At 45.6% G+C, this 118,100-nt stretch overlaps 3 protein-coding genes, 1 long non-coding RNA gene and 1 pseudogene across 9 annotated transcripts; 3 read left to right on the top strand and 2 right to left on the bottom strand.

The window, feature by feature from the left end:
• Nucleotides 1-13,978: 13,978 nt before the first annotated feature.
• Nucleotides 13,979-31,755, top strand: KDELR2 (KDEL endoplasmic reticulum protein retention receptor 2). The gene is made up of 5 exons (XM_036825569.1): nucleotides 13,979-14,199; nucleotides 23,777-23,877; nucleotides 27,067-27,225; nucleotides 28,320-28,572; nucleotides 29,690-31,755. Exons 1-5 carry the CDS (start codon nucleotides 14,109-14,111, stop codon nucleotides 29,722-29,724), a joined length of 639 nt encoding a protein of 212 aa, XP_036681464.1. The 5' UTR covers nucleotides 13,979-14,108; the 3' UTR covers nucleotides 29,725-31,755.
• On the bottom strand, nucleotides 30,989-37,617 carry LOC118881108. Its single transcript, XR_005016434.1, has 2 exons — nucleotides 37,567-37,617; nucleotides 30,989-32,876 (listed from the first exon to the last, which is right to left on the bottom strand). It is a non-coding gene; the product is annotated as an uncharacterized LOC118881108 (long non-coding RNA).
• On the top strand, nucleotides 35,580-35,985 carry LOC118881107 (annotated as a pseudogene).
• Nucleotides 37,618-37,723: 106 nt separating the features above from the next.
• On the top strand, nucleotides 37,724-68,175 carry DAGLB (diacylglycerol lipase beta). 5 transcript variants are annotated; one of them, XM_036826891.1, is made up of 15 exons: nucleotides 37,724-37,913; nucleotides 39,354-39,505; nucleotides 46,802-46,973; nucleotides 47,921-48,179; nucleotides 49,635-49,757; nucleotides 51,124-51,251; nucleotides 52,240-52,366; nucleotides 54,098-54,181; nucleotides 56,028-56,105; nucleotides 58,973-59,053; nucleotides 59,143-59,270; nucleotides 65,279-65,347; nucleotides 65,431-65,503; nucleotides 66,536-66,777; nucleotides 66,877-68,175. In XM_036826891.1, the coding sequence occupies exons 1-15, from the start codon at nucleotides 37,819-37,821 to the stop codon at nucleotides 67,073-67,075; spliced, it is 2,010 nt and encodes a 669-aa protein (XP_036682786.1). In that variant the 5' UTR covers nucleotides 37,724-37,818; the 3' UTR covers nucleotides 67,076-68,175. The 5 variants fall into 5 exon arrangements, with proteins under 5 accessions (XP_036682786.1, XP_036682788.1, XP_036682787.1 ...); XM_036826894.1 differs by having other exon boundaries at nucleotides 37,746-37,913; nucleotides 39,310-39,505; XM_036826893.1 differs by lacking the exon at nucleotides 54,098-54,181 and having other exon boundaries at nucleotides 37,731-37,913.
• A 3,516-nt stretch (nucleotides 68,176-71,691) lies between these two features.
• On the bottom strand, nucleotides 71,692-90,549 carry RAC1 (Rac family small GTPase 1). Of its 2 annotated transcripts, XM_036826897.1 has the most exons (7): nucleotides 90,269-90,549; nucleotides 81,309-81,380; nucleotides 78,721-78,838; nucleotides 74,726-74,782; nucleotides 73,135-73,197; nucleotides 72,230-72,389; nucleotides 71,692-72,036 (listed from the first exon to the last, which is right to left on the bottom strand). In XM_036826897.1, exons 1-7 carry the CDS (start codon nucleotides 90,301-90,303, stop codon nucleotides 71,906-71,908), a joined length of 636 nt encoding a protein of 211 aa, XP_036682792.1. In that variant the 5' UTR covers nucleotides 90,304-90,549; the 3' UTR covers nucleotides 71,692-71,905. The 2 variants fall into 2 exon arrangements, with proteins under 2 accessions (XP_036682792.1, XP_036682793.1); XM_036826898.1 differs by lacking the exon at nucleotides 74,726-74,782 and having other exon boundaries at nucleotides 90,269-90,534.
• Between the last annotated feature and the right edge of the window lie 27,551 nt (nucleotides 90,550-118,100).

The raw sequence follows: 118,100 nt of genomic DNA, 5'->3' as shown, positions 1-118,100 counted from the left end.
GGGAGGGCTGGAGAGCGGATGCCGTGTCTGCGGGGGCCCCGCTGCACCCTCTAGTCAGTGGACCTCCATGTGAGAAGGCACACCTTGGGATGCCTGATCTTCAGGCTTTCGCAAAGGAAGCTAGAAATCCAGATTTCTATTTCAAATGTCCTAATGAAATGTCGGCAACCAATTCAAAACTTTAAGGAAGATGATCAATTATGAGCCAAAGAAAACATTTCTGTGAGCCAGATGGAGCCCAGCTGTGAGTTTGCAGCCCCTGAAATGAAACATTTCTGCCAGTTGACTCATTCAGACTACCCTGGGGTATAGTTGGGTACCCCCTAAAAGGGGACTTGATTCACTTTTAGATGTTAGCAAGGGAGCTGTGTTTGAAGCTAGTTGGCCGTTCTGGTTTCTGGATGGAAAGATGCCGATTACCTTATTTTGAAGATGCTCTTTGTTTTAGGAAATTCACCCAGATGATGGGCCGTTTAGTCACAGGCAGGCAGGACCCACGCAGTGTTCTGCGGGGAAACTGTGACGTCACCAGGAAACCAAGTGCTATGGCATAGACCATTGGCTTAAGGGTCTGTTGGTTGTGCAAATTAGCAAAATCTTTATCTTGATAGTGCCCTAAAAGGGAGGGAAAATATTTTCTCTAGAGAGATGTTAACTGGATTCCTGATGTCCCCAGCACTGAATAAAAGCACTGATGGTGTGTTCTTGGACCATGTGGGATTAGTGGGGGGTTTCCGCAGAAGGAAATGGATGACCCCAAAGTCCAACATCTAGGAACTGGAAGGATTGGAGGTTGAGGAAGAGGAGAGCCCTCGAGGGAGGAGCTGGGAACTCCCCCAGTAGCGGGAGGTAAGCTGGGCCCTGCGGGGAGAGGCCCTGATGTGGGATTACAGCGTCAACCTGGAAGCACTGCCCTCCCCCTCTGAGCTTTAGGCAGACACAACCATCAGGTGACCTTATTTGTGTTGGCAGGACTTGTATGTGTCAGGAGGGAATTGATTCAGAGAACACAAATAGCCTGGGCAGAAGTAGTGGCTCTGAGTGTAAAAGCTGGGCCAAGGTGTCAGTCCGCTACCAGAACAGATTTCCAGCACATGGCCACATCCTTCAGGGATTCCCACAGAAGCTCCTTGAGGAGGGGAACCCCAGGAGAAAGACCAGACTTCCTGCCACTTTGAGCCATTTCATCTGTTTGGCCGTTTCTAAGGGTCTGTTATCAGCCATTGAATCTACTTCATGAGAAAGTTATCCTCAGGTCGTCAGGGTCTTTAAGCAATCATTAATCCTGACTGGTGAAGGCATTTGCAGAAAGTTGTTCTCTTCAAATAATTTCATATTATTCAAAAGTGTATATGTGCATGTGTGTATACATACACACATAGTCCTTCTGAGAAATCATGGACTCAGACACATAATGCGCAGAAATAAATCTCAGATCTAACCTCATACCCATTCAGAGATTTACATTTTCACAACAAACTTACATGCAAAAAGAAACAAGAAGAGAAAAAGGAGTACGATTTCATGTCATTATATTACACAGCAAACTGAAATGTGTACAGAAGGTTTGGATGATGCTTACTTAGAACTGAAACTCTATCTCATAAGCTCAAGAAAAGAGTGAAAAGAAATTACAAATCTCTTAGGTATGACTATGTCATTATGAGCCAACAAGCCATGATTTTTTAACCAAAAAAAAAAAATAGCTCACAAAGCCTAGTCTGTGTGTACCAATAAAGATACACACATACTATACCCAAAATGGAGGGAGAGATAAAAAGAGGACAGCTTTTTCAAAGTATTTGGGTACTTCCAGTGTTTAACTTTCTACTGCTCTGATAAAAGATCGTTTTACGCATTTGTTTCTAAGAATGAATAGTGGTCGTGTGCTCTGAATCTTTTTCACTTACGGAAGAAAAAAAGGAAGTGATGGGACCCCAGTCATTGCTAAAATACACAGGTATATGCTGTATGTAAATATTTACACAATTTGGCAACATCTCACTATACAAATCAATTTGTTTTGCGACGGTTGCCAATAAGTGGTCCCAAATATTGAGTAGTCTGATATTTTTACACTCATCAGTAGGTTGAAGTATTTGAAATACAAAATACTTGCAGTTTTCATAAGTTACATATTAGTTACCCAAAACCATCTAAGAATCTCAAAAATAAATTGGAAGATTTACACCTGTATCAAGAATATAGAGCCATTTCTCATTTGCTCAAGAAATTCATCGCAAAAAAAAAAAAGAAATTCATCGCAAAATCTTGATTAGCCTTTCCTTACACTAAGCACCAAGTGATATTTCTGAAAAATGCTGTGTAAATGGACACTAATAATGCTGGTTCAGGAGATGAATTACTGAGTCGTAAGGGATCGCCGGTATAGGAGACATTTTTTTGTCAGTTTCTTTTCATGCTTCGTGGAAAACTCCATCCTGGGAAACAATCAGGCCCATTGTCCCCTTGCTGTAGAGCTTCTGCCTACTGAAAGGCTGGCAGCTGAGTTCTTGTGTTTCCCTGGGGCTCCCAAAGTTTCCACTCCTGCAGAATTCTTATCTTCACATCCTGAATTGTGATTCTGTCTTGCTTCTTGCGCCTTCTTTTTGGGATCATTTTCATCCTTCCTCAAGTACATTTTTTACTTTAGAATTTTTTTTGTAGTGACGGTCTGTTGGTAGTAAATTCTTTCAGCTTTTGCATCTGAAAATATCTTTGTAACTACCCACGTTCTTGAAAGACAGTTTTAGTGAATATACAGTTCTGGGTTGACAGTTATATTTTCTCATCAATTTGAAGATGTTATTCCACTGGTTTCTGACTTCCATTTTTTATATTGAGAAGTCAGCAGTAAGTCTAATAAGCATTCTGTTGTAAAAGGTAGGTGTATTCATTTACTAGGACTGCTGTAACAAACTACCACAAACTGGGTGCCTTAAAATAACAGAAGTGTACTCTCTCACAGTTTGGAAGACCAGAGGTCCAAACTCACATCAGCAGCATTGACTCCCTTCTAGCCTCTGGTGGTCATTAGGTTACCAGCAATCCTTGGCATTCCCTGGCTTATAGATGCCCCTCTCTATCCTCCACCATCATGTAGTGTTTTCCCTGCCTGTCAGTGTCTTCACATGATAGGGTGTGTGTGTGTGTCTGCATCTCTGTGTTCTCTTATAAGAACACCAGTCATTGGATTAGGACCCACCCTAATCCAATGTGACCTCACCTTAACTAATTACATCTGCAAAGATCTTATTTCCAAATAATGTCACACTCTGTGGTTCCAGGTGGACAAGAATTTGCAGCAGGGGAGGGAGAATTATTTGACCCAGTACAGTAGGTTATGTCTCCACCATGAATGTATCAGATACACAGAAAAACCTCTGTGCTTGATTTCAAAGCTTTCTCATTGCTCTTGACATTCTTCTGTGTCTAGAAAGATATTTCATTCTCTTTTATTTATTTATTTGTTTTTAATTTAAAAATTTTTATACAGTGTTTAAAGTTTACTTTCCATTTACAGTTATTACAAAATATTGGCTATGTTCCCCTTGTTGTTCAATAGATCCCTGAGCCTATCTTACACCCAATAATTTGGACCTCCCACTCCCCTACCTCTATATTGTCCCTCACCTCCTCTCCCCACTGGTAACCACTAGTTTGTTCTCTATATCTGTGAGTCTGCTTCTTTTTTTGTTATATTCACTAGTTTGTTGGGGGTTTTAGATTCCATATATAAGTGATATCATACAGTATTTGTCTTTATCTGTCTGGCTTTTTTTTTTTTTTTGCCATGCCACACAGTTTGTGGGATCTTAGTTCCTCGACCAGGGGTTGAACCTGGACGCTGGCAGTGAAAGTGCTGAGTCCTAACCACTGGGCCACCAGGGAATTCCCTGTCTGACTTATTTCACTTAGCATAATGTCCTCCAAGTCCATCCATGTTGCTGCAAATGGCAAAATTTCATTCTTTTTTATGGCTGAATAGTATTCCATTGTGTATATACGACACATCTTCTTTGTTCATTCATCTGTTGATGGACACAGGTGCTTCCATATCTTGGCAATTGTACATAATGCTTCTGTGAACACTGGGGTGCATGTATCTTTTGGAATTAGTGTTGTTGTTTTTTTTTCTGATATATGCCCAGGAGTGGAATTGCTGGGTCATATGGTAGTTCTATTTTTAGTTTTTTGAGAAACCTCCATACTGTTTTCCACAGTGGCTGAACCAATTTACATACCCACAAACAGTGTTAGAGGGTTCCCATTTCTCCCCTTCCTCTCCAACATTTGTTATTTGTGTTTTGTTTGATGATAGCCATTCTGACATGTGTGAGGTGATATCTAACCGTGGTTTTGATTTGTATTTTCCTGATGATTAACAGTGTTGTACATCTTTTCATGTGACTGTTGGCCATCTGCACTTCCTCTTTGGGAAAATGTCTGTTCAGTTATTCTGCCCATTTTTAAATTGGGTTGCTTGTTTGTTCGTTTGTTTGTTTGTTTTTAAGATTTTTTTGACATGGACCATTTTTAAAGTCTTTATTGAATTTGTTACAGTATTGCTTCTATTTCACGTTTTTTGGGTTTTCTGGCCATGAGACATGTGGGATCTTAGCTCCCCGACCAGGGATCAAACCCACACTCCCTGCATTGGAAGGCAAAGTCTTAACCACTGGACCACCAGGGAAGTTCCTGGTTGCTTGTTTTTTTGATGTTGAGTTGTATGAGCTGTTTATGTATGTTGGATATTAATCCCTTATCAGTCATATCATTTGCAAATATTTTCTCCCATTCAGTAGGTTGTTTTCTTTTTTTTGTCAATGGTTTCCTTTGCTGTGTGAAAGATTTTAAGTTTAATTAGGTCCCACTTGCTTATTTTTTATTTATTTCCTTTACTTTTGGAGATGGATCTGGAAAAATATTGCTGTGATTTATGTCAAAGAATGTTCTGCCTATGTTTTCCTCTAGGAGTTTTATAGTAACCAGTCTTACATTTAGGTCTTTAACACATTTTGAGTTTAGTTTTGTATATGGTGTTAGAGAATGTTCTAATTTAATTCTTTCACATGTAGCTGTCCAGTTTTCCCAGCACTACTTACTGAAGAGACTGTCTTTTCTCCATTGTATATTCTTGCCTCCTTTGTCATAGATTAATTGGCCATAGGTGGTGGGTTTATTTCTGGGCTCTCTATCCTGTTCCGTTGATCTATTTTTCTATTTTTGTGCCACTACCATACTGTTTTGATTACTGTAGCTTTGTAGTATAGTGTGAAGCCAGCACAGCATCACTCTGCTTCATTCTATGGGGTAAGATGAGTCACAGGCCCAGCCCAGACTCTGGGTGGGAGAGACTACACACGCACATGCATACCAGGTGGCGTGGCTCATGGGGTTTACCACACATGGACACCATCCTTGGCAGGCTATTGTGAAGGAAAGAGGTGGAGAGCTTCTTTCTCTACCCCTTCCCCAGATTTTGCTCCTTCAATGCAACCTCAGAGCAAAATGTCTAGAACCCCAGTTACAGACTCCAGTGGTCCAGCTGTCCCAGGCCCTCAACCTAGACCTTCCAACGTGATGACGAGGCTGTTCCAGTACCAGCCAAATCCCACTCACTCTTCACATACAGGGAGTCCCCTCAGGGGCTCACAGGATTTTCTGGAGCTGGGCTTCCATTGCTTCCTCTCCAGACTTCCCAGACAAGTCTATATTTGCTGACACCGCAATTCAGACATTGTTCAAATCCTCCCCCATCTTGCGCCATAATCAGCAAGACTCTGCAACTCCAAATATCCCCTGGGAATTGGGGAATCATTGTGGGGAGGCCCCCCTACTCAATACCACATCTGCTCTGAGCTTCAGCTCTAGAGTTTGGACTTATGGGTGACTTCCCCCCCTTATTTTTACCTTTTTATATTTTCAAATTTCCTATAATGAGCATGGACTCCTTTTTACTACAAAAAGGATATTAAAAAACATTTAAGAAGGGAATTCCCTGGCGGTCCACTGGTTGGGACTGCCAAGGGCATGGGTTTGGTCCCTGGGCAGGGAACTAGGATCCCACAAGCCTTGTGACACGGCCAAAAAAAAACAAAAGAAAAAAAGTTTAAGAAGTACCATGGAAAGATGATGTTCAGAAAGAGTTAATGATGTGGAAGAATGGTTATAATTTTTAATTATTCAAAAACAAGGTGCAATTTTACTATATATACATATATATAGTACATTTTTAAAAATAAATTTATTTATTTTATTTATTTATTTTTGGCTGTGTTGGGTCTTCGTTGCTGCACGCAAGCTTTCTCTAGTTGCGTCAAGCGGCGGCTGCTCTTCATTGTGGTGGGCTTCTCATTGCGCTGGCTTCTCTTGTTGCGGAGCACGGGCTCTAGGCCCGTGGGCTTCAGTAGTTGTGGCTCGCGGGCTCTAGAGCACAGGCTCAGCAGTTGTGGTGCACATGCCCAGTTGCTCCGCGGCATGTGGGATCTTCCCGGACCAGGGCTCAAACCCGTGTCCCCTGCATTGGCAGGCAGATTCTTAACCACTGCGCCACCAGGGAAGCCCCTAGTACATATTTTTTAAATGACAGGACAAAATACACGTTGGCAGGCTACTTACCATGAAGTGAATGAAGCTTAAGCTCCAGGGCCCCTCACTTGCACCGGCTACTTTGAAGGCCCTGGGAAGGGCTCTAATTATGCATTCCCAGGGTCATGTGTTTTTGCAAATTTTGCAAAAGTGAGATACTTGAACCACAATTGGTTAAGACCACTGACTCCACTCTACCCGCCCCCGCACATTCTAAGTGTTCATGGAGAGACCCCAGGCATTTTTGTCGTCTGGCTAAGGGGAAGTTGCATTGGGGACATATTCGGTTTAGGTTTAGTGGGACACATTTAGAGGACCCACAATCCTGTACACATCCAGTTACGTGACTGCTAGCTGTCCCGGTGTCTGAATGGCTTCCAGGAATACCTGTGCCAATTCACCTGGGGCAGGTGTAAGGCCAGAGGTCAGATCATGACACAGACACGTCCCAAAGCACGTGTCAAAGGTTGGGCTCTTTGGAGGCAGATATTGAGATAGAGCCTGTGGTGCTAGAAGTTTACTGGGGATCGAAGCCTGGGAGGGGAAGGAGTGAGAACGTGAACTTCAACACAGGCCTGACACAGCCTCAGCCGACCAGGTGGAAGCTCTGGAACAAGGTCTGTCCACGGGGGTGTCCTCTGTGAGCTGAGGGGCAGGGCCTTTATGCTCAGTGGCTGGGTATGGCTGCCTTGGGAAGGGCATGACCTTGGATGAAGCAGCTCCCAGTGGATGGACAGACTGAAGTTACAGATGCTGTACCCTGACCTCACTCTGCTCGGCTGACCAAGCTCTCCACAGCTACATGGGAAGTTCCTCCTCCAAGGGGATCCTGGTGGTGCATCGTTGGGTCTCATATTCCGTGCTGTTCGTATGCACACATCTCTCTCCCTCTCTCTCATATTTTGGGGGTTCTGATCCTCCAGGATTTCAGTCGGCCTTTCTTCTTGCTTTCCTTAGAAGAGGGAAGTTAGTAGGATGAACCGTAGCCATTGTCACTGTAGGCAGCCTCAAAGCTGCGGGGGATACCCATCCTCTCCCTCCTCCATTCTAGACCCCCCTCACCTTTAGTTACTACCTCTGCTGGCTTTGATGGCTTACCTGGGGGCGTGACCCAGACCTTCATCTCCCAGGGACATGCCCTTCCCAGGCGGGGGTTGCTGTACCCATTCATTTACGGTCATAATTGTGCAAGGGGCTACAGGAGGCTCCGAGTAGATCACCCGAATTTTATGGAGTAGCAGCAGGCCTACCTCCTCTTGGTATTAGGGTCAATTTCCCTGTCAAAGTGGGGGCTCTTCTTGCCAGTTGGTCTCTGCACATAAGAAGCCCAAAGTGCCCAGGCAGCAGCTGTGGCTTACCATCCCATCGGACTCTTTTGTGTCCTTTGGTGGAAGTGTCCCCCTTTGGGGACCAGGACTCTAGCCCTGCAGAGCCCAGAGCTGCGGCAGCAGAAGTGATGGGATATCCCTTCCAAGATCAGGTTATAAAAAGACTGTGGCTTCCGCCTTGAGCATCTTCTCTTGCTTTCTTGCCCACTTGCTCTAAGGGAAGCCAGCTGCCATGGTATAGCTGCAGTAGGGTGAGGCCCACGTGGCAAAGGACAGATGTCTCCTGCCAACAGCCAGAGAGGGCCCAAGGCCTACCAACAACCACATCAGTGAGCCTGAAAGCTGATCGTCCCCAGCCATCCTCCACTCAAGCCTTGAGATGACCACAGCCCTGGTCAATGCCTTGATCGCAGAGCTCCTGAACCAGAGGCCCCCAGCCAAGCTGCAACCAGATTCCTGACCCACGGAAACAGTGAGGTAACGAATGTGCATTGTTTTCAGCTGCTAAGTTTGGGGGTGATGCGTTACCCAGCAACAGATATGATACATGGGACCACCCCTGCTTCCACCCCTTGGTGTCCAGGTCCATGCATTCTTCCTTGTGAGGACACAGTGCCAGGCAGAGGTTTAGGGCACGCACCATCCTGGGGGATGGCACCGCATCTTGCCGAGCACTGCCTTTGAGCTGGCATTTCAGCTGCACCTTCCACAGGCTGTGCCATCACGTCACCCCTAGATGGCAGCTTCTGGGTGGTGTGGCGTGTGATATCACCAGCGGTTCAAGGGGTCATGGGCCCACTTCCTACTTCCTTTGCTGAGGAGTGGATCCTCCGGTGGGTTGTAGTATTACGTGGGATCCCATGCTGGTAGATCAAGCACTCAGTAAGCTCTCAGCATGTGGTGTCAACAAAGCTCTGCCTGCAGGAAAGGCAGGTGTAAGCTGATTGGCATCCTTGTTAGAGACCCATCCCTTTGGCTCCTTGGAGCACCACATTTGTTTTGTTTTTTGTCTTTGGGTTTTTTGTGTGTGTTTTTTTTATTTTTGGCCGTGCCGTGCCACGCAGCTTGTGGGATCTTAGTTTTCCAACCAGGATCTAATCACCTGCTTTCTTGGACCCCCCACCTCCAACTGTCATGGGATGGGTTCTCCAGAAGCAGATGCCACCAAGACGGTTTGGGGTATGAGATGTTTATTAGGAATCTGAACCTGTGGAGGGCAGGAGAGGAAGCAGGATTGGGAAGATGGAGAAGTCAGTGGTTACACAGACCCAGCAAAGTCACGGCCACATGATGGGGAGTTTGAGACTGAGTGTGGTCCACTAGCATGTCCCTCTTCAAAGTGAAATGGCCGGGCCTTGACACCCCATCTCACTCTCCGGCAGCAGGTATGGGCTTGGGTGAGGTGTGACCTTGGATGAGGAGGCTCTCTGTAGCTGCCAGCTGGATCCTGACCACACTTCTGCAGCTGGGGATGCATCTCTGTGTCTAGTGGGGCACAGACAGTGTGTGCAGTATAGAGGGCCAGAAGCTAGTGTGCAAAAAGTTCTTCCAACCAGTAAGAGTGTAAAATGGTAAGTGGACAATTGGGTTCTCAGTGATGCTCCATAAAAATGGAAACTCTCTCCTGTGTCAATAGATTCAATAACCCAGTGTATACAGTTATGGACACATGATTCATTTTTGCGTTCATGGAAATCCAGTGAAACAGAATGATCACAGTTCCTCTGTACCTCTGTGTGAAGCACAAACCCTGGTGGAACTCAAACATCGCGTGGGTCTTTGGATGAAGTTGCATGCCTTACGTATCACTCCAGCATCGGTCTTCTGTGACTGGGTAACAAATTACCCCAAAACTTAGCATCTTAAAACAGCAAATATTCATTTTGGAATGAATATGTGTTTTGCAAGGCCAGAAATTTGGGAGTGGCTTAGCTGGGTGCCTCAGGCTCAGGAAATATCATGAGATTAGGTAAATAAAAATCTAAAAAGTTTACAATTTTCCTGGTTCCAAAAGGGAAAAACACCCTCCCCGCAACACACCTTTTTTTTCAGCATTTCTTTTAGAAAACTTGTCATCTTAACTTCTTTCTCTGTCTCTTTCAGGCACATAAATCTTTTTAAAAGCTAAATAAGCCTCTTGCCAGTTTTGCATCCTAGGATTGTCCTTCTTGGGGGGGTCTTGGAGCTGTCTCTTTGAAATGCAAACACCAAGTCTTCCTGTCTGTGTGGGAGTTTAGCCGCTGTGCCTGGCTCACAGTTATAACTTCTTGCTTGTTGAAAAGATAAGTTTTCTCTTTTCTTTTGGACAAAGACAATTCATATGTATGTAACGAGTTGTGTCTGCCTGGCTATGTATTAATAAAAGGGTAAGGGCTTCCCTGGTGGCGCAGTGGTTGAGAGTCTGCCTGCTGGTGCAGGGAACACGGGTTCGAGCCCTGGTCTGGGAAGATCCCACATGCCGCGGAGCAGCTGGGCCCGTGAGCCACAACTACTGAGCCTGCGCGTCTGGAGCCTGTGCCCCGCAACGGGAGGGGCCGCGATAGTGAAAGGCCCGCGCACCGCGATGAAGAGTGGCCCCCGCTTGCTGCAACTAGAGAAAGCCCTTGCACAGAAACGAAGACCCAACACAGCCATAAATTAATTAATTAATTAAATAAATAAAGTAGCTATTAATTAAAAAAAATGAATGGGAAAATTCCTCTTATTAAAAAAATAAATAAATAAATAAAAGGGTAAGATTTCTTTCTGTCCGAAATCTCTTTAGTGGATCGTCTGTGATGCACATCACAGTTTGGTTTGATCCTTATTCAGTAACAAAACTATTGTATTCTTTGCTATATTTTGAGCAGAGGTTTTACTGGGTTGGCAGGAGATTTTATTTTTAATTACATTTCCCCAATAGTTACACTTAAGACATCAGTCGAGATTGCATTCATCCAAAGGCTTGACTGGGGCTGGGATACTGCTTCCAAGATGGTTCACTCACACGACTGTTGGCAACGGGCCCCAGTTCCTTGCTGGCTGTTTACAAGGAGACTCAGTTTCTTACCATGTGATCCTCTCCGCACGTCTGCTTGCGTGTCCTCCTGGCCTATAGCTGGCTTCTCAGAGTGAGTGATGAGAGAGAAAGGAGGAAGCAAGAAGAACTTTTATGACCTAGTTTCGGAAGTGATATGACATCATCTCTGTCATATTCTATTTGTTAGAAGTGAGTCTCTAAATCCAGCTCACATTCAAGGTTGGGGGAGGGGATTAAGCTTCCCTCTTAAGGGAAGTGTCAATGAATTTGTGTATGAAAACCATGAAATACAACAAGAAGTGCCAACAAACTAGTTAATCAGTGTCATCAATCCAAAAAGTATTATATTAGTCCTTGCACAAGAAAACTAGAAAACGCCCTGAAAACTTGGAACTTTTTTCTTTTTTAATAAATTTGTTTATTTATTTTTGGCTGCGTTGGGTCTTCCTTGCTGCGCGTGGGGTTTCTCTAGTTGTGGCGAGCAGGGGCTACTCTTCGTTGCAGTGCACGGGCTTCTCATTGCAGTGGCTTCTCTTGTTGCGGATCACAGGCTCTTGGCTCGTGGGCTTCAGTAGTTGTGGCTCACGGGCTGTAGAGCTCAGGCTCAGTAGTTGGGGCGCATGAGCTTAGTTGCTCCTGTGCATGTGGGATCTTCCGGGACCAGGGCTCGAACCTGTGTCCCCTGCATTGGCAGGCGGATTCTTAACCACTGCGCCACCGGGGAAGTCCCAAACTTGCAGCTTTTATATGAAATAACTTGATTGAGGTTTTCTGAATGTGACAACTGTCCTAATAATGTCCATGATATTACCAATAACAAGTTGAGAAGATGAAAGAAATGTTTCCAAACTATCAAAAACATTTTTCAATTAACCATGCTGGAGAAAACATAATTTTTCTATTCTCTCTATAGAAAATACTTCAGAATCATGGTTGGGGTGAGACTAGGCAAAATGGATAAAGGTGGTCAAAAGGTCAAATTTCCAGTTATAAAATAAATAAGTCCTGAAGATGTAATGTACAGCATGGTGACTATCGTTTATAATAATAGAGTCTTGTATATTTGAAAGTTGCTGAGAGAGTAGATCTTAAAAGTTCTCATCACAAGAAAAAAAATGTGTAACTATGCATGGTGATGGATGTTAACTAGATTTATTGTGGTGATCGTTTGCAATATATACAAATATTGAATCATTACATCGTACACCTGAAACTAATGTTATATGTCAATTATATCTCAATAAAAAATAGAAAAAAATGGCAATGTTCTGCATTATTAAGGTTGTTAATCCCAACACACAGACATACAAAAAAATCATCGTCCTATGAAGAGGTGGCTGAAGAGTGTTCAATGAAAAAAATGTAGGAAAAATGAGCATTACAGAAGTGCGCCAGTGAAATTAATAAAAGCATGTTTAATTTTCAGGATTTAGTGTTGTTTGTGGTATCTGTTGGTAGGGCAGACTTCATGCATTTTCACAGGGACAGAAGGTCCCATAATCAAGGCATAATGCTCTACCATCATCTTCTTCAAACTCTTAATAATTTTACCTTTGGGTTTATGTTTTGCAAGTGAGGTCCCATGAGACAATGGCGCACGCAACGGAGACTTGGAGTCTTGGCACCTGCTCCTTGCTCCCTCAGGGTGCCTGCTGCCCTGTGCCCTGGGAGCCTGGCCTCCTCCTCTTTCTCCTGCCCAGTGACCGCTGCATCTTCTGCTTACGTGGGGGCCAGGGTGCAGGTGCAATGTGGGTCAGAGTGGGTGGGGTTGAGCTGGTGTGCCCTGCGGCTTCTCTGAGCAGGACATGGTGATGGCTGTCCGACCTTTTAGCGGCCAACCTGGCAGGGGCAAGCCTCGTGCCCACCCGTGATCCAGGTACCTCATGTGTCCTGGCACCGAGGTTGCAATACGCTTGAGTGTTGCCCTCTGCCATGGGTTGAGGTGGTAGAGGATGGTAAGGGGAGGTGCCAGGTTGCACCTCGCTGCCCCAGCAGGCTCAGCTGGAGGGCGAGGGAACCAGCAGCCATCAGGCCCATGCTGGTCCTCCAGCCAAGTCCAGGGCAGACCCTCGCTCACTGGAGCAGTGGCACTGCCCCATCCATTATCCCACGCCCAAAGATGTGCTCCTTTGGCCTGGGGACCCCTTTTTCCTCCTTCCGACCTTCCTGGGTCTGGCCTGTGTTCACCTCTTCTGGCCAACTCCAGGCACCCTCCATGCACAAGCCGTAAAATACAAATTACACTTTCAGCGATTCCGCACCCGCGTTAAATGCTCTGATATTTGCATTCAAAACTGACATGGCTCTATATAAAGACAAACGGTAAAATTCATGATCATAGTTTAACATTTTCTTTTTTCTTTACTTAGAATGACACGAAATAGAGAACAGGAAGCAAGTCGATAGAGACTGCAAAATAAAGGGAAAAGGTTTATATTTTAGAACCTTTAGCAGCAGTTTTTTTCCCCCTGCTTTTGAACAATCAGGGAACCCACGTTTTCATTTTGCGCTGGGCCCCGCAAATTATGCAGCGTATCCTGTTTGTCAGCTTCGTTCCGTTAGTAATTTCTTGTGATTTATTTTCACATCCTACAGAAATGTTCGTTTTCTACCTAATTTTGCACACTCTTTGTCAAAGAGAGTCCCCAGAATGGTAAAATCTTCAGATCCCCGCATAAGCCGCACCCTCCCCGACACCCCAATATCCACCTTATCTTGAGTGATGCAATCACATTAATTTTTTCCCCCCTCATACTTTTTCATACAGTAAGCCTATAGAGCTCTTAAGATCAGTGGGAGGGGAAAAAAAATCCCCCACAAGAGAGTGTCATTTCAGAAATTAAAGGAAATCGCTGGCGCCCGAGGGGAAGCCGGAAACCCGGCAGGGGGAAGTTCGCAAGCAGTCAGGGTCCTGGGGAGAGGACCCCTGGAGCCTGCCCTCCCTCCCGGCCTGCTCCCGGAGCGTCCCCTTTAAGGGGCGGGGCAGGGGCGGGGCCTGGCGGCCGCCCGCTCTCCCAAGCTGCCCCGCGCGCGCGCCGGCAGTTCGGCCACGTCCCTGGCCACGTCGCGCCCGCTCTCGCCATCTTCGCAGCTTCCTGTCTGTGGCCGCCGCCGCCGCCGCCGCTGCCTGAGCCGCGGAGCCTGGGGCCGCCGCGCAGACCGCCGCCGCCATGAACATCTTCCGGCTGACCGGGGACCTGTCCCACTTGGCGGCCATCGTCATCCTGCTGCTGAAGATCTGGAAGACGCGCTCCTGCGCCGGTAAGCGGCGGGCGAGGCCCGGGAGAGGCTCGGGCGTGGGGCCGGGTCTCTGGGAGGACCAGGCGACCTCGGCTGCCCCACGGCCCGCGGGCCTGCGCCGGCCCGACACACCCCCTCGGCCGGCCTGGCGGGCGGCGGGGCCCGGGGGGAGCCTGCGGCCCCTCGGGGGGGAAGCTCAGGCCGGGGCGAGGTGTCGCGGCGCTGGGCCCAGCTCTGCACTTGGTCGGCTCGCGAACTTGAGCCGTCGGGGAGGGGGAGGCGCCAACTGGACAGCGCGGGGCCTTGTTCTGTCTGAAAAGTTTGGATGGGGGGGGGGCGGGGGTCCGGCAGGCGCGGCCTCCGCCCGCGGCTTTAGTGGGCGCTCCTCCGAGCGCCTGTGCTGGGGGTCCCGAGGTGCGGGGAGCCCGCGAATCAATGGGACGCGCGGGAGGAGGATGGGCAGGACGGCGGCGGCTCGGCCTGACGTGGCAGACTACCCAGCCCGGTAGGTGGGGCTGGTGCGGGGAGAGGTCACCCTGCTCCCCACCCTGCCCCTTCGAGGACTGGCCTTTAGGTTAGGGTGTCCGGGCAGGCCTGTCCCTGTTTTGAATGCAAACCCCCTGTCCTGTGGGTTTCACCCCAGCTCTCGGGTCCAGGATCATGCCTCCCACGGGAGGGGGTATGGGGAGGGCTCTAAGCGAATTTCTTGGGGCAGTTAATGCTGCTTTGAGGGACGATCTAGTTTGTCAAACTCCGAGTGCCTCCATCTAATAATGGGTTCTCTTCAACCTGCGGCGCGGCGCCGGGTACCGCCGAGGTCTAGTGTGGTCTCCTGTAATTCCTCACTCCACGTCACCAGTGAGTTGGCGGTTCGCTCCTCGGGAGTACACATTTCATGCTCACACTGCTGGGAGGCAGTGAGACAAATCTTTCCCGGCCAGTAGTTGCGGGGGTTTGCATTTCACTAACCCTAAAAGCTTAAGAATGACGCATTTTAAATGATTTTTTAAAATTACGGCGTCTTCCTTAAACATATTTTTGATGCCATGCCCTCAGTATAATAACGTTTGATGAATTAAAGAGCTTAATTTTTGCAGAGACGGTAAAAGATGGGGTCCCAAAGGACCTGGGTGGCAGAGGTTCCATTTACCTGACTGATTTCTAAATATTTTCACCTGTCAAGGAACACCACATCTTTGGCTGCTGTCTTCAGGCCTCACCTATCTCCCAGGAACATAGCTGAAATCCAGGAAGTAAGCAAAACCAAAAAAGACCTTTGAGCAATCAAAGTGGATGTTGCAAAGTCCATGTACTGAAGCTGGTGTGTTTGGCTTGGAGGTGATCTCTCAATTTATGTATAGTTCTGAGAGGTTCAGTTGTATGATTTCCAATGACAGCAAAGTAATTTCAGCGATTGTGATAGCTGACATTTAAGGGCTTGCTATGTATTAAGTAGTGAGCTAAGTACCTTATATGGCTTATCCCACGTAGTCCTTGAAATAACCTTATGAGGTGAGTGCTGTTGCCCCCATTCCGTGGACCAGGGAACTGAGGCTCAGGGAGGTGAGAAAATTAGTGCCAGGGTTGGAACACAGGTGATCAGTAACTCACAGTTAAGGATTTGAATAAATATCTATTTGGCCTGAATAATTTTGTTTTAAATTATTCAAAATTATTCAGGTGAGTAGTTTAGGTCATTTTCTGTTGCACTCAGGAAATGTTATCTTTTATCCCTGCTTTATCGAGCTGTAATTGACATATAACATTATATTAGTTTTAGGTGTACAACGTAAAAATTTGATATGTGTATTGTGAAATGATTACCACAGTAAGTTTAGTTAACACCCATCACCACACATAGCTACATTTTTTTTTTCTTGAGATGAGAACTTTTAAGATCTACTCTCTTAGCAACTTTCAAACATACGATACAGTGTTGCTAACTACAGTTAACCACTGTATGTTACATCCCCAGGATTTACCTACCTTCACCCATTTTGCCCATCCCCCCACCAGAAAATGTTACTGTTAATCTTTGTTTTTGCTCCAAAATCTTTGTATGCATCTCTTTATCCTTCATGTGTTCCTCAGAATCCCCTCCTCTGTCAAGTCATTAAATGTTGAAGCACGCGATCTCCTAAATGTATATCTAAACTAAGATGTTGGGGAGAAGTTAGTGCAATGCTGAATATAGAATTCTTAAGGGAACCTTGAGTAATAGGAGAAAGTAAGGAGGTTTGCTATTTTGTTTGTTTTTAAATATTCATTTAGAACATTTTTAAATGTTCTCATTTGGGAGATTTAGGAGCATTTAGGAAAATATAAAATACTTCAGCCAAAATAATAAGGTAAATAGGTGAGTTAAGTTTGTGTGCGTTTGCCCAGTATTCCAATAGTTATTAAACTATCCTCTTTATCAGACTTAGGATCATTTTAGTTCTTATATGTGAGATTTCCTGGCCTTGTAAAAATCAAAATCACCAAGATCATTTATTCAGAATTAAATTCTGAATTTGACTAGCTGCCTTGTTTTTCCATCCTAATTTAAAGTTGTTTAGAGACTTTTGAAAGAGTAAGAATTTGATATGAGTTTCTCAACTAAAATACGAGATGTGTACATTCAGGTTGTGTTTCTCACTTTGAAAATACTGGTATTGGGGTTCATTTTAGGATTTTGGCATTTGTTTTGAACACAGCTGCAGCTGGGACTTCCCTGGTGGCGCAGTGGTTAAGAATCCGCCTGCCAATGCAGGGGACACAGGTTCGAGCCCTGGTCTGGGAAGATCCCACATGCTGCAGAGCAACTAAGCCCGTGTGCCGCAACTACTGAGCCTGTGCTCTAGAGCCGGCGTGCCACAACTACTGAGCCCGTGCGCCACAACTACTGAGCCCACGTGCCATAACTACTGAAGCCCGCACACCTAGAGCCTGTGCTCCACAACAAGAGAAGCCACTGCAGTGAGAAGCCTGCACACCGCAACGAAGAGTAGCCCCCACTTGCCGCAACTAGAGAAAGCCCGTGTGCAGCAACGAAGACCCAACACAGCCATAAATAAATAAACAAATAAACAAACAAATAAATAAATAAATAAAAACATAGCTGCAGCTATAGAACCACGGGGCTTTTTCTCCTTAGGGTAAGGATGAGACAGGTGAGTGAGGAAGATTCTGTTTTCTTGAACAAGTGCCTTAAAGGACCTATTTTAAAGTGAGGGCAGGGGAGTTGATCCTGGTTGAGTTTGACCTGGCATTCTCCGGCGTCCGCCGTTGTCGTGACAGAGGGGCACCCAAATGAAGTGTGAGTTCCTCGTCTTCCTGAACTATGACTGCAGCTGGAGCCGCAGGATGCTCGGGTTGTCACTTTGTTGTCTTCACCACTGACCTGGGTAGTGTCGGGAGAGCAAGCCGTGGTTTGTAGGTGAAGGAGTTCCCATCTACATTTTCCTGTAGGCTGATAGTTATTATCAGTACTGTATCTATTGTGCTTAAAGTACTAGTGGAGTTCTTCTGAGCTCCAAGGCTGCCAGCCATCCTCCCCTAGTCCTCCCCTTCCCTCCTCCACCTATTGCTTAGATTGTTGTTAGCTGTTGTCATGTAAGTTGCAGACTTTTCGTTCTCCTGAAGATGACAGTAATGTACAGTGTCCCTGCATTTCTTGTAATTGGACAGTTTATATGTATATATGTGTGTGTGTGTGTGTGTGTATATATATTTATATGTATATTTGCCTTTATATTTTGAATTTATTAGGAGATAGTTTTTTTGCAATGAATGTATCTAATTTACAAAAAGCAGCCATTTTCTTGGCTCTTAAATGTGTTGAAGTTTTAGGTTTTAATATATTTCATCTTAAATTGTCTTAAGTGGTATGCAGTGTCTGGTATTTTGATTGACTGATTTTTGTAGTTGCTTTTCCAGATGTGGGGAGTTTTTTCCCCTCTTTTTTTGTTTTTTTTTGTTTATTGAAGTGTGGTTGGTTTACGGTGTTGTGTTAGTTTCAGGTGTACAGCAAAGTGATTCAGATAAATATATATATGTGTGTGTATGTGTATATATATATATTCTTTTTAAGAATCTTTTCCCTTATAGATTATTACAAGATATTGAGTATAGTTCCCTGGGCTATACAGTATGTCCTTGTGACAGTTTATATTTTTGAAGTACATGGAAAAGACCTCCTCTTTTATTGTCACTGAGAACTTCAGGAAGCCTTTGCCTCACAGTGCCAGCTCCCTCTTGGTAGCAGCTGTCACCTTTGTTCTTTTGAGTGGCAGCCTCGTGAGTAATCATTGCTCTCACTTACTGACCACCCACCATGTGCAAGGCACCGGGGACACCGTCCAGAGCAGCAGCTTGTTGCTGTCAAAGTTTCTACTCTCAAGAAAGCTGCAATTTAGTTGACATAATAAGACATATATAAAAAGATAAAAACACAGGGTATCAAACCATATAGGCAGTAAATCCTATGGATGTGAGGTGGCAAGAAAGACCCTAGGGAAGGCTCCCTTAATTTCCCAACAAGGAGGGTATAAGACCTCTATGAGGAAAAGGATGAAACTTTGCTGATGGACATAGAAGGTGACCTTGAATGTATGTTCATACCAATGTCCTGGATAGGACCAGGCAGGCTGGTGGGGAAGCGAGATGATTTGTCTCCCAAATTAACTTACTAATTCAGAATATCATCAAAGTTAAAAGATAATAAACTGAGAGAAATAATCTGCAATATATCTAAGTGACAAAAGGTTAATATCCATAATAAAATACTCCTACAAATTAAAAAAACCAACCTGATAGATAAATGGGCAATGTTGGCAGTTCACAGAAGAATAACAGAAGGCCAGTTAAACATGAAAGAATGCCTTGCCTCACTAGTAGTTAGGAACTTGGATATTAAAATAGCAGTGCATGCCATCATTTGCCGCCAGGTGGGAAAAAGTCAGAGGTTTACAAGATCTAACGTAGGCAAGGGTGTGAAGTAAGGTGTATTCTCATCTGGTGTTAAGGAATATGTAAATTGGCACAGCCTATGTAGAGGAAATTTGACAGTATTTCAAAACAAAGTGTTTATTTTATCCCAGCATTTCTAGGGAATTTGAACTACAGAAATTGTCATATATGTGAACAAACTATATATAGGTATAAAGATGTTTGTTTTACATAAATAAATACAAAACACTGTTTATAGATACAAAGATGTTCATGCAGTATTTATAAGAACAAAATTGTACACAACCCAAATGTCCATTAGTGGAAGGGTCACACAGATGTCGGTAGCTGCACACTGTGGAGCACTGTGCAGCCATTAAGAAGAATGAGCTAGAAGTATTAACAGGAGAAGGTATATCTGAAACACTGAGTTAACAGAGCAAATTGTAAAGCAAGAGATTGTATGGCCCCATTTTAAGGGGCAAACGTGTGGGTACACATATAAACACACATATAGAAAGCGGCTTTAACAAAAAGCCTGGAACACTGCACTTAAAATGGAGGTAGGAGAGGTGTTAAAAAGGTCCTTTTGATTTTTATTCCATGTATGTTAATCCAGTTGGTATTTTTAATAAAGTAGCATGGATTTCTCTGAAAACAAGAAAAGATGGCAAAGCGATACATAGTAATAGCTGTCATTTACTGAGCATTTGCAGCGTGGCAGGTATAGTCAAAAACACTTTTTCCAGTAGTCCCACAATTTGGCGTAATTTGTCCCCATTTGACAGATGCAGAAAGTGAGGTTTAGGGGGGCCAAGAATGTAATGGGCCCTGACTTACCTGGTGCATTCAAGGGCTGAGCTTGAACCCAAACCTTCTGGCTCCAAAGCCTCTCTTTCCCCAAGTCCCAAGAGCTGTGTTATGAGTCAGGTGCTGAGTGTTGGGCTGCTGGTTCCAGGGTAAGTTGATGGCCTTTAGGAGAGCATCTGGATCCTTTGAGACAGTGGGTCAGAACATGGTGCCTGGGGCCCTTGCTGAATGCTGCCATGCAGGTTATCCCGGTAGTCTGACCTACAGTGCTTGGTTGCATCCCAGCTGTTGCCAGGACAAAAATAATCCATTGAATGCTTTTCTCTTTGGTTGAGGGCTTTGTTTTATAAACAATGGGAATATGAGAAGTGCAGCTTTTAACCAGCTTAATTTAAAGTAACATACAGTGGAGTATTTAGTTGTAGGCTTTTATTAAACTTAACTTGGCCTAGTGGGAAAAGACAGGAATGGTGTTAAAAGTTTAATGACTGGTTTCCATTTTACAAGCTATACTCCTTACTCTGGATATTTGGTGCATTTGGCATTGGGATGGCTGTTTCAGAAGCATTTAGAGTGAGCGTTCTTGAGAGCTTGTTACCGATAGCCTTCGCATACTTTGGTCTCAACACAGAAACTGACCGTGGGAGCCCCTCTGGCTTATAGCAAGTACTCCCCCTGGAAGGAGATTCCTGCCCCTGCCTGATCTGTCTTCAGCTGGGATCCCTGCCTTCCTGGGGAGACAGAACAGTTTTTCTGTTTTAAAGGGAAAAGCTGCTACCTGCTAGTCGGGATCCCAGGCCGGGAAGAATAGGGTAACACTGTGTAAGCGCCCTCGGGTTTCCAGCATGGCAGTTCCTGCATGGATTCTGCACCACGGGGCAAGCTGCAGGCCACCCGCTGCCTGTCCCCTGCTCCTCTGCCCCGCCCTCTGGCTGGCAGTAAATTAGGGCAGGGCCCAGAGCATGTCGCCTATTTACAGTCATAGAGACACAGTATGACTTAGAAACTCTCTGGAAGTGTTATCCCAAAATACCATAAAATGAGAGTTCACCCCCATGACATGAAAACAAAATAAATTACATTTTCTTTTTTCCACTTGTTCATTCAGCAAGTATTTTCTGGGCCCTGCTGTGCGTCAGGCCCAGTGCTCAGCACAGAGAACACAAAGTGGAGTCAGGCATGGCCCCGGCCTTCGGAGGTCTCTGTGTGTGGTGGGGGTTTGGGGGAGAGGGACACAGGCAACCAGGTAATCACAGTGTGTGTGTGTGTTTTTGTTTTTTTTTTTTTTAGAGTTATTTATTTATTTATTTATGGCTGTGTTGGGTCTTCGTTTCTGTGCGAGGGCTTTCTCCAGTTGCGGTGAGCAGGGGCCACTCTTTTTTTTTTTTTTTTTTTTTTAAGAGAGAAGATTGCAGGAAACCCGGAGAGGGCCTGTGACTTTTATTCTGTGAGATGAGAAATCATTGGCAGGTTTTGAACGGAGAAAAGACAGTATCGGATTCATGTTTTGTTTTGTTTTTTTGTTTTTTTGTTTTTTTTAATAGCTACTTTATTTATTTATTTATTTATTTTTGGCTGTGTTGGGTCTTCGTTTCTGTGCGAGGGCTTTCTCTAGTTGCGGCAAGTGGGGGCCACTCTTCATCGCGGTGCGCGGGCCTTTCACTATCGCGGCCCCTCCCGTTGCGGGGCACAGGCTCCAGACGCGCAGGCTCAGTAGTTGTGGCTCGCGGGCCCAGCTGCTCCGTGGCATGTGGGATCTTCCCAGACCAGGGCTCGAACCCGTGTCCGCTGCATTAGCAGGCAGATTCTCAACCACTGCGCCACCAGGGAAGCCCCAGGGGCCACTCTTCATTGCGGCGCGTGGGCCTCTCACTATCGCGGCCTCTCTTGTTGCGGAGCACAGGCTCCAGACGCGCAGGCTCAGTAATTGTGGCTCACGGGCCCAGTTGCTCCGCGGCATGTGGGATCTTCCCAGACCAGGGCTCGAACCCATGCCCCCTGCATTGGCAGGCAGATTCTCAACCACTGCGCCACCAGGGAAGCCCTCACAGTGTGTTTTATAAGCACTGTAGCAGGAGCTAGGGCAGCAGCTGGCATGAAGTAGTTCCCAGTGTACACTTGCTGAATGAATAAACAGCAGTGAGGGAGGGTGTCTTCAAAGACGACTTCCCAGAGGAAGTGATGTGAATTGGGTCGCAAAGGCGAGTGGTAAAAGCAATATGATAGTCCCTCATGTTTAGTATAGGAATGCTGAAAATGAGGACAAATTTAAAATTTGCCTGGCTTCCAAAGTTCCATTAGAATAAACCCTTTACAACAAAATTTGCCCATGTGTATTCCATAATTTTTTATTTAAAATATTGTAAAGTACCATATAGAAAATGAACTGGAAATTTCTCACTCAAGGCTTCAGCAGTCACCAAACGTGAACTGCGTGCTCCCTGTCCTTTTTCCCCCATCTTGTCTTCTGTCTCCCATGTTCTCTATGTCAATGGCAGCCTCATTGTTTCTCCTTTGGAACACTGATCTTTGATAAGAAAAAAAAGTTCCCTGTTACTGGAGAAAAGACTAGAAGGGGCAGGCTGACTATCTGTATCTCCACCTTTGGCCCTTGAAATTGGTTACTACTGATGGATCCAGAAGGATAGAGTCAACTTTTTCTTCGGTTTCTGTTTAGGTATTTTTGTGAATAGGTTGGAACTGCAGTTATGCATACATAGAAAGTAACATTTTTAGATCCAGGCTTTTCGCTTCAACAGGCTATAAAATTGTTTTGTAAAGTAGTGCTGTTTGTAAAATATCATTTAAAACAATGTGATTTTCACATTCTGGAAGAATATTGCTAATGATTTGGGTGCAGTGACATTTCTGCTAAATACTAACTTGCTTAAACGTCTAATGGTGTGAAGTTTGCAATGTAGGTGAGGTTGGGCCGGTTCTGACACCTAATAAGACTCAGTTTCCTTAATGAATTCGCTCTTTCTCCAACTCTGAAACCCACAGTTCACAGTCTGTTGTCACACAAATATTTGGCCAAATCCAGATGTCGGGTACACGCCACCTGACCTACTACTAGACGTCCCCGGCTGTGTCTCCATGTGCCACAACGGTGCTCTGGCGGGGGGTGGCGACCGGAGGGAGAAGCAGTTTCAAAATGTTAAAACAATAAAAGACTGCTGCTTTGGAAGACGAGCAGGTTCCCACCCTCTTGTTGCCATAGCATCCAGGAGCATTTTTATGTGAGTCTGAGATTGGTTGTGTGATTCATCTAAGAGAACTTTTTTTTTAAGCTTTTAACCTGTCCAAGTAAATGCTTCCCTCACAAAAGAAGTCACCTTGGGAGGCCAGTCTAGGAGGATTACTGCTCAAACTCTGCCCTGAAGCGGTGTCCCCCACATGGTTCCTTAATCCAGGTGGATTGCAGCTCCATCCTCGAAAGATTTGTCACCATGAGATATTGTTTTGAAATGGAAGGATGCTAAAGGTAACAGACAAGTTACAACACTAAGTAACAGCAGGGTTTTTGAAATAGATTTATTCCTGCTTAGAGATATTTGAGGTGTTTTATGTTCCTTTGAACAATGCACATCCTGGTATATTGGAGCTGGCATAATTAAGTCACTTTCCTATGGTCACCCATCATAGTAAGACAGAAAAGTTGTTAGAACCTTCCCAAACGATTATGTTCAAGAATGTTAAGGGAAAGAAAAACTGAAACTGCTGTCATTTATTTAGAGTCATCCCGACCATCAGCCTTGACCCCTGGTGTCCCACTTTCCTGCGTTTCCTGCACGGTGTTGTCTACAAGAATCATAAAGCTCTTGGAGGCATTTCTAATGCTTTCCTTTTGTTTCTTTAGGTATTTCTGGGAAAAGCCAGCTTCTGTTTGCACTGGTCTTCACAACTCGTTACCTGGATCTTTTTACTTCATTTATTTCATTATATAATACGTCTATGAAGGTATGGTGTGGCATCCAATGGAATGTATTTTATCCATAATTCACAGACCTCTGGAAACTGTTAAATTTATGTCACCTGTGCACTTAATTAAACATCTTCAAGAATAATGTCTAAATATGCTGTTCTTGACGTAAGCACTTTTAGACCACCTAGTGCATATAACTAGGAATAGTTATCATTAAGCATAATTTTTCTATATCAAAGCAGTATCTATTTAATGAAAGTGCTTCACACTTAGAGATTTCTTAGTCTTAAGTTCCTCAACTATGATAAACTTCTAAAGCTCTTGAAAACCTTATAAGAAAGAGGGGTGACTATTATGTTTTCAAGCAGTGGGAAATTATAGACTCCCTGGGAAACCCAGCAAGTTGGTTCAGAACGAAAGCCGGGGCTCCTCGCCACACAGCCTTGTCCTGCTGCTCTGTGAGGGCCTGGGTCTGCCATCTGGGTGTTACTTTTGCTGTGCTTAAGCAACTCTACACCATAATTTACTTAATATGGATTTTAAACCTTTTAACTTGTCCTAAGTATTAGTATCCATGACACCTTTGGTGTCATATATCCCGCATGAAAACAAATGTATAACTCTCAAAATACAAAATGTTAGTATACCACCTAGCCTCTTGTGTGCCGCTGGTGGTACGCGCTCCACGCTTCGGCCAGCCTCAGTTCTTTCCCACAGGCACTGACCTCACACTTGGTGAGGACCGCCAGGGCGCAGTGAGGGCGGGGCAGACAGCAAGCAGCACTCAGTCTGGCAGCGGAGAGCAGACAATCATAGCAGTACTAAATGGATGACTGCAGTTTGTGATTGGTGCCATGAAGGAAAAGTATGGGGCTCTCAGCATGTGTAAAGGATGTCTGGTTTCATTCATTCATTTATTCAAATGCTTAACCGCACCTGCGTGCTGGGCACTGTGGTAGGCACTTGGTTATTGGTACCCAGGGAAGCAACGGTTAAGCTAAAGCCATGGGTATGGTATTTAAAGCAACTCCCCCCAACACTTTGTGTTCAAAAGCATTTTTATAAGCACAGGTCAAAGTAGACAAACCAATATTTGAGCCTGTGGTCTTTACTAAGAAGCAAATTTGAGTTACCTGTAATCATTCCATTCTTTATTACTAAGTGATGGGAGCCTCATTATCAGGAAATAATTAGCTTCCTTAAAAATGGCTAGGTCCGGGAATTCCCGGCAGTCCAGTGGCTAGGACTCTGCGCTTTCACCGCCAAACTGCCAGGGGCCCGGGTTCGATCCCTGCTGGGGGACTAAGGTCCCACAAGCTGCATGGCGCTGCCCAAAACAGAAAGCCTAGGTCTTTGCTTGCTGTGCAGGCGAGTTAAAACTGTAGATACTGGAAGTGTATGAGTGAGAGTCCCCTTCCCCCCAGGACGCCTAGCTTTCAGAGGAATCCTTACTTGCTTAATTGTTGCTTCCAAACATAATGTCTTGAAAATCAGGGCAGTGAGAGACAAGTTTCATGTGCTCATAGCTTTTTACTTTGAATGCCAAGCACTGGTGAGAGGAGAAAAGCAGCTGCTTTTCCCAGTGGCTGCTAAGCCTTTATGGGTGCAGTCTGGGCTGACTGCAGGAGTGGGGCTGGGGAGGGACCCCCCGCCACCGTGTGCCTTCACAGGATGTTCTGCGGGTGGGGGGACCCTCTGTACATAGATGTGTGTGTATTTTGTTTATACATGTGGATTATATGTTATTTTATTCATATACATATATGCATATATTTTCATGTGGAGAGAACTCCTCTAACGGTATAAGATATTGATCTTCCTTGACTTTGCAGTGGGGAGGGGAGTGTGTGGGTTACTTCTTGGTGTATGGGTATGATCAACAATTTTAATACTGATATTGTGTTGACTATTTATTTGCAAATATAACTTCATGATAAGATGCCAGGAACAATTTAGGTCTTTGTTTTGTTTTGTTTTTAAGCGTATGTGGACTGAATGGTTGCTCCCATTTTCCTCTGAAGTTGTTTTGCCCAAATGTTTTCCTAATCAGGTTTCACAAGTTGCCTTTCCTGGAGAGAAGTAGCACCAGGCCACACAGCTGACATCCTGGTTGTCTATGTTTATAGGCTGGAATTGCCATTTGCTTCTTGAGCCTAAAATTCTGCAGTCTGAAAATTGGTGTAATTTCAGAATATCAGACTTCTCCTTGGGTTCAGATGAATATATAGTGTTTTACCTTTTGAATGTGAAAGGTGAACATGTAGGCAGCAGTGTTTTACAAATTACCACTTAGTTTTGGTTTTGCTTTTGTTACGTTACCAGGCAAAATTTCATAGCAACAATATATAAGTTAAAACCATCATTGCAAAGTTTAACATGAGTTACACTGTTTATCTTATCTTTAGAAAAAGCACTAGCTCAGAAATATCTTCATGCTGTAAGGAAGTGCCTTGGTTTTGAACTGCATTACACTTCCCGTTCACTTTTTTTCTAAAGCTACTATCTAATAGGTTAAAATGAGATTAAAAATACATTCTTTGCAGTCTGTTATGTAAAGTTAAACTTAACACTTAACATATGATCCGGCAATCCCACTCCTAGGTGTTTACCCAAGAGAAATGAAAACTTACATTCACACAAAAGCCTGTACACAAATGTTCACAGCAGCTCTACCCACCATCCCCCAAGCTGGGAACAGCCCACCTGTCCTTTAACTGCTGGGTGGATGAACAGCTGTGGCACCCAGACATGGGCTGTTGCTTTGAAATATGGGGGGACCAGTTCTTAATACACACGACAACACATTTGGATCTCAAATCGTTATGCTAACTGAAAGAAGCTGATCTTAAAGTTGACATATGGTTATGATTCTATTTATGGAATAGAATTCTAGAAAAGGCAAAAACTGCAGGGACCAAGAACACATCAGTGATTGCCAGAGGTTAGGCTGGGGGAAAGGCTTGACTCTGCAGGGGCAGCATGAGGGAATTTGGGGTGGCGGAGGTGTTAGGACTGGTCTGTGTCTTGATTGTGGTTGTGGTTATATGACTTATAGAACTGTATATCCCAAAAAAGTATATATTTTAAATTAAAAAAAAAAATATATATATACACACATATGTATGTGTGTGTGTGTGTGTGTATACATATGGATGATGTAGACAGCCAAGAGAGTTTGAACAATTTTAAGATATTGATGACCCAGTATTTTTTTTTCTTTGTAGCTTATCTACATTGCCTGCTCCTATGCCACGGTGTACCTGATCTACATGAAATTTAAGGCAACCTACGATGGAAATCATGATACTTTCCGAGTGGAGTTTCTGGTGGTCCCTGTGGGAGGCCTCTCGTTTCTAGTCAATCATGATTTCTCTCCTCTTGAGGTTAGTTAAGAGGCTATTTAGTAGTCCTGTCTGGTTCCCTAGGGAAATAGACCCGTTTGCAGATAATGGGATTATGTTTTGGCTTGGGTTTTTTGGGGGGGGGGGGGGGCGGTGGGTTGGCAGACATACATGGTTTGGTGTAAATAAATCGTGGGCAGGAATTACGCACCCAGGTTAGACACTGCTTTGGGTGTCTCTGACTCTCCTTTAGAATATAAACTTGGCTTCTGTGATTCCAAGCGCAGTGCGCTGCCTGTCCGAGTGTCTGAAGCACACGGTCTTCTCCCCACTCCCACTCTTCATGTGCGGGCTTCGCTCGTTGATGCCGTCTGCGAATCACCTAAGCAGCGGTGCTTCAGTCCTCGTCTTTAGGAAGCGCAGTCTGCATGGTGCCCCAGTGCTCCTAAGCGCTCCGTCCACCCCTGAGCGTCCTGGGGTTGATTCAGTCACCGCACTGATGGTGGTCATCTGATGGTGCAGGGAGCTCCTGGGTTTTGAAACACTCCAGGGACTACTGACAAGTCCTCCTTTCGTCAGTGTGAATAAAGTGCTGTGTTGGGCAGAGAGTTTGCATGATTACGACTCTGACTTGTTACCCCTTTGATTTAACCATGCTAAAAAAGCCTGAAGGATAAGAAAAATAGTGAGACGATTTAAATAGTCTGGAAAGGAGACCCAGTTGGTGAGGAAAAACAGCAGTGAGGGAGCGGAAGGACCCAGTCATCAGTCTCGTCAGCCCTGGCAGAAAGCAGAAATTAGGGACCCTAGATTCAGGGTGGGATAAGCTGATGCAGGAGAAACAGCATATATGTAGAGTCCCAGAAAATTGAAGAATGCAACGCTGGAGAGACAGGGTGATGAAAGTCCAAAGAGGCAGAGGTGTCCGGGTTATCCAGCTTGTCACTGGGAGTGTCCATGCCTTTTATTTGTGGCTGAAGTTTCTGTGATTTATTAAATTGCAGAGCTACTCTGTCCTGGGCTCTGATGCCAGACTCCCCACTCTGTTTGTGCTACTTCACAGTAAAGCGAGAGTGTTTCCTGTGAACTCATGGCGGGCACCGGTTGCTGACCAAAGCGTGCTGTTTCTCTTACAGATTTTGTGGACCTTCTCCATTTACCTTGAGTCAGTGGCTATCCTACCACAGCTCTTCATGATCAGCAAGACCGGGGAGGCCGAGACCATCACCACCCACTACCTGTTCTTCCTGGGCCTCTATCGTGCTTTGTATCTTGTCAACTGGATCTGGCGCTTCTACTTTGAGGGCTTCTTTGACCTCATCGCTGTGGTGGCCGGCGTTGTCCAGACCATCCTATACTGCGACTTCTTCTACTTGTACATTACAAAAGGTACATTAGGCTGCGTCCTGCCAGCTTTGTTCTACGGCCATGTGTTCTTCTAGGGGCTCCCTTGCCTAGCATGCTCCTAAGCCAGAAAGCAGAACTGGCTTCAGAAAAACATTTTAATGACTGTCAAGTTAAATTCTGGGTCAGGGTTTTCAGTCTTTTTTTTTTTTTCTTTTTCTGTAACTTTATTGTTTTCTACAATGGCACGTTTTCATTGTAAAATCAGTCAGAACTAATAATTCTGAAAACAATCACCCAGAATCCTACCACTCAGAGATAATCATTGTTAATACTTCAGTAAGTGTAATGATTTAATGATACATGATTTCAACTAAACATGTTATTCTATAATCTCTTTTTCCCAGACGTCTACATAATTTTTAATAGCAATAGAGTATTATGTGGATTACCATAATTTACTTACTCAGCCCCCTGTTCATGGGTGTTTGGGCTTAAAAATCCAGTGCTTAAATCAGCATCCTTGTATGTGTATATTTTTGTATTTGTATGAATAGAGGACATGTGAACAACACAAAAATCTGATGAAAGCCATGGTCCTTGCTGAGAAAAAAATGCACAGTTAGACATATTCACACAAATGTATGCGTATAGTTTTAGGGAATTCAGGAGCTTCTGAAACCCAACCACAGATCCCAGGCTAAGAATCCTGGCTATATAATAAAATTCCTAATGGTGGAATTGCTGGGTAAGGGAGGGCATACCTAAGGGCATATGTATCTTATCTCCTTTTTTAACATCCAAAATATCATAACAGTTATATTTCAGTGCATGTTAATTAGGGAAGAAAGTCATGATTAAAAAAAAGCTGCTATGAATTTAGTGACAATTTCAATTGAATTACTATTTTTAAATTCAATTGCTGTGGCATCCAGATACATGGAGAAAATTCCAGTCTGTGTGTGCATGACATTTTCATAGTTCAGAGGGCTTTGTTTATTGACACCAAAATCAGATGCCTGTTGGTTGTCAGAAGCTTATTTCCTTGTACCTTACTATGTAGTATCTTGTATGACAGACTTCTGGGAATGGGAAGGAGGAAACTGTAAGCTTGTCAGGATCAGTAACCTTTTGTTTTTTCTCCCTCTCTTGAAAATTCTAGTACTCAAGGGAAAGAAGCTCAGTCTGCCAGCGTAAGTGCCAAAGACCATGACCAGCATCTGTCCTTCAGGGTGCTCGGACAGAATTCTTATCACAGCAAAGGCACAAGATGCTTCATATGGAAAATCAGAAACTTAACTCTTTTGTTGCAGATAGTCATCTATGGCTCTGTAAGAACCCAGAGGGAAAGAACCAGAAGGTTTCTGTTCAATGCATCTTGCCTTATCTTTTTTTATTACTATGTACAAAGATTTTTTTACACAAAGAAACTTAATGCTGTATTAATAAAGTCAGTGTGTAGCTTCAATTGGGGTAGTTGCAAAAGTGAAGATTTTGTGAGGAATAAGTGCAAACTTTTTTTTAAATTCTTTGAAATTGTTGATTCTTTGTGTCTGCAATGAAATCGTACTCCTTGACAGTTGGTAGATTATATATTCCTCCATCTATCAAACTTGCATTCCACTATATTTATTTTTTTGCCAAAAGATGAGTTACCTTTGTTTGAAATCTGAGACACTGTGTCCAGTTTGGTACATCTGTTCAAATCACTTCCCACCTGATGTGGAAATCCTTCCTTGGACGTCACAACACTACATTTAAGGCTGGTAAGGGTGACTTGCAAGTCTTAAGGTTTTCATTACCAAAATTTTAAGATTCTGAATGTCGATGGAGTCTCATTTAAGAGTCACCAAAGGTGCCGGCCCTCCTCCCCTGCTAAGAAGCGTCAGTTTGAGACTGTCCCAAGGCTGTCAAAGAACTCGGTGGGCAGGGGCTGTGGGCTGCCTGCCGTCTGAGCGTGAGGTGCAAGAAGCATTTGTGATTATTTTGGATCTAGGACTCCTCTGGGAAATGGAACACAAGTAGTTACCTATCACTTTAATTTATAGTTGCAGAAGATTACTACAACCATGTCTATGCTCAGATTCAACCGATTTTTGATATCACTTTTGGATAGCAAAATGATTTACTTTTTTTTTTTAACTGGCAGCACCAATTGCCATTCCTTTTACTCTTACTTTTTTTTGTTTTTTGTTTTCTTTTTACTGAGCTCTTGCATGATTTATCTTGTGTTACCATCCTAAATAAACATTTTACTAAGCATAGAATAAATTGTCTTTTTTTGAATTAGGCTTTTGGAACATCCTATGTCAGGATGGGTTTTTTTGTTTTTCGATTGGCAACAAAAGCTCTACATAGGGCTGCAAACATTTGTTCTCCACTTAATAATCTAAAACCCTCTGTATTTTTTAGAAAATTTGGAATTTTCCTCCTGATTTTGCCATTGTATTGGTTTGCTGTGTTTTTTTGATTTATGCAAAAGCATTTGACTTTGTTTTTATGTGATGCACCATAAATGTTAAAGTGTTGAATACTAACAGTGCTTACTACAAGAAGGATGTAGTCTCGCTTGCTGCATTAAAATATCTTGTGGAGGAAGGGAGCTGGATGGGTTTTACTTTTATCTAGTGTGTCTCGTAACATCTTTCTAAATAAGCAGTGTAACTGCATCGTTTAACCTCTTGTCTTCCTCTCTCTCATTCCCACCCCCTGACCCCCCGCATGTCTTTGCTTTTGTGTATCAGAGTTTCTTTCTTTCTGGCATCCTAGTTTTGTTTCTGTTTTCATCCTCCTTGGAAGATTCTGACAGTGTGGAGGAAGGGTGGGAAATCGTGTCCTAAGTGGAGCAGACTCCTTGCTGCCCAAGCTGGGGATGGGTGGGGGGGTGTCACACTTGTTTTTGTGCATGTGAATCAAACACAGGCTGGGATCATTCGCTGGAGAGCACAATGCATAGAGCGAGGATCTGGGACTTCAGCACGCCACCTGGTTCATGAAGTGTCAGTGCCTCCTTCAGTCGTTCTGCCCACGTAACTGTAAAGCTGGCTAAGATGCTGCCGCCATCTTGTGGCCCAACAGGATGACATCTTAACAGGTGCCTTAGGGGAGTGCAGGACTGGGCAGCACCCGTGCACACGCTGGGAACAAAGGCATTGTCTGACGCACCTCACGAGGCACTGTTTCAGAATTACTCTCACTTTCCGAATAAAGGTTATCAGGTAATTCATACTTTTTATCGAGCTGTTTTATTTGTGTGAATTTCTTTTTAATGTAAACATACGGAGAAATAAAGCAAAGTTAACAAATTTGCCCACTAAGTAACTCTGAAAAGCTGCTGGCTGTTGGCTGCTTACAGACAGCAGTCCATTCCCTGTCCAGTTCAATCACAGGGTTTGAAGAACGTTTCCCAGGGAGTTCCCTGGCGGTCCAGTGGTTAGGACTCGGTGCTTCACTTGTGGTGGCCCGGGTTCAATCCCTGGCTGGGGAACCAAGATCCTGAAAGCTGCTCAGCATGGCCAAAAAAAAGAAGAAGAAGAAGAGGAAGGTTTCCTGCTTCCTTATGTAGTCTGGTCAAAGAGAGAAATGGCTGGAGAAAAAAAAGTTGCAGGTGGAAGGCCTTGCTAGGGAAGATCCAGCCCAGCCTTTCCAAAGATACCAATTGGTTGGACAGTTTCCTGGAAAGATCAAGCAAAGATTCTATTTCAATAGAAATCGTAAGTGATTTGTGGGAACGCTAGGAAAAGCACAAGCTTTGGGGTCAGACTTGTGTTGAGTCTTGGCTCCCCACACTCTAGGTCTGACCTTGGATTTAACGTGAGCCTTGTTCCCGCTCAGTTACCAGCAGAGACTCCTGCCACAGGATTTCTGTGAGGTGTAGATGAGCCCATGTCCTGAAGCTCACAACACAGCTTGGGGTACATCAAGTGCTCAGGACCTCAGGCGCCCTCTTTCCCCTCCCCTTCTTTGTGCTTAACTTGGGACAGCTGCCTTGAAAGCTGGCTGGAACCAGTTCATCCAGAGTTCCTTTGACCGATTTGACGACTTTAGTAGTTTTGCCCTTGTTAGAGAGCTTACATCTTCAGAAACTGACTCCCAGGTACCTTGCAAAACTTGCTGTCAGTGAGGTCTGACGAGGGCTGATTGGATTGGGGCTCCACGTGGGTTTTTCTCCTGTGTGCTTCACCATCTAGTGGCTGAATGTAGAATCTCCAAGGACCCTGCACTCTGCCCAGAAACCACCGCTCCCTCCCCTGCCAACTGATCTGGGTTAGCCTTTGCAGTGTGGAGTCTTGTGCAGGTGCTGGCCGGGTCATTCTCTTCCAGTTCTGAAACAATTCCCTCTTTTGTCCCTGCAATTTAAAAGCAAGTTGCAGCATAATATAGCACTAGTCCTTTTAAACAATGACAAGGATACTTTTTTATACTACCAGAACATAATACTCCAGATTTCCGACCTAGGGTGACCTTGGGTGCTTAAAAAGTGAGTCTTCAGGCAAACACTATATACTGACTCCATTACCAAAACGGAATGGAAACACAGAACCTATTTACTCATAAGTTTTCTAAGACAATAAATAGTTCTGTAATAGGAAAACTGGTGTGCCCTAAAACTAAGTGATGTGTTTACTTCAAGTTCTGAGAACTGAAGATCTCAGGACTTTAAAGAATGCTCAGAGAAACTATCCAACTGACGGAAAGATCACCCGGCTGAAACCCCCCATCCCAACCCCCATCTGACACAGACAATAGCAGCAAACATTAAATCCAAGGATATTAATCCTATTCAGAACATAGGGATTTACTCAAAGAAAATCCAGTCCTAAAGGGAGAAATAGAGGAAGATGTGAATCAGTTTGAAACACAGAATAAAGATTAGTTTCTTCAAGTTAATATGAAGATAAAATGAAATGCCAAGAAATCGCTGAAGAATACCTGCTGTTATTTGCAACTACATAGTGAAATTAACCTGAAAGAACAAGCAGGGAAGGATATCAAAGATCTCCCCCCGCCCCCACCACCAAATTCAAGATGAAGCAAATATGGCAGGATGTTATCCCTTGTTAAATCGGATGGTGGGTCCTTAGGTATCAGACATCTCTGTATTTGAAAATTTTCATCATTTAGAAGTCAACGATGGGTCATTCACCTTTTCAAGAGCTATGCTTTGACTTGGATATCTCATTTTGGAAGTAACAAAAAAGTTATTTTTTTATTTTTTTAAACTTTTAAACTAGCTATTTTTAATAGAAAATTGAAAAAAACCTGTGTAAAATAAGGGGCTGCCTATGCTTTGTATGACATACCCACATGATGGCACAATATATTGTCTTAAAATAGCTCCAATTCAGGACTTCCCTGGTGGCACAGTGGATAAGACTCCATGCTCCTGATGCAGGGGGCCTGGGTTCGATCCCTGGTCAGGGAACTAGATCCCACGTGCATGCCGTAACTAAGAGTTCACGTGCCACAACTAAGGAGCCCATGTGCCGCAACTGAGGAGCCTGCCTTCCGCAACTAAGACCTGGTGCAACCAAATAAAACAAATATTAAAAAATAAATAAATAAAATACAATAGCTCTGGGACTTCCCTGGTGGCACAGTGGTTAAGAATCCGCCTGCCAGCCTGTGCTCAGCAACAGGAGAGGCTGCGACAGTGAGAGGCCCCCGCTCGTCGCAACTAGAGAAAGCCCTTGCCCAGAAACGAAGACCCAACACAGCCAAAAATAAATATAAATAAATAAATAAATTTATTTTTTTAAAAAAATGTAGGTTTCTTTTCTGCTAAAAAAAAAAAAAAAGAATCCGCCTGCCAATGCAGGGGACACGGGTTCAAGCCCTGGTCCGGGAAGATCCCACATGCCACGGAGCAACTAAGCCCGTGCACCACAAACTACTGAAGCCTGCACGCCTAGAGCCCATGCTCTGCAACAAGAGAAGCCACTGCAATGAGAAGCCCACGCACCGCAACGAAGAGTAGCCCCGGCTCACCGCAGCTAGAGAAAAGCCCGCAGACAACAACGAAGACCCAACGCAGCCAAAAATAAAATATAAATAAATAAATTTACAAAAAAAATACAATAGCTCTAATTCAATCAATGGAATACTGTTGCATGGAAATGGCAGAATATACCTGCAGTGATTAGAACTATACAAAATACAGGGAATTCGCTGGTGGCGCAGTGGTTAAGAATCCACCTGCCAATGCAGGGGACACGGGATCGAGCCTTGGTCCAGGAAGATCCCACGTGCCACAGAGCAACTAAGCCCGTGTGCCACAACTACTGAGCCCGCGCTCTAGAGCCCACGAGCCACAACTACTGAGCCTGCGTGCTGCAACTACTTTTTTTTAATTAATTAATTTAAAAAAAGAGTAAACAAATTTTTCTAAGGTAAATGTATTTTTTGTTTTTTTAATTAATTAATTTTTGGCTGCGTTGGGTCTTCATTGCTGTGTGCGGGCTTTCTCTAGTTGCAGTGAGAGGGGGCTACTCTTCGTTGCGGTGCATGGGCTTCTCATTGCAGTGGCTTCTCTTGTGGCAGAGCATGGGCTCTAGGCTTGTGGGCTTCAGTAGTTGCAGCACGTGGGCTCAGTAGTTGTGGCACATGGCCTCAGTAGTTGTGGCTCATGGGCTCTAGAGAGCAGGCTCAGTAGTTGTGGCGCACGGGCTTAGTTGCTCCGCAGCATGTGGGATCTTCCCAGCCCAGGACTCGAACCCGTGTCCCCTACATTGGCGGGCGGATTCTTAACCACTGGGCCACAAGGGAAGCCTTGTTTACTATCTTTTTGAAGTTATATAGTTTCATGGTTTGTTGTTAACATTTGTAACATTAAGTTCACAGTATCTCCTTTACCTTTACTAACAAAAGTTTATGTGGAAGCATTATCTTATTGCTAAACCTGACAAATCCTGTCTTCAAAAGGAAACTGTTACATTTAAGAAAATATGTGTCAGTCCTTCCTTCCTTCCTGCTGCGCCTGCAGGCTTAAGAGGTATGTGGCAGAAACTCTGGCCCTCCAGCACCACCTGAGGATCCCAGAACCCACCTCCGCCATGGAAGAGGACCAGGAGCTGGAGAGAAAAATATCTGGATTGAAGACCCCAATGGCTGAAGACGAGAGGAAGACAGCCCTGGAAATGGTCCAGGCACCTGGGACAGATAGACACTGTGTGACATTTGTATTGCATGAGGAGGACCATACCCTAGGAAATTCTCTTCGTTACATGATCATGAAGAACCCGGAAGTGGAATTTTGTGGTTACACTACAACCCATCCTTCAGAGAGCAAAATTAATTTGCACATACAGACTAGAGGTACCCTTCCAGCTGTTGAGCCCTTTCAGAGAGTCCTGACTGAGCTCATGAATAGACATCTGCCAACATGTGCTTGACACGTTTGAAGCCAGCATAAAGGAATATAAGGATCAAAAAGCCAGCAGAAATGAAGCCACATTCTAGTCCCGTATGCACTATACAGGGAGGACTGACCTCTAGAATATTCTATTCATGTTCTTGCAAAACCCAGAAGTAAACGTTTGTGGTTACAACATGACCTGTCCTGCAGAAAGGCTTCCTTCTAGCTCTTAACCCATTTCTGCTGTTGGAGTCCCTGCAAGAAACTGTATTCTTCTAATAAATTTCCTCTTTTCTTTAAACTGGAAAAAAAAAATGTATGTGATCACAGGCACAATGTTCTAACTTCTGAATCACCCTTTTTCACCTTAATTGCTACTCTTCTTCCAGAGCTCATTCTAATATCTTCTTCAGGGAGTCTTCCCTGACCTCTCTGATTAAGTCACTTCTGGCCACACCAAGTGCCCAATAAATATTTATTTTATGAATGATTGAATGATTCTCTTTTTCTATAAAAATCTCATAACTTCCTTGTTTACAATTCCCTGTATCATTTTCACAACCGTCAATACAGTTTCATTATTATTTTTAACTATGAAATTCTGCCCTTTGGAAGACCCCTGAAGGTTCTTCAGACTTGGAAAAATTTGACATTTAATGTTTGTTTGTTCATTAATGAAGTATTTAATAAGTGCATTTAATGTGCTCTATTATGTGCATTGCAGTGAACAAGATGGACAAGGTTTCCAAGCTCAGACAACTTACACACTCAAGGTGAGAGGAGAGAAGTAACACATGTGATACAATGTCAGGGAGTGATTAAGTGCTGTGAAGGAAACTAAAGCTGGGCAAAGGAACGGGAACCGATGGGTGGGCTGTTTTAGATAAAGTGGCCAGGGAAGGCTCTTGAGGCAGTGACGCTGGAGCTGAGGGCTGAATGAAGTGAGAGAGTGACAGGGAAATACCTGCAGGAGGAGCGTCCCTGGCAGAGGACACGGAGACTTTGAAAACCTTGGGGCACGAAAAAGCTTGATGTATTTCAGGGGGAAAAAAAGTGGCAGGCAGTGGAGTGAAGGAGGGAGAAAGTAGTAACCCTAACCCGGGAAGGCAGATAATCACGCATTTACAGACTTGTGCTGTGTGACTACCAGGGAAAAGCTTCTCTAAGGGTTTGGAGTGCAGCCTTGCAAGATCCTAAGCTGATGGGCCTGGTTTGACGGTTCAACAAGGTCACCCCAGCTGCTGTAGGGAGAATGCACCGTAGGTGGGGTGGCAGAGTGGGAGAGAGCAGTGGGAAGACCGGGTTAGGTACATGATGAAGAGGGCTCGGGCCAGGGTGGAGGGGAGTGGAGGGGCTGAGAACTGGTCAGAACCTATGACCTGCTCGGGAGGAAGGAGGGCAGATCAGGCTATTCCCCACTCCCCAGCACAAAGCTGCCGTGTGGCTTCAGGCCCTGAACCAGGGAATGGTCCTAAAGAGGCACTCCTGACCCCAGGATAGGGCGGGGCTGGTGGCAACTTCGTCACAGGCTTGTAGCCCCACAGACCTGGGTATGAACTCCAGATCCGCCACTGACTGCTGGGGGTCTCTGGGCTAGCTAACCCTTCGGGTCAGGAAGAGTCCTTATCTACAAAAAGAAAATAGCAGAACAGACTTCACACCTGCGAAGACCCTAGGAGACCCACCTGTGTCTTCCGGGTCAGCGCATCTGCGCAGGCGCAGAGGCTCAGCGGCCGCTGCGTGGGGCCCAGTGCGCGTGCGCCGGTCTCGGTCTCTCACTCTCTCTCCCCACCCCCCCCCCCCCCCCCCCCCACACCCGCCCCCGCGTGCGCCTGCGCAGAGTCGCGGTTCGGCGGTGGAGACCGGAGGGCGCTGGGCTCTGGGTGGCAGCTCGCTCGCTGCGAGCCGGCCCGAGCCCGGGCGGCGGGTTCTTCGCCATGCCGGGGATGGTGCTCTTCGGCCGGCGGTGGGCCATCGCCAGCGACGACTTGGTCTTCCCGGGGGTCTTCGAGCTGTTCGTGCGAGTGCTGTGGTGAGGGCGGGCTCTGCGGGCAGCGGGCGGCCGGGGCGGAGGAGGGAGCGGGGCCGAGGCGGAGGAGGGAGCGGGGCCGAGGCGGCCGAGGGCAGGGACGGTGTCGCCTGCCCTGCGTTCTCGTACCTGGTCCTCTCCACCGCCCGAGGAGGTGGGTGCCGCTGTTCTCCCCATTTACAGACGGCACACGGCGGTCTAGAGCGGGTGCGCCGTGCCCGGCGTCATGGGGTGGGCCCGCCGGCGGGACGTCGGCGCTGCAGGGCACGGGCACCCCTCCGGGGCGCCGAGACCCGGGCCTGGGAGCCGCCGGGACTGCTCTGCCGCCTAAAGCCGTGGCCTCGGGACCTCCTGCCTCGAGCCGGGAACAGCCACCAGCATCACTCCAGCGTTCTGCCTGGAAATGCACTGCATCTTGTCTACCAAACGCAGGAATGGCAACAATACTGTTCGTGCCGTTCCTGAGCCGGTTGTGGCTGAATCCCTTGACGAGCACACACGACTGGCATTTTCTCTCTAGTCTTTCAAAATGTGGAATCCGTGGGAAGTGGAATTGGGTGCCTGAAAGTCAGTCCCAGAGGGTCTGAGCGAAGAGTAATATCATCGTTATTAAAAAGTAGATTCTTAAGGGGAGAGGAATTTAAGAACATGAAATTATGAGCTGCTTCTTAGTTGTTTCATAGTTTTTAGAGCCAGTCTTTCTGAGATCATTTCACGTTATTATTTCTAGACAAGAATTTAATATCACAAAACTGATAAAAGCATAAAAAGTTATCTAGTCCAGTTCCTCTTCTGGCCTTGTATCTCTAATACCGCGTTCTTGCCAAATGGTTCCCTTACGGATTCTGAAATAACTCTAGTGAAGAATCACTATCACGTTGCATTGTTTGGTGCTGCCTTTCATTGTTGTGTCCTGAATTACAGAATATACTTATGAGTCTGCAATCCTTGTCCTTTCAAGTTGATCAGTGTTCACCACAGAACATCTTTCCATAGCTTGCTTTCCATCCCCTTGTTTTTGTGCTACACCCAGCAGATTACGATGTGTGTTTGTCAGTTTCTTGTTAATCCACAGAAGTAAAAATTCTCTTGCTGATGATTGAACAAGCATATACTTTGTTTACCAGGTGCATATCTTGGAGTCATGATGGGGCTGCTTTCCAGCAGTTCACATTATATTTGCTTGCTTATGGCTTTAAGTGTATTACAGCAGGCACAGAATAAAAACAATGGATGTAAGCATAGAAAGTATAAAGCTCATTAAAAATAAAAAAGAAAGCCATACCCTTTAGTTGACTTAGTAAATATTTTATTGAGGAAGATTCAATTCCAAAGTGAACCTCGCCTTGTTTTGGAAAGTATTAACTCCATTCACTTCCTTCCATTGTGTTTTTCAAAGCGGCTCCTTGGATTCCATTTCTGACGCTGCCTGTGTCTCGGCAGGTGGATCGGCATCCTGACGCTGTACCTCGTGCACAGAGGGAAGCTGGACTGTCCTGGTGGCGTCCTGCTCAGCAGTTACCTGATCGTGCTCATCATTCTCCTGGCAGTTATCATAGGCACCGTGTCAGCCATCGTGTGTGTCAGCATGAAAGGTAAACACCAGTCTTTTCTGTTTGACACCTCTTCTTCTTCTTCTTCTTCTTTTTTTTGGCTGCGCAGCCTGCGGGATCTTAGTTCCCAGACCAGGGATGGAACCCGGGCCCCCTGCAGTGGGGGAGTCCTAACCACTGGACCACCAGGGAATTCCCAACACCTCTTCTTTTTTAATAGCTTTTTTGAGATGTAATTCACGTACCATACTATTCATCTATTTAAGTGTACAGTTCAGTGATTTTTCGTATATTCAGAGAGTCGTGCAATCCTCCCCGCAATCAATTTCAGAACATTTCATCACCCCAAAAAGAATTCCTGTACCCACTAGCAATTACTCCTAATTTCTCCCCAACTCCCTCAGCCCTAGGCGTCCACTACTCTACTTCCTATCTGGAGATTTGCCTGTTCTGGACATCATATAGGTGGACTCATCCATGATGTGCCCTTTCGGTCTGGCTTCTTAAACTTGGGGTAACGTTTTCTAGGTTCATCCGTGTTAGAGCACGTATCAGCACTTCATTCCTTTTTATGACTGAATAGTATCGCACTGAACGTATATACCACAGTTTACTTATCCGTTCGTCAGTTGGTGGACATTTGGGTTGTTTCCACTTTTTGGCTGTTACAGATAATGCTGCTTTCAACATTCGCATACATGTTTTACATACCCTTATGTTTTTATTTCTCTTGGATACGTACCTAGGGGTGGCAGTGCTAGATCACCTGGTAAATCTGTTTAACTTCCTGAGGAACTGCCAGACTGTTTTCCAAGCAGTTGCACCATTTTTCTTTCCCACCAGCACTTTATAAGGGTTCCAGTTTCTCCACATCCTCACCAACACTTATTATCTGACTTTTTGATCATAGCCATCCTGGTAGATATGAAATGCTATCTCATTGTGGTTTTTTTTTTTTTTTTTTTTTTAATATTTTTTTTTTTAAACTTTTTTGGGTTTTATTTATTTTATTTATTTATGGCTGTGTTGGGTCTTCATTTCTGTGCGAGGGCTTTCTCTAGTTGTGGCAAGTGGGGGCCACTCTTCATCGCGGTGCGCGGGCCTCTCATTATCGCGGCCTCTCTTGTTGTGGAGCACAGGCTCCAGACGCGCAGGCTCAGTAATTGTGGCTCACGGGCCTAGTTGCTCCGCGGCATGTGGGATCTTCCAGGACCAGGGCTCGAACCCGTGTCCCCCGCATTGGCAGGCAGATTCTCAACCACTGCGCCACCAGGGAAGCCCCCTCATTGTGGTTTTGATATGCATTTTCTTGATGACTAATGATATTGAGCATCTTTTCATATGCTCAGTGGCCATTTTTATATTACTTTTAAAGAAATATCTATTCAGATTCTTTGCCCAATTTTAAATTGGGTTCTTTGTCCTTTATTAATGAGTTGTAAGAGTTATATCTCTTCTTGATAATTTTTTTCTATATGTTACCATTTTCTGCAGACAGTCGCTTAGCTGAGAATGTCTGAAAATGTTGGAAACCTTCCCTGTCGATTACTGTGATTTGTAGGTTGAGCTGAGCACTCTTGTGGCTGATAAAGAAACGCATCAGTAAATGAAAACTCATCCGTCAAAGGCAGGGCTGCATGGCACGCTACCATCCAACGTGTTTTATCACTGCTTGAATCAGGATGTAGGAGGGAGGCTTACAGATTGTAGATGATGATGATAAAACTGGGAGAGAGTAAGTAGCTGATACCCTGGGTGATGGAATCAAGATCTTGACAGGGTGGAACGATAGACTGAAACTTAATAGATGGTAGTTCGTGGGGAGAAGTACAGAGAGAAATGTTAGTGGCAAAGTGTTTCATAAGAAAAAGACCTTAGGATTTGGATGACCAAGAAGCATGGCACATGCCCACGTACTGCAGTAACGTAGAACATAGAGCTCTGGATATTTAAGTTTACCTCTGAAAACATGAATGCATGGGGTCTGGATCAAAGACGGTCCCAGTTCTGTGGTCTTTGTCGGACCCCAAGTCTGGAGTGTCATTGGTGCTGATGCTGAAGGAAAGGAAGGAGCTGAAATGTGTACGATGAGCATTTGGCACTGTGAGGTTCTTACTGAGCTCAGATTTTCTGAAAGATGGTGTCATTTCAGGTACAGGGTATCTAATTTAGTTTCCCTGTCTGTTCACATCACATGCTGTTCAGCACACCAGGTTTACAACTGTAATAGTGGGTTAGGTATAAGCCTTTTTTTCCTTAAATGTTTTTCTTCAGGTATTTTTGGTGGCGTCAGGGCACAGTCACACCCCTGCGGTGGATGGATGGCCGCGTGCCTCAGGCTTCTCCTCGCACGCACCGTCACACGTCAGAGTTCGGCAAACATCTCTCGGTTTTGCGGGCTGTTCTGGGTGGGTTGCTTATGCAGCAGCCTCCTCCAGACAGGACTTCCCCCGACCCCTCACGTAGCAAGTGGATGTGTCAGAAACCGGCCCTCTGCCCGGCGCAGGGTGGGTGGTTGGTTCAGGACTGGACATGTGCCCTGATTCGGGCCAGTGAAATTCAGGGAGTTTCCTGGGAAGTCCCAGGGAAGTCCTTCCCTGCTCCTCTGGGAAAGATCCAGAAGCAGCATATGCTTTTCCTTCTGGATGGCACTGTGCATGAGTCAGCTGCTGAATTCCTGCTGAGTCTCCTCCACTCACAGCCCAGGAGGAGCTGAATACAGAGGAGGGCAGGGCCGAGAAGCAGAGGACACCCTGGTGCCAGTCCTGGCCCTGCGTTTCCAGTCCCTTGAGTCAAGACAGATCCTGCTTGTTTTTATTTTTTTTAATTTATTTATTTTATTTACTTAATTTTTGGCTGTGTTGGGTCTTCGTTGCTGCGTGCGGGCTTTCTCTAGTTGCGGCGAGCGGGGGCTACTCTTGGCTTCTCATTGTTGTGGCTTCTCTTGTTGCGGAGCACAGGCTCTAGGCACATGGGCTTCAGTAGTTGAGGCACATGGGCTTCAGTAGTTGTGGCTCACGGGCTTAGTTGCTCCACAGCATGTGGGATCTTCCTGGACCAGGGCTTGAACCTGTGTCCCCTGCATTGGCAGGCGGATTCTTAACCACTGCACCACCAGGGAAGCACCCTGTTTGTTTTAAAACCAGTTTGAGTTTGATTTTCTGATACTTGTAGCTAAAGATACCACAACTGAACTGAAGACAGTGTTTTATAAAAACATGTTAGTTTAATTGCCAATTTGTTACAGATCAATAACATCATATGCTTTATTTTAAATATTATGTAAATTTCAGTGAAGAATACCATAAAGTTAAAAAAAAAAGACAGATGATGGTTAGGGTCAAATAAGAAGAGGAATAACCATCAAGCCAACAGTAGATGATGACTGAAGATTATCAGTTAAGTAATACCTTTGGATGAAGTCAGAATTTCTCTTAACAGCCTAGGGGTATAATTTCAAAGCAGTACTGGGGATACAGCTCATTACCTTAGTAGAAGCCATAAGGTCGTTTTCATTTTCTTCTGATGAAAATCAACCTCTACTACTAAAATAAATAATAGAATCTATAATAAATGTCAGAATTGGCATATTGGTGGATTTAATCCACATTTTAGCAGTAATTGATCATTGCCTAACAGTGTCACATTTGTGCATCAATTCAGGTTTGAAATGAAACTGCTGTTACAACCAGCCTTTGCTGTAGCATGCATACCACTGAACCTGTTTGAAATAAAGTTTTTCTCTTATTTTTTCAAAGAAAAAAAAAGGCAAATGGGAAAAAATATTGTAACAGATGAGACTTAGAGCCAATCTCCTTAATATAGAAGGGCTCTACGATAAATAAGAAAAAGACCAATAGGCAGCGCAAAAATGGGCAAATATGGTGAGCAATAAAATAAGTAAAAGAGATTTTTACGTATATAAAAAAAATTCAGCCTCAATCACAATAAGGAAAATTCATCAAGATGATACATTGGGTTGGTGAATCTGTGCAGTTGTGGGACTGTTGCTTCTGGGTCTTTCCTGGAGCAGGGAACGCCTTCCCCAGAACCTCCCTTCTGCTCAGGCAGCTCATTTTGTTGATGAGCATGTAGATTTGCTGAATCTCTTGGAAGCCTAATTTGGCTGTGTGTGTTGTGTACATATGGGTATCAGTCGGTTTTTTCCCTATATATTTGCACGTGTGCAAAATACTTGAAGTTTGCCACAGTGTTGCTTGTAGGCACGAAAGATTGGAACAAACTCGGTGCCTGTCAATAGGCCGCCGGTTTAAGTGTCGCTCGTTCATATGATGGTCTCCTGTGCACCTGTTAAAAAGAATGTGAAATGCTTTGTGAATGGACAAGGAGTGATTTCCAATATGCTAAGGTACAGGACACTGTATGTAGTTTGTTACTTTTTTGTAAAGGGATAAACTTACCTGTTTGGTTTATGTGTGGACTCTCTTGGGGGGTACACGAGTGACTAGTTTACTTTGAGGGAAGGTGACCGAGGGCTGGGATTCAGTGGTGGGAAGGAGGCTTAACATTTACTTTATACCTACTTGAGCACTTTGAACTTTTCACCCTTTACCTGCATTGCCTGCACAGAATCAGAGTTTTTTTACAAGTTATAAACTTTAGGTACATCTTTTAATAACCGTGAACCCCTTGGTAAACTTTATTACTGATACATGGATAACTCCCATCACCCCTTCTGTTTCGTAAGTCATCTCGATAATTAATCTGTTATTTGAACGGAAAGGCCCTGTTTATGGAGCTTTTGGCTGATACACCTCTAAACGAAACAGCACACATTGTAAGGGTGCATTTGGAACAAAGAGAATTCAGTCATCTTTATCCAGAAAACTGATGCTTGTGTATTTACCTCTTTCTTGGTCTTCACTGTAGAATCTTGATATCGTGGTAGTTTCTAGTTTTGATTTGAGAACCTCCCTGATGAAATCCTACTGTTTTGACCATGTGGGAGGTTTAATTACGGAAGATCCACCCTCGTGACTATCGTGTTTTGAGAGAACGCCCTCAACTTCCAAGGTCTGCCCTTCGCTGTGTTTGGTTGGCTTCTGGGACATCTTGCATCGCCTCGGCGTTTGTGTCTCAAGAGCTCCTCTCGTGCCGGAGAAAATCACTGCAGTGGCTAGAGGTGTCAAGTCCCAAGATTCTGTGACACAGGCCTTCCTTGTGTGGCTCTCCTGTCAGTGGCTCTGCCACGTGAAGGGCAACGGGGTTACTTCCTGAGACGGCGTCAGGGATATTACGGTTGGGGACGTAGCCATGCTCATTCATTCTGGGGCGTCAGCTTTGTGATGCTCGCTGCAGCTCTTTACCTCGAGGCGAAAATAAAGGTCTGAGTAAAATAAAAACGCTTTTCTAGGCAAGCATGAACATAAAAAGGAGACTTTTTCAGTATCTCATGTCTTTTCTGGCCCCTTCACCAGAACTCCGTCTCCTGCTTGCTTCCCTCTGAATTTGCTTCCTCCGGGCAGCGTCCCGGGCTGGAGCCTCCCTGCTGCGGCAGCCTCTTTGGAGCCCTAGCCCTCCAGGAGGTGGGGGTGAGCAGGTGCTGTTTCCTGTTTCTCTCTGCTGGTTGCCTATTGTTACATAATAATACGCTCCAGATACAGGACTGATTTTTACGTACCTGCACTCATTGTCCCTGGGAGAGAGAGAGAGTGCTGTTTCGGTTATCTTAGAACATTTTGTCTTTGTGCCAAAAATAAGGCCTGATAGTGTCTAATGTTTTAAAATGTGACTCTAAGTAATTCATTCTAATGGAAGGTAGCTTTTGGAATTTAAAAGCTATTTCCTTATCAAATTATTTTTTAGATCTTAGATTTTTTTTCAGTCACTGTTTTTGTTTTAATCATGTGGCTTTTTTCTTTTTTTTTTTAAATCTCCTTATTTATTTATTTATTTATGGCTGTGTTGGGTCTTCGTTTCTGTGCGAGGGCTTTCTCCAGTTGCGGCAAGCGGGGGCCACTCTTCATCGCGGTGCGCGGGCCTCTCACTATCGTGGCCTCTCTTGTTGCGGAGCACAGGCTCCAGACGCGCAAGCTCAGTAATTGTGGCTCACGGGCCTAGTTGCTCCACGGCATGCGGGATCCTCCCAGACCAGGGCTCGAACCCGTGTCCTCTGCATTGGCAGGCAGATTCTCAACCACTGCGCCACCAGGGAAGCCCCTCATGTGGCATTTTTATGTTGCTTAAATTGGTGTTTATCACAACTTTTTCCCAAAGGGAGAGAGTTGATTTACATCAAGAATTAAAGTACGCAGGCCTCTAATGATACTTGGATTTGTTTTACAGTTTTATTTATTTTTATAAATTTATTTGTTTGTTTTTATATTTGGCTGCATTGGGTCTTCGTTGCTGTGCGCGGGCTTTCTCTAGTTGCAGCGAGCGGGGGCTACTCTTCGTTGCGGTGCTCAGGCTTCTCATTGTCGTGGCTTCTCTTGGTGCGGAGCATGGGCTCTAGGTGCTCGGGCTTCAGTAGTTGTGGCACGTGGGCTCAGTAGTTGTGGTGCGCGGGCTCTAGAGCACAGGCTCAGTAGTTGTGGCACACGGGCTTAGTTGCTCCGCGGCATGTGGGATCTTCCCGGGCCAGGGCTCGAACCCATGTCCCCTGTATTGGCAGGCAGATTCTTAACCACTGCGCCACTAGGGAAGCCCCAAACTCAGTTTTAAATGTTGTGTCTAAATGGTGGGCTTCTGCAAGTGGTCTCACACATCAGAATTGTTCGCTTCCCAAAAGTGAGGACCACGGAGCATTGGTGAGGCAGGGAGCCTGCGGCATGTGAATCTGGATTATGGTTTGGAAAGTGGTTACTAAGCTCTCTGAGCCTCAGCTTCCTCATTTGTAAAATGGGATGATGACTGTGTCACAGTCACTGGGAGGACTGAAGAAGAACGGGCCCATGCTGTTTCAGGTGGTGCCTGGATTTTCCTGGCTGTGAGAACCCGGGTGACTGTATACCTCTGTTGTGACAGTTCTGTTTTATGTTGGTTGTCCCAGCATTATTAATAGAGCCTCCCTTTGCTCTCAGAAGTATCCCAATTTGGACAATGATTTTATTGTCACTCTAGTTAGAACCCAGAAGTGTTTTTAAACGCTGGTAAGTCTAAGAAATGAATCTGAGGCTTTTTGTCATGTTTCCCATCCCTCGCTTTGTCTGTTGCTCTCAAACTTAGGCATTGATGCCCAATTACAGGCAGAAAAGTCAGATGGCGGCTGTGCCTATGGGACACATATGTGTGCTGTGACAGCTGTTTTTTTGTGGAAGGGCAACTACTCATCTCTGAGGGGGCAAGTGACCAGTTTGAACATTTTCTGTGTTTCAGGGACCATTTGTAATCCTGGACCACGGAAATCCATGTCTAAGCTGCTCTACGTGCGCCTGGCACTCTTTCTGCCAGAGATGGTCTGGGCGTCCCTGGGGGCCGCCTGGATAGAGGACGGTGTTCAGTGTGACAGGACGGTGGGGAATGGCATCATTGCGACTGTCGCGGTCAGGTGAGGTCTCCGGTCTTCTGCAATTTCTTGTCCAAAATGCACTCAAGATGGAGGTAACAAATACCTTCTGAGTAACTGAGGTGGCCCAGTGTCATGCAGGCTTCCTAATATAGTTAGAAAGGGATCTTTTTGAGTAAACCATAAAAATGCAGAGGGACTTGTTCATACATGAGGAATAGTTCATCTCCCATTATGCATTTATTGATGTAGTTTCCTTTCTTACCGGTTCTCATTTTTCTGTATTCCCTCCCTTCCCTTACAAGAAGGAAGAGACCTGAAGACCAAAATAGGGCAAAAACTAAAAGTAGGACGTGAAGAAATATAGTGTCTGGAATTGCTACAGGAAATAATCTGCTGGAATAAGGTTTATGCCCTTTCCAGACTAAGAATCTTACAGATGATCTAGTCACATCCCCTCATGCTGTAAATAAGGGAATGGAGACTCCCGCCTCCCTGCTGAGCCTCTCGGTAGAGGCCGTGGCGGCCCTTCCTGGGCCACCTTCCAGGAGCACACGTGCTCATGGACCCAGGGTGCCTTGCGCATGGTGGACAACCTAGAAATATTGAAACGTAATGAATGAAAGACCTGTGAGGGTATCCCGTGGCACAGGAAGCCTCCTTTGGTTTTACTGAGGGGAACCCCGAGACCCTGGGGAGTAGGCCTGGGTCAAGGTCAGGGACTTCCATGCCCAGGCCGAGGCTCTGCCCACCAGACAGTTCCCTTTTCCTTTTGTGGCTTTTGGGGCTCTGATCTTTGCCGGGCCTGGGTTGGCCATGGGCTCATAAGGAACTTTCTAGAAGAAACAAGTTGCCCGCCTCTGCCAGGCTCTGGGAGATCCCCATCTTCCCTAGTAACAAGAGGCGCAAGGTGTACAGATGCAGAGAGTGACCGCACGGGTCACCTCAGGCCTGCAGCCCCCAAGCCTTCTCCTCTCTCTGTGTCGCAGCTGGATCACCGTCGCCTCCACCGCGGTCATCATTGTCATCGTCTTTGACCCGCTGGGGGGGAAGATGGCTCCGTATCCCCCTGCGGGCCCCCATCACCTGGATAGTCATGAGTCCAGCCAGTTACTTAATGGCCTCAAGACGGCAGCTACAAGCGTGTGGGAAACGAGAATCAAGTTCCTGTGCTGCTGCATCGGCAAAGACGACCGTACTCGAGTTGCTTTTTCGAGTACGGCAGAGCTTTTCTCAACCTACTTTTCAGTAAGCCGACGGGGTCTGCTCTGGTCTCTTTCTTCTGTTTAAGTAAACACTTCTTTTGGGAAGATGAGTTCTCTGCATTTTGAACCCGTCTCCCTGTTGACATAAAACACCTCCTGAGAGTGAGTCCTCTGTGGGTGCGGCGGGTGGAGGTGTGCCCTGGGGTGAGCGCCCGAGAGCTCCAGGGAGCAGGGACCCGGGACCCTGTGCTCACAGACCCCACGCCCTGGTCGGCGCATCCTTGTGTTGACGCCCATCTGTTACACAGTTAAGATTTTGAAATAGTTCTTAAGGAACTAAGTAGTGGAACCTGTACATTTTGAGAATCATTTGCCAGTCTTTTCCTACATTCTTTGTCCAGCTGGTTCTCAGCAGATGCCAGGTCCCGGCAGTGTCATGCCTCCGAGGTAGTATCAGACCCTGGTTTCTTACAACTTTATGGCATGATAGAAGTGATAGATGATTCTCTTTTTAAAGACAGTTGTAATGCAGAAGGGTGTCATGGTTCTAGAGCAGTTTCTTCAGTGATTTGGAAACATTTGTTTTTCTTTCACATCCAATTTCTCTTATAATGATCTCTGATAAACTGCCATTATGTTCAGTACTGCAACCAAGTAAGACAGAGGAGTTCTCTTGACGTCGTGCACGCCTGCCAGCCTTTTTCTCACCTCTCTGTGGTGTCCAGGCCTGCCCTGTTCACGGCTGGCTCCGTAACCAGCAGCCTCCACATAGGGATGAGAGAAGTGTGTCCCCCTAAATAATTTCAAAGGAGCACTTCAGCCTGGTCTTAAGATTGTTGAAAGAAGGAGGAAGAGAATCTGGCTATTCTTAGAGGACGTCTTAACCTGCATCGTGGGCAGAACCGATGGCTCAAGTGGCCGAGTGACAAGTACCTGGTTTCTTGCGGACTCCCATCTGCTCCGTGTCCCTCGTGAAGGAGAGGGTCAGGTCAGGCTCTGGACACTCACTCTGTTGCTTTCCTAGTTTGAGGGTCTTTCTGAGGCTCGTTCTGCCCAGTGAGTGTAAGTCCAGTCTCATACATCTCTGCCATGGACTCTTTCAACAAAACCTTCTTAGCATCTCGAGCAGTGAGAGTGTAAACCTGGGCCAAAATCAGACGTTACTCCAAAGAGGGCGAATTTACCCATTTACTCACCCACTTTACAGGCGACGTGAAGTAGATGAAAAATAGCTGACTCACTTGACGTGAAATCTGAGAACAGAGATCAGTAAAATATTTATGTTCTCGAGCAGGTTTGTGTGAGGGCAGGATAGTAAGAGACACGAAGCTCACATGCAGGAGTCCTGAAAGGAAAATATTTTTAAAAACACCTTTTCACACGTAACTGTATGTGTATGTGCATGTGTGTGCATGTGAACTGTGTAAAACTGGACCCTCGGGAGCTCGTGGGCCGTTCCCACTGGGTTTATGATAAGCTGCTGTGGTTTCCCACCCAGGACACGGACCTGGTGCCCAGCGACATTGCAGCAGGGCTCGCTCTTCTCCATCAGCAACAGGACAACATCAGGAACAACCAGGAGCCTGACCAGGTGGTCAGCCATTCCCCAGGGTCCTCCCAGGTAAGCCCATGTCTCTGTTGGGTTGTACAGTTTTGACATTCACACCTACTTGTAAATTAAAAAAAAAAAAAACAACAGTTTCAGGAGCAGTTGATTGGAATCTGATTTGTGGCTTTTGCTAGTTGTGGTTTGTCACCTGTCAGGTGAGGCATCTCCTCATCACCTGGAGTGCAGGTAGAGGGAGCCCATTCCTGGCCCGTTCACCACCCATTGTATTTTTTTTTTTTTTTTTCCTGAAATTCTCTTTTAGGAAGTTGGCTGTTGTCTGCATATCGAAAATTCCCTCTGGGGTGGGACCTGGCTCTCCCAGAGTGTGTTTGCTCTCTTCTCTGGGTCTGGGGAACAGATACAGTTCAACTTTGCTTGATGATTGCTTTCCTGCCACAACTTCTGTGCTTTTGAAAGAGAAAATTGCATGTAGATTGTGTGTCTATCTCTGCACCTAGTTCCCAGCAGGCCATCTGTTGCAGTGGCGTCTGCACCTGCGTCCAGCAGGAAGTCACGGGCTTATTTCACCAGGAGTCAGAAAAGTCATTAGGGATTTTTGCTGCTAACTTCTGCATTCTCCTAAAATGAGGAGTTCATCTGTCTGTATTTAAGGACCAGTTTTCCCAGTGGAAGTCCTCCGAGAGGTCTATTCCCTGAAGAAAGAAAGGGAAGAATCAGGAATTTGAGTTCAGGTTTAAGATCATAGTCTGTTCTACTATTTATCAAATAGATAATCCACAAGGACCTACTTTGTAGCACAGGGAACTCAATGTCTTGTAATAACCTATATGGGAAAAGAATCTGAAAAGGAATAGATATAGGTATATGTATAACTGAATCACTTTGCTGTACACCTGAAACTAACACAACATTGTAAACCAACTATACGCCAATATAAAATGAAAATTAAATTAAAAAAAAAAAAAAGGGCTTCCCTGGTGGCGCAGTGGTTGAGAGTCTGCCTGCCAATGCAGGGGACACGGGTTCGGGCCCTGGTCTGGGAAGATCCCACATGCCGCGGAGCAGCTAGGCCCGTGAGCCACAACTACTGAGCCTGCGCGTCTGGAGCCTGTGCTCCGCAATGAGAGGCCGCGACGGTGAGAGGCCTGCGCACCGCGATGAAGAGTGGCCCCTGCTCGCCGCAGCTAGAGAAAGCCCTCTCGCAGAGGCGAAGACCCAACACAGCCAAAAATAAATAAATAAATAAAACCAGGAGACTCGGGGATAATCTGAAGAAACACAGAACTCCTAATCGATAGAGACTCTAAAGGGCTACAATCTAAGCATTTAAAAAAAAAAAAAAAAAAAAGATCATAGTGTGTTGATCCTCTCCTTAATGGGTTCCCCTAAACAAAAAGCTTTTTTTCTTCTCTTACAGGAAGCTGATTTGGATGCAGAATTAGAAAACTGCCATCACTACATGCAGTTTGCAGCAGCTGCCTATGGGTGGCCTCTCTATATTTACAGAAACCCTTTTACAGGGCTGTGCAGGATTGGTGGCGACTGGTAGGTGGGCACCGTCTGAGGCCTCCATCCTCATTCCGCTCCGGATGTTGCTTGCTATGGTGTCCGTACTTTATTTTCTAAAAATAGTCACATTTCCCTGTTTAAAAAAACTTCCTATTTTGAAATAGTTCAAAAGCCGCAAGAGCAGTGCTAAGAACGCCCATGTCCTTTATCTAGAATGACCAGCTGTGACTCAGTTTGGTCACATGTGCTGTATCGCTCTCTCCGTAAATACGTGTTTTTCCCCCCAGAGCCATTGGAGATACAGTCGCGGGCATCATGCATTAGAGGTAAAGACCTCTAATTACTTCAGCTTGTATCTCTTAAGAACAAGGTCTTTCTTTGCCATAAATTACTGTACAGTTATAAAATTCGGGAAGTTTCTCATTAATCATTAGCTATTCAAATTTTTCCAATTGTTCCAGTAACACCCCTTGTCGCACATTTTCTTCCAGTCAGGAGCGTGGATTGCATTTAGCTGTCAGGTCTCCTTAGTCTCCTCCAGTTTGGAACAGTTCCTCAGTCTTTTTTTTTTTTTTTTTAATCTTTCAAGATATTGACATTTTGAAAAGGACAGTCTGGGTATTTTGTAGGCTGGCCCTCACTTTGCATTTGTCTGGTGACTTCTTCGCGATTAGGTTCAAGTTACACATCTTTGGCAGGAATGCTGCACGCGGAGCGTGCACCCTTCTTAGTACGTCACGTCAGGCGGTCCCTGATGCCGGCTTGTCCCATTCCTGGGGATTTCAGGGTCTCTCCCATCCTTGTTGGTTTATTTTTTGAATATGTAGAGCATTAATAAAGAAGTCAGACTGTAGTAAGATGTGTACACAGAAGTGTCATTTAAAGGCCGCTGTAGGTTCCCAGACTGAGCTGTGCAGACTGTCAGTGGGCACCCTCAGGTTTGCTGGGAAACGGGACGGCAGGGTGGGGTCTTCCTCTGTACGTGGCTCTGGTTGGCGCAGTAACACCTCTGCCCCCGTTTTAGTTGCAGAAGCCGGACAACTGATTATGACTTGGTTGGAGGTGATCAGCTCACCTGTCACTTTGGCTCCATCCTGCAGACGACGGGGCTGCAGTACCGGGATTTCATTCACGTCAGCTTTCACGACAAGGTAGAGTGAGCAGTGCTTCCTAACTTCTTCTGGGTCTTGGAGTCCTTCGAGATTCTGGTGGAAGTTATAAACTATTCCCCCGGAAAAATGTGCGGGGACACATACACAGACACATACTCACCCCAAGTTTAGCGCACTATCTCGGGGTTCACAAACGCCCTTGAAGCCCCCCCAGGTTTAACATAAGATGGGGCAGAAAGTCTTCATCAGAGAGACTATATGCTGTGTTTCACCTGAGCCCGTTTTTAGTGAAGAACAATGAGTTGCACTTGGCATTAATCCCACACCGGTGTCCGGGGTTGATCAATCCTGGTCTCTGGGTCTGAGCTCCGTCCTGTTAGTGCAGTGCAGTGGGTCTCACACTTGGGAGGGTCCCAGAATCGCAGGGCTGGTTAGTGAAGCTGCAGAAGCCAGTCTGTCTGGCGTCAGGGACCCGTCCTGCATTGCTTCGTGGCTCCCCACGTGGTCCTCACAGGCACCGGAAGCCCAGAACCTGCAGCCAAGCACCGCGGCTCTCACATCTGCTGTCTACTGGGATCTCCTGGGGAGCTTTTACAACTCAGAAGCCCAGGCCAGACCCCAGATGAATGAAGTCAGAGTCTGTGGCGATGGGACCCCAGCTCAGGAGCCCCCCACGGTTCCAGCACACAGACGATTCAGGGAACCACTGGTGTCCTGTTCTTGAGCCCCCGGCTCCCAAACTCCTGCATTGTAGACTCACCTGGGAGGTGTAACAGTCACACCCCATCCCACTGTGATCAGAACGTCCAGGATCTTGTTTTCATGTCCGCAGTGAATCTGGTGTCCTGTTCTTGAGCCCCCTGGCTCCCAAACTCCTGCATTTTAGACTCACCTGGGAGGTGTAAAAGTCACACCCCATCCCACTGTGATCAGAACGTCCAGGATCTTGTTTTCATGTCCGCAGTGAATCTGGTGCCCAGCAAAGCGCAGGAGCCCGTGAGCCCTGTGCTGCCCTGTCACTGAGTGGTGGTGACAGAAAGAGCGGGTGGGGTTTAAAGGAGGTGATTTTCCACAGAAGGCTCGTGACTGCTCTGTGGGCTCTTTCAAGGAGCCCCCCACAAGGTCATCAGTAGAAGTCCCTCTCCTGCGGAAACCAGGGCGGTGAAGTCGGCAGTCTGTCCTCTCCTGCTGGCTCCAAATGCACGACCGTTCACCACGCACAGGTGGCCATCCCCGTGGTGTCACACCAGCCGGAGGACAGCACACCATGCTGTCCTCCTTAAAGATGAGGAAATGGGGTCGAAGAGAACTTCAGATGTTTGCTTGGGGTCCCACGGCAGGAATGGGGCGGAGCAGAGTTCCTGAGGCAGGTCTGCCTAACCCAGACCCTCTCGCTGCTCCTTCCGGGGCTTCTGCAGGTGCGAAGGCAGGAGCCTAGGGTTACTGCTGGACCTGCGGTCGGTTCCGATGCAAGTGGGTGCTTACAGGGCCCAGAGCCTCTCTCCCGCTGCTTGCACTGACGCAGAGTGGAGGCTCTGGTCTTGCCCACCGAGATGGCTCTATCCTCTGCCCCCGAGGGTAGAAGGGTCTTGGGTTTAGAGAGCCTTTCGTCACTGAGAATCAGAAGTCACACTGTCTGCTGAGGACGAGCAGAGGTGGGGATCAGTGCACCCCTCCGCGCTGTGCTCGGCAGCGCCGTTTGTCAGCCGCTCTGGGCTGGCCCAGCCGTGTCCGCAGGCACCTGCGCTAATGCTCGTTCCTCTCTCCCAGGTGTACGAGCTCCCCTTCTTAGTGGCTCTGGACCACAGGAAGGAGTCGGTGGTGGTGGCTGTGAGGGGAACCATGTCTCTCCAGGTACGGAGCCTGGCGCGCTGGCCCAGGGGACCGGGGGCGGGCGGTCAGCAGCTCAGACGCCAGGAGACCCAGCTTTTCTGGAACTGAGGGGAAACCTTCGTAAGTGACAGCATCAGACACAGGGAAACACCGGGCGTGGAAAACAGGGAGGCGAGTCCAGGGCTGTCAAATATTCCCTTTGAAAAAGCAGATAAAGCCATTTCCTTTTAACCAAGAAATATTGGAAACTTAGACGCTGGCAGGGCTGGGCTCCCCTACTCCTGGGTGGGTGCCCGCTTGATTCCCTGGGCCCCCAACCCGGGTGACCCTCCCCTTGACGTTTCTGCACCCAAAGCCAGAAAGAACAGTAGGTTAAGTCATGCAGTCCAAAGTCAGCCCACTCTTAGGTACCCCCCACCCCCCCTCCCCAGTTCCCGTTCGGGGTCTCAGCCGGCCCCACGCGCCTGCCCCCGGCTCCCCCAGTGCCGTGGGAGCCAGCACTGTCCAGCCCCACCCAGCGGTCCCCTCCCACCCTGCTCGGTCTCTGCCCCACGAAGACACCTGGCGACTTTCTTCTCTCCTGTGTTGTGCTTTTTGGTCTCTTCTTGGCTGTTCCTCAGTCTCATTTCCTAGTTCTCTCTTTTCTCCTGACTCAGGAAATGAAACGAGACTCCACCCTCTTCTGCTTTCCACCGCCCCCCCCCCCCCCCCGACCTTGCGCGGGCAGCCTTGCCCCTGCCTCGCCTGGAGCCATCTGGGTCTGCCCGGGCCCCCGCTCCCGGGTCTGCTCTCCCGTCAGGGCACCGCCCGCCCCAGTAACCATGCGGCGCCCCCTTGCCCCCCAAGAAGCCACAGAGCTGAAGTTGTCTCCGGCTCTCTCCTCGCTTCCTGCCCAGTCTGTCAGGCGTGGTCCTGCCCGGCCCCTCTCTGGCCCGTCTCTTCCAGTCCCAGCACCGCAGCCCTGGTTCTGGTCCCAGGCCTCTCTTTCCTGGGCCGGCGACAGGTTCCCTACCCGGTCCCTGTCTCTCGTCTCGCATCTTCCCAGTCTGTCCTTTGTACCATCCAGAGGACTCTTTCTAGAACACGGTCAGACCTGCCACTGCTCGCAAACCTCCGGCAGTTCCCACTGCATTTTATACACGGTTCCTGGTTCTTGTTGAGGCTCTGTCGGCGCTGGGGGGCACAGTTCCCAGCCCTGGCAGCGCCAGAGCCACTTCGGGGCCCCTCCCCCCACAGCTGGGCCTCCCCGGGTCCCGGGGACACACCAGCCTCCCAGGCTCTGCCCGCGGCCCCTCGATGCATCCAGAGTTGAGTGCTCGTGAGCCCAGCCCACCGCCCGCTTCCCGTGCTCAGGTGCCCCTGCCCTGGGTCCTGCTGCTCCCCTGGGTGGGGATGCCGGCCTCTGTTCTCTCCTCTGCTTCCTGAAAACCAGCTTTTCCGTGAGGCTCTGGCTCAGGCCACCTCCTCCAGGAAGCCCCCTGTGCCCTGCAGCGCTCACCCCTCCTCTGCTCTGTGTGACGTGTCTCTTACCCTCCCTTAGGTTTCAGCCAGCCGTTGACTGGGCCCCTGGAGGACGGGAACCATGCTTTGCTCAACACCCTGGCCCAGGGCTCTGTGCTTCGTGGGTGCTTAGATGCTGTGTGCAGGGAGTGGGGGCAGAGGGTGCGTCTTAGATGTGTCCCCTCCCCAGTCTTCATGTCTGATTGCGCCGTGGGTCCCTCAGGAGCTTCCTGGCCACCTGGCATCTCTCCCGAGTTCAGGCACCTGGGGTCCAATTCTCAACAGCCTGACCCGGGGGACTGTCCCACGCAGCCACCCTCAGCTAGCCCAGCCCAGCTGACGGCCTCTTCCCACGCACTGTTTCCAGGACATCCTTACGGACCTGTCAGCAGAGAGCGAGCCGCTCGACCTCGAGTGTGAGGTGCAGGACTGCTGGGCACACAAGGTAGGAGCCGAGGCCGTGTGGTCTGGAATGTTCTGTCAAGGGGAACCTCGAAGGCGCTGGAGTATTTTCAGCTCGGGGTCTCCCGCGTTAACGCTGTTGTGAGCCAGGTGCTGTCCAGCACGACTTCTCACCACAGCCCTGAGAGGTTACTTTTGTTTTTAAGAGAAAGAAGCAGGTTCATAGCGATTGCATCACTTGCCAGTAGCTACACGGTTACTGGAACAAGTGTCAGAGTTGGCATTTGAATGCTTTTCTTCCCGTGTAATTAAAGTAGTACTTCCTCATGGTGCAAAAAAGCTTTAGTGCAACACAGTGCAGGCAGACCCTCCCTGAGATGCAGACGCTCAGCACTTTTCTGCATGTCGTTGCATTCTCTGCATATGTCAGAATACCGAGTTCCTGTTTCACTGTTACTGTGCTGGCAGGGGGCCCGGGGTGCATAAGCTCCTCCCGAAGGGATGACGAGAGGAGCACGGCCTGCTCAGAGCAGAGTTATTTCCCTCCGCCAGCCTCCGGGAACCACCGTTTTACTGTCGGTGAATTTGCTTATTTTACGTTCCTCATATAAGTGGAATTATACAGTATTTGTCCTTTCATTACTGGCTTATTTCACTGAGCACATGTCCTCAGGCTTCATCCGTGTTGCAGCGTGTGTCAGAACTTCCTTTGGCTGCTGTAAAATTGCCATGAGCATGGGTGTGCAGGTAACTGCTGGAGTCCCTGCTTTCAGTTCTGGGGGGAATATACCCAGACATGGGATTTCTGGGTCTTCTGTTATTTCTCTGTTTAACTTTTTGAGGAACCAGCAAACTGTTTTCCAACACAGCTGCACCATTTTACGTTCCCACCAGCAAAGAACGCGGGTTTCCATTTCTCCACATCCTCATCACTTTTCTTTCTTTTTTTTTTTTTGAATATAGCCATTCTAGTGGCTGTGAAGTGGGTATCTCACTGTGGTTTTGATTTGCATTTTCCTGATGACTAACGAGGTTGTAGAGCTGAGCGTTTTAACACTTGAGGGAAAGTCTGGGATGATTCCTTCCCTAAAGGTTACAGCGGCTGCTTCTGGGGAGAAGGATGTCGGGGGTGGAGGGCAGTGGTCTTCCACTGTTTTTATACACTTCGTGTGGTTTTTAACCAAAACATGTATTACTTCTGTAGTAATAGTTTTTTAAATAGAATGCTTCATTTTTATAAAAGCACGTGTTATTGCCAGAGTGCGGTGCTGGTAATTGAACCCCAGTGTCCTGTCTGGACAACTTTTTTTCCTTCCAGGTTTTTTTGTTACTGTTGTTTTTTGGGTTTTTGTTTTTTTCTGTGCCTGGACACTTCAGGGAAGAGCCGGAGTGGAAGCTTTTGGCTTTTGTTCTGCCGCCAGTTAAGAGCTTGACAGTCCTGGGAATGTGAACTTTTTTCCTTTATCCCTTAGCTGTCTTTTCATACCTCAATTCACTGACAAGTCCAGTTTAACTATTACTGGGTGTGCATGAAGAAAAACAAATAAGAAATTTAAAACTTAATATAGAGACGCATCAACTAGCCAAGCACAGAATACCCTCAGAGCCCTGTGGGCTCGGCTGTGGCTCTGGTCTTAGAAGAATTTGGGCCGCAGACCGAGGCTTTGTGCCTCCACACGCTGCGACCCTGCAGGCCTGGCCGGCTCTCAGCGCAGGCCTCCTCCAGCGCCGTTTCGTTCAGTGACAGCTCTTGCCCTCCCGCCGGGAAGACAGCTGCTCAGGGCCTAAGGGCACGAACTGTTCTCTGCTCTTGGCCTTGGTACCGAGTTTTGGCTCTGATGCTGTCCACGATGGTTGGAGTTCAAAGCTGTGCAGCTGAAAACGGTCTTGGCATTTCACCTGTAACACTTGTGCCAGGGAGACTCACAGCCGGCCGAGTTGTGGTTCAAATGCCGAGTGGCTTTGGCTGTCCAGAACCAGATACGCGGTAGGTGCCTAATAAATGTTGGCGGAAGTCGACAGCATCGCGTGGTAGGAGGGGGAGGAAAGGGAGATCTGGCGGTTTGTCCAGAAGTGCCGTCAGACTGTGCACAGCATGTTAACCCTTCAGACCTCCTGGTTTCTCATACGCGAGGCCAGGTTCCGCATTCTGCTCACAGGGTTATAGGGCTGTTGAATCAGGAATTTGCAGCAGCTTTAGAGAGGAGCAAAACAGGCTCCCATCTCGTGTGGAATTTCTCCCATTTCATCCTGTTGGAGGTTAGGCTGCGGGGGGCGGTGGCCAGGCCTGTCCTGTGTTGTCATGCAGGAAGCACTCTGAAAACGTTTTTGGTTGACAGGGTTGTCTCTCCTCGATGGGAACTACTTAATTTTCAAGAAGTCTGTTTCGTGAGATAGCTGTATTTGTTAGGAAGTTTTACATTCTGTTTTTTGAAATTAAACCAAAGCCTGGCCTCCCTAGGACTCACTTCCGATGGTTTTAGTTCTGCTTTTGCAGGAGCAGTGGCTCCTTAGTCACTGTCACTGATTCAGAACTTTACATTTTAACGTACTTGTGAAAGATGAGCCATTTAGAATCTAAACGTGACGGACCGTGGGGACTTGGCTAAAGTAAACTGTGGGACGTCCATGCAGCAAAATACTCTGTAGCTACAGAAGAAGCCTTAGAAATATCCATTGACATGGAAGGATGTTCCTGACGTCACCTATTCGCTCATGGAAATATTTTTTGAGCCCCTGCTTCGTGCCAAGCTCTGTGCCAGGTGCCAGGAACACAGCAGTGAGCGGTAGATGTGCTCGCTGATCCCAGGATGGCTTCCCTGTCTGGGGGGACAGAGTCGCCACTAGGAGACCCCGTGTAGGCCTGGCCTGTCTGACAGTCACCAGCCGCCTCTGTGTCTGCACTTTCAGGGGATTTCTCAAGCTGCCAGATACGTTTACCGACGACTCATCAACGACGGGATTTTGAGCCAGGCGTTCAGCATTGCACCTGTGAGATTTTAACTCTTCTTTTCTTTCGTTTTCTCTGCCATTAGCTATTTGTTTTCTTAACCTTTACTCATTCTGCATTTGCCCCCTAGGAATACCGGCTGGTCATCGTGGGGCACAGCCTGGGGGCAGGCGCCGCAGCCCTGTTGACCATCATGCTCAGAAACCCATACCCACAAGTCAGGTGTTACGCCTTTTCCCCGCCCAGGGGGCTGCTGAGGTACTTCTTTGTTTTCTTTCCTGTAAGGAGGTGCTACTCACAAGTTATATGGTCAAAACTGGTCTCTTTTCTGCAAGTTAGTTAACAATTTCTCATCCTCAGGAGAAGTTTGTTTCAAAGCCCTGCTTGGTTGAAAAAAGACTGGATAGCTTTTCATAGGTCTCTCTAACCATAGCTTTGATTTTATTTTATTTTTTTAAACTGAGGTATAATTATATTAGTTTCAGATGTACAACATAACGATTCGATATTTGTATATGCTGTGAAATGATCACAATAAGTGTAGTTAACAGATAGTTACAGAATCATTTTTCCTTGTGAGGAGAACTTTTTTTTTTAAATGAAAGCGTCTTCATTTATTTATTTGTTTATTTATTTTTGGCTGTGTTGGGTCTTCGTTTCTGTGCGAGGGCTTTCTCTAGTTGCGGCGAGCGGGGGCCACTCTTCATCGCGGTGCGCGGGCCTCTCACTATCGCGGCCTCTCTTATTGCGGAGCACAGGCTCCAGACGCGCAGGCTCAGTAATTGTGGCTCACGGGCTTAGTTGCTCCGCGGCATGTGGGATCTTCCCAGACCAGGGCTCGAACCCATGTCCCCTGCACTGGCAGGCAGACTCTCAACCACTGCGCCACCAGGGAAGCCCAGGAGAACTTTTAAGATTTACTTTCTTAGCAGCTTTCACATACGCAGCACAGCATTATTAACTGCAGTCGCCATGCTGTACATTACATCCCAATAACTTATTTATTTTATAACTGGAAGCTTGTACCTTTCGACTCCTTTCACCCATTTCACTGCCTCCCCTCCCACCCCACCCCCTCTGGCAGCCCCCAGTCTGTTCTCTGTATCTGTGAGCTTGGTTTGTTTTTTCAGTTTTCACATGTAAGTGAGATCACGTGGTATTTGCCTTTCTGTTCTCTCACTTAGCGTCATGCGCTTAAGGTCCGTCCAGGCTGTTGTCCCTCCACAAACGGCAAGATTTCGTTACCTCTTATGGCTGAATAATATTCCATTACACACACACACACACACACACACACACACACACACACACGTCTTTATCCATTCATCCGTTAGTGGACACTTAGGTTTTTTCCATGTCTTGGCTATTGTAAATAATGCTGCAGTGAACATGGGGGTGCAGGTATCTTTCAAGTCAGTGTCTTCGTTTTCTTTGGATAAACGCCTAGAAGTGGAATTGCTGGATCATATGGTAGTTCTATTTTTAATTTTTTGAGGCACCTCCATGCTGTTTGTTTGTAGTGGCTGCACCAGTTCACATCCCCACCAACAATGCACAAGCATTCCCTTTCCTCCACATCTGGCCAGTGCTTGTTATTTCATGTTTATCTTTTTTGGATAATAGCCATTCTGACAGGTGCGAGGTGCCATCTCGAGCTTTGCATTTTCATTTGATTTGCATTTCCCTGATGATTAGTGATGTTGAGCATCTTTTCACGTACCTGTTGGCCATCTGTATGTCTTCTTTGGAAAAATGTCTATTTAGATCGTCTGCCCTTTTCTTTTGGACACGCGGCATGTGGGATCCTAGTTCCCGGACCAGGGATTGAACCCTGCAGGGGTCACGCCCCCTGCAGTGGAAGCTCGGTGTTTCAACCACTGGACCGCCAGGGAAGTCCCCGTCTGCCCATTTTTTAATCAGATTGTCTTATTGCTATTGAGTTGTATGAATTCTTTATATATTTTGGTTCTAACCTCTTATCAGGTATATGATTTGCAAATACCTTCTTCCATTCAGTAAGTTGCCTTTTCATTTTGTCAGTGGTTTCCTTTGCTGTGCAAAAGCTTTTTAGTTGGATGTAGTCCCATTTAATTAGACTTTTGTTGCCTTTGTTCTTGGTGTCAAATCCAAAAAATCATCACCAAGACTAATGTCAAGGAGCTTACTGCCTATGTCTTCTTCTAGGGGTATTCTGATTTCAGGTCTTATATTCAAGTCTTTAACCCATTTTGAATTAACTTTTGTGTATGGTGAGATAGTGGTCCAGTTTTCCCAACATCATTTATTGAAGAGACTGTCTTCTCCCCACTGTGTATTCTCAGCTCCCTTCTTAATTAATTCACTGTAAGTGCATGGGCTTATTTCTGGGCTCCCTGTTCTGTTCCATTGATCTATGTGTCTGTATTTATACTGGTCATCATACTGTTCTGATTACTCTAGCTTTGCATTATATTATGAAATCAAGGATCACGATATCTCCAGCTTTGTTTTTCTTTCTCAAGATTGCTTAGGGCTATTTGGGGTCTTTTGTGCTTCCATATGAATTTTAGTGTTGTTTGTTCTATTTCTGTGAAAAATGCCATTGGAATTTTGATTAGGATTACATTGAATCTGTAGATTTCTTTGGGTAATATGGACATTTTAGTAATAATTCTTTTAATTCATGAGCACAGAATACCTTTCCATTTATTTGTGTCTTCTTCAGTTTCTTTCTTCAGTGGCTTCTAGTTTTCACTGTGCAGGTCTTTCACCTCCTTGGTTATATTTATTCCTAGGTACTTTATTCTTTTTTTTTTTTCAATATTTATTTGTTTGCATCGGGTCTGAGTTGTGGCACACGGCATCTTCGTTGTGACGCATGGGCTTCTCTCTAGTTGTGGTGCATGGGCTCTAGAGCGCATGGGCTCAGTAGTTGCAGTGCGGGCTTAGTTGCCCCGCGGCATGTGGGATCTTAGTTCCCTGACCAGGGATCAACTCGCGTCCCCTGTATTGGAAAGCAGATTATTAACCACTGGACCACCAAGTAAGTCCTATTCTTTTTGATGTAATTATAAATGGGATTGTTATCTTAATTTCTCTTTCTGATAGTTCATTATTAGTATATAGAAATGCAGGTTTCTGTATATTAATTTTGTATCCTGCAACTTTACTGAATTTGGTTACTAATTCATTTTTTGAGTTTGAAAATTACATTTTTCTTTTCTGATTCAACATACTTAATCCTGTATAATCTTTGGCCTGATGATAGAAGAAATCTGTACGACCATTAAAAAAAAAGAAATAAAAATGAAAGGGGTAAAAATTAAATTTGTATCCATCATAGAATTTTTGAAAAATATAAATAAGTGGAGAGATCAAGATCTACCCAGAAATCATCATTGTAACTATTTAGGTTTGCTTTCTTCCAGCTTTTTGTGTGTGTGTGTGTGTGTGTGTGTGTGTGTGGATATGTGTTTTTCTAATACTCTGTATACATTATATCCTTAACTATTCTTTGAGAACATGTTTTTAAATTAACTACTTAGTTTTCTATCATCTGGTTACACCACTTTTATTTATTCCCATACTGATATTTACATTCTTTTCATTTTTTATTATTATAAATCTATCAATATCTTTATACATAAATGTTTGTGTACCTTTAAAATTTTTAAAAGCTCTTTTAATATTAAAACACATATTTATACATATAGTAAGACACGAAAGTGACTTTTTAAAATAACTGATTGTTTTTATTCAGTGAAACAAAGATAAAACATGTTTTTGAGAGTAATAAGCAAACATCCATACAACTTGGGTGCATTTTGCTGTGTGAAAGAAACCTGATACAAGAGACCTTACTGTGTGATTTCACTTAATATGACATTTAAAAAAAATTTTTTTTTTAATGAATTTATTTATTTTTGGCTGCATTGGGTCTTCGTTGCTGTGTGCGGGCTTTCTCTAGTTGTGGTGTACGGGCTTCTCATTGCGGTGGCTTCTCTTGTTGCGGAGCGTGGCCTCTAGGTGCGCGGGCTCAGTAGTTGTGGCTCGCGGGCTCTAGAGCGCAGGCTCAGTAGTTGTGGCTCGCGGGCTCTAGAGCGCAGGCTCAGTAGTTGTGGCGCACGGGCTTAGTTGCTCTGTGGTATGTGGGATCTTCCCGGACCAGGGCTTGAACCTGTGTCCTCTGCATTGGCAGGCGGATTCTTAACCACTGCACCACCAGGGAAGTCCCTATATGACATTTTAGAAAAGACAAAACTATAACAACAGAAAGCAGATCAGTGGTTGCCTGGGGTTGGGGGTGGGATATTGCAGAAGGACACAGGGAGCCCGGGGGTGATGGAAATGCTCTACATCTTGATTGAGGTGGTTGCTAAACAATTATATACATTTGTCAAGAGTCATCAAATTGTACACTTACAATGGGTGTGATTTTACTGTTGTAAATTACACCTCAATAAAGCTGATTTAAAAATAGTCACATACCTCTGCACCCACCCAAGTGGAGAAATGAACCTTGCCAGTGCCTTAGAGAGTCCCTGTGTGTCCTCTCCTTTCCTGTTCACAGGGAATCACTGTCCTGATCTTTGTGAAAATTCTTCCCTTCCTTTTTTTTTTTTTTTAATTTAAAAAAAAATTGTTTTTTAATTTTTGGCCGCACCATGCGGCCTGCAGGATCTTAGTTCCCCGACCAGGGATTGAGCCCATGCCCCCTGCAGTGGAAGCTTGGAGTGTTAACCACTGGACCGCCAGGGAAGTCCCTTCCCTTGCTTTAAAAACTAGTTTTACCACCTGTTTACATGTCTCTACATAGTTTGGATTTGCATGATTTTGAAATTTAGAGGAAGGGAATTATACTTTTTTTCTGTTATTTTTTTTTCCCCACATTGTTTGATGTCTGAAATGTTATTGTGTAAATTCTCATTATGTTTCATCACATATCACAAATTATCTGCTCTGCTGGTGACGGACATCGGGCTGTCACAGACGTGCTGGGTCATGGAGTGTGCACGTGCTCGCGCTTCGCGTGTTGTGGCTGCGCCCATTCACACCTCACCGGCAGCATGCACACCTCTCACTAACACTTAATAGTGTCCAACTTGAACATTTTTGCCAATCTGATGGGTGCGCAGTGATGTTTCATTGTTTAATTTGCATTTCCATGATGAAGTTGAGTCTCTTCATATTTTTATTGAGTTTCCACTCATGAAGTTCCTTTTGCCCATTTTCCTACTGTATTTTCTATTTTTTTTCTCGCTGGTTTGTATATATATTCAGTACATCAGTTCTTTGTTGGTTCTAAGTATGTGTTGTAAATATACTCACTCCTTGATGTGTCTTTTTACTTTGAGTCAAGTCTTTATCAGTTCTTAATTTTAACATTGACTAATTTGTCATTATCTTTGGCTGTGTTGGGTCTTCGTTGCCGCGCGCAGGCTTTCTCTAGTTGCAGTGAGCGGGGCCTACTCTTCATTGCGGTGCGTGGGCTTCTCACTGCAGTGGCTTCTCTTGTTGTGGAGCACAGGCTTCAGTAGTTGTGGCATGTGGGCTCAGTAGTTGTGGCTCGCGAGCCCTAGAGCACAGGCTCAGTAGTTGTGGCGCACAGGCTTAGTTGCTCCGTGGCATGTGGGATCTTCCCAGACCAGGATCGAACCCGTGTCCCCTGCATTGGCAGGTGGATTCTTAACCACTGCACTACCAGGGAAGTCCCAGGTCTTCGTTTTAAGAAATCTTTCTCTGTCCCAAGGACGTGGAGCTAGTCTCCTGTCGTATCTTTTAAAAGCCTTTTAGTCTGACCTTTCACCTTTACCTAGGTCTTTAATCTATGTTTAATTCAGGGTTTTTTTGTGTACAGCATGAGGTAGAGATTCAGTTTCATCTTCCCGCTCACACCTTGAGTGCTTTGTCTTAGCACTGTTTATTAAAAGCCCATCCTTCCCCTACTGCTGACCTGCAGTACCACTCCTGCCCTGTGGGAGGCATCCATGCTCACTCTTCCCCTGGCTTCGTCTGATTGTGCTGATGCCGCACTGGGTTAAGTACCTTAGTTGCCTACCCAGTGCTGACATCTAGTAACGTTAATCCCCATGCCTTTTACTTTTTCAAGAGAATCTGGCCAGTGAGTTGCTCTACCTGGAATCTCTTATTTCTCTTCCCCTTTAGAGGGTGGAGAATAGAGTGGAGTTCTGTGAACACTGACCTCTTCCTAACTTGGTACAGTTACTTGCTTTCTCTTGGAAGCCTTCTGTGGGCAACGTAATCACCTTTTTTTTTTTTTATTTCAGCAAATCCCTTTGTGAATACTCTAAGACCTTCATCGTGTCACTTGTTCTGGGCAAGGATGTGATTCCCAGGTGAGTCTGCTGGCTGCCCCGTCTGGGCTTGGGCTGGCGGGAAAGGCGAGTGCTGGGCCTCAGTCTGCTCTTTTGCTCAACAGGTTAAGTGTGACCAACTTGGAAGATCTGAAGAGGAGAATCTTGCGAGTGATTGCTCACTGCAACAAGCCCAAGGTAACTCGGGGGGCCCCGGAAGAGGACCTGCAGGGGTTAGGGCCTCCCCGCCAGGCTGTTTGTGGCTCGAGAGGACATTTCTAAATTCAGAGCCTCATAGCGCAGGGCACTGATGCTGCTAGAAGCTCTTCCACCCCCGGCACAGACTGTTGGCTGCTGTTCTGCAGAGGACGCCTGAGAAGCAAACGGCTAAACCGAGCGCAGGGAAGCTGCAACTAGAACGTACTATACTAGAGCCATCCCTGTTTGGTTGAGTGATTTGTTTTTGTCATACTTCTTAGTCCTGTCGTGACTAACAGCGTTCTGATGGTTTTGGTCACAAGGCTGCCAGACACAGAGTTTAGGAGGCGCTGGTATTGCTGGGCTGTGGAACATTACAGTCGTTACAAATATAAATGCATTTGTATTTACCGGTAGAGAAAAACATCCATGATGTTTTGAAGAGTTTTTTTAAAAACGGCAGGATTAAAAATGCTTCTTAGAATATAATCCAAGGCAGGGGTAGGTGATGAGGTATATATAGCTTTCACCAAAAAAATACACCAAAATGTGGTTTTATTTAGATAATGGGATTAGAGATGATTTTTCACTTAACATCTTTGTTTTGACATTTTTTGTGTTTTTGTTGCTAATTAGAAAAAAATTTTTAATTTAAAAATAGACTTCCTCCTTATCAGCTAACACTCCCCCCAAATTAAAAAAAAAAAAATTTCATATCTAATGTCTTTAAGGGTAAAGGGTAAAACTGGTTTACAGAATTGCCTAAAAAGAATTAAGGGTAATTTTTCCTCAAAATCTGCCTGAATTTGGTTTTTAAATATTGCTTCAAGTACAATGGCGTCACTGCCCCCAGAGAAACCTGAGTTTGGGCCCCTGACCTCCACACTCCTAAGATCCACGTTGAAAAACAAAGCAGCCAGGCTTCTGTGCTGTGGGGTTGCCGCCGCCAGCTCACGGGTCCCAGGAGGTCTCCGGGGACCGTGAAAGCCTCCCGGAGTCACACGCGCACCACCTTCTCGGTCTCGCCCTCAGTACAAGATCCTGCTGCGCGGGTGCTGGTACGAGCTCTTTGGAGGGCACCCCGAGGACCTGCCGACGGAGCTGGATGGGGGCGACCTGACGCAGCCTCTCCTCGGGGAGCGGAGCCTGCTGGCGCACGGGTCCCCGGCCTACAGCTTCTCCAGCGACTCCCCGCTCGAGTCCCCCAGCAAGTACCCCCCTCTCTACCCCCCCGGCAGGATCATCCACCTGGAGGAAGTGGGCACTTCAGGGAGGTGAGTGCGGCGGGCCTGACGTGGTCAGTCACCCACCAGCGGTGAAGGGAGACTCACGGGGCTGAGACTTGAAGAGATGCTCGGCTTTTCCTCTTTCAGGTTTTCCTGCTATCCTGCTGCTCGGTATAGCGTGAAGTGGTCACATGAGTCGGAATTCAGCAAAATACTCATCGGCCCAAAGATGCTAACAGACCACATGCCAGACATCCTGATGAGAGCCCTGGACAGCGTGGTGTCCGACAGAGCCGCCTGTGTTTCCTGTCCGACCCAGGGAGGCTCCAGCGTGGACGTGGCGTAACCAGGGCAACTGGGAGCTGCTCGGGCCGTGGACACCGCTCTTGTTCCGACAGTGACTTAACATCTGAGTGATTCCCACGATGGCCGTACCTGGATGTCCATCGATCGGATTTCAGTGGTCTCCTAAATGACTGAGTAATTTGAGAAATACCTCTGACCACAATATTCACACAATCAGGAGCCAGCAGAGCACTGAGGTGACGGCCCCCCCGAGACTGAGCGGGCGTGACGCCCTTTCCTGTAGGCCCGCTGATTCCCGGGAGTCCCACAGCCAGGTTTAAGGCCCTAACGGATCTGTAGGCACCCGCCCCTTGGGCCACCTTTTCAGTGACAGGGTCCTGCCTTACGAGTTGGCACACAGGTGTGCAGTGTATTCTGCAAACCGGACTTTCCTGCCTGCACAAACTCAGTGTCAGTTGCGAGGGTGCAGACTGGGGTTCTGTCCTGGGTGGCACCAAGCGAGGGTCAGCCCTGGGCTCCGACGGGGGATCAGACGAAACCAGGTCGGGGAAGCGAGCAGACTGCTCGCCTGCCCTCCGAGTGCCCCGCTGCCTGGTCACACTGCTTGTTGCACCAGCCTCAGGGGGCTGGCCCGGTTCTCGGGGGGTATTCGCGGAGGTCGGCCAGTGGATGCAGAGCGAGTTAAAAAAAAAAAAAAAAAAGCACTTACATATCATGAGTGCCTGCACAGCCATGAACTCTTCCAGTGGGTGTTTCTGGGCAGGTCTATTTTACTGGGTAGTTTTACAACAGTCCTGTTTTAAACATCTTTTTTCTGTCCACTGTAAACAACAAAATGGAGTCTTAAGTTTTCCTGGAGCTCTGGCTAAAGACCGAAGGTTGCCCAGGCGTCTGACTGCACTCCACCCCCGATCCAAACCCTGTAAAATGACAGTGATGGGATTCCTTTAGAAAGCATAAACCCACAAGGACGGGGGGAAGAAGAGACAGGAACAGGGAGATGGCCAGAGGTAAGTGGACTCCTGGGTGAAGTGGGGAAGGAAAGACAAGAATAAATCCGGTCTACAAACCAGATGCCCAGGCACCTCGGACCTGGGCGTGACGCAGACAGCGGGGGACCGGCCAGAGTGACGGCTGGAAGCAATCTGGCTCCTTGCTTGCTTCAGGGTAGAGGGGGCGCTGGGCACCAGCGCAGTAGAACAACTCCTCCCACTTGGCTCCCAGAACCTTCAAGAAGATGCTCCAAGGAAATCAGACCTATAGGGATACCTGCCCCCTCAGGGCCTAGTAGCTGTCACAGCCATACCACCTCAGCTTTTGAAAACCTGCAAAGGTCTCTGACTGAAATGCCGCGGTAACATCCAACTGCTACAAGTTTCGTTTCTAAACATAATTCCTGTACGTTCCTAGCAGCAGAAAGGAAAGCGATCTCCAGCACGTTGACCCACACCGCCCTGGCGTGACCCACCTACGTGCTCAGTGTCTGGTCTGCTTTTTAGTTTTCAGTGTTCAAGCACGAGCCAGGGATTGCCAGACACTTGGGGAACAAAGGACCAAAAGAAACAGACACGGGAGAAGCTTCAAACCCTCCCAGCTACATACAGCTTGGGAACAGAAAGAGTGCTGCAACCACAAAACTGATCCACAAGGCTGAAAAATAGTATTTAGGGAAAAAAGAACTCCTGGACATGAAAAGTATAAAAAACGAAATCAAAAGCAGCTGGGAAAGGGATACCTGAATAATGGGAGACAAGCTTCCAGACAGAACAAGCCCACCAAGCACAGGGTACGGGAGACAAAGATCCACCCAGGACATGAAGACACAGGGCAGACCCCACAAGACGTGGAGATAAACGTACCGCCCCCTGCAGTGCAAACGGCCAAGACGACGGGAGAGCTGCCTTCAAGAAGCCAAACAAGTTATTTCCAGCCTGGAATTACAGACCCAGCCAAAAAGTGTCAGGTTAGAATGAAGTTATTTTCAAAGATACAAGTGCTCAAAACATAGATCACCAACATACTTACTCCTCAGGAAGCTCTTGGAGAATCTGTCCATCAAGGTGAGAAAGTAAATCAGAAAACAAGGAGTTAAGATTAGAAAATAAAAGATCAACACGTAAGAGGAGTGGTGGTCAGAGGGCTCTGTGCCTTTAGGGAAATGAAAACTGATGAAACACATGATACGTCCGAATGTCCTGAGATTTAGACAACAGATGGAAAAGTCACAGTTAAGTTAATCAAGTACACAGAAAACAACCTAGTACTCCGAAAGAAACCAAAGTTGTGCAGGAAAGGCAGATCCTGTTACTACGTGGCTCAGCCCTGAGCGTTTACGTGGCAGCGGTAATGCAGACGCTGAATATCAGCGCCAACCCGAACGACTGTACTGAAGGGGTGGGAAAGGTGTGTTGAGGCTGGGGTTACGGCTGGTTAAGAGCTACTGCATCCCCACCGGGGAGGGGACGTCGTCGGTGGTGGCTGGAACTGAAAATCCAACGGAGCACACAGCTCAGCCTGAGCCCCGGGGAGGGGAGGGCCTGACAGCTCAATCAGTCACCAATGGCCAGTGACTGAATTGAAGCCTCCAGAAAATTCGAAGGGACCTGGTTTGGAGAGCTTCCGGGTTGGTGAACACGTGGAGATGTGGGGAGAGCCGTGCACCCAGGGAAGCGCCCAGCCCTTCCTCCATACCTTGCCCTCTACATCTCTTCCGTCTGGCTGTTCCTGAGTTACATCCTTTTATGATAAACCAGTGATCTGGTAAGTAAAAGAGACAAAAGCAAGCATATGCTTAGGCATGTGAAGACAAGTATGAAGAATTACCTAAGAGAACTCAAAATAGGTGCCTCTGGGGAGGGTGTGAAGGGGGAAGACTGCTGTTTTTGTGGCAACCCTTTAGATTTGGTCTTTAAACTGCATTATTTATCTTTGGTTAAAAAAAAAAAAAACTCTTCCAAGCAATAAAAAAGAAAATTTTTAAAACTGCTTCTAACATGAACTGTTAATAGTATAAGTTTAGGCTCCAGAAAGGATCTTAAAGTCATATCGTCAGTCTCCACCTTACCAGGCTGCCAGCTCGGGTTCCAACATCTGCATCTTCGGCCCAGAGCTCTGGCCCGAGATGCTGACACACGTCCCTGCGTGGACATCACATGAGTCTCGCCAACATTCGCCAGGTCTCAAACCGAACGTCACTCAACGCCCCCTCTGTTTGCTGGCTCCTCCATCTTCTCCCCGTAGAGGGACCGCTCCCTGTCCCCCCCACCACGAAAACATGCGTTGGAAATGAACATCCAACGACCCAGGGTTTTACAGGGAGGCAAACAAACGCATACCCCAGCAGGTGGTTCCCCAAGCTCTCAAGAAGTCCAGTATTACCAATCATGATTCAAGGATTTATTAAGTCATACATGCAAAACATACTGCTAATCGCATTAGCAAAAGATCAATGTAAAAACACTCCACAATTCTGCAACTGTCAATTTAAAAAATTTTGTTCTAGTGGTTGAAAGGTCCAAGCTCGTATTCTTGCCAGTGGGTAAGTTGTACAGAACTTCGTTAGCACGAGCACGGGGTTGACAGAACCTCACAGACCCCAAGGGACATCGTTAGGGCAAGGACAGGAAGCGTGTGCACGCTGTGAGGCCAGAGGGGGCAGTGTTGTTAGTCCAGGTGCAGTGTCGGTCAGCCGGCAGGGTTTACAGTTTAAGAATATCTAAGTATTTTTAAAACTGTAAAGCTGCAACATAGGATTTTTACACCTAGTTACTAGAAAACCAAGGAAAGCACTTAACTAGCTTTGGATAAGGTAACATGAAAACAGGAATGCACTTTTACTAATCTACAAAAAAATTTTTCTAATGCATATTCAGAACGATTTTATAATACAAGGAGGCATATTGCTCATTAAGAAGGGGTTCTATAAGAAAAGCACTAAGTTAGCAACTATGAAAATGATGAGGTCAAAGATGGATTAAATGCCCACTTTCAGGAGGGATGGGCACGTTTAAGGAAAAGGAAAAGCTTAAGAGAACACTTACTGATAATACCGACCTTTCATCATCTACTGCATTTGACAGAAATTAACCTTTTAAAACGTTTACCCGTGACACTTTTAATAGTTTAATTATGACGTATACAATGTAGTGTAAATTAATCTCCATATTTTGTTAAAATACTGTCTTCATCCTCGGGTCACAAGGGCTCCACACACGCCACCCGGCGCACCCACGGCCAGAGCAGAACGCTTCATGGGAGGGAGCACAGGAGTAAGAGCTGTTCCAGATCTCGCAAAGGCTAATACGCTAATTTGTTTTAAAAATCTCACTACGAAATCAAAAAGATTGATCCAAAGAGCTGAGCTGTTACACTCGTTCGTTACCACGTACAGTGTTAGGTAGGGAACGTGGGCTGGCCAATCAGGGTGCATTAAATGGCAGCGTCTCAGGAAGGAGGCTGTACTGCTCTTCGTCTGAACCTCATGAGCGAGCGTCTGCACCTCCTGCCTCAGCAGCTAGTCTCTTCCAGACAAAGGTCTTTGAACAGTTTAGTGCTTAGTGTTATTAGCCCAACAATGCAACTTAGTTCACAAGGTATTTTGGCAACTCTTAATCTGAGCAAGAATAGGGGCTTTGAAAAATAAGGCTTTAAGGAAGCTTGTCATTTTAGGGCTAAACTTTAATAGAATGTGAAAGTTTGAACTCTTACACTTTAAACAAACAAAACCTAGAAATTACTGATTGGTTCAAAACGGTTTTATGGAAAAACTGATCTGTAACAAAAACTTGGCATTGAGTGCGAAGGCTCCACCGTTTGAGCAAAGCGTACAAAGGGTCCTGGGGGACGGGACAGGCGGGGGGGGCCCGGACATTCACAACAGCAGGCATTTTCTCTTCCTCTTCTTGACGGGGGGCGGGCAGAGAACCGCCCGGATAGCTTCATCAAACACCGTCTTGAGACCTCGCTGCGTGAGCGCCGAGCACTCCAGGTATTTGACGGCACCTGTGGGAAACACAGCCTCACCCTCAGATCAGAACGGGGGCGCCCCCCACCCTGACATGGCACCGAGGGCCCTGCTCTGCGGGGTCCCGAAAGGCAAGCCAGACCCCGAGTCCACTTCCCCAGGCGGGGCTGCAGCCTCCATCACGAAAATAAAAACGTGGGCAAAGCAGACATGACAATGGGGGTTCCATACCGATCTCCTTGGCCATGGCCAAGCCCTGCGGGTAGGTGATGGGCGTCAGCTTCTTCTCCTTCAGTTTCTCAATCGTGTCTTTATCATCCCTCAGATCAAGTTTGGTCCCCACCAGGATGATAGGAGTGTTGGGACAGTGGTGTCGCACTTCGGGGTACCACTAGGCACCAGCAGAGGAGGCAGTCAGCCTCTCCTTGGGAACCGCCCTCGCCTGAACTGTATCCACACAGGGGCCCAACTGCGGCAACCACCCACTTGGTCTCCGCGTCCCCTCGCCTAGCTCACACCCTCCAGAACCACCGACCGGCTGCGGGGTGTGCCCAGCCCGCCTGGAGCCTGGGACTCACGCCCCTACTGACAGCTCTACTGGTCTGTGAGAGAGGAGAGAGGAGGGACGACCCCCACCCTCCCGCCCCCCGCAAACTACTTTGTTTTTGGCAAAACAGGCCAGGTTCTTAGGTCATCTCAAAATCCCTTACGTATTCAAGGATGAGAATAAAACTATCTGGACCCAGGTCTCAGCTCTACCGCCATTACCCCCACCAGACACGTCCCCGATCCCAACTGAAGGGCCTCTCACCCGTCATTTTCACTACGTTCATGAAAGATGCCAGAGTAGAAAGTATGGTCATTATTTTTATTAGACCGACTCCGAAGTGCTTCATTATTTTAACCAGGAATACGGCACTTCTGAATCAGACCTTGAGACTTTAGAACTCTGCATACTCAAGTCATGTACCTAAAAAACTGATTACTTATGTAAAAAAATTACCTAAGTAGTAGAATTACTAAAATCAACTTAAATAACTGAAAGTTTCTATCAGTAAATGGTATTTTATTTTTTAATGTTTCTTCCTGAGAGTGACATTATGTAACAAAATATTTTCCTAAAAAATCCCACTTACCTTTGCACGAACATTTTCAAATGATGCAGGACTCACAAGAGAAAAGCAAATCAAGAATACATCCTATAAAAAGAAAACACAGGGAGGTGTTCAGAAAATGGTCTTACAGTGAGGAATGCACTTTGCTTCCTGAGTGCTGCTGGGAGGGAAGCATGGGACCAGGGCATACGCTGCGCACCAGCAACCATGGCGCAAGCCTTCTCCCCGACACCCCTGCAGTGTGGTCAGACGCTCCCAGACCAGAACCAGCACGTGAAGCACCAGTTACCAGTGAGAAGGGGAGTGGAGGACGAAATATGCTAGAAGTTACTCGAGGCTACAGAGAGACATCAAATTTAGACCCCTGGGAGGCCTCTTTTCCATCCTTCCCAACTCCCACTGGGAACTAACTTAATGCTCTGTCACTACACGGGGACAAGAATGAGTGTCAGGTCCTATGGCAATATTTCTATAAAACTTGGTTTCCGTCCGTCAAAAGCAGATTCAAATTAAAAACTGTTATCCTCAAATGGTATGCTTTTCATTACGCTCCCATCACAATCTTAAGTACAAACATTTTTAGATGGTCACTGGGTTCCAATTAAACTGCTTCTTAAAGAACTGCCGTCAGAGTCCCAGGCACAAAGCCGGGTCTCAAGAATTCACTAAACAGGCACGTCCCTCTGGGAGGGAGGACGATCTGGTATGTAAGTGGCGTCTTGCCAGCTGTCAGAGCTTCTCAGACCCAAACAGGGCCTCCGGAAAACTTGCACCATACTGTGTAAAAAGTGAAATTTGGGACTTCCCTGGCAGTCCAGTGGTTAGGACTCCACGCTTCCACTGCAGGGTGGGAAAGGTCTGATCCCTGGTCCAGGGAATGAAGATCCCGTATGCCACGAGGCGTGGCCAAAAAAGAAAAAGGGAAATTTAAATATTTACCCATATTAAAAAATGCCTAAGAGTTTCTAAAATACTAGATTTATGAAACACTTTCCTGGAAAAAGGCAATTAGGCTACTCTGTGAAATGCACACAATTCCCAAGTTAACACTTTCGATCATCCAGCTGCTATCTTGTACCTGAAAGGGAAGAAACATCCCACACAATAGCTTTTCGTAAATGACACTGAAAATGCTAGCACATGCACAAGCTTGTCCAAGAATCACCACAGCATCTCGGCACCTGGGCTGATCACAACATCTCAAAGCAGGGGTGGGTTAGCTCACCAGCACCGTGCAGCCTCGCCCGACAGGCCCTGCACAGGACACCAAAGCGGGAGGAAGGAGGGCCCGCAGCGTGGTTAGTCCCGCTCCCGCCAAGCACTTGGGCCACATGAGCTGCAAGGTAGAGCCCTGCACTCCTTCCCCAAACAGCCTGGACAGGGGCCCTTTCACGACAGCCGCTCCTGTCCCCTGGGAGGGGGAGGAAAGCAGTTCACACACTGCTCTGATTCAAGCCAGTAGGTAAACTGTCAGGCAAAACCCCAACCTTGAGTGCGTTAAATATAAAACACTCAAGGAACGTGAGGCTCAATAGGAAATCCTAGGAAAACTAAGTGAAATGAGAGAACAGATAAAGCTTGAAACTGAAGTCGACTGAAAAGTTTTACATACGGCAATCGGCTTGTCTTTGCCCCTGGAGGGTATATCCTTACCATACGTTTCTCCAACCTAGTAATGCATGAGAACTTTGTTTGAGTTTAGTAAAAGGTGAGAAGAAAAATCAATATAACCAGTTACCTATTCTTCATCTGAATTTTGTCTCAACCCTCCCAAGGGATCTAAAAGCAGATGATGGCCTAGCAGGTCTATAACGCCAGGCGCTGCTGAATCGCTCCGTCACCCTGTGAAGGTCAGAGACGGTGGAGACCGAGATGCGCCTTCAACCTGTGGTGGCACAGGGAGGTTCCTTCCCCAGCATGAAGCCCATGGCTTCCGCTCAGCAAGGACGTGCCAGAGGGGTGTCCCACCCTCAGCGAGGGCATCCATCAGCAACGACACACCTCTCAAAGCTCTCCGGCCAAGTTCTCAGACAGGAGCCCAGCTGGAGCCAACAGGAGACATGGCCGTCTGCACAGCAGGCCTCTCGGCCGAGACGCTGTCCAGGAAGGTGGCCGGGTGTGAGGGCTGTGACCTCACGGGAGCGCGGCTCAGATTCAGGGACCCGCCCTACTGAAAGGACAGCGCTGCTCCCGCCCCCCGTGTGCGTGCAGGGGCCGCCCAGAAGTGACCGCGCTTCCAGCGTGTATCACTGTGCTTTCAATTCACTCCTCTGTTCCAGTAAGAACTGAAGACTTGCTCTTCAGCAATAGAGAACCTGGAATTCTAGAATCAAGAGAAAGACAGGCGAGACAACTATTTTAATTTCATCTTACTCAAGCTTCTCCGATTTACAATTTGCAGCAATGTTGAAGTTTCTCTAACTACCCTGATTTAATCTATGGGTTATTTTTGAAGCCTGGTCCTCCCAAGACCTTGAAGTGATGCCAAAGCTTCGTTGTGATACAGGGACTCATGGGGATCGGCCACAAAAACTCAGCTTCAAAACAGCCTTTAACCACATCTGTTCTACCCTTTTCCATCTTTCAGAACATCTTTCTGATGGAAAAGAAACCTGCTTTCCGTCCTACGTTAACGTGACACCGCCTGCCTGTTCCTTCCTCTTCCTTCTGCCCCAGCCCAAACGCGGCTTGAAGAAAACGCCTCTGGCGCTTCTGACGACTAACGTCAAGAGCCCGGTCCCTCCCACCTCTGCTCTCCGACCTGACGCCCCACACGGTGTTCACGCTGTCCTTCTGCCCTCAGCCCTCCTCACAGGGTCACTCCCGTGCCCTGGAGCGGCGTCATTCCTCCTGAGCTGCTGTCTTGGGTCTCAGGCCCATCTCCCTTTGGGTTTGAAAGCTACTCTCCCTCTGTGGCGGCCTGCCCTCCCCACACCGGACGCCCCTGGGCCTCCATCGACCTCGACTCCCGTGCCGCAGCCCGATCTCCCTCACAGGCCCCAAAATGACAGCAGCCCTTGGCGCTCCGGCCCGCCCGCCCGCCTGCCAGTGGAGCCGCCTGCAAACGGACCAGCCTCTCCCAGGAGAATGAGGGGGCTGGACCTCACCGCTCCGAATGATGACCCCGTGCCCACCACCTTTTGGAGAACCAAGTGGAAACTAATGGTTTAAACAGTTTTAACTCAGCTACACAGAGGATGCCAGGATTAAATGACCACAGGAAACACATGTCTCTTTGTAGGTCACGAAGACCTAGAGAGTGGGGAGATCTTGGTATGAAATCATCCAGCTGGCCCTTCAGGAGTGGGTCAGGGCAGAATCATGGATGAGCCACAGAAACAGGCCTGCAAACCAGAGACCGGGTTTCATTTAGTACAAAGTTCAGAGGTTTCTCTTTGCCAAGAAGAAATCCAGGTGCCAGCCTGTCACTTCCAGGGTCTGCTCCTCCTGGCAGGACAGCATGGCCCAGGAAGGAGACCCTCCAGGCCCCAGCATCTCAGCACTCGGGGCGACCTTCAGTAGCCAAGATAACCCTCTCGTCTCCAAAGGAGTCTAAGCAGGCACAGCTTTAACTGCTAGTTGGGTGCCCGCCCCTCTCTGCTCCTACGCTGGCGAGGGGTGGGTTACACACCGCGGTGCAGGTCCACTGCCTTCCCCAGATGGGATGTGAAAAGTTCAAGTCCTGGCCCCGAAAGGACAACACCCACTTGAATTTCAGGCCTCACACACTACAGCCTGATTCAATGTGTCACTTATCTAGGTGTTCTTCAGCATGCAAAGTGCGGATCCTGCCAAGTCACCTTGGACTTACTGCGAGTGACCGCCTCAGAGGAAGAAGCCGCACCCTACCCTGGACCCCCCGAGTCACAGCAGATGGTTCTCATTTCTCAGTAGTGACACGCCGCCCTCCCAGATGTATCCAGTTGACTGGGGACTCCTACTCTACCACTCAGTGCAGATGCCTTTGAAACCTGGACTCAGCAAGCACCCACTGGGGATAGAACAGTTTCCTAAACTATTCTACTGAAAAATACTGAAGAATTCAAACCATTTGGTGACTATGGGCTGATTTTTAATACGTAATCACAGTTAACTTTTACCTGGAGATTAACTGAGAAGCCAGCCAATTCAAGCCTCCCATTTTATGGTTTTGGTCTTTGTTTAGCACTCTTCCCAGAATTCAGCTAAAGGACAATCAGCAAAAATCCACAGCTCAAAGAAACTGTGCTTGGACTTCCCTGGCAGTCCAGTGGTTAAGACTCCACACTTGCAATGCAGGGGGTGTGGGTTCAACCCCTGGTCGGGGAACTAAGATCCCGTATGCCGCGGACCAAAAAAAGAAAGAAAGAAAGAAACTTGGCAATTCCTCTAGCAGAAAGCAAATGGAAAAGACAGTAAGTTTTGCTTGGAAAAAGCCGTATTTCAAAAACAAAAAACAAGATTTGGGTAGACTAGGACTAATTAACTCTTCACTCACACTCCCCCCCCAGAACAAAGTGATAATTAAATCAGTGCAAGGGCAGAGGCCTGCCTTCTCCGGGATGTTTCCCTGACCCCAACCCCTCTGGCTGCCCGGCTCGCTGCGAGCAGGTCCGGCATCTTCCTCTCCTCTGGATGCAGCTCGGAACCGAGGGCCTCCCCACATCTACCAGCACAGCTACACAAACACGAGCAGGAGTCCCAACAGCAGCGACTCGCACGGGGCTGTTCTGCGTGCTCTACGCTCTACATCTCTCCTCATCCAGCCCTGCGAGGAAACGGGGCAGGACTAGAGGTGAAGAAACCTGCCCGGTCACACGGCGAGGAAGGGAGGGCGGAATTTGAACCCAAGGAATTCGCTCAGCTGCCTCTGTGCAAACTGCCCTGGCCAGTTAGTCACTAACTCTCCAGAGCTGTTTTAAAAAGCACTTTTAAAACAAAGAACAGACATGTTACAAGAAGCAAATGATACAAGTAAGACAACTGCTTATTGAGAGAAAAGTGGCTTCTGACCATGTCTCCACCAGCTACAGCTCCGTATAATTAGCTCTGGTAACGAGACAAGCTACTAGCAGACACGCAAGCAAACCCAATCTAACAGTTTTCTGACTGGACACAGTGGACACATGTTTATAAAGCTAAAACCTCAATCGACATTGAGAAGATTTAGGTACTAAAGCTGCAAAAAATGAACATGTATTTTATAGAAAAACAGTATTAAACCTGTAAGATTAGTTACTAACTTGATCTAAAGAAACCTTAATCTTCACTGCTTAATTTGATTCTGTGGTAAAAAACTGTCACAAAGCAAACTAATCTGGAAACTAATTGCTCTTAAAACTATTTAGCCAAAACAAAACAGTACCTATTTCACACGGCTGTCCTAAAACTACACGGAAGAATGTAAAACGCACAGCGCCATAGTTAATAACTGGTAATGCTCAAAAAATAAAAACAAACAAAACCCTGGTTTGCATCTAGGCGGATATTCACTATTGAACTAATTTAACGTTATTATTACTCGATATACCCAGAAGACGGCAATATAAGCAAATCCAGAGGTGATATGAATTAATTAAATAATCAGGAATTGCGAAGGACAAACTACACATCAGTCATGCTCCTTACCGTCTGTGGATAGGAGAGGGGGCGCAATCGGTCATAATCTTCTTGTCCAGCCGTATCCCACAAGCCCAGATTCACCGGTTTTCCATCCACCATAACATTGGCAGAATAGTTGTCAAAGCTGTGGGACAGAGCGAAAATGGTTAGTCTCTAGCCGTGCAGCACAAGGCACAGACCTGGGAGCTGAGTGGTGCCCAGGCTGGGGTTGCAGGCGCAGAGAGCTGAGGAGGCCGAGGCAGGCCCAGAGGCGGCCAGGCCAGCAGATGCCCAGCCCCGCCAGCAGATGCCCAGCCCCGCCTGCAGGTGCGCAGCAAGGCCTCCTGAGAGCTGAGAAGCAGAGGGAAAACGGGAACTGGAGTGTAAGGGAAACAAAGGCAGCACTTGAGAAAAACACCCGAGAAACAGGAACAAGCTACTAAATTTAACCAAAACAAGTCGCTGTCAGCAATAAAGACCTGCTTGCCTTTAATAAAGAAAACATTAAGGTTTTTCTCCCCAGGAAGAAATAAAGTATAAAATTAATCCCTCTTTCAAACCCGACGTGTTGACTTTTCCATGTCCACGTGTGAGTCATTCTCAGGGGGCACGCCAGGGCGGCTGCACTGGCACTGTTTCCAGAACACCCCCCCCACACACAAGCTGAGCCCTGGTCATCCACCCTGCGACCAAAGTGCAGGGTAACGCAAAGCAAACGGGATCTGAGAAGCTATTGTGTAACGTTTTCAAAGTGAGCTCACACAGGTATTTAAATTAATTTGAGGCTGCTACACACAAATTAGTTTAACTATAAGAGGAGGAAGCCTAGAAGGCCTACAGGCTGACAGGGGGAAAATAAGGTTGACATTAAAAAATTACGGCGAGTACCATGGAGTAGCTCATTAAAATCTGGCATCACAAGGTAAACCAGGGCAAGTGCCAAGCAGAATACAACACATCAGCCTTTAAAATAGAATTCTAGAATTAATTTTTGCATACTTAAGACTAAAACTTAGGATCTTACTACACTGTGACAGCAAAGTCATGGTCTGAGTAAGTTCCACTGTGATTTATAAAAGTTAATGACCAAACCAGCTTTCATAAAGAAAAGGTCTCATATGCTGTATTTCTGCTTCAGTGGGAAGATGATAGATTATTCAAAACAGTACTGGGACTTTTTTTTTTTCAACCTGTGAAGAAGAATCAGGCTCCTGCCTCATACCATACCAAAAAATAAACTCTAAATGAATGAAAAATAAAAACTTCACCTACAAAAATCCTACAGAACATTTTTAATAAGACATTAAACTCAGGGAAAAGGCAGAATGGCATGTTTACATAAAAAAGCAGAGGACACCATAACAAAGTTCAAAGACAAATGAGAGACAGAGGGATAAATATTTCTCATATATACAAGTTCCATCAGTAAGAAGAATTTTCAGTGGAAAAACAAGCAAGGGATTTCAAAAGGCAATTCACAGAAGACTAGTATACACGGACAGTAAACATTCAAAAGATTTTAACCTCACCGGTGACCAGAAATGCAAACGATGAGGTCACTTTTTTCAACTCATGTTAACCACAGTATGTGTGAAGGGGGTGTTTCCGTCACAGCTGCTCAAAGTGACAGCCTTCGGGACAGCAGCTGTGTAGCATCTATCACAGAGTAAAGTGTCCGTTCCTTTGCTTTGCCACAGTTCCTCTAATTATCCATCACATGTGCACAAAGACACGTGCAATGACGTTGAGCCAGCCCTGTTCGCAATGCCAAGTGACCAGTGGTTAAGTCCGCTACAGCACTTCAGTCAGTAACAGCTGTTAATGATTTAGCTCTAGCTACATGTGGAGATTAAGAAAGTCCCCACCATAAATTCAGGACAGTGTGATCCCACTTAGATTAAAACACACACAGGACACCGAGATGTACCTGTTGTGTCTGAGGGGGTGAGCACAGTGGGAAGTGAGGCGTTTCCTCTCCACCAGCACCGCAGCCATGAGGACAGAGCTCCCAGCCGCAGGGCAGTGCGTGACGAGGCTCCCTGGTAACCCCATCATCAGAAAAGCACTCTTCCACCCCCGCCCAGTTCTGCTGCCAACAGGGAATAAGCAGCTCAGTAGCTGATTCCGTCCTCCCATCCGTCCCCCCACTCTACACTCCACCACGCACACACACCCTGGTTTCAATTCCAAAGCCCAATAACTCAACAGTGACATGTAACCGTTGGATTACTCGCCAGAAAAGGCCAATTAAACCATAATGGAGTATTTTGTTCCAGTTCCTTGACCCTTCACACAAAGAGCCCAGAAAGCCAAACTTATCCGAAACTCTTATATTACCCAGTCTCTGTACTTCACAGTTGGTTTAACCTTCACTTCCTGAATATCTAAAAACCAATTAGGAAATGTGTGCTTCATCACTGTGCAGAAACTTTACATTAGATTAAGTATTTTTTAAAAGTCCAAATACCTTATAATGAGACCTCAGTGATTGAGAGGAAAATTAATCACATCTGTTTGCATAAGGATTAAGAATGGCAGAGCAGAACAAAGGTCAACAGAATCCAAAGCACCATATCACAGACAAGTTAATTTCCAGTTTAACTCAAGATACTTACACAGTGGGGATATACTCTCCAGGAAAGGCATTGGTCGTGTAACTGATCAGGAGGCAAGTTTTACCTACAGCTCTAAAGAGAGAAAAAAATGGTGTAAGTTGCTTAGTCAACATGAATGCAGTCTTAGATTTCATTATTCAGTGAAAATAACTTATAGAAAAATCAAGAAGTACACATCAAGTACTTAGCCCTAAACAGTTTCTATAACCTTTTATTTAACACTACACATAGTTTTATCCTGAAATTTAAAGTAAACAAACTAGAACTACTCAGAAAGGCAGAGTCCAGAGGCTTCACACACTGTTTTGGCTTTAGGTATTAGCACTAGTAGTCAAGAAATACTTGTTAATAAGCACAAGGTGGAACAGGAACAGTATTTTAAATTGATTGACTGATTGATGGCTGTGTCGGGTCTTCGTTGCTGCGCACGGCCTTTCTCTAGTTGCGGCGAGTGGGGGCTACTCTTCGTTGCAGTGCACGAGCATTTTGGTGACTTCTCTTGTTGCGGAGCACGGGCTCCAGGCGTGTGGGCTTCAGTTGTTGTGGCATACAGGCTCAGTAGCTGTGGCTCACAGGCTCTAGAGCGCAGCCTCAGTAGCTGTGGCGCACGGGCTTAGTTGCTCCGCAGCATGTGGGATCTTCCCAGACCAGGGATCGAACCCGTGTCCCCTGCATTGGCAGGTGGATTCTTAACCACTGCACCACGAGGGATGTCCCTGGGAAAAGTATTTTTAAACTGAAAGTCTCTTCTGTGAAGATCTCTAGAAGGCTTTCATCCAAGAATCTGCAAATCTATTCTCAAATTATTTTGATGAATACTAATATGCAAACATAGCTTTCCTCTCCAGCTTCCATTTTGTTGCTAAGTAATATATTTTGCTGCCTCCGAGTGGCAGCTCAAATCCCACCACCTTCCTAAAGCCTTCCCTCTGGCCATCAGTGACAACTGTTCTCTAAGGAGAGTGCTTAGTCACCAACCACCACACACAACTGCTCTCACTTTAATTCATCTGCATTCACGTGCCACCTTGCCACATCCTCACATCCCCCATAAACTTTTAGAGCAGCTAACACATCACGCCCCAGACATATTAATTAATGGCTCAGGGACGCTGGAGTAAACTTCCCAAACAGCTGCAAAGAGGAGAAGTAACAGAGAAGAGTGTAGAAATACTCCCAAGACAGGAGGGCCTCCCGCACAACTGGAAGCAGATACAGTGTGCCAGGGCGGTGATGAAAGTCTCCCAACCACCTGAAAATTTTTTCAAGGGGATATCACCTAAAAATTAAGACGATCACTGCACCAGTAGCCAACACACGTTCTCCAAATTTGACAACATTCACAGGGTGGCTTCAGGGGCTTCTCAGAGTCCCTGGCCTCCCAAGAGCTCACCAAATAAATGCTCCTTACATGGGCCCATCTCCCTGCTGTCCCCTGTTGGCTCACCAAGGTCACGAGATACACTGGAGTTCTGAGTCGAAAGATTTTGTTGTTCAATCTCAACTACTACTATAAATTAGGACTCACCATAAAGAAGTTAAGTGCTTTTCTATTTTCCTTGCACTCTTAGCAAAAACCTCTCAACAAGAGCAGATTACAGGCCCAGGCGGTCTTGCCAATACTTGCTGCACTCAAAACATTATCAAGGTTTAACAAAAGCTGGAACTCCCTCACCCCAAAGACCTCATAGTCAAACATGACATCATCAGGAGCTAGCGTCCAACTCCTAAAGGCCTTCTAAACAGAAATGACTCAATAGTCATACATTTTGTTAAAAGCTTAGAATGTTAAAAAAAAAAAAAAACCTGAATGAGTAGGAGTCTGAGATATCTGAAGTCATTGTCCCGGATGTGCGACCCATAGCCAACTCTACCACTTACTGGCTGGAACTGTGTAAGTTTCAACTTCCTTATGCCTCAGTTTTCTCAATTGTAAGATGGATGCAAAACTACCAACTCCATCACCAAACTATTGTGAGCATTAATGCAATTTCAATCTATACCAGCAAATTGGGTGCTATGCCAGAAGTACACTAGGTGCTAAAGATACTGCAATGAACAAGATCTCATGGAACTTATGCAGTTATTAAACTAAAAAATGAAAAATGCAGTCATTACATAAAATTATAGGTGTGGTAAGTGTTACTAAAGATGCTCTGGAAATTTACAGCAAAGGGATCTAACCTAGTCTTGGGGGCAGAAGAGGCAGCAATGTCATTGAGACTGATGAGTGGGGACACAGCAAGGAGGAACATTCTAGGCAAACGCAACAGCACATGGGGAGGCCCAGACTACAAGAAGCCCAGTAAAACTGAAGGACGAAGAAAGAAGGGGGAAGTGGCAGAGGGAAATCTGAAGAAGTTGTCCTCTCTTCTCGTTAAGGGCCTGGAACTTGATCCTACTTGGGAAGTAACAGAGGATTTTAGTTGCCGAGAAACCATTAGATTTGCATTTTTAGAAGAAGCCTCTGATGACAGTGTGGAAAGAGGACCAAAGAAGCTGAAACTGGAGGCTGAAAACAAGGAAGCAGCTGCCACTGTGTTCCAGGAACCAGCCCTGGTGGCCTGGACCGTGGAGGGGGTTTCAGGGTGCAGAGAAGTGGGCCACTCCAAGAGCTACCGAGACGTGGGGAAGAACAAGCGTGGCTTGGCAAGGGGCTGGATGTGGTAGCTGAGGAAGAGAGTGGACTCTAAGGCCATGATAAGTGAATCTCTTTGCAAAATTACAAATGTTGCTGTGTAAAAATGTTAATAGTTATTGCCTCTTAATGTCAAAGATAAGAAGCTCTAAAAGTTTTAACTGTTATGTTAAAATATCAGTTTCACTTCAAGACCCTGTCCTAAGTCTCTCCTATATGTATGAGGAACAAAGTCATCACTATAAATACCAGCAACCGTGTTTTAAATGCTCCAAAATTTCTTTTCCTGAAATCCACCTTCAGCTGAGGCTTCATCTTTTGAAAGGTTTAACTGTAAAGAATTCTACTGGCATCACCTAATAATAAATGAAATTTTATTACCAATCATCATTTGCTAAAAAGCTGTATTCTATAAGAAAATAAGTAAAGTATAAAATTCTGACTTTTTAAATAAGTACATGTCCAACCTTTGATTTAAATGTTTACTTAATTTTAAAAAACAGATAAAAACAGATAAAAAGCAAAGGTTATTTACCTCCCATTAGTGTATTTACTCACCACTTTTAAACACATTCCATAAATAAATGGTAGAGGCCAAAGTCAACATCGGCTCAGACAAAGTCACAGCTTTTCCCCACAGAAAGAATGGAAGCAGTTATTTGGTCAGTCTTGACTGATGCTGCTGCATAATTTCTGGAAGTTACTATTTGCTTTGGAATTTCCAATTTTATATATTTAACTACTCGGCTTGGTCTCTTTTTAATCTTTGAAAGATGCTGCAAGTCTAGAAAGTGAACATGAGTCTACTAGAAGAACATTCACATGAACACTTTTTTTTTTACTTAAGAAGTATCTTATTTGTGATAAATAATCGCAACTGTTACTAGCTCTTTTACGGGTTACAAAGTTGACAATGTAGATAGAAAATATTTATTTAAGTTTTAAGTGACAGTGAGTCATCACACAACATTTTAATCTAACGGCAATTGAGCACATTTTTTTAACCTATCTGTGCTTCTGCTCTATCTTGTAGAAATAATCAAGACCAAAGCCGGTAAATTATGTTCCTGCTATGTCCTTTATTTTTCCATTAGGAGAACCTCAAGGAAAACCTTTCCTTAAAAAATTTTCGGTAAACTTCAGTGTTACTTCCTGAAACCTATAAACCAAAACTTAAAAGCACATAAAAATCGATAAATCTAGAAACACTGGCAATTTCGTCACGTTAAAAAAGTAAGGGATGGGGGGCTTCCCTGGTGGTGCAGCGGTTAAGAATGTGCCTGACAACGCAGGGGACACGGGTTCGAGCCCTGGTGCAGGAAGATCTCACATGCCGCGGAGCAATAAAGCCTGTGTGCCACAACTACTGAAGCCCATGTGCCTAGAGCCCTTGCTCTGCAACAAGAAGCCACTGCAATGAGAAGCCCTCGCACGGCAACGAAGAGTAGCCCCAGCTCGCCGCAACCAGAGAAAAGACCGCGTGCACAGCAACGAAGACCCAATGCAGCCAAAAATAAAATAAATTTTTTTAAAAAAGTAAGGGATGGACTTCCCTGGCGGTCCAGGGGTTAAGACTCTGTGCTTCCACTGCAGGGAGCATGGGTTCGAGCCCTGATGGGGCAACTAATAAGATGCCACATACCACCCGGAGCAGACAAAAAAAAAAAAAAGAAAGAAAAGAAAAAAGTAAGGGATCCAGGAAACTCAAAAAGAAGAAGATTCTGCATTGCCTTAAAAAAAATAAAAAAGATAAATTGATCTTAGTAGGACAGAAAAACCAGATTTCTCCAATGACTACTGTAAACCAAAATAAGGAGCCTGTATTGCTGTCTGAAAGTACCTAGATCTTTTTTTCCCCAGTTTTATTGCAGTATATTTTACATACAGCACTATATAAGTTTAAGGCGTTTAACAATGATTCAACTTATATACATCATGAAATGATTACCACAATAGGTTTAGTGAACATCTATCATCTCTTAAAGGTACAACATTAAAGAAATAGAAAAAAAATTTTTTTCCTTGTGATGAGAACTCTTAGGATTTATTCTCTTAACAACTTTCATCTATAACATACAGCAGTGTTAATTACCTTTATCATGTTGTACATTACATCCCTAGTACTTATTTATAACTGGAATTTTGTTCCTTCTGACTCCCTTCTAATTCCCCCTCCCCTAACCCCTAAAAGTACCTAGGATCTTAAGAACAAATTAATAGAATGTAGTGGAATGTGAATTATAAGTATCAAATATATATTTACACTTATTGCATTAATGAAAGACCCTGAATGAAAGTCCTCAATTTATGCCAAGAAATGGGTTTTGGGGACTTCAGTTATACATTTACTGAAGACACCAGGCCTTCAGTAAATGTATAACTACGCAGAGAGTAAGTTCAGAAAATTTATGGATTAATAGAGCAATTCAGTGCTACAAAAACACAAAATCCTAACTGAAATTCTGATGTTCTGCCACCAACAGGGGACATTCCAACCAACTTACAGAAAGCCAGTCATTATCAGCATTGGAGGCTTCAAAAAGTTCAGATTTTCAACACTGAAGTTACTAGAACACTCAAGGCTGAAGATGCCACCTACGATAGAGTTCAAATCTGAAGCAGCCGTTACTCCAGACTGTCCTTCTAGAACCACCAAGCCTAACCCTGGGATAGCTGATTATATGGGTCAGCTAAAGATGCAGAGTTCAAAACCAAGAATTTATATCTGTGTGTCACCCCCATTCTCCTTCCAAAATCAACTTCTGTATCATATCCTCTTAAAACTACTGCCCCCAAATGGGAACATGTTCCCATGTGATAAAGCAAATAGAGCAAACTGTTGATTACAGAATCTAGGTGGTGGGTATATGAGTGTTCACTGCACAATTCTTCCAACTTTTCCATGTTTGACATTTTTCACATTAAGATGCTGCAAGAAAAAATTCCGTCTGGTGACATGTGGTAACTGCCCTGGTAGCAGGATCCCTGGTAAAACATCTCCTTTCTAGGAAGACTACAATTCTAAGTTAGAGCTACCTGATGATACAGAGGTGAAAAAGTAGGAAGTACGAAGATATTAACTGATTAATGCAAAAGACAGATTATAAAGGGCGGCTTTAAGGTTTATAAAAATGGACTCCTGATACTCCTTCACTGAACCCAACCACAAACTTTTAGCTGGAATTATCACCTGAAATTAAAACAACAACAACAACAAAAAACACATTACACATAATTTTACCAACCAAGGTCAGATTCAAATACTAAACATAAATTTGGAAGGCAATGCAGAAACTTAAACTCATGGATCACGCCATTACTGCTTGTTCAGTGGAAGTAGGCAGGAGCTGGTGTACATTCCTATCAAGATGACATCATGGAAGGCATTTATCATGCTCAACTAAAAAAATTCCTGGACAGCAATGTCTAAATCGGACACTGGGCTGGAGAGACCACTAGCGCCACCTGGAGTGAAACGGGGGGCGGGGGCTCAAGTCACTCACCCCCAGCCTCCCAGTCAAGCAAAGCCGAAACAACGCACAATTAAAAGTGGCTGTTCAGGACCTCCCTGGCGGTCCAGTGGTTAGGACTCTGCGCTTCCACTGCAGAGGGCACGGGTTCGAGCCCTGGTCCGGGAAGATCCCGCATGCCTCGGAGCAGCTAAGCCCGTGCGCCACAACTACTGAGTCCGCACTCTAGAGCCGGCAAGCCACAACTACTGAGCCCGCGTGCTGCAACTACTGAAGGTCGCGCGCCTAGAGCCCGTGCTCCGCAACAAGAGAAGCCACCGCAATGAGAGGCCCGTGCACCGCAACGAAGAGTAGCCCCTGCGCGCTGCAACTAGAGAAAGCCCGTGCATGGCAACGAAGACCCAATGCAACCAAAAATTAATTAATTTAAAAAAAACCAATGTCAGAGGCAGAAGCCAATTTCTAAAAAAAGAAGAAGAATAAGAATATAGGCTAATTGGTGCTAATTATAATAGTTATGACAGAGCCTTTAACCAGAATTCCCAAGAATATTTTTAAAATAAGGAAGCCTCCAATTTGTGGAATCTCAACCAGTTTGCCTTCCCTGCTTAAACTGCCCCTAACTGCCTGAAATTCCACAACATTAAGCAACTTTCACGCCACAAAATTTAGACCCACACTTACAGCTTTAACAATTTTTTAATAAAACATTCCCACCAGGAATATAGTTTATTCAGATAAAAGCAAAAAAAATTTTTGATGGAAAAAGTATATATCTAGATTTTTCACTTAAGCCTTGTCTGCTACATGTTAGTCCTGATTTAAAGTAATACAGCTCAATTTTTTTCGTAAAGGTACATTTCACTTCTAATGTCAACATTAATGTCAAATACAGTACTAAAAAACTGACAGAAAACTCCAGGTCACCGTGTTTTACGCCTAACACTCCTTCCACAGAGCCTAGCAGTGCCTCAGAGTAATAAAAACAGCAATAATAATAAAAATACTGGCAGCTGGCACTCACTAAGCACTCAGTAGGGGCCAGGCACCTGTGCGGCACTTAATATCCAGCATCTTGTTTAATCCTCACAATCTCCCCTTGAGGCACCTCTCTTGGGGGATGAGTGATACGCTCAGCGTTTCCCCATAAGTGGCGAGGTGGGGATATGAAGGAAGGATCCAGATCCCACAGTAGGCATTCAACAAGTATTTGACTAGATAAACAAGCCAAGGCAAACAGTAGAGGTCCACAGTCTGTAAGTATAATTAAGTAAACTGAATATGTCTGCTGTGCTTATGTTTTTAAATTTTTCAAATAAGAATATTACATTCTAGGATTAGATAATGGATTATCAGCAATGTGACTTAAAGAAAACTAGTATGTATTACTGATTCCGCATCCTTAATTTTTAAAGGAAATTCAGATAATTTAAAATGTTCCTAAGACAGTGACATATGCTCAGTTAATTCAGTAGCAAAAGGATCAAAACTTCATTTAAATGAATTTAGTGATTTCACTGTTAAACCAATTAACTGAACATTTTCCCCCAAATTAAAGCTTTCTTTTAAAGGGTTAAAAAAACCACAAAACTACTATACATATTCCTAAATAGAAACTTACAATTTTTAATTATATAGACAGAACTATGAAGTGTCAATAATCTTTCACATTTGTGAGCCTGACAAATCATACAGAGGGCATCTTTTAAAAAAAATCAGTTGTCTGATTGTCCTTCATGGATCTGAATTAGTTATAGAAACAAGTCAAATGTCTAATTTACAATGTTCTAAAGAAACCGAGAACTCATAAATTCATCGAGAGGCATAAAAGCAAACCAGCCCTTATAACAAGTTTAGGGTACAGGGATGCCAGAACTTTTCGTTCGACTTCACAAGACTCCAATTCTGACTTTGCTGCAACTGGTAGTAATTCTTGGAGCTTCCTTGTTAACGCTCCTGTACTCGAGCCACGCTGAGATGCACGATTTTGCTCGGATTACACTGAGATTCTTGTTTCCAGGGAAGGAAAAAACTGCCAAAGACAAATCTTCCTTTAGGGCCGGGAACCACCACAGACAGTAGTGAAAAGAACTGCCTTGAGTCACAGGGCGGCCCGGCTCAGCGAGGCTGTTCTGCTACATCCCAAACCTTAACGCATGAAGCGAAGGCCAGCTTTTTCTTCTTCTTTTCTTTCTTTCCTTTTTTTTTTTAATGTATGACCACACCACGTTCCGAGAAAGGAACCGTCTTAAGCACACCCAGCTCCTCGCATCTAGAAATCCTAAAAGTTTCCCCACCTTAATAGCAAACAGAGTGTCCCTTAAAAAACCAGAAAAGTGGCTTAAGTACAAGCGGAAGGCACCCCCTGGCGAATCAGTTTAGGATCCACCCCCAACCAGCCCGTGCACGTATTCCTCCCCTACGACCGAGCTGGGACCGCCGGGACCCACGAAAGGTCTCAATGAAACTCGAAAGGTTAATGGAAAAATCAAGAGGGGGTCCTTTTTTAAGAAAGGCAACTCCCTAAACCCACCCCAACTACAGGCAAACGAGGGAGGGTGGCGGCCCGAGGCGAGTTCTGCCGGGCGGTCAGCGGGCCGCGGAGAAAGCGGGAGGGTGGAGTTCACTTTCCCTCCGGCCGCCGATCGCCGACCCCTCCCTCCTCCCCCCCCACCAAAAAAAAAAGCCGGAACCAGGCCCGCGCCGCCCGGTCCCGGGGAGGGTGGCGGCCCACGCCCCCCGCCCGGGAGAGGCCCGGCCAGGCCCCACGCCAGCCCGCGGCGGCCGCCCGCCCGCCAGGCCCCTAGCCCCGGCCCCCGGCCCCTGACCCCCGGGCCGGCCCGCGCACTCACCCGTCTCCCACCACCACACACTTGATGGCCTGCATCTGGGCCGCTCTCTGGGCCGCGGCGGCGGCGGCCGGGCGCTGAGGCGAGGAGCGGAGAGCTCGGGGCGCGGCGGGCGGGCGGGCGCGCGGCTGCGGGCGGCGGGGCGCGGGGTGCCGGGGCCGCTGTCCACGCCGCCTTGCCCTCCGCCGATGGGAAGCCGGAGCCCAGCAGCAGCCACCACCCAAAGCTGGGGAAAACTGCAGAGAAACAGGAAATGGCCGCTCCACTCACATCCGGCCTCCCCTCCCCCGCCCCGGCGCCGCCGCTCCCAGGCTCCGGGGCGGGGCCGCTCCCGCCCGCGCGGCTCCCGGGGTTCCTCTAGGCTTCGGGGACGCTCGGGAGCGCTCGGGAGCGCTCGGGAACGCTCGGGAACGCTCGGCTCCGGCCTCCGGGAGCCGGGCGCGGGGCGGGCCGCCAGCCATCTTTGTGCGCTCCGGCCGCGGTCCTGGCCCCGCCCCGCCCGCCCAGGTCGGCCTCGAGGGGGGGCCCCGGTTTCCAGGTGCCGGCTCCCCGCGCCCGCGGCCAACTCCTGTCGGGGGCCGCCCAAGGGGTGGACATCTGTTCTTTGTGATCCCCATAACTTAGGTTATGACAAGGCCCTTCTAGAAAATTCGCAACCTAGAACTATAAAGAAAAGACCATACACGGTACCATTAATCAGAGATAACTAATGTTCATTCAGACAAAAATAGGTTGAACTTTCCTCCTTTGCATATGCATTTTCTAGTTATTCTTAATTATTTTTATTTTTAAAATTAATTTATTTTTGGCTGCGTTGGGTCTTCGTTGCTGCACGCGGGCTTTCTCTAGTTGCGGTGAGCAGGGGCTACTCTTCGTTGCGGTGCGCTGGCTTCTCATTGCGGTGGCTTCTCTTGTTGCGGAGCACGGGCTCTAGGCACGTGGGCTTCAGCAGTTGTGGCTCGCGGGCTCTAGAGCACAGCCTCAGTAGTTTTGGCTCGCGGGCTCAGTAGTTGTGGCTTGCCGGCTCTAGAGTGCAGGCTCAGTAGTTGTGGCACATGGGCTTAGTTGCTCCGTGGGATGTGGGATCTTCCTGGACCAGGGATCGAACCCCTGTCCCCTGTGTTGGCAGGCGGATTCTTAACCACTGCGCCACCAGGGAAGTCCCCTTAATTATTTTTAATGTGTTGAGTGTTTACTATGTCCTACTGATTTGCACCAAGTTCTGGAGATAATGTCCTCTTAGCAGACCATTAACGTGAGAATATTTTGGTATATCTCCTCCTAGTTATATCTGTATGTATATAATGAACATGTTTTTAAACAAAATCGGGAAATCATGCTGAATCATTGTTAGAACATTTTTCATGACTGCTTACTTTTCATTCCATTATGCGCATGTGCCTTAATTTAACCAATTTCTCTATTATCAGACAGCCAATATTTCCCTATTTGAGAAAGAATGCTGGGATGAACATGTATGTACAAGAATCTTTGTAGCTTTATTTCTTTAGACTGCATTCCCCCAAAATGGAGTTACTGGGTTAAAAGTGGTGAATGTTTTTTAAAGCTTTGATACATGTTGCTGCCATGCCCGTCTGCAAGGTGATAACCAGCTCACACTCCCCTTACCCTGTTTAAGAGTGGATCGTCCAGAGGAGTTATTTCCAATAATATTTTCATCTTGTAGGTCTTCTCTTCCTGTAACTCATTCAGTTGTTCAGTATTATAACAATTTTTCTGAAATCAGACCTTTTCTATACAATTTTATTTTAAGCATTTTTGTCTTGCAATTATTTCAAAATAAACGTTTCCAGAGCAAAGGGCATCTCTTCTTTGTTCATTCAGATCCCCCTTGAAGGCCTCTCTCACCTTCCGAGATGGCCCACACACTGTGTGTGGAGTGTGTATCTCCCTGAATAAACCTTCCTTCACTTTACTGTGGCTCGCTCTTGAATTCTTTCCTGCACAAAGCCAAGAACCCACACTTGGCGGCCGCCCCAGGGACTCGCCTGAGACCTGGGACGTGACCATCCTCTCGCGCCGCACTCTCTTTCCTGCAACATCTTTTCTGGTGCCCAACGTGGGAACTCAAAGGGCATAATCTCGATCCGCCTATTGGGCTACGGCTTCCCCTCTGAAGGGTGGCTGGGACTTCTCCTGAGCTGTGTAGATTCAAGGAGGCCCTTAGATGGTGACCGACACTGCCTGCAAGATCTGGCAGAGACAAACAAGTTCTCTGGCCGTGAAGGAGCCCGCGGAGGCCAAGGCTTTTCTCCTCTCGATCTTTCTCATTATCCTATCGCTCTATCTCTTTGGACTAGAGAAGATCCACCCAGACGACCACCGGACATCCAAATTAAGACTGAGCGCGGCAAGTCTTTGACAACTTGGCTGGGAACTAAGGCCCCCAGCCAGGTGGAGGATGACAACTTCAGGCTGAGCACAAGATTCCTGGAGCCCCGCCCTGTTACCTCACAGCCAACCAATCAGAGGAAGGCCACGCACCCTGCAGCCCTCACCCCAAATTTTGCCTATAAAAACTTTTCCCCCAAAACCATCAGGGAGTTCGGGGTTTGTGACCATGAGCCGCTGCCCGTTCTCTTTGCTTGACCCTGCAATAAACCTTTCTCTGCTCAAAAAAAAAAAAGCTCTCCCTAGAAGGTATTGGAGGTGTGGAGAGGCTGGTTAGGAGGAGATAATATTAGTCCAAGGAAGAGGGGTGTCACGGGCTGAACTGTGTCTCTCCCAGATTCATATGTTGAATTTCTAACCCTCAGTGCCTCAGCATGTGAGTATTTCAAGATAGGATTTTTAAAGGTGTAATTAAGGTAAAATGAGGTCGTATAGGTGGGCCCTAATCTAACATGACTGGTGTCCTTTTAAGAAGAGGAGATTAGGACACAGTCAACACGTAGACTGAGGGGAGACCACGTGAGGTCACAGTGAGGTGGTAACCATCTGCAACCCAAGGAGAGAGGCCTCAGAAGCCAAACTTGTTGACACCTTGATCTTGGACTTCTAGTCATAGTTTCTCTAGACTTTTGAGAAAATAAATTTCTGTTGTTAAAAAAAAAAAAAGATCCCCCTTAAAGAGGAGTTGAGATTTCAAGGACTGTAGAGCAACCGTGGTCCCTTTGCTGATAGAAATGTCTAGCGAATCTATGAAAAACCCCAACTACTAAGTATAATTACCTTCCTATCTTTAGACCAGGAGCAAGTAAAAGGGTGGGGCCTCAAGTCAACAATTTAACTGAACAGATATCTCAGTGCTGTTGTTGCATAATGGACTGATAGGAAATGAACCAGACAAGGACACAGTTGCCAGGATTTCAGGCCTTCTGTGCTCAGTGCTGAAGTGTTGCTGAAACTCAGCCTAATAGAAACATGGAGACACAGTCTTAGGTGAAGTGGAAAAGAGTAGCTCTTATTGCTTTGCCAGGCACAAGGGCCCACAGCAGGATAATGCCCTCAAGACTGTGTGTCCTTCCCTGGAGGGGGTGGTGAGGAGTCTTACAGTGTTCAAGGAACAGGGCGTGGTCAGCTCACGGACATTCTTCTGATTGGTTGGTGGTGAGGTAACGGGGACTCAGCGTCGTCAGCCTTTTGGTTCCAACTGGTCTGGGGTCTACGTGCTTGTGGGCAGCATGCAGTTAACTTCTTCCACCTGCTGGGGGTTTCAGTCTCTGCAAAACAGCTCAAAGGACATGGTTCAGAACAGTATCTACAGCCCTTGAGGAGGAACTAAAGGTCCTTGACTTTGTTTAATGGCTAAAGTATTATTATTTTGTGTTGTTTGACTGTTTTCCTTTCTTTCTGCATTTTCTCGCTTCTCTGATTAAATTTATTCTTTGACTAAAGTTTTTCTACAGACAAAAAGCGGCAGAGGACATGGGTGGGGGGGTCTATTCTGGGAAAGCCTCATAGGGTCCTGCTCGGTTACAGAAGTGGGGTACAATATGGTGCTTATCAGGAGGCAAAAAACTATAGTTATGCTAATGAGATGAGAGTTGAAAGATGGTCTGGGTAGAATGGGTCTTGATGGAATAGGAAGAAAAGAGTTGGACTTCCCTGGTGGCTCATTGGTTAAGAATCTGCCTGCCAATGCAGGGGACACGGATTCGAGCCCTGGTCCAGGAAGATCCCACATGCCGCGGAGCAACTAAGCCCGTGAGCCGCAACTACCGAGACTGCACTCTAGAGCCCACGAGCCACAACAGCTGAGCCCAAGTGCTGCAACTACTGAAGCCCGCGCGCCTAGAGCTCATGCTCTGCAACAAGAGAAGCCACCGCAACGAGAAGCCCGCGCAACGCAACAAAGAGTAGCCCCTGCTCGCCGCAGCTAGAGAAAGCCCGCGTGCAGCAACGAAGACCCAAAGCAGCCAAAAGTAAATAAATAAATAAATAAATAAATAAATTTTTAAAATTAAGAACAAAAAAGAAGAAGAAAAGAGTTTTCCACGGAAAGAACAAAGTCCAGGAATTTAGAGGCCCACGGCAGTCTTCAGTCCTGACACAGAGACACTTGTGCTGCTGCAGGTCTAGAATCCTGGAGGTAACTGCAGGCTGAGTTACAGACTGGGTGTGGACTTTATTCTGATAAGACAGGAGTTTTTGAGCAAACATGTGACTTGACCACATTGAGATCATTATTTCTCTAGATTGATAAAGTGAAATTCCATCGTATGAGAAGTTTGACCAGGAATATAAAAGAATAATATATATAAAATAATAAAGTTAATGTACACGCCACATATGGAAATCAGCTTTAAATGAAAACTGAGTTAGTTTAAAACTTAATTTAAAACTTCTCCAAGTTTAGCCTTGAGTGGCCATTTGCAATGTTCCACATGGCAACCAATGGTCCAAAAAAGTTAAAAATTAAAACTAAATAAAAAGAATCTGAAAAAGAATGTGTGTGTGTGTGTATCTGAATCACTTTGCTGTATACCTGAAAATAACACGACATTGTAAATCAACTATACTTCAATTAAAAAAAAATTCAGTAAGCAAATATTAGACCATGTGTGTTTCTGAATGTGCTACATAGTTATTTCTCAAGTGCCTGTTATGTATGCAATCTTATATCCTACTTAGGTCCTTCATTCAAGGTCAGTCATTTATTCTGCTTCAGTCACTATCCAGATGTTGAAAGTGTGAAATGAACAAAACGAATCCCTGCCATCAGGGAACCTACTGTCTGTTGGGGAAGATGCTTAACAGGCAAATGAACAGACAGTATTCATGTCCAGGTTGACACGATTAGTTGCAAGTACTGTATCTAATGTCCCTTCTATCCAAAATTCCACTAGAATTTCAGAAGAGGAATTTCAAAAAAAAAGACACGTCATTCTAGAACAGAAAGTATGGAGAAGACAAGAGATAGTGGAAGGTGGAATGAGGGGGCAGACTGGTTTAACCACCTAGACCAGCAGTGGGAAAAGCTGATCAACAGCAGATCGAGAGCAGAGACTCTTCAAAGGGTTGGGAACTGGCGGCCCCAGGCACCTCTGGGACTGGGGGTGTTGGGTGCGTACAATAAGGAAGATGGGATGAGAGCTGAGAAGCAGGAGTGGGCAGCCTGGGTGGCTCTCTGTCATGCTTCAGGCAGGGTGACTGCCTTCCCCTACAAAGGACTGGAGGTCCCTCTCTAGAGTGGGTAAACCAGAGGGTATGGGGGGCAGGGGTGGGTAACTCCAGGCATAGGGCCTGGAAAACAGAACAAAGACCAGAGGATTGAGTAGCCTAGGCTGAATCTTGGGCCTCCCTAACCCCCTCCTTCTCGCCTCCTGCTGGAAGGTTACTTCAGAGTAGGAGGGTGGAGGGTGGGAGCTCTTCTCTGGGGAAACTGTCCAGTCTAGGAGGAAAGACCAAACAGGGGACGGTCTCCAGGAAGCCTCCCAATCCTTTAGACCTTCCCATTACCCCCTGGTTTCCCACCTCTGATCAGCAATGGAACCATGGGTTAAAAGACATGAGGAAAACCTCCAGAATGGCAGGTAGAAATCAAAATAATCAAAATAAGTAAATTTGGAGAAAACAAAAACAGAACAGTGAGAAGGAAACTTAAAAAAAAAAAACTGTCAATAACTCAAGATAATATAATTCATTCATGAATAAGAAGGGAGTGCTTTTATTTATTTTTAGAAAAAGGAACGTTCAGATGATTAAAGCAAACAACGACAAAAAACCCTCAGAAATTAAAAACAAGACAGCTGGAAAAACTCAGCAGAAAGGCTGCAACAGCAAGTTGAGGAAATCTCTCAGAAGACCCAAAAACATGGAGTGAGAGAAAATAGGAAATGGTGAGAACATCAGGGAACCAGCCCAGGAGGTCCAACCATCCTAATAATATCCTGTAATAGAAAAAAAAAAAAAAAAAAAGAACAAAGAAAAAGCAAAGAAGGAAAACATCCATGGAAAAATTGAAGGAAATTTCCCAGATCTGAAGGACAGGCGTTTACAGAGGGAAAGCACCAGCCCAGCAAACAAAAATACCCCACCCCAGAGCACAACGTTGAGAAACTTCAGAACAATGGGAACAGATAAGATCCCACAAGCTTCCAAAGAGAAAACACAAGTCATAAGGAAACAGGAAATAAAACGGCTTCAGGTTTCCCAACAGTTACACTGGTGGAGCCACACCTTCAAGATTCTGAAGGAAAATGATCTTCCACCAAGAATTCTACTCACTGCTAAACTATGGATCCAGTGGGCGGGTAAAATAGGAACATTCCCACACATCATGTCTCAGGAAGCTACTGGCATATGTGTTCCTCCAGTAGAAGGAAATAAACCACCAGAGGCAGAAATGGGAGATCCAACACAGCAGAGCGGAGGGCAATCCCCCCAACCCCCCAGCCCCGGGCACAGTGACTGTTGTATGATCAGCCAACTTCGGAGCAGGGAAACTTCATGGCCAGAAACCGCACACAGTCCTATTCTTGGCCACTTCCCTCAGGGTGAACAGCTGGAGATAGTGAAAGACAAACAGTACTGCAGTTGTGTTGACCAGCTCAGCTCTGATGACAGGGCAAGGATGTGATACCAGTGAGTCGGTAACAATGAAACAAAAGAAAAGTACTTACTTCTGGATATGAAGTATACTCCCACCCATACTTCTCTTTTTTTCTTTTTCCCCCACCCATATTTTATTGTAAAAATTTTCAAACGCACAGAAAAGTTGAAAGGCATATGCAGTGAACACCCATATAACCGTCGACATTCTATAGTTAACATTTTTCTATAGTTGCTTTCTTGCTATCTGACCATTTATCCATTCAACAATTCATGTAATGTTATGCATTTCAAAACAAGTTACAGAAATCAGGACATTCCACCCTTAAACAATTCAGCATGCATATCATTAATTACAGTTGCTTATAGTTTGCTTTTTTTAAAGTAAAAATTACATACAATGAAATACACAAATCTTAAGTTTGCCATTTACCAAGTTTGGACAGGTATATATACCTGTGTAATGCAAAAACCCTCTGTATGTAAAACATTTCCATCACCCCAGGCAATTTCTTCATGCCCTTGCCCAGTTGATCTCTGCCGAAACTCTCAAAGGCAACTTCTGTTGAGATCCTTTTCACAGGTGAAATGAGATCGTTTGGCCTGTTCTAGAAAGTCCTCTAAAAGGAATCATACAGTATATACTCTTTTGCATCTGAATTCTACCCTCAGTATCATGCTTTTGAGATTCATTCATGTTGTATATCATGGTTTATGGATTTCCTGTTGATGGACACCTAGGGTGTTTCCAGTGTGGGCCGTTATCAATAAAGCTGCTAAGAATATTCTTGTGCAAATCTTTTTAGACATGTATTTTCACGTATCATGGGTAAGTACCTAGGAGTGGAATTGCCGGGTCATAGGATAGGTGTGTTTTGTTTGATAAGAAACTGTGAGAGGTTGGTAAACACATGGAGGTGCTGGGAGGGTGATACACCCAGAAAGGGCATGGAAGCTCCGTGCCCCTGCCCACGTACCTTGCCCTACACATCTCTTCCATCTGGATGTTCACCTCTATCCTTTATCATACCCTTTTTTAAAAAAATATAGATTTTATTTTTAGTGCAGTTTTTTTTTTTTAATATTTATTTATTTGGCTGCGCCGGGTCTTAGCTGCGGCACACGGGATCTTCGTTGCAGCATGTGGGATCTTTAGTTGTGGCATGCATGTGGGATCTAGTTCCCTGACCAGGGATCACACCCGGACCCCCTGCATAGGGAGCACAGAGTCTTAGCCACTGGACCACCAGGGAAGTCCCTATCATATCCTTTTACAATAAACTGGTAAACAAAAAGAACACGTCTTCCCTCCCATTTCACTCCAAAAGAACCCTAATCAGTGCGTTCAAAGCTTCTCCAACAACAGCGGGGGATTTCAGATACTGGGCACAGTCTGACCCTATTGCAGGATTGGGAGAGAGAAAACTCCGTCCTCTTGTTTCAGCAGCAAAGGAGAAGTGAGTTGGTTGAGGATGGCCTCGTTCAGAAGCTCCAGAACCAAAACAAAATCAAACTGGAAAGGATCTTTGAGATGCAGCTGAGACCGAATCTGGCCCAAGTGGAGAAGGCGATGGATGTCAGAAGAACTGGGTCTCACTGTCCATGCCCCTGATGGAGGCACCAGAAACTTCACTTGGCGTCTGCGAGTCAGTTCCGATGGAAATACTTGGTCCGGGGCTTCCCTGGTGGTCCAAGTGGCTAAGAATCCACCTTCCAATGCAGGGGACTCAGGTTCAATCCCTGGTCAGGGAACTAAAATCCCACAGGCCACGGGGCAACTAAGCCCATGCGCCGCAACTAGTGAGCACGTGTGCCGCAGCTACAGAACCCATGTGATGCCCTCGAGCCGCAAGAAAAGATTCTGTGTGCCGGAATTAAGACCCGACACAGCCAGAAATAAATAAATAAATAAATAAATATTTTTTTTAAAAAAAAAGATATACTTGGTCCCTACAAATTATCACAGCAGACTGGACTTCACCCTAAAGAGGTTGACTAGACATGAACATTAGATGAGTCATAAGCATAATAGTAATGAAAATAATAAACCCCAAGTGGGAAAGTCCACAAAAGGATGCTCAGTTCTGCATTATGTGTGGCCCAAACCCTAGAAAGAGGGCTTTACGCGCTTTCCCTAGGCCATCTCCAGGACGGTGGTCTCTAGCCACTCACATCGGGGCCAGCTTCTGGACTTGAAACAAGCTTTACAGAAACACGCTTTACACTCTGTTCAGCTTGGGAAGGTGAGAGAGAGAAGAGGACGATTTGCATCATCTCAAGCTGGAAGTAAGGCACTGCCCCCACTGCTCCTCACCGCTGTGGGCAGTTGCTGAATCAAACCCACCTTGCACTAACAGGGGTGGCTGAAGGGAAATAAATTAGTTTTGTGTTCAAAATAACAAGAAACTGTGACATTTTTTTCCAAAGCAATTGTTCCATTTCACATTCCCATCAACAATGTATCCCCACCAACACTTGGTGTTATTGACTTTTTGTTTTTTTAATCAGTCTTTTTCAATTTAGTCATTCTGGTGGGTTTCTAGCAGCATCTCATTAATTTGCCCTTTCCTAGTGGAAATGCAAATGATGTTGAACACTTTGGTGTGTTTGATTATCACCATGCCTCTCTTTTAACTAGTAACTCAGCAAGAGTCTTCTGATTTTTGTGGACAGCAATGCAGAAAAAAAATTCACAAATTCTGCCTCAATAAGAAAAATTCTATTATATAGACATTATTGACGTGTAGACTCTCTCTGGAAGGAGACACAAGAAGCTGGTGACAGTACTGGCTTTGAGGAGGGGTCTCGGTACCTGGGGGAAGGGCTGTGAAGGAGACTTTTCACTGTTTACCCTTTTGTTCCTTTCAGATTTTATCCTATGTGCATGGAATACCAGCTCAAAATCAGAATAAAAATTAAACTTGCTGTAAGAGATTACAAGAAGGAAATCAAAAAGATCTCAAGGGTGTGCATGTACTTTGCTATCTTGATGGAAAGAAGCAAAACCCCAGGATATGATCCAGATTCCTTCAATAAGGGGCACCCATGGCCCAAAGAAATGGCTGCCTTGTCTTAATCATGTCAGACTTGCTGACATTTGATGCTGAAAGCCTGGCACAGTGGAAGGAAGGCTGGAGTAGGAGCCCGAGAATGCCCAGCTTCGCCACTAATGGGCTCTGTGGCTTTGCTGAGTCACCAAACCTTTTTGCTCGTCCACACAATGACAATGAACCTTGCACTCTCCATCCTACGGGTCCACAATTCCAACAAGGGCTGTAATCATGAGGAGGAGGAACAAGCTGTACTCATCACTCATTACGTTACGGGAATTTTTTGGTAAGTAAAGACACATGCACATCGTTAAAACAGCAACTAGTACAACAAAGCTTATACTAAAGACCACGGTGCTCAGCCCAACTTCTCTTTGGATCTCCTACCCCCAAGTCTGCCCCTAAGGGGCCAACCACCTTTTTTTTTTAATTGTGAAATATAACAAATGAAAGAAAAAGGCATTAAACCTAAATGTACATTTTTAGTTTTATCAGTTTTCCTGCAGTGATTTCCCCAATCTATAAATAACAAGCCAATACCACGATTTCTTGCTTGATCTACTGTCAACCTTATATCTTGGCTTTGTGCTGTGATAAATAGAGATTAAGCTCACTGCTATCACCATTCCCACCTTTGTTGCATATATCACTATTTCAGTTCTTCTCTTGGTTACCAGTAAAACTTTAAGTAACATACTGTCCCTCTCTTTTTTGCTTTACTCACTATCATCTCTGGATTCTCCTGGGTAAGATGAGGCTAAATCTTCAGACTCACCCAGGCCAGCAGGTGTTGAGCCTGGACAGAGAGTGACCAAGGCAGCATCAGCCAACCTGCTTGGGCCTCTGACCCAAGGGCAGGCTGTTTGCTTGGGCCCCAGCTTCCTTGGAGGGTTCACTGATTTTGTCCCTGACATCTGGACAGGTAGAGGCCTGAAGGTGAAAGTCCTGCCCAGAATTCAGGTGTGAGAGATGTTAGGATCTTCTCCCACCCCCTCCAGACCCCAAGCCAGCTGCCGCTTGCTCCTTTGTTTCCTAAGGTTTCTAGGTGTGGTGTGTCATGCTGGCTTATCTCCCTGGAAATGTTTTTAAAATGCATTAAGGGACTTCCTGGTGGCACAGGGGTTAAGAATCTGCCTGCCAATGTAGGGGACATGGGTTAGATCCCTGGTCTAGGAGGATCCCACATGCCGTGGAGCAACTAAGTCCGTGCACCACAACTACTGAGCCTGCGCTCTAGAGCCCGCGAGCCACAACTACTGAGCCCACACGCCACAACTACTGAAGCCCTCATGCCTATAGCCTGTGAGCCACAACTACTGAAGCCTATGCGCCTAGAGCCCATGCTCCCCAACAAGAGAAGCCACCAGAATGAAGCCTGCGCACTGCAACGAAGAGTAGCCCCAGCTCGCGGCAACTAGAGAAAGCCCACATGCAGCAACGAAGACCCAACACAGCCAAAATAAATAAATAAATAAAAAATAAAAATGCATTAAAAAGAGCAAAAGGAAACAAATGCAACTAATTTTTTTAAATCACTTTATGGAGGTATGATTTACATACAAAAGCTGTATACATTTAATATATATCACTTAATGAGTTTAGAATAATGCAATTCATTTTAACATGTTTTGTTTAACTCAATAGAGTGAAAATATTATCATTTCCACAGGTAATCAATACAAAAAATTATCGATATATTTTATACTCTTTGGTACTAAGTCTTTGAAATCTGGTGTATATTTTATACTTGTGTCACATTTCAAATCAGATGCTAAATGTTCATCAGAAATATTTGATCTGTATTTAGATTTTTAAAATTTATTGTTGAAGTGGATTCCTATACCCAAAGGGTTCTAAACATACTTAAAGGGAAGTCCCTGGCGGTCCAGTGGTTAGGATTCAGCATTTTCACTGGCAAGGGCCGGGTTCAAGCCCCGGTCAGGGAACTAAGATCCCGCAAGCCACGCAGCACGGCCAAAAAATAAAATAAAATAAACATACTTAAAAGTTTTTCAATGACTGAATTGAATATCAGCTTTTAAATTTAAACTGAAATAAATTTCAAAAGCTCAGCAGCCCGTGTGGCTGGTGTGCTGGGCAGCATGTGTTAGAGGACAAGGCTGGTGCTGCAGACAGGCCCCTGCTTGGTGGGACCATCACAAATGCCCCTAGGAAAGTTCCTTCTTTTTTTTTTTGAAAGTTCCTTCTGTTTGGTTGTCTCGATCATGAGGATGTTATTGACCATTTGCCCTCTACATCACCATCATGAGGATCCCCTGGTCTTGGTAAAAGTGAAAGCTGTGCTTCTGCTGAAATATATATTATATACTGTATTTGTTTTTATATATAATTTTAGATACACTGATAAGTGCTTTGAATTAAAATGCAGTCCTGGGACTTCCCTGGTGGCCCAGTGATTAAGAACCCGCCTGCCAATGCAGGGGACACAGGTTTGAGCCCTGGCCTGGGAAGATCCCACGTGGCGCAGAGCAACTAAGTCCATGTGCCACAACTACTGAGGAGGGGGAACAAGCTGTACCTGCACTCTAGAGCCCATGTGCCACAACTACTGAAACCCTCAAGCCACAACTACTGAAGCCCATGCGCCTACAGCCCATGCTCTGCAACAAGAGAAGCCACCGCAACGAGAAGCCCACGCACCTCAACGAAGAGTAGCCCTGCTCGCCGCAACCAGAGGAAGCCAGTGCACAGCAACAAAGACCCAACGCAGCCAAAAATAAGTTAATTAATTAATTTATTTTTAAAAATGCAGTACTGTTTATTGTCTTAGGGTTCTTCAAAGAGAACCAATAGGAAAAATATGGAGAGACAGAGAGAGAAAGAAAGAGGCTGAGATTTATTATGAGGAATTGGCTCATACAATTATGGAGGCTGAGAAGTGCCCGGGTCTGCCATCTGCTGTGAGCTGGAAACTCAGGAGAGCTGGTAGTTCTAGTCTAAGTCCAAAGGCCAAAGGACCAGGAGAGTTGATGGCGTAAGTTGCAGTCTGAGTGCAGGAAACAATGTCTCAGCTTGAAAACAGTCAGCAGATTCTCCCTTACCCCACCTTTTCTACTCAAGCCTACAGTGGATTCTGCTTTATTCAATCTACTCATTCAAATGTTAATCTCATCCAGAAACACTCTCACAGACACACCCAGAATAATGTTTAACCAAATATCTGGGCACCCTATGGCCTAGTGAAGTTGACACATAAAATTAACCTTCACATTTACTATTATGGGTACTGAGGCGGATGCGTTATTATCATCATTAATAATAATAATTGCTCATTAGTAACAAGAACAAAACCCAACTAATCATTGAACACATACTATTTACCAAGCACTGCATATACTATACTTTTTTTTTTTGCATATACTTTTATTGTGTTCTTTCTAAGTCTCAAAACAGCTTGTGGATGAGACAGTACTATTATACCCATCTCACAGATGAGGAAATTGAGGCATATTGACAGTAACTTGTACAAGATTAGGTCTCTTGCAAATGGCACTTTGAACCAAAGTAGTTTGATGCCAGTGCCTTCTGTCTTAGTCACTACACTAAGCTACTTCATTTATTCATTCTTTCATTATAAATTCTTAAAGGTCTGGTCCCTGCCTTCAAGAAGCTTCCAGGATAGCAAGGCCATGAATACTCTCACAAAAGGAAACCATTTGTGGTTTGGAAGATAGACGTGACGCCAGGGAGATGCATCAGACATGTCCACAGGAAGACGTGGCCTGGATCTAAAAGGACAGGTGTCCATAGGGTCTCCATACTTGTGGCAGGTTATATATTCCAAGTTGGCCACGGAAGATCTCCTATCCTACAGGCCCCGCTTACAAAGTGATATTGACACATCTCCCACTGAGAGATGAGATCTACAGTCCCCACCCCTGAGGCTGGGCAGGATTATGTCTCTGGCAGAAGTGGCTCCGCTGGTCTGCCTGGGATCTCTTGCTCTTGGAACCCAGTTGCCACAGTGTGAGGAAGCGTAGGGCACGGGAAAAGGCCACAGACAGGTGCTCAGAATGACAGCTTCAACTTGTCCAGCCAATAGCTGGCATCAGCTGCCGGATTCGTGAGCAGGAAGTGTGGTATAACAAAAAATATACCTGGTCTTTGTCCCCAGTTCCTGGCCCGGAGTTCCTAACACCTTTGGAATTTCCTGAGCGATAGGAGTGTCTTTTGTTACTCATAAGGAGACCTTTTCCACCATACTGGAGTTTATGCTAATGAGGTGACTCAGACCTGGGCCCCTGGATGTGTTCAGGGTGGGGGTGAGCACCAGAAAAACCTCCCACGTGAGTAGAGGGTTGGAACCTTCAGCACCATCCCCAACCTCCACAGGTAGGACAGGGACAAGAGATTGGGTTCAAGAGTGTGATTTAATCAGTTGTGCCTGTGTGATACAAACCTGAGACCATGAGGCTGGAGGAGCTTTGGGTTGGTGAACACACCTTCATGCCGGGAGGGCGGCGTGTCTAGATTCTATGAGGAGAGGGCATGGAAGCTCTGTGCCTCCCCCCACCTTGGAGCTCGTCCTATTCAACTTTTTAAATTTTATTTATTATTATTATTATTATTATTATTATTATTATTATTATTATTATTATTGGCCATGCAGCACAGCATGCAGGATCTTAGTTCCCTGACCAGGGATGGAACCCATGCCCCCTGCGGTGGAAACAGGGAGTCTTACCACTGGACCACGAGGGAAGTCCCTTTTCTTTTTTTTTTTTTTTTAAAGTGAGTTTTTATTTATTTTACTTATGGCTGTGTTGCGTCTTCGTTTCTCTGTGAGGGCTTTCTCTAGTTGTGGCAAGCGGGGGCCACTCTTCATCACGGTGCACGGGCCTCTCACTATCGCGGCCTCTCTTGTTGCAGAGCACAGGCTCCAGACGCGCAGGCTCAGTAGTTGTGGCTCACGGGCCCAGTTGCTCTGTGGCATGTGGGATCTTCCCAGACCAGGGCTCGAACCCATGTCCCCTGCATTGGCAGGCAGATTCTCAACCACTGCGCCACCAGGGAAGCCCCCCTCTTTCTTAACCATTTCATTGAAGTATGATTGATGTACAAAAAGCTAGACATATTTAGTGTATGTAACTTGATGAGCTTGGAAATAAATATACACCTGTGAAATTATCACCACCATCTATGCCCTAACCATATGCATCAGCCCCAAAGTTTTTCCTGCCTTCTTTACTTACTATTATTATTTGTTATAAGAACACTTAAGACCTGCACTCTTAGCAAGTTTTTACACGTATAATACAGTGTTGTTAATTCCAGGCACTATGCTATGTACTTAGCTCTCTAGGACTTGTTCATCTTGTATAACTGAAACTTTGCACCCTTTGACTAACACCTCCCCATTTTCCTCTTCCCCCATCCCCTGGCAACCACCATTCTGTTCTCTGCTTTTATGAGTTTGACTGTTTTATTATTTTTATTTATTTATTTATTTATTTATTTATTTATTTATTTATTTATTTATTTATGGCTGCCTTGGGTCTTCCTTGGTGCGCGCAGGCTTCTCTAGTTGCAGTGAGCGGGGGCTACTCTTCATTGCAGTGTGCGTGCTTCTCATTGCAGTGGCTTCTCTTGTTGCAGAGCATGGGCTCTAGGGGCGCGGGCTTCAGTAGTTGTGGCACACGGGCTCAGTAGTTGTGGCTCACAGGCTCTAGAGTGCAGGCTCAGCAGTTGTGTGTGTGTGTGTGTGTATCTCACATCTTCTTTATCTACTCATCTGGAGTTTGACTATTTTAGGTTCCTCCATATAAGTGGTATCATGTAGTAATTGTCCTTCTGCGTCTGACTTATCTCACTCAGCATAATGTCCTCCAGGTTCATCCATGTTGTCACAAATGGCAGGATTTCCTTCCTTTTTAAGGCTGAATAATATTCCATTGTATCCTATTGGACTCATCATCTGGCTATTCATTTGTATCCTTTATAATAAACCAATAATCATAAGTAATAGTAGTATCTTGAGTTCTATGAATCATTTCAGTGAGTTATCAAACCTGAACAGGAGTGGTGGAAACCCCCAAATTTACAGCCGACCTGTCAGAATTACGAGCGGCCCCCAGGACTTGTGGCTGGAGTCCAAAGTGAAGGCTGTCTTGTGGGACTGAGCCTTTACACCTGTGGAGTCTAGTGTCAGAATGGAGTTGAATTATTGGACACCCAGTTGGCCTCAAGGAGTTGCTCAGTTGGAAAATACAGGAAGCTTTCAAGACAACTGCAGTTCTTGCTACCATCTGACTGCAAAAACATAAGAGACCCCAAGTGAGAACCACTCAGCAGAGCCCACTGAACCCTAGAACTGTGAGAGATGGTAACAGAATGGTTGTGGTTGTTTTAAGCCGCTTAGGGGGCTATTAGTTATGGAACAACAGTGACTGTGGAGTATCAGGTATTCCAGGGAGAGACCTTGGCACCGTCAGAGGTGGAAGAAAGAGAAGCAAAGGGCATGTGGGAGAACATCAGCAGCTGTGGCTCTTGGGTTGCAAGTAACCGAAAGCTACTCTTTTTTTTTTTTAATATTTATTTATTTGGTTGCACTGGGTCTTAGTTGTGGCTTGCTGGCTCCTTAGTTATGGCATGGGAACTCTTAGTTGCGGCATGCGTGTGGGATCTAGTTCCCTGACCAGGAATCGAACCTGGGCCCCCTGCATTGGGAGCGCAGAGTCTTAACCACTGTGCCACCAGGGAAGTCCCCCGAAACCTACTCTGAATTAAGAAAAAGAGAAAAGATTAATAGGAAAAATACTCGGGGAGCTCAGAGAATCAAAGGAAATGATAAGTAACCAGGACTCAGAAAGGACATGATTCAGGACCACTCTGGGGCCCTCAAGGATCTTCTTTTGGGGGCAGACATCACAATAACTTAGACCCACCTGCCTGAGGACCCTGTGCTACTCCACCCAGGTTGCCCTTCCTGGTGGAGGGGAGGGGGGATTCTGGTGGCTGGTCTGGTTACCTGACTGCCTGTTGGGGAAAAGGGAGGGACCCAGTGACTCACAGCCCACCAGAACCACAAGGAATGAGGTAGAGGAAGTCCTCCCCCCAACACCAAAACAATGGGCAGTCGTGGCTATGCGGGCAAAGCCAAAAAACATTTGTAGGAGGAGGTTCCGTGCCAGTGACAGAGACCTAAAGTGACAACGGCTTAAATAAGATCAAAGTTGACTCCTCCTGTGTGTGTCAAAACCCAGAGGTAAGTAGTTCAGGCTGGTATATCCCTCTTATCTGTGAAGCCTCAGGGCCCAGCTCCTTCCTCACATACCAAGACGGAGCTCTAGCCAGCAAGTCTAAGTTCCGAGTACAGGATGGAGAAACAGAGCGGAAAGGGAGCAGAGTGTGTGTCCACACGATCCTGGGAAAACGTCACGGTTCTCCTTGCATCCCATTGGCCAGAATTTTGTCACACGACCACACCAAGCTGCAGTGCAGGCTGGGAAATATCGTCCCTGCTAAAAATTCTTTTGCCCCTAAGGAAGAAAAACCTGGATCCAGGGCTGTGACCAGGTCCTACCGTAGCCACCATCTGGCTGCCCAGTACTCACACGCATACATCGTTCCCCACATTTAATATTTTTAAATGTTCCCACCTATCACAATGGAACCACCATCATCTCCCACTCAGCCAAGAGCACACTTCCCGTCCTCAGGTCCAGGTGCTGCAAGAGCACCAAGTCCAGCACCTCAGGGGAGTGTCCTCTTTCTTCCATCCCTTCTCAGTGTTTTGAAACTTGTGGACCAAACAGAAGTTTAGCTGGCGCCAACTCACCTTATATATAATAATGAGGAAAAGGAGGAGGAAAGAGATGTAAACTTTTAAAACTAACAATAATATGACACAGAATGCAAGGAAATGCAGGTAGGCACTATCCACAATCCCCGTTCTACAGTCATAATCCTGTAGGTGACATTTATCACTTCCCTTTTCACTACCCTTTCTGAGATCCCCTTGCCTTTGGCCAGAATCAAAGTTAGTTAGTTAGTTAGTGAGTTAATTTGCTCAAAACTTCATTCCTAAGAGGTCTAAGCCCTTGGTGGTCCAGCCCATGTAGGGATTCTGGCATCTTTTAAAACCTTTACCCTTGATGTATCAGTCATCTATTGCTGGGTAATTAACGACTCCCAAACTTAAAGGCTTAAAAGAACAATAAACAGCAAGCAGGGTTTTGTAGAATGACTGTGACCACTTCTACGTCATCCTGTGGAGCTGGGGACGCCCCAGGAGTACACACTCACAATACTAGAGTGGGAGAGTCCTAAATTATCAAGCAGAGAGAAACACTAACAGGCTATTCAGTGTCTCCTTTTTTTTTGTCTTCAAGCAGCACTCCTTAAAAAAGGCAACACAGGGGTTTCCCTGGTCACGCAGTGGTTAAAAATCCTCCTGCCAATGCAGGGGACACGGGTTCGAGACCTGGGCTGGGAAGATCCCACATGCCGCAGAGCAACTAAGCCCATGTGCCACAACTACTGAACCTGCGCTCTAGAGCCCGCAAGCCACAACTACTGAGCCCGTGCGCCACAACTACTGAAGCTGGGGCGCCTAGATCCCGTGCTCCGCAACAAGAGAAGCAACCGCAATGAGAAGCCCGTGCACGGCAACGAAGCGTAGCCCCCTCTCCCTGCAACTAGAGAAAGCCCGCGCACAGCAACGAAGACCCAATGCAGCCCCCCCGCCCCGCAAAAAAAAAAAAAGGCATCACAGGTGCCAACTATTATATATAGAATGGATAAAAAACAAGATCCTACTGTATAGCACAGGGAACTATATTCAATATCCTGTGATAAACCAAAATGGAAAAGAATATGAAAAAGAATGTATACATATGTATAGCTGACTCACTTTGCTGTGCAACAGAAATTAACACAACATTGTAAATCAACTATACTTCAATAAAACAAAATTTTTAAAAAGGCATCACAGGGACACTTATTTTGGTCAAAAATTTTTTTTGAAATGAGACAATAGAGGATCACCATATCAATTCCTAAAAATTAATCTGTAATTTGCAATACTCTTAGCTTTTTGTCAAGCTGTATAAAACTTTAAGCATTTCATGGATTACTCATGGGTAATTGGATTTTGCAATTTATTTCACGACAGTTAACATCAAAGAGAATAATCTGAGTTTACCTAGATGACCCTGACTTTCGGAATGTCATGCATTTTATTCTGACACATTCTTGGAGTGATTATTCAGTCAAAAAATATCTGTTTTCCATCTGCTACATCATGAACATTACTGTTAACTGATATTGGTAACAACAAAAAACAATTTACAGCTAAGGAAAACTTTTGATACTTTGTGGCTTAACAGAAACATTTTATTTATTGTCTTTGGGTTTTATTTTATTTTGTTTTTTGGCCACCCCACACGGCATGTGGGATCTTAGTTTCGAACCCGCGCCCCCTGCATTCGAAGCGCAGCGTCTTAACCACTGGACCACCAGGGAAGTCCCTGGGTTTTATTTTTATTTAAACTCTTAACTAAAGATATTTTCAAATATACAGAAAAATAGAAGAGTGTAACAAACTCTTACGTACCTATTACCCAACTTCAATCATTATCAGTATAAGGCCAGTCTTGTTTCATCTATCTCCCCACTGTCAACACCGGAGTACTTTAAAGCAAACTCCCTTCATCATACAATTTTGTTCATAATTACTTCAGTATGAATCTCTAAGATAAAAACTCAATAAAATAGCTATAATTACATTAGCACACCTAACACAATAGTTCTTTAATATCAGAAATATTATACCTAATTCATGGCCAAATTTCTCTATCTCAAAAATAACTTTTTTAACCCTTTTTTTTAATTATGGAAAATTTCAAATGTATGTAAAAGCAGCAGAATAGTAGAGGGAATCTCCATGTATATGCATCACCCGATTTTTTTTTAAGTCTTTTACTGAATTTGTTACAATATTGCTTCTGCTTTATGCCTTGGTTTTTTGGCCAAGAGGCATGTGGAATCCTAGCTCCCTGACTAGGGATCGAATCCACACCCCCTGCCTTGGAAGGTGAAGTCTCAACTACCGGACCACCAGGGAAGTCCCCGCATCACCCGATTTAAGAGTTATCAATTTATGGGCCTTTTTGGGTCATCTCTATCCACTCTCCTCCACACTCATTATTTGGAAGCAAATTCCTTGTATCATACATTACATCTGTAAATATTTCAACAAGTATTTCTAAAGGATAAACTCCTTAAAAATAATAATAATTCCTAAGATCATCGAAATTTCCCTATTGCCCCCTCCCTTTCTTACAGTTGACTTTTTTTGAAATAAAGTCCATACATCAGATTTGGTAGCTAAATCTCTCAAGCATCTTTTAATCTATCACCTCCCCACCACTCTTTCTCTTTCCTTTTTAAAGTATCTTTTTAAAAATGTCACAGTCTTGATTTTGCTGACCACATCATTGTAGACATTTAATATGTTCCTCTGGTAATTAGATCTAGATCTAGATTTAGGTCACATATTTTCCCAATAATATTTCATCAGGAGTCATATGTAGTTTTATCTTTTTGTGTTTTTTTTTGTTTTTGTTTTGTTTTTGCTTTTTGGCTGTAGCGAGCAGCACGCAGGATCTTAGTTCCCTGACTAGGGATTGAACCTGTTCACCCTGCAGTGGAAGCGTGGAGTCCTAACCACTGGACCGCCAGGGAATTGCCAGTTTTTCCTTTTTGTGATGTTAGCAGTCATCAGCGATCACTGCTTAGATTCATTCTAAATTCTGCAAAATGGTGATGTTCTAATTCTAGCATTCCTGTTTTACTTATTAGCTGGACCCATATATAGAAAGTGACCTTATCAACTTGCTTATCCTGAAGTACAGTATATACAGGTAAAGTAAGATAAATGCTTCATTTCTTCCCTTTACTTACTAGTTTATAAAAAAAAGTTTGTCTCCAAGCATATTCCTAAGGTGACCAGTGAGGTTAGTTCTATTTCTTTTTGTTTTGTTTTTGAGTACTGTATTGGGTTAAATAATGTCCCCCAAACTTCATATCCACCCAGAACCTAAGAATGTGACCTTGTTTAGAAATGGGGTCTTTGTAGACATAGTTGAGATGAGGTCTTACTGGAGTAGGGAGGGCCCTAAATCCAATGACTGGTGGTGTCCTTCTAAGAAGAGGAGAGACACACACAGGCAAGTTGGCCGTGTGAAGACAGAGGCAGAGATTGGAGCGACATAGCTACAAACCAAGGGAGACAAGGATTCCTGACAACTTCTAGAAGCTGCAAAAGGCAAGGAATGATTCTTCCCTAGAGCCTTCGAGGGAATGTGGCTCTGACAACACCTTGATTTTAGACTCATAGCCTCCGGAACTGAGAATAAACTTCAGTTGTTTTAAGCTGGCTTGTATTACAGCAGCCTTAGGAGACTTATACAAATACCATAATGAACTCAGGGATTTGCCCATACTTGGTGTGTTTCATTTCATCATAGTTCTTATCCTTATTGGTGCTCAAACTGTCCCGTTTTGGCCAGTGAGATCCTCTTTAAGTTGGCTCCTGAGTCTTTTTGACACAACCCTAGCATCTATGAGAACTTCCCTGCTGTCTGGTGTGACAGGAAGTTCTAGGCTCATCTTGTACATTGTCTGTCCCAGATCAGGTATCTGCCTTTGAGTAGGAAGTAGTATTTAGAGACTCTAACCTGGGCACTAGGGGTGCTCCTTGCTACTAGATTGGTCACTACTCCTAGGCTTTTTCGGTGAATAGAGCTAGGAAACATACGTACATTACTGAACCAAACTTGGGTCAGTTTGCCCTTGCGCGGTAAACCCAATCTCCTGACACAAGGCTGTGGTGAAGGAAAGTGCAGCATGTATTGCAAGGCCAAGCCAGGATACAGGCAGCTAATGCTCAAAGGACCTGACCACCCAGTGGATTTCAGGGAAGGGTTTTTAGAGGCAGGGCGAGGGAGAGGGTAAAGGGGTGTGTGATCAGCTCGTGGACATTCTTCTGATTGGTTGGTGGTGAGGTAATCAGGAGTTGGCATCATCAGGTGGGTTTCAGTCTCTGCAAAACAGCTCAGAGATAAGACTCAAGATATTATCTACAGCCCTTGAAGAGGAACCAAAGGTCCTTGACTTTGTTCTATGGCTAAACTATTATTCTGTCTTGCTTGACTGTTTTCCTTTGCTTCTGCATTTTCTTACTTCTCGGATTAAATTTGCTCTTTGGAACTCAGGGAAGGCCTAGGAGGCTAAAGTTTTTCTACAGACAAGAGGCAGGGAGAGGACATGGTCAGAGGTCTGTCCTGGGAAGGCCCCATAGGGTCCTACTCAGATAAACACACACTCATCTTTTTAAGATAAATATATATGAATTCACAGCATACCTGCAATTCAAATTCAGAATTACAGTATTTTATTTAAACTCATCCAGTTTATATGGGCAACTCTTTTCTCCCATGCCAAAATTCCTTGTTCTCAGAAACACCAACATAATTACTCATTACAATACATACATACGGGGACTCCTCTGGTGGTGCAGTGGTTAGGAATCTGCCTGCCAATGCAGGGGACACAGGTTCGAGCCCTGGTCCGGGAAGATCCCACATGCTGCGGAGCAAATAAACCCATGCGCCACAGCTACTGAGCCTGCGCTCTAGACTCCGTGAGCCACAACTACTGAAGCCCGTGCGCCTAGAGCCCGTGCTCCGCAACAAGAGAAGCCACCGCAATGAGAAGCCCGCGCACCGCAACGAAGAGTAGCCCCTGTTTGCCACAACTAGAGAAAGCCCGCATGCAGCAACGAAGACCCAACGCAACCAATAAATAAATAAATAAATAAAAATTAAAAAAAAAAAGCATACATACGAGTTTCAGAGCAACAATACCGAAGGCTCTACCCACAATACAATTAGTGAAAACAGTTTAGGAGTTTATCTTGGTTTTTAATTTTTTTATATACAGTGAAATTACAGTTGTGATGTTTCTGGCAACAGCTGCTCGCTCTGTGTTATGCCACCAATTGGATACACAGGTTCATTTGTTTCATTTTGCTTTCTGTCTTAAGGGTTTTAAATTAAAAAAAAAAATTTTTTTATAATTGTGTAAAATATTTACATGGTTCCAAACTCAAATTCTAGAAAAGAAGGTATATTCAGAGAAGAATAGCTTTTATCTCTGTAGCCTTGACTCTATTCCCTCCCTCTCACTATAGGTAAACATTTTATTCATTTATTTAAAATTAATTTTAAAAATTGAAGTCTGGTTGATTTACAATGTTTCAGGTATACAGCAAAGTGATTCAGTTATTTATATATATATATATTCTTTTCAGTTATATACAAGATATTGAATATAGTTCCCTGTGCTATACAGTAGGTCCTTGTTGTTTATCTATTTTATATATAGCAGTGTGTATCTGTTAAACCCAAGTTACTAATTTATTGTTCTTCTGCCCTTTCCCCTTTGGTAACCATAAGTATTTTTTCTGTGTCTGTGAGACTATTTCTGATACTTAACCATTTTAAAAGAAATTTATGGTTTATCATTTTACTTAGAGAATAAACAAACAGGGCTTCCCTGGTGGCGCAGTGGTTGAGAGTCTGCCTGCCAATGCGGGGGACACGGGTTCGAGCCCTGGTCTGGGAGGATCCCCCATGCCACGGAGCAACTAGGCCCGTGAGCCACAATTACTGAGCCTGCGCGTCTGGAGCCTGTGCTCCGCAACAAGAGAGGCCACGATAGTGAGAGGCCCGCGCACCGCGATGAGGAGTGGCCCCCACTCGCCGCAACTAGAGAAAGCCCTCGCACAGAAACGAAGACCCAACACAGCCATAAATAAATAAATAAAATTTAAAAAAAGAAAAAAAAACCCTCATGTTTAAGAATAAACAAACAAAAGACCCCTCTCAAACCCTATAAATATGTATTTTAAAATATGTGTATATTTAGATGTATATATATGTGTGTGTATACGTGTATGCATTCTTCTTTTCTTAGCTAAACAGTGGCATTCTATGAATACTTTTTCACTTAAGAATGCTCCATACTAGTACTGACTCAGCAACTCATGTTGACTTTGACCTGTTGAAGTAATAAGTCAGGTGCCTGAAAAGAACCCCTTAGCAGGAGACTGGAAACTTGCATTTTCTCAAAATGACAGTTAAGGTAGTGTGCTGAAATCTGCCCCACCTTTCCAAGTCTCCATGGGAATGAGCACAAGAATTTTAATTACTTCTGACCCACATTTTGGATCGTTTGTGTCCATCTTCTCTTCGGGGTGTTTGTGATCCATAGTTAAACATTATTAATTATAGGGATTATAATCCACTGAACTTGCATTCTAAGGACCCAAGGGCTCTGAGTATGAAAATAGCTACTACTTTTTGGGTGCCCTCCATCTGCCTAGGATGTGCCAGGTGCTGTGCATCCCTGATCTCACTTATTTCTCACAAATATGCTGTAGGATGTGTTTCCTTTTCCTCATTTTACAGAACCAGCTCACAGGGCATCGAGCAGTTGCTGAACCTGGAACCCGGCTTCTCTGTGCTTTTCTCACTGGGTCATGCTGAAAAGAAAAAAAGGTTTTACTATTTTCCTCACCTGAGATGCTGCTCTGATGGCAGGAGGGAAGATTACAGGCAAATCACCTGGATCTTGTTGATCAACAATCCAGACTGTTAACAAAATTATTTTCCTCTTTGCCTCTGCCTCTTTTCTCCTCTTTCCTCTCATAATCCATTGTACGTCTATGAAAATACTTTTCACACTGACATAATTAGTTCTGTTTGTTTCTCAAATTATAATTAGCAGACTCTCTTTCCCAGAGATGTCAGAAGATTGGGGCTGAGTTAAATGTTAAGTCATGAGGCTAAACTGATTTACCCGCCTGCTTTGTAGGAAGGAACTAGTTAACCTTGATATATAGTAAACTTCAAATCTTGTTAGTGTTCCCATGTCTTCTCTTTGACTTCTCATTACATCTAATTACAACACGCTTCTTACCTTGCTCAGTTAAGCTTTATGGTAATTTTGTTTGCCATTGTTTATGGCAAAAGAAGAGCTTGTTAAAAATGCCTCATTGACTCAATGGCATTTGGAGACAAAGAATGAGTAACCAGGGAGGAGATATATATATATCTCTCACATCTCCGAAGCCCATCTGGTTCTTCAACATAGTTCTAATAAACAGGACTGCCAATTCTCCACCCATGAAAATCTTTATAGGCCCAAGAATAAATTTAGCTGATCTCCAAACCTGTTTGCACATTGTCAGACTGGTTTTGTGTCTTTTGGCAAATTTTCCATGGAAGACCCTAGCCTTTAACATTTAGTCTCCTAAAAACTGTATAAAGAATAGTTCATTTTGCTTTTGGGAGGGGATGGTTTGAAAAACAATGATAATTCAGCAGCATGTGCTCTGTCATCCTCAAAGATAGCATCCACTATGCACCGAAAGGAAAACATGGCTCACAAAAAAAGCGAAGTGAGCTTTTTAAAGTCAGCGATAAATGTGGCAAAATGCAATGCTGCAAAAATAAGGGAAATTAAAGGTTTGCTCAAATCCTTTGAAAAAATATTATTTTCATAATAACAAAACTAGCCAAAAGCGGGCTTCCCTGGTGGCGCAGTGGTTAAGAATTCGCCTGCCAATGCAGGGGACACAGGTTCAAGCTCTGGTCCCGGAAGATCCCACATGCCGCAGAGCAACTAAGCCCGTGACTACTGAGCCTGCGCTCTAGAGCCCGTGAGCCACACTACTGAGCCTGTGCGCCACAACTACTGAAGCCCGCAAGCCACAACTACTGAGCCCACGTGCCACAACTACTGAAGCCCGCGCACCTAGAGCCTGTGCTCCACAACAAGAAAAGCCACCGCAATGAGAAGCACGCGCACTGCAACGAAGAGTAGCCCCCGCTCGCCACAACTGGAGAAAGCCCACGCACAGTAATGAAGACCCAACGCAGCCAAAAATAAATAAATAAAATAAATAAATTTATATATATATAAAAACTAGCCAAAAGCTAAAAACCCTCAAATATCTATTTCTTGGCCCAAAACACTGAACATCAAAAAGTACAATTCTTTTTAAACAGTAGACATATAAAGAAAAATGATAATCTAAATAATAGTTACAATGACAAGACTAGAAATGCCCTATGTAGTTTATAATCTTGCCCTTTGCATTACAGAGGGGAAAAAAAGCATGTTTAAAAAAGATTCTGGGGCTTCCCTGGTGGCGCAGTGGTTGAGAATCTGCCTGCCAATGCAGGGGACACGAGTTCGAGCCCTGGTCTGGGAAGATCCCACATGCCGCAGAGCAACTGGGCCCGTGAGCCACAATTACTGAGCCTGCGCGTCTGGAGCCTGTGCTCCACAACAAGAGAGGCCGCGATAGTGAGAGGCCCGCGCACCGCGATGAAGAGTGGCCCCCGCTTGCCGCAACTAGAGAAAGCCCTCGCACAGAAATGAAGACCAAACACAGCCATAAATAAATAAATTAATTAATTAAAAAAAAAAAAGAAAGCTCTAGGCTTCATCAGACAGTGCAATATACATTTAAAAAAAAAAAGATTCTGAATATGAATTCATTTTGTGGTAGAGAATTTTTAAATGATTTTTTTTTTTTTTTGGCAGCACCGGGAGGCTTGCGGGATCTTAGTTACCCTACCAGGGATCTAACCCGCTCCCGTTGCAGTGGAAGCATGGAGTCCTAACCACTGGACCGCAAGGGAATTCTCTTAAATGATTTTTAAATTTTTTATTTTACTTTTTATTTATTTATTTTTTGGCTGCGTTTGGTCTTCGTTGCTGCACGCGGGCTTTCTCTAGTTGTGGCGAGCGGGGGCTACTCTTCGTTGCCGTGAGCGTGCTTCTCATTGTGGTGACTTCTCTTGTTGCGGAGCACGGTCTCTAGGTGCGCGGGCTTCAGTAGTTGTGGCTCACGGGCTCTAGGCGTGCAGGCTCAGTAGTTGTGGCACACGGGCTTAGTTGCTCCGCGGCATGTGGGATCTTCCCGGACCAGGGCTCAAACCCGTGTCCTCTTCATTGGCAGGCGGATTCTCAACCACTGTGCCACGAGGGAAGCTCCTTAAATGATTTTTTTAAAATAATTTTTAAAAAACTTATTTATTTATTTTTATTTTTGGCTGCCTTGGGTCTTTGTTGCTGCGCATGGACTCTTCTCTAGTTGCAGCGAGCGGGGGCTACTCTTCGTTGCGGTTCGCGGGCTTCTTATTGCGGTGGCCTCTCTTGTTGCGGAGCACAGGCTCTAGGCGCGCGGGCTTCAGTAGTTGTGGCATGTGGGCTCAGTGGTTGTGGCTCGTGGGCTCTAGAGCTTAGGCTCAGTAGTTGTGGCGCACTGGCTTACTCTGCAGCACGTGGGATCTTCCCGGACCAGGACTCGAACCCGTGTCCCCTGCACTGGCAGGCGGATTCTTAACCACTGCGCCACCAGGGAAGTCCCTTAAATGATTTTTAAAAACAATTATTATCACAAATCCATTTGGGGCCAAAGGATTTTTAAATTTAAATACATTTAAATCCATCTTACACTGTTGCTTTCTATTGTCTCTTTCTTAAAAGACTTGACTTGTTTTTCATTTACCCAATGAAACTTTTTTCCCACCTGAACTAAATTCCCAGACTTTCTCTTGGGTGGGCTTAAGTAATGACATGAAATACTGTGTCTGAAACGAGAAACACAAACACGGCCCACAAATTTTAATAGAAATCTATATGCTTAAGCAGGAATGTAAAAACTCACTGTAAAA

This window comes from Balaenoptera musculus, chromosome 15 (genome assembly GCF_009873245.2).
Source record: "Balaenoptera musculus isolate JJ_BM4_2016_0621 chromosome 15, mBalMus1.pri.v3, whole genome shotgun sequence".
NCBI lineage: Eukaryota > Metazoa > Chordata > Mammalia > Artiodactyla > Balaenopteridae > Balaenoptera > Balaenoptera musculus.
Note: the sequence above shows the minus strand (reverse complement) of the source record. Positions and strands in the feature narration are given on the sequence as shown.

Bases quoted from the DNA above. Each gene is read 5' to 3' on its own strand.
- KDELR2 (XM_036825569.1), top strand. From the start codon at position 14,109: ATGAACATCTTCCGGCTGACCGGGGACCTGTCCCACTTGGCGGCCATC. The intron at 14,200-23,776 runs GTAAGCGGCGGG...TTGTTTCTTTAG, and splicing joins GAAGACGCGCTCCTGCGCCG to GTATTTCTGGGAAAAGCCAG. The intron at 27,226-28,319 runs GTTAGTTAAGAG...TTTCTCTTACAG, and splicing joins ATGATTTCTCTCCTCTTGAG to ATTTTGTGGACCTTCTCCAT.
- DAGLB (XM_036826891.1), top strand. From the start codon at position 37,819: ATGCCGGGGATGGTGCTCTTCGGCCGGCGGTGGGCCATCGCCAGCGAC. The intron at 46,974-47,920 runs GTGAGGTCTCCG...TCTGTGTCGCAG, and splicing joins ATTGCGACTGTCGCGGTCAG to CTGGATCACCGTCGCCTCCA. The intron at 51,252-52,239 runs GTAGGTGGGCAC...CCCCCGTTTTAG, and splicing joins TGCAGGATTGGTGGCGACTG to TTGCAGAAGCCGGACAACTG.
- RAC1 (XM_036826897.1), bottom strand. From the start codon at position 90,303: ATGCAGGCCATCAAGTGTGTGGTGGTGGGAGACGG. The intron at 78,839-81,308 runs GTAAGTATCTTG...TCTGTCCCACAG, and splicing joins GGAGAGTATATCCCCACTGT to CTTTGACAACTATTCTGCCA. The intron at 73,198-74,725 runs GTATGTAAAACT...TTCTTTTTATAG, and splicing joins GCAAAGACAAGCCGATTGCC to GATGTATTCTTGATTTGCTT.